The sequence below is a fragment of the Gorilla gorilla genome, chromosome 19 (assembly GCF_029281585.2).
Source record: "Gorilla gorilla gorilla isolate KB3781 chromosome 19, NHGRI_mGorGor1-v2.1_pri, whole genome shotgun sequence".
NCBI classification, from domain to species: Eukaryota; Metazoa; Chordata; class Mammalia; order Primates; family Hominidae; genus Gorilla; species Gorilla gorilla.
Genome location: NC_073243.2, coordinates 7,981,826 through 8,126,004, shown reverse-complemented (window position 1 = coordinate 8,126,004; position 144,179 = coordinate 7,981,826).

Sequence of the window (144,179 nt, the reverse complement as noted above, 5' to 3'; positions counted from 1 at the left end):
GGTGTAGATATTTCCATGTTCATACAGATAGCGGTGCAGATATTTCCATGTTCATACAGATAGCGGTGTAGATATTTCCATATTCATACAGATAGCGGTGTAGATATTTCCATGTTCATACCAATAGCGGTGTAGATATTTCCATGTTCATACAGTTAGCGGTGTAGATATTTCCATGTTCATACAGATGGCGGTGTAGATATTTCCATGTTCATACAGATGGCAGTGTAGATATTTCCATGTTCGTACGGATGGCAGTGTAGATATTTCCATGTTCATACAGGTGGCGGTGTAGATACTTCCCTGTTTATACAGATAGCAGTGTAGTTATTTCCATGTTTATAGAGATAGCAGTGTAGATATTTCCATTGATATACAGATGGCTGTGTAGATATTTGCATGTTCATACAGATAGCGGTGTACATATTTCCATGTTCATACAGATAGCGGTGTAGATATTTACATGTTCATACAGATAGCGGTGTAGATATTTCCATGTTCATACAGATAACGGAGTAGATATTTCCATGTTCATGCAGATAGCGGTGTAGATATTTCCATGTTCATACAGTTAGCGGTGTAGATATTTCCATGTTCATATAGATGGCGGTGTAGATATTTACAAGTTCATACAGCTGGCGGTATAGATATTTCCATGTTCGTACAGATGGCTGTGTAGATATTTCCATGTTCTTAGAGATGGCGGTGTAGATATTTCCATGTTTATGCAGATAGCGGTATAGATATTTCCATGTTTATACAGATGGTGGTGTAGATATTTCTATGTTTATAGAGATGGCGGTCTAGATATTTCCATGTTTACAGAGATAGTGGTGTAGCTATTTCCAAGTTTATAGAGACAGCGTTGTAGGTATTTCCATGTTTATACAGATAGCGGTGAAGATATTTCCATGTTTATACAGATAGCGGTGTAGATATTTCCATGTTTATACAGATAGCAGTGTAAATATTTCCATGTTTATAGAGATAGTGGTGTAGATAATTTCAATTTTATACATAGAGCAGTGTAGATATTTCCAAGTTCATACAGATAGCTGTGTAGTTATTTCCACGGTTATAGAGATGGCGTTGTAGATATTTCCATGTTCATACAGATGGCGGTGTAGATATTTCCATGTTTATGGGGATGGCGGTGTAGATATTTTCATGTTTACACTGATAGCGGTGTGGATATTTCCATGTTTTTGCAGATAGAAGTGTAGATATTTCCATGTTTATACAGATAGCGGTGCGGATATTTCCATGTTTATATAGATAGATGGGCAGATATTTCCATGTTTATACAGATAGCGGTGTAGATATTTCCATCTTAATACAGATGTCGGTGTAGATATGTCCATGTTTGTACAGATGGCGGTGTAGATATTTCCATGTTCATACAGATGGCGGTGTAGATATTTCGAAGTTTATAGAGATAGCGCTGTAGATATTTCCATATTTATAGATAAATCTGTGTAGATATTTCCATGTATATTCAGATAGCTGGGTAGATATTTGCATGTTCATGCAGATAGCGGTGTAGATATTTCCATGTTCATCCAGATGACGGTGCACATATATCCATGTTCATACAGATGGCGGTGAAGATATTTCCATGTTCATACAGATGGTGGTGTAGATATATCCATGTTCATACAAATGGCGATGTAGATATTTCCATGTTGATAGAGATGGCGCTGTAGATATTTCCATGTTCATACAAATGGCGGTGTAGATATTTCCATGTTCATAGAGATGGCGATGTAGATATTTCCATGTTTATACAGATGGCAGTGTAGTTATTTCCATGTTTATAGAGATAGCAGTGTAGATATTTCCATTGATATAAAGATAGCTGTTTAGATATTTGCATGTTCATACAGATAGCGGTCTAGATATTTCCATGTTCATACAGATAGCGGTGTAGATATTTCCATGTTCATACAGATAGCGGTGTAGATATTTCCATATTCATACAGATAGCGGTGTAGATATTTCCATGTTCATACAGATGGCGGTGTAGCTATTTCCATGTTTATAGAGATGGCGGTGTAGATATTTTTATGTTTACACAGATGGCGGTGTAGATATTTCCATGTTTACACAGGTAGCGGTGTAGACATTTCCATGTTTACACAGATAGCGGTGTGGATATTTCCATGTTTATGCAGATAGCGGTGTAGATATTTCCATGTTTATACAGATAGCGGTGCGGATATTTCCATGTTTATACAGATGGGCAGATATTTCCATGTTTATACAGTTAGCGGTGTAGATATTTCCATGTTAATACAGATGTTGGTGTACATATGTCCATGTTCGTACAGATGGCGGTGTAGATATTTCCATGTTCATAGAGATGGCGGTGTAGATATTTCGAAGTTTATAGAGATAGCGCTGTAGTTATTTCCATATTTAGAGAGAAATCTGTGTAGATATTTCCATGTATATGCACATAGCTGTGTAGATATTTCCATGTTCATGCAGATAGCGTTGTAGATATTTCCATGTTCATCCAGATGCCGGTGTAGATATATCCATGTTCATACAGATGGCGGTGAAGATATATCCATGTTCATACAGATGGCGGTGTAGATATTTCCATGTTCATACAGATAGCGGTGTAGATATTTCCTTGTTCAGACAGATAGCGGTGTAGGTATTTCCATGTTCACAGAGTTAGTGGTGTAGATATTTCCATGTTCATACAGATGGCGGTGTAGATATTTACATGTTCATACAGATGGCGGTGTAGATATTTCCATGTTCGTACGGATGGCAGTGTAGATATTTCCATGTTCATTCAGGTGGCGGTGTAGTTATTTCCATGTTTATACAGATAGTAGTGTAGTTATTTCCGTGTTTATAGAGATAGCAGTGTAGATATTTCCATTGATATACAGATAGCTGTGTAGATATTTCCATGTTCATAGAGATGGCGGAGTACATATTCCCATGTTTATTCAGATAGCGGTATAGATATTTCCATGTTTATACGGATGGTGGTGTAGATATTTCCATGTTTATTGAGATGGCGGTCTAGATATTTCCATGTTTATACAGATACAAGTGTAGATATTTCTAAGTTCATAGAGATAGCGTTGTAGATATTTCCATGTTGATACATATAGCGGTGTAGATATTTCCATGTTTGTACAGATGGCGGTTGAGATATTTCCATGTTTATACAGATAGCAGTGTAGATTTTCCATGTTTATACAGATATTGGTGTAGATATTTCCATCTTAATAAAGATGGCGGTGTAGATATTTCCATGTTCATACAGATGGCGGAGCAGATATTTCCATGTTCATACAGATGGCGATGTAGATATTTCCATGTTTATAGAGATATTGGTGTAGTTATTTCCATCATTATGGAGATAGCGGTGTGGATATTTCCATGTATATGCAGATAGCTCTGTAGATGTTTCCATGTTCATACAGATAGCGGTGTTGTTATTTCCATGTTCATACAGATTGCGGTGAAGTTATTTACATGTTCCTACAGATGGCGGTGTATATATTTCCATGTTTATAGAGATGGCGGTGTAGATATTTCCATGTTTATACAGATGGAGGTGTAGATTTTTCCAAGTTTATAGAGATGGCGGTGTAGATATTTCCATGTTTATTCAGATGACAGTGTAGATATGTGCATGTTTATACAGATGGCGGTGTAGATATTTCCCTGTTTATTCAGAAAGCGGTGTAGATATTTCCATGTTTGCACAGATAGCGGTGTAGATAATTCCATGTTTATACAGATAGCGGTGAAGGTATTTCCATGTTTATAGAGATAGCGGTGTAGTTATTTCCATGTTTATACAGATAGCGGTGAAGATATTTCCATGTTTACACAGATAGCCGTGCGGATATTTCCATGTTTATACAGATAGCGGTGTAGATATTTCCATGTTTATGCAGATAACAGTGCAGATACTTCCATGTTCATACAGATAGCGGTGTAGATATTTCCATGTTTATACAGATAGCGGTGTTGATATTTCCATGTTCATACAGATAGCGGTGTAGATATTTCCCTGTTTATACAGATAGCGGTGTAGATATTTCCATGTTCATACAGATAACGGTGTAGATATTTCCATGTTCATACAGATACCGGTGTAGATATTTCCATGTTCATACAGATAGCGGTGCAGATATTTCCATGTTCATACAGATAGCGGTTTAGATATTTCCGTGTGCATACCGATAGCGGTGTAAATAATTCCACCTTCATAGAGATGGCAGTGTAGATATTTCTATGTTCATACAGATGGCGGTGTAGATATTTTCATGTTTATAGAGATAGCGGTGTAGTTATTTCCATGATTATGGAGATAGCGGTGTAGATATTTCCATGTATATGCTGATAGCTTTGTAGATGCTTCCATGTTCATACAGATAGCAGTGTAGGTATTTCCATGTTCATACAGATAGCGGTGTAGATATTTCCTTGTTTATAGAGATGGCGGTATAGATATTTCCATGTTTATACAGATGGAGGTGTAGATATTTCCATGTTTATACAGATAGCGGTGTAGATATTTCCATCGTAATACAGATAGCGGTGTAGATATTTCCATGTTCATACAGATGGCGGTGCAGATATTTCCATGTTCATACAGATGGCGATGTAGATATTTCCATGTTTATAGAGATAGTGGTGTAGTTATTTCCAACTTTATAGAGATAGCAGTGTAGATATTTCCATGTATATGCAGATAGCTGTGTAGATATTTCCTTGTTCATACAGATAGCGGTGTAGATATGTCCATGTTCATCCAGATGGCGGTGTAGATATATCTATGTTGATACAGATGGTGGTGAAGATATTTCCATGTTCATACAGATGGCGGTGTAGGTATTTCCTTGTTCATACAAATGGCGGTGTATTTATTTCCATGTTCATAGAGATGGCGGTGTAGATATTTCCATGTTTATACAGATAGCGGTGTAGATATTTGCATATTTATAGAGATAGCAGTGTAGATATTTCCATTGATATACAGATACCTGTGTAGATATTTCCATGTTCATACAGATAGCGGTGTAGATATTTCCATCTTAATACAGATGGCGGTGTAGATATTTCCATGTTTATACACATGGCGGTGCAGATATTTCCATGTTCATACAGATGGCGATGCAGATATTTCCATGTTTATAGAGATAGCGGTGTAGTTATTTCCATCATTATGGAGATAGCGGTGTAGATATTTCCATGTATATGCAGATAGATCTGTAGATGTTTCCATATTCATACAGATAGCGGTGTAGATATTTCCATGTTCATACAGAGGGCGGTGAAGTTATTTACATGTTCATACAGATGGCGGTGTAGATATTTCCAGGTTTATAAAGATGGCGGTGTAGATATTTCCATGTTTATACAGATGGAGGTGTAGATATTTCCATGTTTATAGAGATGGTGGTGTCGATATTTCCATGTTTATTCAGATGACAGTGTAGATATTTCCATGTTTATAGAGATGGCGGTGTAGATATTTCCATGTTTATTCAGAAAGCAGTGTAGATATTTCCATGTTAACACAGATTACGGTGTAGATATTTCCATGTTTTTACAGATAGCGGTGTAGATATTTACATGTTTATAGAGTTGGCGGTCTAGATATTTCGATGTTTATAGAGATAGTGGTGTAGTTATTTCCAAGTTTATAGAGACTGCGGTGTAGATATTTCCATGTTTATACAGATAGCGGTGTAGATATTTCCATGTTTATAGAGATAGCGGTGTAGTTATTTCCATGTTTATACAGATAGCGGTGAAGATACCTCAATGTTTAGATAGATAGCCGTGTGGATATTTCCATGTTTATACAGATAGCGGTGTAGATATTTCCATGTTTATACAGATAGCAGTGCGGATATTTACATGTTTATACAGATAGCGGTGTAGATATTTCCATGTTTATACAGATAGGGGTGTGGATATTTCCATGTTTATACAGATTGCTGTGTAGATATTTCCCTGTTTATATAGATAGCGGTGTAGATGTTTCCATGTTAATACAGATAGCGGTGTAGATATTTCCATGTTCATACAGATAGCGGTGTAGATATTTCCATGTTCATACGGATGGCGGTGAAGTTATTTACATGTTCATACAGATGGCGGTGTAGATATTTCCATGTTTATACAGATGGCGGTGTAGATATTTCCATGTTTATACAGATGGAGGTGTAGATATTTCCATGTTTATAGACATGGCGGTGTAGATATTTCCATGTTTATTCAGATGATGGTGTAGATATTTCCATGTTTATAGAGATGGCGGTGTAGTTATTTCCATGTTTATACAGAAAGCGGTGTAGATATTTCCATGTTTACACAGATAGTGGTTTAGATATTTCTATGTTTATACAGATAGCGGTGTAGATATTTACATGTTTATAGAGTTGTCGGTCTAGATATTTCGATGTTAATAGAGATAGAGGTGTAGTTATTTCCAAGTTTATAGAGACAGTGGAGTAGATATTTCCATGTTTATACAGACAGCGGTGTAGATATTTCCATGTTTATAGAGATAGCGGTGTAGTTATTTCCATGTTTGTACAGATAGCGGTGAAGATATTTCCATGTTTACACAGATAGACGTGTGGATATTTCCATGTTTATACAGATAGCGGTGTAGATATTTGCATGTTTATGCAGATAGCGGTGCAGATATTTCCATGTTTATACAGATAGTGGTGTGGATATTTCCATGTTTATACAGATAGCGGTGTAGATATTTCCATGTTCATACAGATGGCTGTGCAGATATTTCCATGTTCATACAGATGGCGATGTAGATATTTCCATGTTTATAGAGATAGCGGTGTAGTTATTTCCAAGTTTATAGAGATAGCGGTGTAGATATTTCCATGTTTTTACAGATAGCGGTGTAGATTTTTCCATGTTTATAGAGATAGCGGTTTAGATATTTCCATGTTTGTACAGAAAGCGGTGAAGGTATTTCAATGTTTACACAGATAGACGTGTGGATGTTTCCATGTTTATACAGATAGCGGTGTAGATATTTGCATGTTTATGCAGATAGCGGTGCAGATATTTCCATGTTTATACAGATAGTGCTGTAGATTTTTCCATGTTTAAACAGATAGCGGTGTAGATAATTCCATGTTCATACAGATGGCGGTGCAGATATTTCCATGTTCATACAGATGGCGATGTAGATATTTCCATGTTTATAGAGATAGCGGTGTAATTATTTCCAACTTTATAGAGATAGCGGTGTAGATATTTCCACGAATATGCATATAGCTGTGTAGATATTTCCATGTTCATACAGAGAGCGGTGTAGATATTTCCATGTTCATACAGATAGCGGTGTAGATATTTCGATGTTCATACAGATATCGGTGTAGATATTTCCATGTTCATACAGATAGCGGTGTAGATATTTCCATATTTATAGAGATAGCGATGTAGATAATTCCAATTTTATACAGATAGCAGGGTAGATATTTCCATGTTCATACAGATAGCGGTGTAGATATTTCCACGTTTATAAAGACGACGGTGTAGATATTTCCATGTTAATACAGATGGCGGTGTAGATATTTCCATGTTCCTACAGATGGCGGTGTAGATATTTCCATGTTCATACAGATGGCTGTGTAGATATTTCCAGGTTTATAGAGATAGCGGTGTAGTTATTTCCATGTTTATAGAGAAAGCTGTGTGGATATTTCCATGTATATGCAGATAGCTGTGGAGATATTTCCATGTTCATACAGATGGTGGTGTAGGTATTTCCATGTCCATACAGATAGCGGTGTATTTATTTCCATGTACATAGAGATGGCGGTGAAGATATTTCCATGTTTGTACAGATAGCGGTGTAGTTATGTCCATATTTATAGAGGAAGCAGTGAAGATATTTGCATTGATATACTGATACCTGTGTAGATATTTTCATGTTCATACAGATAGCGGTGTAGATATTTCCATGTTCATACAGATAGCGGTGTAGATATTTCCATGTTCATACAGATAGCGGTGTAGATATTTCCATGTTCATAGATATAGCGGTGTAGATATTTCCATGTTCATAGAGATAGCGGTGTAGATATTTCCATGTGCATACAGTTAGCGGTGTGGATATTTCCATGTTCATACAGATGGCGGGGTAGATATTTCCATGTTTGTAGAGATAGCGTTGTAGATATTTCCATGTTTATAGAGATTGTTGTCTAGATATGTCCATGTTTATACAGATAGTGGTGTAGTTATTTCTAAGTTCATAGAGATAGCGTTGTAGATATTTCCATGTTGATACAGATAGCGGTGTAGATATTTTCATGTTTGTACAGATGGCGGTGTAGATATTTCCATGTTTATACAGATAGCAGTGTAGATTTTCCATGTTTATACAGATATCGGAGTAGATATTTCCATCTTAATACAGATGGCGGTGTAGATATTTCCATGATCATACAGATGGCGGTGCAGATATTTCCATGTTCATACAGATGGCGATGTAGATATTTCCATGTTTATAGAGATATCGGTGTAGTTATTTCCATCATTATGGAGATAGCGGTGTAGATATTTCCATGTACATGCTGATAGCTCTGTAGATGTTTCCATGTTCATACAGATAGCGGTGTAGATATTTCCATGTTTATAGAGATGGCGTTGTAGATATTTCCATGTTTATACAGATGGAGGTGTAGATAATTCCATGTTTATAGACATGGCGGTGTAGATATTTCCATGTTTATTCAGATGACGGTGTAGATATTTCCATGTTTATACAGATGGCGGTGTAGATATTTCCATGTTTATACAGAAATCGGTGTAGATATTTCCATGTTTACACAGATAGTGGTGTAGATATTTCCATGTTTATACAGATAGTGGTGTAGGTATTTAAATGTTTATAGAGTTGGCGGTCTAGATATTTCAATGTTAATAGAGATAGTGGTGTAGTTATTTCCAAGTTTATACAGACAGCGGAGTAGATATTTCCATGTTTATACAGATAGCGGTGTAGATATTTCCATGTTTATAGATATAGCGGTGTAGTTATTTCCATGTTTGTGCAGATAGCGGTGAAGATATTTCCATGTTTACACAGATAGACGTGTGGATATTTCCATGTTTATACAGATAGCGGTGTAGATATTTGCATGTTTATGCAGATAGCGGTGCAGATATTTCCATGTTTATACAGATAGTTGTGTAGATATTTCCATGTTTACACAGATAGCAGTGTTGATATTTCCATGTTCATACAGAGGGCGGAGCAGATATTTCCATGTTCATACAGATGGCGATGTAGATATTTCCATGTTTATAGAGATAGCGGTGTAGTTATTTCCAACTTTATAGAGATAGCGGTGTAGATATTTCCACGAATATACAGATGGCTGTGTAGATATTTCCATGTTCATACAGATAGCGGTGTAGATATCTCCATGTTCATACAGATAGCGGTGTAGATATTTCGATGTTCATACAGATAGCCGTGTAGATATTTCCATGTTCATACTGATAGCGGTGTAGATATTTCCATGTTTATAGAGATAGCGATGTAGATAATTCCAATTTTATACAGATAGCAGGGTAGATATTTCCATGTTCATACAGATAGCGGTTTAGATATTTCCACGTTTATAAAGACGGCGGTGTAGATATTTCCTTGTTAATACAGATGGCTGTGTAGATGTTTCCATGTTCATACAGATGACTGTGTAGATATTTCCAAGTTTATAGATATAGCGGTGTCGTTATTTCCATGTTTATAGAGAAAGCTGTGTGGATATTTCCATGTATATGCAGATAGCTGTGGAGATATTTCCATGTTCATACAGATAGCGGTGTAGATATTTCCATGTTCATACAGATGGCGGTGTAGGTATTTCCATGTTCATACAGATAGCGGTGTATTTATTTCCATGTTCATAGAGATGGCGGTGAAGATATTTCCATGTTTATACAGATAGTGGTGTAGTTATTTCCATATTTATAGAGATAGCAGTGAAGATATTTCCATTGATATAGTAATACCTGTGTAGATATTTCGATGTTCATACAGATAGCGGTGTAGATATTTCCATGTTCATACAGATAGCAGTGTAGATATTTCCATGTGCATCCAGTTAGCGGTGTTGATATTTCCATGTTCATACAGATGGCGGGGTAGATATTTCCATGTTTGTAGAGATAGCGTTGTAGATATTTCCATGTTTATAGAGATGGTGGTCTAGATATGTCCATGTTTATAGAGATAGTGGTGTAGTTATTTCTAAGTTCATAGAAATAGCGTTGTAGATATTTCCATGTTGATACAGATAGTGGTGTAGATATTTCCATGTTTGTACAGATGGCGGAGTAGATATTTCCATGTTTATACAGATAGCAGTGTAGATTTTCCATGTTTATACAGATATCGGTGTAGATATTTCCATCTTAATACAGATGGCGGTGTAGATATTTCCATGTTCATAGAGATGGCGGTGCAGATATTTCCATATTCATACAGATGGCGATGTAGATATTTCCGTGTTTATAGAGATATCGGTGTAGTTATTTCCATCATTATGGAGATAGCGGTGTAGATATTTCCATGTATGTGCAGATAGCTCTGTAGATGTTTCCATGTTCATACAGATAGCGGTGTAGTTATTTCCATGTTCATACAGATGGCAGTGAAGTTATTTACATGTTCATGCAGATGGCGGTGTAGATATTTCCATGTTTATAGAGATGGCGGTGTAGATATTTCCATGTTTATACAGATGGAGGTGTAGATATTTCCATGTTTATAGAGATGGTGGTGTAGATATTTCCATGTTTATTCAGATGACAGTGTAGACATGTCCATGTTTATAGAGATGGCGGTGTAGATATTTCCCTGTTTATTCAGAAAGCGGTGTAGATATTTCCATGTTTACACAGATAGCGGTGTAGATAATTCCATGTTTATACAGATAGCGGTGTAGATATTTACATGTTTATAGAGTTGGCGGTCCAGATATTTCGATGTTTATAGAGATAGTGGTGTAGTTATTTGCAAGTTTATAGAGACTGCGGTGTAGGTATTTCCATGTCTATACATATAGCGGTGTAGGTATTTCCATGTTTATAGAGATAGTGGTGTAGTTATTTCCATGTTTATACAGATAGCGGTGAAGATATTTCCATGTTTACACAGATAGCCGTGTGTATATTTCTATGTTTATACAGATAGTGGTGTAGATATTTCCATGTTTATAGAGATGGTGGTCTAGATATGTCCATGTTTATAGAGATAATGGTGTAGTTATTGCTTAGTTTATAGAGATAGCGGTGTAGATATTTCCATGTTCATTCAGATGGCGGTGTAGATATTTCCATGTTCATACAGATAGCGGTGTAGATATTTCCATGTTCATACACATAGCGGTTTAGATATTTCTATGTTCATACAGATAGCCGTGTAAATAATTCCACCGTTATAGAGATGGCGGTGTAGATAATTCTATGTTCATACAGATGGCGTTGTAGATATTTACATGTTTATACCGATGGCAGTCTAGATACTTTCTGCTTTATACAGATAGTGGTGTAGATGTTTCCAAGTTTATAGAGATAGCGTTGTAGATATTTCCATGTTCATACAGATAGCGGTGTAGATATTTCCATGTTTATACAGATAGCGGTGTAGATATTTCCAAGATCATACAGATAGCGGTGTAGATATTGCCATGATCATACAAATAGCGGGGTAGATATTTCCATGTTCATACAGATAGCGGTGTAGATAATTCCACCTTCATAGAGAAGGCGCTGTAGATATTTCTATGTTCATACAGATGGAGGTGTAGATATTTCCATGTTTATAGAGATGGCGGTGTAGATATTTCCATGTTTATAGAGATAGTGGTGTAGTTATTTCCAAGTTTATAGAGACAGCGGTGTAGATATTTCCATGTTTATACAGATAGCGGTATAGATATTTCCATGTTTATACAGATAGCGGTGTAGTTATTTCCATGTTTATACAGATAGCGATGAAGTTATTTCCATGTTTACACAGATAGCGATTTGGATATTTCCATGTTTATACAGATAGCGGTGTAGATATTTCCATGTTTATAAAGACGGCGGTGTAGATATTTCCATGTTAATACAGATGGCGGTGTAGATATTTCCATGTTCCTAAAGATGGCGGTGTAGATATTTCCATGTTCATACAGATGGCTGTGTAGATATTTCCAAGTTTATAGAGATAGCGGTGTAGTTATTTCCATGTTTGTTGAGAAAGCTGTGTAGATATTTCCAAGTATATGCAGATAGCTGTGGAGATATTTCCATATTCATACAGATAGCGGTGTAGATATTTCCATGTTCTTCCAGATGGCGGTGTAGATATATCTGTGTTCATGCAGATGGCGGTGAAGATATTTCCATGTTCATACAGATGGCGGTGTAGGTATTTCCATGTTCATAAAGATAGCGGTGTATTTATTTCCATGTTCATAGAGATGGCGGTGAAGATATTTCCATGTTTATACAGATAGCGGTGTAGTTATTTCCATATTTATAGAGATAGCAGTGAAGATATTTCCATTGATATACAGATACCTGTGTAGATATTTCCATGTTCATACATAGCGGTGCAGATATTTCCATGTTCATACAGATAGCGGTGTAGATATTTCCATGTTCATGCAGATAGCTGTGTAGATATTTCCATGTTCATAGAGATAGCGGTGTAGATATTTCCATGTTCATACAGGTAGCGGTGTAGATATTTCCATGTTCATACAGATGGAGGTGTTGATATTTCCATCTTTATAGAGATAGTGGTGTAGTTATTTCCAACTTTATAGAGATAGCGGTGTAGATATTTCCACGTATATGCAGATAGCTGTGTAGATATTTCCATGTTCATACAGATAGCGGTGTAGATATTTCCATGTTCATACAGATAGCGGTGTAGCTATTTCCATGTTTATACAGATAGCGGTGTGGATATTTCCATGTTTATACAGATAGCAGTGTAGATATTTCCATGTTTATAGAGATAGTGGTGTAGATAATTCCAATTTTATACAGATAGCATTGTAGATATTTCCAAATTCATACAGATAGCGGTGTAGATATTTCCAGGTTTATAGAGATGGCGGTGTAGATATTTCAATGTTCATACAGATGGCGGTGTAGATATTTCCATGTTTATAGAGATGGCGGTGTAGATATTTTCATGTTTACACAGATGGCGGTGTAGATATTTCCGTGTTTACAAAGATAGCGGTGTGGATATTTCCATTTTCATACAGATAGCGGTGTAGATATTTCCATGTTCATACAGATAACGGTGTAGATATTTCCATGTTCATACAGACAGCGGTGTAGATATTTCCATGTTCATACAGTTAGCGGTGTAGATATTTCCATGTTCATACAGATAACGGTGTAGATATTTCCATGTTCATACACATGGCGGTATAGATATTTCCATGTTCGTACGGATGGTAGTGTAGATACTTCCATGTTCATACAGGTGGCGGTGTTGATATTTCCATGTTTATACAGATAGCAGTGTAGTTATTTCCATGTTTATAGAGATAGCTGTGTAGATATTTCCATTGATATACAGATAGCTGTGTACATATTTGCATGTTCATACAGATACCGGCGTAGATATTTCCATGTTCATACAAATGGCGATGTAGATATTTCCATGTTCATAGAGATGGCGGTGTAGATATTTCCATGTTCATACAAATGGCGGTGTAGATATTTGCGTGTTCATACAGATGGCTGCGTAGATATTTCCATGTTCGTACAGATGGCGGTGTAGATATTTCCATGTTCATAGAGATGGCGGTGTACATATTTCCATGTTTATGCAGATAGCGGTATAGATATTTCCATGTTTATACAGATGGTGGTGTAGATATTTCCATGTTTATTGAGATGGCGGTCTAGATATTTCCATGTTTATAGAGATACAGGTGTAGTTCTTTCCAAGTTTATAGAGACAGTTTTGTAGATATTTTCATGTTTATACAGATAGTGGTGAAGATATTTCCATGTTTATACAGATAACAGTGTAGATATTTCCATGTTTATAGAGATAGTTTTGAAGATAATTTCAATTTTATACAGATAGCAGTGTAGATATTTCCAAGTTCATACAGATAGCGGTGTAGATATTTCCACGTTTATAGAGATGGTGGTGTAGATATTTCCATGTTCATACAGATGGCGGTGTAGATATTTCCATGTTTATAGAGATGGCGGTGTAGATATTTTCATGTTTACACAAATGGCGGTGTAGATATTTCCATGTTTACACAGGTAGCGGTGTAGACATTTCCATGTTTACACAGATAGCGGTGTGGATATTTCCATGTTTTTGCAGATAGCAGTGCAGATATTTCCATGTTTATAAAGATAGCGTTGCGGATATTTCCATGTTTATACGGATAGTTGGGAAGATATTTCCATGTTTATAAAGACGGCGGTGTAGATATTTCCATCTTAATACAGACGGTGGTGTAGATATGTCCATGTTTGTACAGATGGCGGTGTAGATATTTCCATGTTCATACAGATGGCGGTGTAGATATTTCGAAGTTTATAGACATAGCGCTGTAGTTATTTCCATATTTATAGAGAAATCTGTGTAGATATTTCCATGTATATTCAGATACCTGTGTAGATATTTCCATGTTCATGCAGATAGCGGTGTAGATATTTCCATGTTCATCCAGATGCCGGTGCACATATATCCATGTTCATACAGATGGCGGTGAAGATATTTCCATGTTCATACAGATGGCGGTGTATATATTTCCATGTTCATACAGATAGCGGTGTAGATATTTCCATGTTCATACAGATAGCGGTGTAGATATTTCCATGTTCATACAGATAGCGGTGTAGATATTTCCATGTTCATACAGTTAGCGGTGTAGATATTTCCATGTTCATACAGATGGCGGTGTAGATATTTCCACGTTTATAAAGACGACGGTGTAGATATTTCCATGTTAATACAGATGGCGGTGTAGATATTTCCATGTTCCTACAGATGGCTGTGTAGATATTTCCAAGTTTATAGAGATAGCGGTGTAGTTATTTCCATGTTTATAGAGAAAGCTGTGTGGATATTTCCATGTATATGCAGATAGCTGTGGAGATATTTCCATGTTCATACAGATAGCGGTGTAGATATTTCCATCTTCATACAGATGGCGGTGTAGGTATTTCCATGTCCATACAGATGGCGGTGTATTTATTTCCATGTTCATAGAGATGGCGGTGAAGATATTTCCATGTTTGAACAGATAGCGGTGTAGTTATGTCCATATTTATAGAGGAAGCAGTGAAGATATTTGCATTGATATACTGATACCTGTGTAGATATTTCCATGTTCATACAGATAGCGGTGTAGATATTTCCATGTTCATACAGATAGCGGTGTAGATATTTCCATGTTCATACAGATAGCGGTGTAGATATTTCTATGTTCATAGAGATAGCGGTGTAGATATTTCCATGTTCATAGAGATAGCGGTGTAGATATTTCCATGTGCATACAGTTAGCGGTGTGGATATTTCCATGTTCATACAGATGGCGGGGTAGATATTTCCTTGTTTGTAGAGATAGCGTTGTAGATATTTCCATGTTTATAGAGATTGTTGTCTAGATATGTCCATGTTTATAGAGATAGTGGTGTAGTTATTTCTAAGTTCATAGAGATAGCGTTGTAGATATTTCCATGTTGATACAGATAGCGGTGTAGATATTTCCATGTTTGTACAGATGTCGGTGTAGATATTTCCATGTTTATACAGATAGCAGTGTAGATTTTCCATGTTTATACAGATATCGGTGTAGATATTTCCATCTTAATACAGATGGCGGTGTAGATATTTCCATGATCATACAGATGGCGGTGCAGATATTTCCATGTTCATACAGATGGCGATGTAGATATTTCCATGTTTATAGAGATATCGGTGTAGTTATTTCCATCATTATGGAGATAGCGGTGTAGATATTTCCATGTACATGCAGATAGCTCTGTAGATGTTTCCATGTTCATACAGATAGCGGTGTAGATATTTCCATGTTTATGGAGATGGCGTTGTAGATAGTTCCATGTTTATACAGATGGAGGTGTAGATATTTCCATGTTTATAGACATGGCGGTGTAGATATTTCCATGTTTATTCAGATGACGGTGTAGATATTTCCATGTTTATAGACATGGCGGTGTAGATATTTACATGTTCATACACATGGCGGTATAGATATTTCCATGTTCGTACGGATGGCAGTGTAGATATTTCCATGTTCATCCAGGTGGCGGTGTAGATATTTCCTTGTTTATACAGATAGCAGTGTAGTTATTTCAATGTTTATGGAGATAGCTGTGTAGATATTTCCATTGACATACAGATAGCTGTGTAGATATTTGCATGTTCATACAGATAGCGGTGTAGATATTTCCATGTTCGTACAGATAGCGGTGTAGATATTTCGATGTTCATACAGATATCGGTGTAGATATTTCCATGTTCATACAGATAGCGGTGTAGATATTTCCATATTTATAGAGATAGCGATGTAGATAATTCCAATTTTATACAGATAGCAGGGTAGATATTTCCATGTTCATACAGATAGCGGTGTAGATATTTCCACGTTTATAAAGACGACGGTGTAGATATTTCCATGTTAATACAGATGGCGGTGTAGATATTTCCATGTTCCTACAGATGGCGGTGTAGATATTTCCATGTTCATACAGATGGCTGTGTAGATATTTCCAGGTTTATAGAGATAGCGGTGTAGTTATTTCCATGTTTATAGAGAAAGCTGTGTGGATATTTCCATATATATGCAGATAGCTGTGGAGATATTTCCATGTTCATACAGATGGTGGTGTAGGTATTTCCATGTCCATACAGATAGCGGTGTATTTATTTCCATGTACATAGAGATGGCGGTGAAGATATTTCCATGTTTGTACAGATAGCGGTGTAGTTATGTCCATATTTATAGAGGAAGCAGTGAAGATATTTGCATTGATATACTGATACCTGTGTAGATATTTTCATGTTCATACAGATAGCGGTGTAGATATTTCCATGTTCATACAGATAGCGGTGTAGATATTTCCATGTTCATACAGATAGCGGTGTAGATATTTCCATGTTCATAGATATAGCGGTGTAGATATTTCCATGTTCATAGAGATAGCGGTGTAGATATTTCCATGTGCATACAGTTAGCGGTGTGGATATTTCCATGTTCATACAGATGGCGGGGTAGATATTTCCATGTTTGTAGAGATAGCGTTGTAGATATTTCCATGTTTATAGAGATTGTTGTCTAGATATGTCCATGTTTATACAGATAGTGGTGTAGTTATTTCTAAGTTCATAGAGATAGCGTTGTAGATATTTCCATGTTGATACAGATAGCGGTGTAGATATTTTCATGTTTGTACAGATGGCGGTGTAGATATTTCCATGTTTATACAGATAGCAGTGTAGATTTTCCATGTTTATACAGATATCGGAGTAGATATTTCCATCTTAATACAGATGGCGGTGTAGATATTTCCATGATCATACAGATGGCGGTGCAGATATTTCCATGTTCATACAGATGGCGATGTAGATATTTCCATGTTTATAGAGATATCGGTGTAGTTATTTCCATCATTATGGAGATAGCGGTGTAGATATTTCCATGTACATGCAGATAGCTCTGTAGATGTTTCCATGTTCATACAGATAGCGGTGTAGATATTTCCATGTTTATAGAGATGGCGTTGTAGATATTTCCATGTTTATACAGATGGAGGTGTAGATAATTCCATGTTTATAGACATGGCGGTGTAGATATTTCCATGTTTATTCAGATGACGGTGTAGATATTTCCATGTTTATACAGATGGCGGTGTAGATATTTCCATGTTTATACAGAAATCGGTGTAGATATTTCCATGTTTACACAGATAGTGGTGTAGATATTTCCATGTTTATACAGATAGTGGTGTAGATATTTACATGTTTATAGAGTTGGCGGTCTAGATATTTCAATGTTAATAGAGATAGTGGTGTAGTTATTTCCAAGTTTATACAGACAGCGGAGTAGATATTTCCATGTTTATACAGATAGCGGTGTAGATATTTCCATTTTTATAGATATAGCGGTGTAGTTATTTCCATGTTTGTGAAGATAGCGGTGAAGATATTTCCATGTTTACACAGATAGACGTGTGGATATTTCCATGTTTATACAGATAGCGGTGTAGATATTTGCATGTTTATGCAGATAGCGGTGCAGATATTTCCATGTTTATACAGATAGTTGTGTAGATATTTCCATGTTTACACAGATAGCGGTGTTGATATTTCCATGTTCATACAGAGGGCGGAGCAGATATTTCCATGTTCATACAGATGGCGATGTAGATATTTCCATGTTTATAGAGATAGCGGTGTAGTTATTTCCAACTTTATAGAGATAGCGGTGTAGATATTTCCACGAATATACAGATGGCTGTGTAGATATTTCCATGTTCATACAGATAGCGGTGTAGATATCTCCATGTTCATACAGATAGCGGTGTAGATATTTCGATGTTCATACAGATAGCCGTGTAGATATTTCCATGTTCATACTGATAGCGGTGTAGATATTTCCATGTTTATAGAGATAGCGATGTAGATAATTCCAATTTTATACAGATAGCAGGGTAGATATTTCCATGTTCATACAGATAGCGGTTTAGATATTTCCACGTTTATAAAGACGGCGGTGTAGATATTTCCTTGTTAATACAGATGGCTGTGTAGATGTTTCCATGTTCATACAGATGACTGTGTAGATATTTCCAAGTTTATAGATATAGCGGTGTAGTTATTTCCATGTTTATAGAGAAAGCTGTGTGGATATTTCCATGTATATGCAGATAGCTGTGGAGATATTTCCATGTTCATACAGATAGCGGTGTAGATATTTCCATGTTCATACAGATGGCGGTGTAGGTATTTCCATGTTCATACAGATAGCGGTGTATTTATTTCCATGTTCATAGAGATGGCGGTGAAGATATTTCCATGTTTATATAGATAGTGGTGTAGTTATTTCCATATTTATAGAGATAGCAGTGAAGATATTTCCATTGATATAGTAATACCTGTGTAGATATTTCGATGTTCATACAGATAGCGGTGTAGATATTTCCATGTTCATACAGATAGCAGTGTAGATATTTCCATGTGCATCCAGTTAGCGGTGTTGATATTTCCATGTTCATACAGATGGCGGGGTAGATATTTCCATGTTTGTAGAGATAGCGTTGTAGATATTTCCATGTTTATAGAGATGGTGGTCTAGATATGTCCATGTTTATAGAGATAGTGGTGTAGTTATTTCTAAGTTCATAGAAATAGCGTTGTAGATATTTCCATGTTGATACAGATAGTGGTGTAGATATTTCCATGTTTGTACAGATGGCGGAGTAGATATTTCCATGTTTATACAGATAGCAGTGTAGATTTTCCATGTTTATACAGATATCGGTGTAGATATTTCCATCTTAATACAGATGGCGGTGTAGATATTTCCATGTTCATAGAGATGGCGGTGCAGATATTTCCATATTCATACAGATGGCGATGTAGATATTTCCGTGTTTATAGAGATATCGGTGTAGTTATTTCCATCATTATGGAGATAGCGGTGTAGATATTTCCATGTATGTGCAGATAGCTCTGTAGATGTTTCCATGTTCATACAGATAGCGGTGTAGTTATTTCCATGTTCATACAGATGGCAGTGAAGTTATTTACATGTTCATGCAGATGGCGGTGTAGATATTTCCATGTTTATAGAGATGGCGGTGTAGATATTTCCATGTTTATACAGATGGAGGTGTAGATATTTCCATGTTTATAGAGATGGTGGTGTAGATATTTCCATGTTTATTCAGATGACAGTGTAGACATGTCCATGTTTATAGAGATGGCGGTGTAGATATTTCCCTGTTTATTCAGAAAGCGGTGTAGATATTTCCATGTTTACACAGATAGCGGTGTAGATAATTCCATGTTTATACAGATAGCGGTGTAGATATTTACATGTTTATAGAGTTGGCGGTCCAGATATTTCGATGTTTATAGAGATAGTGGTGTAGTTATTTGCAAGTTTATAGAGACTGCGGTGTAGGTATTTCCATGTCTATACATATAGCGGTGTAGGTATTTCCATGTTTATAGAGATAGTGGTGTAGTTATTTCCATGTTTATACAGATAGCGGTGAAGATATTTCCATGTTTACACAGATAGCCGTGTGTATATTTCTATGTTTATACAGATAGTGGTGTAGATATTTCCATGTTTATAGAGATGGTTGTCTAGATATGTCCATGTTTATAGAGATAATGGTGTAGTTATTGCTTAGTTTATAGAGATAGCGGTGTAGATATTTCCATGTTCATTCAGATGGCGGTGTAGATATTTCCATGTTCATACAGATAGCGGTGTAGATATTTCCATGTTCATACACATAGCGGTTTAGATATTTCTATGTTCATACAGATAGCCGTGTAAATAATTCCACCGTTATAGAGATGGCGGTGTAGATAATTCTATGTTCATACAGATGGCGTTGTAGATATTTACATGTTTATACCGATGGCAGTCTAGATACTTTCTGCTTTATACAGATAGTGGTGTAGATGTTTCCAAGTTTATAGAGATAGCGTTGTAGATATTTCCATGTTCATACAGATAGCGGTGTAGATATTTCCATGTTTATACAGATAGCGGTGTAGATATTTCCAAGATCATACAGATAGCGGTGTAGATATTGCCATGATCATACAAATAGCGGGGTAGATATTTCCATGTTCATACAGATAGCGGTGTAGATAATTCCACCTTCATAGAGAGGGCGCTGTAGATATTTCTATGTTCATACAGATGGAGGTGTAGATATTTCCATGTTTATAGAGATGGCGGTGTAGATATTTCCATGTTTACAGAGATAGTGGTGTAGTTATTTCCCAGTTTATAGAGACAGCGGTGTAGATATTTCCATGTTTATACAGATAGCGGTATAGATATTTCCATGTTTATACAGATAGCGGTGTAGTTATTTCCATGTTTATACAGATAGCGATGAAGTTATTTCCATGTTTACACAGATAGCGATTTGGATATTTCCATGTTTATACAGATAGCGGTGTAGATATTTCCATGTTTATAAAGACGGCGGTGTAGATATTTCCATGTTAATACAGATGGCGGTGTAGATATTTCCATGTTCCTAAAGATGGCGGTGTAGATATTTCCATGTTCATACAGATGGCTGTGTAGATATTTCCAAGTTTATAGAGATAGCGGTGTAGTTATTTCCATGTTTGTTGAGAAAGCTGTGTAGATATTTCCAAGTATATGCAGATAGCTGTGGAGATATTTCCATATTCATACAGATAGCGGTGTAGATATTTCCATGTTCTTCCAGATGGCGGTGTAGATATATCTGTGTTCATGCAGATGGCGGTGAAGATATTTCCATGTTCATACAGATGGCGGTGTAGGTATTTCCATGTTCATAAAGATAGCGGTGTATTTATTTCCATGTTCATAGAGATGGCGGTGAAGATATTTCCATGTTTACAGATAGCGGTGTAGTTATTTCCATATTTATAGAGATAGCAGTGAAGATATTTCCATTGATATACAGATACCTGTGTAGATATTTCCATGTTCATACATAGCGGTGTAGATATTTCCATGTTCATACAGATAGCGGTGTAGATATTTCCATGTTCATGCAGATAGCGGTGTAGATATTTCCATGTTCATAGAGATAGCGGTGTAGATATTTCCATGTTCATACAGGTAGCGGTGTAGATATTTCCATGTTCATACAGATGGAGGTGTTGATATTTCCATCTTTATAGAGATAGTGGTGTAGTTATTTCCAACTTTATAGAGATAGTGGTGTAGATATTTCCACGTATATGCAGATAGCTGTGTAGATATTTCCATGTTCATACAGATAGCGGTGTAGATATTTCCATGTTCATACAGATAGCGGTGTAGCTATTTCCATGTTTATACAGATAGCGGTGTGGATATTTCCATGTTTATACAGATAGCAGTGTAGATATTTCCATGTTTATAGAGATAGTGGTGTAGATAATTCCAATTTTATACAGATAGCATTGTAGATATTTCCAAATTCATACAGATAGCGGTGTAGATATTTCCAGGTTTATAGAGATGGCGGTGTAGATATTTCAATGTTCATACAGATGGCGGTGTAGATATTTCCATGTTTATAGAGATGGCGGTGTAGATATTTTCATGTTTACACAGATGGCGGTGTAGATATTTCCGTGTTTACAAAGATAGCGGTGTGGATATTTCCATTTTCATACAGATAGCGGTGTAGATATTTCCATGTTCATACAGATAACGGTGTAGACATTTCCATGTATAAACAGATGGCGGTGTGGATATTTCCATGTTTATGCAGATAGCAGTGTAGATATTTCCATGTTTATACAGAGAGCGGTGCGGATATTTCCATGTTTTTACAGATAGTTGGGCAGATATTTCCTTGTTTATACAGATAGCGGTGTAGATATTTCCATCTTAATACAGATGGCGGTTTAGATATGTCCATGTTTGTACAGATGGCGGTGTAGTTATTTCCATGTTCATACACATGGCGGTGTAAATATTTCGAAGTTTATAGAGATAGCACTGTAGTTATTTCCATATTTATAGAGAAATCTGTGTAGATATTTCCATGTATATTCAGATAGCTGTGTAGATATTTCCATGTTCATGCAGATAGCGGTGTAGATATTTCCATGTTCATCCAGATGCCGGTGCACATATGTCCATGTTCATACAGATGGCGGTAAAGATATTTCCATGTTCATACAGATGGTGGTGTAGATATTTCCAAGTTCAAACAAATGGCGATGTAAATATTTCCATGTTCATAGAGATGGCGGTGTAGATATTTCCATGTTCATACAAATGGCGGTGTAGATATTTACATTTTCATAGAGATGGCGGTGTAGATATTTAAATGTTTATACAGATAGCAGTGTAGTTATTTCCATGTTTATAGAGATAGCATTGTAGATATTTCCATTGATATACAGATAGCTGTTTAGATATTTGCATGTTCATACAGATAGCGGTCTAGATATTTCTATGTTCATACAGATAGCGGTGTAGATATTTCCATGTTCATACAGATAGCGGTGTACATATTTCCATGTTCATACAGTTAGCGGTGTAGATATTTCCATGCTCATACAGATGGCGGTGTAGATATTTACATGTTCATACAGATGGCGGTGTTGATATTTCCATGTTCGTACAGATGGCGGTGTAGATATTTCCATGTTCATAGAGGTGGCGGTGTAGATATTTCCATGTTTATGCAGATAGCGTTGTAGATATTTCCATGTTTATACAGATAACAGTGTAGATATTTCCATGTTTATAGAGATAGTGGTGTAGATAATTTCAATTTTATACAGATAGCAGTATAGATATTTCCAAGTTCGTACAGACAGTAGTGTAGATATTTCCACGTTTATAGAGATGGCGGTGTAGATATTTCCATGTTCATACAGGTGGCGGTGTAGATATTTCCATGTATATAGAGATGGCGGTGTAGATATTTTCATGTATACACAGATGGCGGTGTAGATATTTCCATGTTTACAGAGATAGCGGTGTGGACATTTCCATGTTTACACAGATAGCGGTCTGGATATTTCCATGTTTATGCAGATAGCGGTGTAGATATTTCCATGTTTATACAGATAGCTGTGCTGATATTTCCATGTTTATACAGATAGTTGGGCGGATATTTCCATGTTTATACAGATAGCGGTGTAGATATTTCCATCTTAATACAGATGGCTTTGTTGATATGTCCATGTTTGTACAGATGGCGGTGTAGATATTTCCATGTTCATACAGATGGCGGTGTAGATATTTCCGTGTTCATACAAATGGCGGTGTAGATATTTCCATGTTCATAGAGATGGCGGTGTAGATATTTCCGAGTTCATACAAATGGCGGTGTAGATATTTCCATCTTCATAGAGATGGCACTGTAGATATTTCCATGTTTATACAGATAGCAGTGTAGTTACTTCCATGTTTATAGAGATAGCAGTGTAGATATTTCCATTGATATACAGATAGCTGTGTAGATATTTGCATGTTCATACAGATAGCGGTGTAGATATTTCCATGTTCCTACAGATAGCGGTGTAGATATTTCCATGTTCATACAGATGGCGGTGTAGATATTTCGAACTTTATAGAGATAGCGCTGTAGTTATTTCCATATTTATGGAGAAATCTGTGTAGATATTTCCATGTATATTCAGATAGCTGTGTAGATATTTCCATGTTCATGCAGATAGCGGTGTAGATATTTCCATGTTCATCCAGATGCCGGTGCACATATATCCATGTTCATACAGATGGCGGTGAAGATATTTCCATGTTCATACAGATGGCGGTGTAGATATTTCCATGTTCATACAAATGGCTGGGTAGATATTTCCATGTTCATAGAGATGGCGGTGTAGATATTTCCATGTTCATACAAATGGCGGTGTAGATATTTCCATGTTCATAGAGATGGCGGTGTAGATATTTCCATGTTTATACAGATAGCAGTGTAGTTATTTCCATGTTTATAGAGATAGCAGTGTAGATATTTCCATTGATATACAGATAGCTGTGTAGATATTTGCATTTTCATACAGATAGCGGTCTAGATATTTCCATGTTCATACAGATATCGGTGTAGATACTTCCCTGTTCATACAGATAGCGGTGTAGATATTTCCATGTTCATACAGATAGTGGTGTAGATATTTCGAAGTTTATAGAGATAGCGCTGTAGTTATTTCCATATTTATAGAGAAATCTGTGTAGATATTTCCATGTATATTCAGATAGCTGTGTAGATATTTCCATATTCATGCAGATAGCGGTGTAGATATTTCCATGTTCATCCAGATGCAGGTGTACATATATCCATGTTCATACAGATGGCGGTGAAGATATTTTCATGTTTACACAGATGGCGGTGTAGATATTTCCATGTTTACACAGATAGCGGTGTAGACATTTCCATGTTTACACAGATAGCGGTGTGGATATTTCCATGTTTATGCAGATAGCAGTGTAGATATTTCCATGTTTATAGACACAGCGTTGTAGATATTTCCATGTTTATACAGATAGCTGTGAAGGTATTTCCATGTTTATACAGATAGTGGTGTAGATATTTCCATGTTTATACAGATAGCAGTGTAGATATTTCCATGTTTATAGAGATAGTGGTGTAGATAATTTCAATTTTATACAGAGAGCAGTGTAGATATTTCCAAGTTCATACAGATAGCGTTGTAGATATTTCCATGTTTATAGAGATGGCGGTGTAGATATTTCCATGTTCATACAGATGGCGGTGTAGATATTTCCATGTTTATACGGATGGCGGTGTAGAAATTTTCATGTTTACACAGATGGCAGTGTAGATTTTTCCATGTTTACACAGATAGCGGTGTAGACATTTCCATGTTTACGCAGATAGCGGTGTGGATTTTTCCATGTTTTTGCAGATAGCAGTGTAGATATTTCCATGTTTATACAGATAGCAGTGCGGATATTTCCATGTTTATACAGATAGTTGGGCAGATATTTCCATGTTTATACAGATAGCGGTGTAGATATTTACATCTTAATACAGATGGCGGTGTAGATATGTCCATGTTTGTACAGATGGCAGTGTAGACATTTCCATGTTCATACAGATGGCGGTGTAGATATTTCGAACTTTATAGAGATAGCGCTGTAGTTATTTCCATATTTATGGAGAAATCTGTGTAGATATTTCCATGTATATTCAGATAGCTGTGTAGATATTTCCATGTTCATGCAGATAGCGGTGTAGATATTTCCATGTTCATCCAGATGCCGGTGCACATATATCCGTGTTCATACAGATGGCGGTGAAGATATTTTCATGTTTACACAGATGGCGGTGTAGATATTTCCATGTTTACACAGATAGCGGTGTAGACATTTCCATGTTTACACAGATAGCGGTGTGGATATTTCCATGTTTATGCAGATAGCAGTGTAGATATTTCCATGTTTATAGAGACAGCATTGTAGATATTTCCATGTTTATACAGATAGCCGTGAAGGTATTTCCATGTTTATACAGATAGCGGTGTATATATTTCCATGTTTATACAGATAGCAGTGTAGATATTTCCATGTTTAAAGAGATAGTGGTGTAGATATTTTCAATTTTATACAGAGAGCACTGTAGATATTTCCAAGTTCATACAGATAGCGGTGTAGATATTTCCATGTTTATAGAGATGGCGGTGTAGATATTTCCATGTTCGTACAGATGGCGGTGTAGATATTTCCATGTTCATAGAGATGGCGGTGTAGATATTTCCATGTTTAAGCAGATAGCGGTATAGATATTTCCATGTTTATACAGATGGTGGTGTAGATATTTCCATGTTTATAGAGATGGCGGTCTAGATATTTCCATGTTTACAGAGATAGTGGTTTAGTTATTTCCAAGTTTATAGAGACAGCGTTGTAGATATTTCCATGTTTATACAGATAGCGGTGAAGATATCTCCATGTTTATACAGAAATCGGTGTAGATATTTCCATGTTCATACAGATAGCAGTGTAGATATTTCCAAGTTCATACAGATAGCGGTGTAGATATTTCCACGTTTATAGAGATGGCGGTGTAGATATTTCCATGTTCATACAGATGGCGGTGTAGATATTTCCATGTTTATAGGGATGGCGGTGTAGATATTTTCATGTTTACACAGATGGCAGTGTAGATATTTCCATGTTTACACAGATAGCGGTGTAGACATTTCCGTGTTTACACAGATAGCGGTGTGGATATTTCCATGTTTATGCAGATAGCAGTGTAGATATTTCCATGTTTATACAGATAGCGGTGCGGATATTTCCATGTTTATACAGATAGTTGGGCAGATATTTCCATGTTTATACAGATATCGGTGTAGATATTTCCATCTTTATACAGATGGCAGTGTAGAAATTTCCATGTTTCAACAGACGGCGGTGTAGATATTTCCATGTTCATACAGATGGCGGTGTAGATATTTCGAAGTTTATAGAGATAGCGCTGTAGTTATTTCCATATTTATAGAGAAATCTGTGTAGATATTTCCATGTATATTCAGATAGCTGTGTAGATATTTCCATATTCATGCAGATAGCGGTGTAGATATTTCCATGTTCATCCAGATGCAGGTGTACATATATCCATGTTCATACAGATGGCGGTGAAGATATTTTCATGTTTACACAGATGGCGGTGTAGATATTTCCATGTTTACACAGATAGCGGTGTAGACATTTCCATGTTTACACAGATAGCGGTGTGGATATTACCATGTTTATGCAGATAGCAGTGTAGATATTTCCATGTTTATAGAGACAGCGTTGTAGATATTTCCATGTTTATACAGATAGCCGTGAAGTTATTTCCATGTTTATACAGATAGCGGTGTAGATATTTCCATGTTTATACAGATTGCAGTGTAGATATTTCCATGTTTATAGAGATAGTGGTGTAGATAATTTCAATTTTATACAGAGAGCAGTGTAGATATTTCCAAGTTCATACAGATAGCGGTTTAGATATTTCCATGTTTATAGAGATGGCGGTGTAGATATTTCCATGTTCATACAGATGGCGGTGTAGATATTTCCATGTTTATACGGATGGCGGTGTAGAAATTTTCATGTTTACACAGATGGCGGTGTAGATATTTCCATGTTTACACAGATAGCGGTGTAGACATTTCCATGTTTACGCAGATAGCGGTGTGGATATTTCCATGTTTTTGCAGATAGCAGTGTAGATATTTCCATGTTTATACAGATAGCAGTGCGGATATTTCCATGTTTATACAGATAGTTGGGCAGATATTTCCATGTTTATACAGACAGCGGTGTAGATATTTCCATCTTAATACAGATGGCGGTGTAGATATGTCCATGTTTGTACAGATGGCAGTGTAGATATTTCCATGTTCATACAGATGGCGGTGTAGATATTTCGAACTTTATAGAGATAGCGCTGTAGTTATTTCCATATTTATGGAGAAATCTGTGTAGATATTTCCATGTATATTCAGATAGCTGTGTAGATATTTCCATGTTCATGCAGATAGCGGTGTAGATATTTGCATGTTCATCCAGATGCCGGTGCACATATATCCATGTTCATACAGATGGCGGTGAAGATATTTTCATGTTTACACAGATGGCGGTGTAGATATTTCCATGTTTACACAGATAGCGGTGTAGACATTTCCATGTTTACACAGATAGCGGTGTGGATATTTCCATGTTTATGCAGATAGCAGTGTAGATATTTCCATGTTTATAGAGACAGCATTGTAGATATTTCCATGTTTATACAGATAGCCGTGAAGGTATTTCCATGTTTATACAGATAGCGGTGTAGATATTTCCATGTTTATACAGATAGCAGTGTAGATATTTCCATGTTTATAGAGATAGTGGTGTAGATAATTTCAATTTTATACAGAGAGCACTGTAGATATTTCCAAGTTCATACAGATAGCGGTGTAGATATTTCCATGTTTATAGAGATGGCGGTGTAGATATTTCCATGTTCGTACAGATGGCGGTGTAGATATTTCCATGTTCATAGAGATGGCGGTGTAGATATTTCCATGTTTAAGCAGATAGCGGTATAGATATTTCCATGTTTATACAGATGGTGGTGTAGATATTTCCATGTTTATAGAGATGGCGGTCTAGATATTTCCATGTTTACAGAGATAGTGGTTTAGTTATTTCCAAGTTTATAGAGACAGCGTTGTAGATATTTCCATGTTTATACAGATAGCGGTGAAGATATCTCCATGTTTATACAGAAAGCGGTGTAGATATTTCCATGTTTATACAGATAGCAGTGTAGATATTTCCATGTTTATAGAGATAGTGGTGTAGATAATTTCAATTTTATACAGAGAGCAGTGTAGATATTTCCAAGTTCATACAGATAGCGATGTAGATATTTCCATGTTTATAGAGATGGCGGTGTAGATATTTCCAAGTTCATACAGATGGCGGTGTAGATATTTCCATGTTTATACGGATGGCGGTGTAGAAATTTTCATGTTTACACAGATGGCGGTGTAGATATTTCCATGTTTACACAGATAGCGGTGTAGACATTTCCATGTTTACACAGATAGCGGTGTGGATTTTCCATGTTTTTGCAGATAGTGTAGATATTTCCATGTTTATACAAATAGCGGTGCGGATATTTCCATGTTTATACAGATAGTTGGGCAGATATTTCCATGTTTATACAGATAGCAGTGTAGATATTTCCATGTTTATAGAGATCGCGGTCTAGATATTTCCATGTTTACAGAGATAGTGGTGTAGTTATTTCCCAGTTTATAGAGACAGCGTTGTAGATATTTCCATGTTTATACAGATAGCGGTGAAGATATTTCCATGTTTATACAGATAGCGGTCTAGATATTTCCATGTTTATACAGATAGCAGTGTAGATATTTCCATGTTTATAGAGATAGTGGTGTAGACAATTTCAATTTTATACAGAGAGTAGTGTAGGTATTTCCAAGTTCATACAGATAGCGGTGTAGATATTTCCACGTTTAGAGAGATAGCGATGTAGATATTTCCATGTTCATACAGATAGTGGTGTAGATATTTCCATGTTCATACAGATAACGGTGTAGATATTTCCATGTTCATACAGATGGAGGTATAGGTATTTACATGTTCATACAGATGGCGGTGTAGATATTTCCATGTTCATACGGATGGCAGTGTAGATATTTCCATGTTCATACAGGTGGCGGTGTAGATATTTCCATGTTTATACGGATAGCGGTGAAGATATTTCCATGTTTATACAGATAGCGGTGTAGATAATTCCATGTTTATACAGATAGCAGTGTAGATATTTCCATGTTTATAGAGATAGTGGTGTAGATAATTTCAATTTTATACAGAGAGCAGTGTAGATATTTCCAAGTTCATACAGATAGCGGTGTACATATTTCCACGTTTATAGAGATGGCGGTGTAGATATTTCCATGTTCATACAGATGGCGGTGTAGATATTTCCATGTTTATAGGGATGGCGGTGTAGATATTTTCATGTTTACACAGATGGCAGTGTAGATATTTCCATGTTTACACAGATAGCGGTGTAGACATTTCCGTGTTTACACAGATAGCGGTGTGGATATTTCCATGTTTATGCAGATAGCAGTGTAGATATTTCCATGTTTATACAGATAGCGGTGCGGATATTTCCATGTTTATACAGATAGTTGGGCAGATATTTCCATGTTTATACAGATATCGGTGTAGATATTTCCATCTTAATACAGATGGCAGTGTAGAAATTTCCATGTTTCAACAGATGGCGGTGTAGATATTTCCATGTTCATACAGATGGCGGTGTAGATATTTCGAAGTTTATAGAGATAGCGCTGTAGTTATTTCCATATTTATAGAGAAATCTGTGTAGATATTTCCATGTATATTCAGATAGCTGTGTAGATATTTCCATATTCATGCAGATAGCGGTGTAGATATTTCCATGTTCATCCAGATGCAGGTGTACATATATCCATGTTCATACAGATGGCGGTGAAGATATTTTCATGTTTACACAGATGGCGGTGTAGATATTTCCATGTTTACACAGATAGCGGTGTAGACATTTCCATGTTTACACAGATAGCGGTGTGGATATTTCCATGTTTATGCAGATAGCAGTGTAGATATTTCCATGTTTATAGAGACAGCGTTGTAGATATTTCCATGTTTATACAGATAGCCGTGAAGGTATTTCCATGTTTATACAGATAGCGGTGTAGATATTTCCATGTTTATACAGATAGCAGTGTAGATATTTCCATGTTTATAGAGATAGTGGTGTAGATAATTTCAATTTTATACAGAGAGCAGTGTAGATATTTCCAAGTTCATACAGATAGCGGTGTAGATATTTCCATGTTTATAGAGATGGCGGTGTAGATATTTCCATGTTCATACAGATGGCGGTGTAGATATTTCCATGTTTATACGGATGGCGGTGTAGAAATTTTCATGTTTACACAGATGGCGGTGTAGATATTTCCATGTTTACACAGATAGCGGTGTAGACATTTCCATGTTTACACAGATAGCGGTGTGGATATTTCCATGTTTTTGCAGATAGCAGTGTAGATATTTCCATGTTTATACAGATAGCAGTGCGGATATTTCCATGTTTATACAGATAGTTGGGCAGATATTTCCATGTTTATACAGATAGCGGTGTAGATATTTCCATTTTAATACAGATGGCGGTGTAGATATGTCCATGTTTGTACAGATGGCAGTGTAGATATTTCCATGTTCATACAGATGGCGGTGTAGATATTTCGAACTTTATAGAGATAGCGCTGTAGTTATTTCCATATTTATGGAGAAATCTGTGTAGATATTTCCATGTATATTCAGATAGCTGTGTAGATATTTCCATGTTCATGCAGATAGCGGTGTAGATATTTGCATGTTCATCCAGATGCCGGTGCACATATATCCATGTTCATACAGATGGCGGTGAAGATATTTTCATGTTTACACAGATGGCGGTGTAGATATTTCCATGTTTACACAGATAGCGGTGTAAACATTTCCATGTTTACACAGATAGCGGTGTGGATATTTCCATGTTTATGCAGATAGCAGTGTAGATATTTCCATGTTTATAGAGACAGCATTGTAGATATTTCCATGTTTATACAGATAGCCGTGAAGGTATTTCCATGTTTATACAGATAGCGGTGTAGATGTTTCCATGTTTATACAGATAGCAGTGTAGATATTTCCATGTTTATAGAGATAGTGGTGTAGATAATTTCAATTTTATACAGAGAGCACTGTAGATATTTCCAAGTTCATACAGATAGCGGTGTAGATATTTCCATGTTTATAGAGATGACGGTGTAGATATTTCCATGTTCGTACAGATGGCGGTGTAGATATTTCCATGTTCATAGAGATGGCGGTGTAGATATTTCCATGTTTAAGCAGATAGCGGTATAGATATTTCCATGTTTATACAGATGGTGGTGTAGATATTTCCATGTTTATAGAGATGGCGGTCTAGATATTTCCATGTTTACAGAGATAGTGGTTTAGTTATTTCCAAGTTTATAGAGACAGCGTTGTAGATATTTCCATGTTTATACAGATAGCGGTGAAGATATCTCCATGTTTATACAGAAATCGGTGTAGATATTTCCATGTTTATACAGATAGCAGTGTAGATATTTCCATGTTTATAGAGATAGTGGTGTAGATAATTTCAATTTTATACAGAGAGCAGTGTAGATATTTCCAAGTTCATACAGATAGCGGTGTACATATTTCCACGTTTATAGAGATGGCGGTGTAGATATTTCCATGTTCACACAGATGGCGGTGTAGATATTTCCATGTTTATAGGGATGGCGGTGTAGATATTTTCATGTTTACACAGATGGCAGTGTAGATATTTCCATGTTTACACAGATAGCGGTGTAGACATTTCCGTGTTTACACAGATAGCGGTGTGGATATTTCCATGTTTATGCAGATAGCAGTGTAGATATTTCCATGTTTATACAGATAGCGGTGCGGATATTTCCATGTTTATACAGATAGTTCGGCAGATATTTCCATGTTTATACAGATATCGGTGTAGATATTTCCATCTTAATACAGATGGCAGTGTAGAAATTTCCATGTTTCAACTGACGGCGGTGTAGATATTTCCATGTTCATACAGATGGCGGTGTAGATATTTCGAAGTTTATAGCGATAGCGCTGTAGTTATTTCCATATTTAAAGAGAAATCTGTGTAGATATTTCCATGTATATTCAGATAGCTGTGTAGATATTTCCATATTCATGCAGATAGCGGTGTAGATATTTCCATGTTCATCCAGATGCAGGTGTACATATATCCATGTTCATACAGATGGCGGTGAAGATATTTTCATGTTTACACAGATGGCGGTGTAGATATTTCCATGTTTACACAGATAGCGGTGTAGACATTTCCATGTTTACACAGATAGCGGTGTGGATATTTCCATGTTTATGCAGATAGCAGTGTAGATATTTCCATGTTTATAGAGACAGCGTTGTAGATATTTCCATGTTTATACAGATAGCCGTGAAGGTATTTCCATGTTTATACAGATAGCGGTGTAGATATTTCCATGTTTATACAGATAGCAGTGTAGATATTTCCATGTTTATAGAGATAGTGGTGTAGATAATTTCAATTTTATACAGAGAGCAGTGTAGATATTTCCAAGTTCATACAGATAGCGGTGTAGATATTTCCATGTTTATAGAGATGGCGGTGTAGATATTTCCATGTTCATACAGATGGCGGTGTAGATATTTCCATGTTTATACGGATGGCGGTGTAGAAATTTTCATGTTTACACAGATGGCGGTGTAGATATTTCCATGTTTACACAGATAGCGGTGTAGACATTTCCATGTTTACGCAGATAGCGGTGTGGATATTTCCATGTTTTTGCAGATAGCAGTGTAGATATTTCCATGTTTATACAGATAGCAGTGCGGATATTTCCATGTTTATACAGATAGTTGGGCAGATATTTCCATGTTTATACAGACAGCGGTGTAGATATTTCCATCTTAATACAGATGGCGGTGTAGATATGTCCATGTTTGTACAGATGGCAGTGTAGATATTTCCATGTTCATACAGATGGAGGTGTAGATATTTCGAACTTTATAGAGATAGCGCTGTAGTTATTTCCATATTTATGGAGAAATCTGTGTAGATATTTCCATGTATATTCAGATAGCTGTGTAGATATTTCCATGTTCATGCAGATAGCGGTGTAGATATTTGCATGTTCATCCAGATGCCGGTGCACATATATCCATGTTCATACAGATGGCGGTGAAGATATTTCCATGTTTATAGGGATGGCGGTGTACATATTTCCATGTTTACACAGATAGCGGTGTAGACATTTCCATGTTTACACAGATAGCGGTGTGGATATTTCCATGTTTATGCAGAGAGCAGTGTAGATATTTCCATGTTTATAGAGACAGCATTGTAGATATTTCCATGTTTATACAGATAGCCGTGAAGGTATTTCCATGTTTATACAGATAGCGGTGTAGATATTTCCATGTTTATACAGATAGCAGTGTAGATATTTCCATGTTTATAGAGATAGTGGTGTAGATAATTTCAATTTTATACAGAGAGCACTGTAGATATTTCCAAGTTCATACAGATAGCGGTGTAGATATTTCCATGTTCATACAGATAGCGGTGTAGATATTTCCATGTTCATACAGATAGCGGTGTAGATATTTCCATGTTCATACAGATAACGGTGTAGATATTTCCATGTTCATACAGATAGTGGTGTAGATATTTCCATGTTCATACAGTTAGCGGTGTAGGTATTTCCATGTTCATACAGATGGCGGTGTAGATATTTTCATGTTCATACAGCTGGCGGTATAGATACTTTCATGTTCGTACAGATGGCGGTGTAGATATTTCCATGTTCTTAGAGATGGCGGTGTAGTTATTTCCATGTTTATGCAGATAGCGGTATAGATATTTCCATGTTTATACAGATGGTGGTGTAGATATTTCCATGTTTATAGAGATCGCGGTCTAGACATTTCCATGTTTACAGAGGTAGTGGTGTAGTTATTTCCAAGTTTACAGAGACAGCGTTGTAGATATTTCCATGTTTATACAGATAGCGGTGAAGATATTTCCATGTTTATACAGATAGCGGTGTAGATATTTCCATGTTTATACAGATAGCAGTGTAGATATTTCCATGTTTATAGAGATAGTGGTGTAGATAATTTCAATTTTATACAGAGAGCAGTGTAGGTATTTCCAAGTTCATTCAGATAGCGGTGTAGATATTTCCACGTTTAGAGAGATAGCGGTGTAGATATTTCCATGTTCATACAGATAGCGGTGTAGATATTTCCATGTTGATACAGATAACGGTGTAGGTATTTCCATGTTCATACAGATGGAGGTATAGGTATTTACATGTTCATACAGATGGCGGTGTAGATATTTCCATGTTCGTACGGATGGCAGTGTAGATATTTCCAAGTTCATACAGATGGCGGTGTAGACATTTCCATGTTTATAGGGATGGCGGTGTAGATATTTCCATGTTTCTGCAGATAGCGGTATAGATATTTCCCTGTTTATACAGATAGCAGTGTAGTGATTTCCATTTTTATAGAGATAGCAGTGTAGGTATTTCCATTGATATACAGATAGCTGTGTAGATATTTGCATGTTCATACAGATAGCGCTGTACATATTTCCATGTTCGTACAGATAGCGGTGTAGATATTTCCATGTTCATACAGATAGCGGTGTAGATATTTCCATGTTCATACAGATAACGGTGTAGATATTTCCATGTTCATACAGATAGTGGTGTAGATATTTCCATGTTCATACAGTTAGCGATGTAGATATTTCCATGTTCATACAGATGGCAGTGTAGATATTTACATGTTCATACAGCTGGCGGTATAGATACTTTCATGTTCGTACAGATGGCGGTGTAGATATTTCCATGTTCTTAGAGATGGCGGTGTAGATATTTCCATGTTTATGCAGATAGCGGTATAGATATTTCCATGTTTATACAGATGGTGGTGTAGATAATTTCAATTTTATACAGAGAGCAGTGTAGATATTTCCAAGTTCATACAGATAGCGGTGTAGATATTTCCACGTTTATAGAGATGGCGGTGTAGATATTTCCATGTTCATACAGATGGCGGTGTAGATATTTCCATGTTTATAGGGATGGCGGTGTAGATATTTTCATGTTTACACAGATGTCGGTGTAGATATTTCCATGTTTACACAGATAGCGGTGTAGACATTTCCATGTTTACACAGATAGCGGTGTGGATATTTCCATGTTTATGCAGATAGCAGTGTAGATATTTCCATGTTTATACAGATAGCGGTGCGGATATTTCCATGTTTATACAGATAGTTTGGCAGATATTTCCATGTTCATACAGATAGCGGTGTAGATATTTCCATGTTCATACCAATAGCGGTGTAGATATTTCCATGTTTGTAGAGATCGCGGTCTAGATATTTCCATGTTTACAGAGATAGTGCTGTAGTTATTTCCAAGTTTATAGAGACAGCGTTGTAGATATTTCCATGTTTATACAGATAGCGGTGAAGATATTTCCATGTTTATACAGATAGCGGTCTAGATATTTCCATGTTTATACAGATAGCAGTGTAGATATTTCCATGTTTATAGAGATAGTGGTGTAGATAATTTCAATTTTATACAGAGAGTAGTGTAGGTATTTCCAAGTTCATACAGATAGCGGTGTAGATATTTCCACGTTTAGAGAGATAGCGGTGTAGATATTTCCATGTTCATACAGATAGTGGTGTAGATATTTCCATGTTCATACAGATAACAGTGTAGATATTTCCATGTTCATACAGATGGAGGTATAGGTATTTACATGTTCATACAGATGGCGGTGTAGATATTTCCATGTTCATACGGATGGCAGTGTAGATATTTCCATGTTCATACAGGTGGCGGTGTAGATATTTCCATGTTTATACAGATAGCGGTGAAGATATTTCCATGTTTATACAGATAGCGGTGTAGATAATTCGATGTTTATACAGATAGCAGTGTAGATATTTCCATGTTTATAGAGATAGTGGTGTAGATAATTTCAATTTTATACAGAGAGCAGTGTAGATATTTATAAGTTCATACAGATAGCAGTGTAGATATTTCCACGTTTATAGAGATGGAGGTGTAGATATTTCCATGTACATACAGATGGCGGTGTAGATATTTCCATGTTTATAGGGATGGCGGTGTAGATATTTTCATGTTTACACAGATGGGGTGGAGATATTTCCATGTTTACACAGATAGCGGTGTAGACATTTCCATGTTTACACAGATAGCGGTGTGGATATTTCCATGTTTATGCAGATAGCAGTGTAGATATTTCCATGTTTATACAGATAGCGGTGTGGATATTTCCATGTTTATACAGATAGTTGGGCAGATATTTCCATGTTTATACAGATAGCGGTGTAGATATTTCCATCTTAATACAGATGGCAGTGTAGATATTTCCATGTTTCAACAGATGGCGGTGTAGATATTTCCATGTTCATACAGATGGCGGTGTAGATATTTCGAAGTTTATAGAGATAGCGCTCTAGTTATTTTCATATTTATAGAGAAATATGTGTAGATATTTCCATGTATATTCAGATAGCTGTGTAGATATTTCCATGTTCATGCAGATAGCGGTGTAGATATTTCCATGTTCATCCAGATGCAGGTGTACATATATCCATGTTCATACAGATGGCGGTGAAGATATTTTCATGTTTACACAGATGGCGGTGTAGATATTTCCATGTTTACACAGATAGCGGTGTAGACATTTCCATGTTTACACAGATAGCGGTGTGGATATTTCCATGTTTATGCAGATAGCAGTGTAGATATTTCCATGTTTATAGAGAAAGCGTTGTAGATATTTCCATGTTTATACAGATAGCCGTGAAGGTATTTCCATGTTTATACAGATAGCGGTGTACATATTTCCATGTTTATACAGATAGAAGTGTAGATATTTCCATGTTTATAGAGATAGTGGTGTAGATTATTTCAATTTTATACAGAGAGCAGTGTAGATATTTCCAAGTTCATACAGATAGCATTGTAGATATTTCCATGTTTATAGAGATGGCGGTGTACATATTTCCATGTTCATACAGATGGCGGTGTAGATATTTCCATGTTTATACGGATGGCGGTGTAGAAATTTTCATGTTTACACAGATGGCGGTGTAGATATTTCCATGTTTACACAGATAGCGGTGTAGACATTTCCATGTTTACACAGATAGCGGTGTGGATATTTCCATGTTTTTGCAGATAGCAGTGTAGATATTTCCATGTTTATACAGATAGCGGTGCGGATATTTCCATGTTTATACAGATAATTGGGCAGATATTTCCATGTTTACACAGATAGCGGTGTAGATATTTCCATCTTAATACAGATGGCGGTGTAGATATATCCATGTTCGTACAGATGGCGCTGTTGATATTTCCATGTTCATACAGATGGCGGTGTAGATCTTTCGAAGTTTGTAGAGATAGCGCTGTAGTTATTTCCATATTTATGGAGAAATCTGTGTAAATATTTCCATGTATATTCAGATAACTCTGTAGATAATTCCATGTTCATGCAGATAGCGGTGTAGATATTTCCATGTTCATCCAGATGCCGGTGCACATATGTCCATGTTCATACAGACGGCGGTGAAGATATTTCCATGTTCATACAGATGGCTGTGTAGATGTTTACATGTTCATAGAGATGGCGGTGTAGATATTTCCATGTTCATACAAATGGCGGTGTAGATATTTAAATGTTCATAGAGATAGCGGTGTAGATATTTCCATTGATATACAGATAGCTCTGTAGATATTTGCATTTTCATACAGATAGCGGTCTAGATATTTCCATGTTCATACAGATAGCAGTGTAGATATTTCCATGTTCATACAGATAGCGGTCTAGATATTTCCATGTTCATACAGATAGCGGTGTAGATATTTCCATGTTCATACAGTTGGCGGTGTAGATATTTCCATGTTCATACAGATGGCGGTGTAGATATTTCCATGTTCATACAGATGGCGGTGTAGATATTTCCAAGTTCATACAGATGGCGGTGTAGATATTTCCATGATCATACAGATGGCGGTGTAGTTATTTCCATGTTCATACAGATGGCGGTGTAGATATTTCCATGTTCATACAGTTAGCGGTGTAGATATTTCCATGTTCATACAGATAGCGGTGTAGATATTTACTTGTTCATACAGATGGCGGTGTAGATATTTCCATGTGCGTACGGATGGCAGTGTAGATATTTCCATGTTCATACAGGTGGCGGTGTAGATATTTCCCTGTTTATACAGATAGCAGTGTAGTTATTTCCATTTTTATGGAGATAGCAGTGTAGGTATTTCCATTGATATACAGATAGCTGTGTAGATATTTGCATGTTCATACAGATAGCGGTGTACATATTTCCATGTTCATACAGATAGCGGTGTAGATATTTCCATGTTCATACAGATAGCGGTGTAGATATTTCCAAGTTCATACAGTTATCGGTGTAGATATTTCCATGTTCATACAGATGGCGGTGTAGATATTTCCATGTTCATACAGATGGCGGTGTAGATATTTCCATGTTCATAGAGATGGCGGTGTAGATATTTTCATGTTCATAGTAATGGCGGTGTAGATATTTCCATTTTTATGCAGATAGCGGTATAGATATTTCCATGTTTATGCAGATGGTGGTGTTGATATTTCCATGTTTATAGAGATGGCGGTCTAGATATTTCCATGTTTACAGAGATAGTCGTGTAGTTATTTCCAAGTTTATAGAGACAGCGTTGTAGATATTTCCATGTTTATACAGATAGCGGTGAAGATATTTCCATGTTTATACAGATAGCGGTGTTGATATTTCCATGTTTATACAGATAGCAGTGTAGATATTTCCATGTTTATAGAGATAGTGGAGTAGATAATTTCAATTTTATACAGAGAGCAGTGTAGATATTTCCAAGTTCATACAGATAGCGGTGTAGATATTTCCACGTTTATAGAGATGGCGGTGTAGATATTTCCATGTTCATACAGATGGCGTTGTAGATATTTCCATGTTTATAGGGATGGCGGTGTAGAGATTTTAATGTTTACAGAGATGGCGGTGTAGATATTTCATGTTTACACAGATAGCAGTGTAGACATTTCCATGTTTACACAGATAGCGGTGTGGATATTTCCATGTTTTTGCAGATGGCAGTGTAGATATTTCCATGTTTATACAGATAGCGGTGCGGAAATTTCCATATTTATATAGATAGTTGGGCAGATATTTCCATGTTTATACAGACGGCGGTGTAGATATTTCCATCTTAATACTGATGCGGGTGTAGATATGTCCATGTTTGTACGGATGGCGGTGTAGATATTTCCATGTTCATACAGATGGTGGTGTAGATATTTCGAAGTTTATAGAGATAGCACTGTAGTTATTTCCATATTTATAGAGAAATCTGAGTAGATATTTCCATGTATATTCAGATAGCTGTGTAGACATTTACATGTTCATAGAGATGGCGGTGTAGATGTTTCCATGTTCATACAAATGGCGGTGTAGATATTTCCATGTTCATAGAGATGGCGGTGTAGATATTTCCATGTTCATACAGGTGGCGGTGTAGATATTTCCCTGTTTATACAGATAGCAGTGTAGTTATTTCCATGTTTATAGAGATAGCAGTGGAGATATTTCCATTGATATACAGAGAGCTGTGTAGATATTTGCATGTTCATTCAGATAGCGGTGTAGATATTTCCATGTTCATACAGATAGCGGTGTAGATATTTCCATGTTCATACAGATAGCGGTGTAGATATTTCCATGTTCGTACGGATGGCAGTGTAGATATTTCCATGTAGATACAGGTGGTGGTGTAGATATTTCCCTGTTTATACAGATAGCAGTGTAGTTATTTCCATTTTTATAGAGATAGCAGTGTAGGTATTTCCATTGATATACAGAGAGCTTTGTAGATATTTGCATGTTCATACAGATAGCGGTGTACATATTTCCATGTTCGTACAGATAGCGATGTAGATATTTCCATGTTTGTACAGATAGCGGTGTAGATATTTCCATGTTCATACAGATAACGGTGTAGATATTTCCATGTTCATACACATAGAGGTGTAGATATTTCCATGTTCATACAGTGAGCGGTGTAGATATTTCCATGTTCATACAGATGGCGGTGTAGATATTTACATGTTCATACAGCTGGCGGTATAGATATTTTCATGTTCGTACAGATGGCGGTGTAGCTATTTCCATGTTCTTAGAGATGGCGGTGTAGATATTTCCATGTTTATGCAGATAGCGGTATAGATATTTCGATGTTTATACAGATGGTGGTGTAGATATTTCCATGTTTATAGAGATGGCGGTCTAGATATTTCCATGTTTACAGAGATAGCGGTGTAGTTATTTCCATGTTTTAGAGACAGCGTTGTAGACATTTCCATGTTTATACAGATAGCGGTGAAGATATTTCCATGTTTATACAGATAGCGGTGTAGATATTTCCATGTTTATACAGATAGCAGTGAAGATGTTTCCATGTTTATAGAGATAGTGGTGTAGATAATTTCAATTTTATACAGAGAGCAGTGTAGATATTTCCAAGTTCATACAGATAGCGGTGTAGACATTTCCACGTTTATAGAGATGGCGGTGTAGATATTTCCATGTTCATACAGATGGCGGTGTAGATATTTCCATGTTTATAAGGATGGCGGTGTAGATATTTTCATGCTTACACAGATGGCAGTGTAGATATTTCCATGTTTACACAGATAGCGGTGTAGACATTTCCATGTTGACACAGATGGCGGTGAGGATATTTCCATGTTTATGCAGATAGCACTGTAGATATTTCCATGTTTATACATATAGCTGTGCGCATATTTCCATGTTTATACAGATAGTTGGGCAGATATTTCCATGTTTATACAGATAGCGGTGTAGATATTTCCATCTTAATAAAGATGGCGGTGTAGATATGTCCATGTTCGTACAGATGGCGGTGTAGATATTTCCATGTTCATACAGATGGCGGTGTAGATATTTCCATGTTTAAACAGATGGCGCTGTAGATATTTTCATGTTTACACAGATGGCGGTGTAGATATTTCCGTGTTTAGAAAGATAGCGGTGTGGATATTTCCATGTTTATGCATATAGCGGTGTAGATATTTCCATGATTATACTGATAGCGGTGCGGATATTTCCATGTTTATACAGATAGTTAGACAGATATTTCCATGTTTATACAGATAGCGCTGTAGATATTTCAATCTTAATACAGATGGCGGTGTAGATATGTCCATGTTCGTACAGATGGTGGTGTAGATATTTCCCTGTTCATACAGAGGACGGTGTAGACATTTCGAAGTTTATAGAGATAGCGCTGTAGTTATTTCCATATTTATAGAGAAATCTGTGTAGTTATTTCCATGTATATGCAGATAGCTGTGTAGATATTTCCATGTTCATGCAGATGGCGGTGTAGATATTTCCATGTTCATCCAGATGCCGGTGTAGATATATCCATGCTCATACAGATGGCGGTGAAGATATTTCCATGTTCATACAGATGGCGGTGAATATATTTCCATGTTCATACAAATGGCGGTGTAGATATTTCCATGTTCATAGAGATGGCGGTGTAGATATGTCCATGTTCATACAAATGGCGGTGTAGGTATTTCCATGTTCATAGAGATGGCGGTGTAGATATTTCCATGCTTATACAGATAGCAGTGTAGTTATTTCCATCTTTAAAGAGATAGCATTGTAGATATTTCCATTGATATACAGATAGCTGTGTAGATATTTGCATGATCATACAGATAGCGGTGTAGATATTTCCATGTTCATACAGAAGGCGGTGTAGGTATTTCCATGTTCGTACGGATGGCAGTGTAGTTATTTCCATGTTCATACAAGTGGCGGTGTAGATATTTCCATGTTTATACAGATAGCAGTGTAGTTATTTCCATGTTTATTGAGATAGCAGTGTAGATATTTCCATTGATATACAGATAGCTGTGTAGATATTTGCGTGTTCATACAGATAGCGTTGTAGATATTTGCATCTTCATACAGATAGCGGTGTAGATATTTCCATGTTCATACAGATAACGGTGTAGATATTTCTATGTTCATACAGATAGCGGTGTAGATATTTCAATTTTCATACATTTAGCGGTGTAGATATTTCCATGTTCATACAGATGGCCGTGTAGATATTTACATGTTCATACAGATGGCGGTGAAGATATTTCCATGTTCGTACAGATGGCGGTGTAGATATTTCCATGTTCATAGAGATGGCAGTGTAGATATTTCCCTGTTCATAGAGATGGCGGTGTAGATATATCCATGTTCATACAAATAGCGGTGTAGATATTACCATGTTCATAGAGATGGCGGTGTAGATATTTCCATTTTTATGCAGATAGCAGCGTAGTTATTTCCATGTTTATAGAGATAGCAGTGTAGATATTTCCATTGATATACAGATAGCTGTGTAGATATTTGCATGTTCATACAGATAGCGGTGTGGATATTTCCATGTTCATGCAGATAGCGGTGTAGATATTTCCATGGTCATACAGATAGCGGTGTAGATATTTCCATGTTCATACAGATAGCGGTGTAGATATTTCCATGTTCATACAGATAGCGGTGTAGGTATTTCCATGTTCATACAAATGGCGGTGTAGATATTTCCATGTTCATAGAGATGGCGGTGTAGATATTTCCATATTTATACAGATAGCAGTGTAGTTATTTCCATGTTTATAGAGATAGTGGTGTAGATAATTTCAATTTCATACAGATAACTGTGTAGATATTTGCATGTTCATACAGATAGCGGTGTAGATATTTCCATGTTCATACAGATAGCGATGTAGATATTTCCATGTTCATACAGATAGCGGTGTAGATGTTTCCATGTTCATGCAGATAGCGGTGTAGATATTTCCATGTTCATACAGATAGCGGTGTAGATATTTCCATGTTCATACAGTTAGCCGTGTAGATATTTCCATGTTCATACAGATGGCGGTGTAGATATTTACATGTTCATACAAATGGTGGTATAGATATTTCCAAGTTCGTACAGATGGCGGTGTAGATATTTCCATGTTCATAGAGATGGCGGTGTAGATATTTCCATGTTTATGCAGATAGCGGTATAGATATTTCCATGTTTATGTAGTTGGTGGTGTAGATATTTCCATGTTTAAAGAGATAGTCGTGTAGTTATTTCCAAGTTTATACAGACAGCGTTGTAGATACTTCCATGTTTATACAGATAGCGGTGAAGATATTTCCATGTTTATACAGATAGCAGTGTAGATATTTCCATGTTTATACAGATAGCAGTGTAGATATTTCCATGTTTATAGAGATAGTGGAGTAGATAATTTCAATTTTATACAGAGAGCAGTGTAGATATTTCCAAGTTCATACAGATAGCGGTGAAGATATTTCCACGATTATAGAGATGGCGGTGTAGATATTTCCATTTTCATACAGATGGCGGTGTAGATAGTTCCATGTTTATAGAGATGGCGGTGTAGATATTTTCATGTTTACACAGATGGCGGTGTAGATATTTCCATGTTTACCCAGGTAGCGGTGTAGACATTTCCATGTTTACACAGATAGCGGTGTGGATATTTCCATGTTTATGCAGATAGCGGTGTAGATATTTCCATGTTTATACAGATAGCGGTGCGGATATTTCCATGTTTATACGGATGTGCAGATATTTCCCTGTTTATACAGTTAGCGGTGTATATATTTCCATCTTAATACAGATGGTGGTGTACATATGTCCATGTTCGTACAGATGGCAGTGTAGAAATTTCCATGTTCATACAGATGGCGGTGTAGATATTTCGAAGTTTATAGAGATAGCACTGTAGTTATTTCCATATTTATGGAGAAATCTGTGTAGATATTTCCATGTATATGCAGATTGCTCTGTAGATATTTCCATGTTCATGCAGATAGCGGTGTAGATATTTCCATGTTCATACAGATGCCTGTGTAGATATATCCATGTTCATACAGATGGCGGTGAAGATATATCCATGTTCATACAGATGGCAGTGTAGATATTTCCATGTTCGTACAAATGGCGGTGTAGATATTTCCATGTTCATAGAGATGGCGGTGTAGATATTTCCATGTTTATACAGATAGCAGTGTAGTTATTTCCATGTCTATAGAGATAGTGGTGTAGATAATTTCAATTTCATACAGATAGCTGTGTAGATATTTGCATGTTCATACAGATAGCGGTTTAGATATTTCCATGTTCATACAGATAGCGATGTAGATATTTCCATGTTCATACAGATAGCAGTGTAGATGTTTCCATGTTCATGCAGATAGCGGTGTAGATATTTCTATGTTCATACCAATAGCGGTGTAGATATTTCCATGTCCATACAGTTAGCGGTGTAGAAATTTCCATGTTCATACACATGGCCGTGTAGATATTTACATGTTCATACAGATGGCGGTGTAGATATTTCCATGTTCGTACGGATGGCGGTGTAGATATTTCCATGTTCATACAGATAGTGGTGTAGATATTTCCATGTTCATACAGATAACGGTGTAGATATTTCCATGTTCATACAGATAGAGGTGTAGTTATTTCCATGTTCATACAGTTAGCGGTGAAGATATTTCCATGTTCATACATATGGCAGTGTAGATATTTCCAAGTTCGTACAGACGGCGGTGTAGATATTTCCATGTTCGTACAGATGGCGGTGTAGATATTTCCATGTTTATGCAGATAGCGGTATAGATATTTCCATGTTCATATAGATGGCGTTGTAGATATTTCCATGTTCATACAAATGGCGGTGTAGATATTTCCATGTTTGTACAGATGGCGGTGTAGATATTTCCATGTTCATAGAGATGGCGGTGTAGATATTTCCATGTTTATGCAGATAGTGGTATAGATATTTCCATGTTTATACAGATGGTGGTGTAGATATTTCCATGTTTATAGAGATGGCGGTCTAGATATTTACATGTTTAAAGAGATAGTGGTGTAGATATTTCCAAGTTTATAGAGACAGCATTGTAGATATTTCCATGTTTATACAGATAGCGCTGAAGATATTTCCATGTTTATACAGATAGCGGTGTAGATATTTCCATGTTTATACAGATAGCAGTGTAGATATTTCCATGTTTATAGAGATAGTGGTGTAGATAATTCCAATTTTATACAGATAGCATTGTAGATATTTCCAAATTCATACAGATAGCGGTGTAGATATTTCCACGTTTATAGAGATGGCGGTGTAGATATTTCGATGTTCATACAGATGGCGGTGTAGATATTTCCATGTTTATAGAGATGGCGGTGTAGATATTTTCATGTTTACACAGATGGCGGTGTAGATATTTCCGTGTTTACAAAGATAGCGGTGTGGATATTTCCATTTTCATACAGATAGCGGTGTAGATATTTCCATGTTCATACAGATAACGGTGTAGATATTTCCATGTTCATACAGATAGCGGTGTAGATATTTCCATGTTCATACAGTTAGCGGTGTAGATATTTCCATGTTCATACAGATGGCGGTGTAGGTATTTCCATGTTCATACAAATGGCGGTATAGATATTTCAATGTTCGTACGGATGGCAGTGTAGATATTTCCATGTTCATACAGGTGGCGGTGTAGATATTTCCCTGTTTATACAGATAGCAGTGTAGTTATTTCCATTTTTATGGAGATAGCAGTGTAGGTATTTCCATTGATATACAGATAGCTGTGTAGATATTTGCATGTTCATACAGATAGCGGTGTACATATTTCCATGTTCATACAGATAGCGGTGTAGATATTTCCATGTTCATACAGATAGCGGTGTAGATATTTCCAAGTTCATACAGTTAGCGGTGTAGATATTTCCATGTTCATACAGATGGCGGTGTAGATATTTCCATGTTCATACAGATGGCGGTGTAGATATTTCCATGTTCATAGAGATGGCGGTGTAGATATTTCCATGCTCATAGTAATGGCGGTGTAGATATTTCCATTTTTATGCAGATAGCGGTATAGATATTTCCATGTTTATGCAGATGGTGGTGTTGATATTTCCATGTTTATAGAGATGGCGGTCTAGATATTTCCATGTTTACAGAGATAGTCGTGTAGTTATTTCCAAGTTTATAGAGACAGCGTTGTAGATATTTCCATGTTTATACAGATAGCGGTGAAGATATTTCCATGTTTATACAGATAGCGGTGTTGATATTTCCATGTTTATACAGATAGCAGTGTAGATATTTCCATGTTTATAGAGATAGTGGAGTAGATAATTTCAATTTTATACAGAGAGCAGTGTAGATATTTCCAAGTTCATACAGATAGCGGTGTAGGTATTTCCACGTTTATAGAGATGGCGGTGTAGATATTTCCATGTTCATACAGATGGCGTTGTAGATATTTCCATGTTTATAGGGATGGCGGTGTAGAGATTTTCATGTTTACAGAGATGGCGGTGTAGATATTTCATGTTTACACAGATAGCAGTGTAGACATTTCCATGTTTACACAGATAGCGGTGTGGATATTTCCATGTTTTTGCAGATGGCAGTGTAGATATTTCCATGTTTATACAGATAGCGGTGCGGAAATTTCCATATTTATATAGATAGTTGGGCAGATATTTCCATGTTTATACAGACGGCGGTGTAGATATTTCCATCTTAATACTGATGCGGGTGTAGATATGTCCATGTTTGTACGGACGGCGGTGTAGATATTTCCATGTTCATACAGATGGTGGTGTAGATATTTCGAAGTTTATAGAGATAGCACTGTAGTTATTTCCATATTTATAGAGAAATCTGAGTAGATATTTCCATGTATATTCAGATAGCTGTGTAGACATTTACATGTTCATAGAGATGGCGGTGTAGATGTTTCCATGTTCATACAAATGGCGGTGTAGATATTTCCATGTTCATAGAGATGGCGGTGTAGATATTTCCATGTTCATACAGGTGGCGGTGTAGATATTTCCCTGTTTATACAGATAGCAGTGTAGTTATTTCCATGTTTATAGAGATAGCAGTGGAGATATTTCCATTGATATACAGAGAGCTGTGTAGATATTTGCATGTTCATTCAGATAGCGGTGTAGATATTTCCATGTTCATACAGATAGCGGTGTAGATATTTCCATGTTCATACAGATAGCGGTGTAGATATTTCCATGTTCGTACGGATGGCAGTGTAGATATTTCCATGTAGATACAGGTGGTGGTGTAGATATTTCCCTGTTTATACAGATAGCAGTGTAGTTATTTCCATTTTTATAGAGATAGCAGTGTAGGTATTTCCATTGATATACAGAGAGCTTTGTAGATATTTGCATGTTCATACAGATAGCGGTGTACATATTTCCATGTTCGTACAGATAGCGATGTAGATATTTCCATGTTCGTACAGATAGCGGTGTAGATATTTCCATGTTCATACAGATAACGGTGTAGATATTTCCATGTTCATACACATAGAGGTGTAGATATTTCCATGTTCATACAGTGAGCGGTGTAGATATTTCCATGTTCATACAGATGGCGGTGTAGATATTTACATGTTCATACAGCTGGCGGTATAGATATTTTCATGTTCGTACAGATGGCGGTGTAGCTATTTCCATGTTCTTAGAGATGGCGGTGTAGATATTTCCATGTTTATGCAGATAGCGGTATAGATATTTCGATGTTTATACAGATGGTGGTGTAGATATTTCCATGTTTATAGAGATGGCGGTCTAGATATTTCCATGTTTACAGAGATAGCGGTGTAGTTATTTCCATGTTTTAGAGACAGCGTTGTAGACATTTCCATGTTTATACAGATAGCGGTGAAGATATTTCCATGTTTATACAGATAGCGGTGTAGATATTTCCATGTTTATACAGATAGCAGTGAAGATGTTTCCATGTTTATAGAGATAGTGGTGTAGATAATTTCAATTTTATACAGAGAGCAGTGTAGATATTTCCAAGTTCATACAGATAGCGGTGTAGACATTTCCACGTTTATAGAGATGGCGGTGTAGATATTTCCATGTTCATACAGATGGCGGTGTAGATATTTCCATGTTTATAAGGATGGCGGTGTAGATATTTTCATGCTTACACAGATGGCAGTGTAGATATTTCCATGTTTACACAGATAGCGGTGTAGACATTTCCATGTTGACACAGATGGCGGTGAGGATATTTCCATGTTTATGCAGATAGCACTGTAGATATTTCCATGTTTATACATATAGCCGTGCGCATATTTCCATGTTTATACAGATAGTTGGGCAGATATTTCCATGTTTATACAGATAGCGGTGTAGATATTTCCATCTTAATAAAGATGGCGGTGTAGATATGTCCATGTTCGTACAGATGGCGGTGTAGATATTTCCATGTTCATACAGATGGCGGTGTAGATATTTCCATGTTTAAACAGATGGCGCTGTAGATATTTTCATGTTTACACAGATGGCGGTGTAGATATTTCCGTGTTTAGAAAGATAGCGGTGTGGATATTTCCATGTTTATGCATATAGCGGTGTAGATATTTCCATGATTATACTGATAGCGGTGCGGATATTTCCATGTTTATACAGATAGTTAGACAGATATTTCCATGTTTATACAGATAGCGCTGTAGATATTTCAATCTTAATACAGATGGCGGTGTAGATATGTCCATGTTCGTACAGATGGTGGTGTAGATATTTCCCTGTTCATACAGAGGACGGTGTAGACATTTCGAAGTTTATAGAGATAGCGCTGTAGTTATTTCCATATTTATAGAGAAATCTGTGTAGTTATTTCCATGTATATGCAGATAGCTGTGTAGATATTTCCATGTTCATGCAGATGGCGGTGTAGATATTTCCATGTTCATCCAGATGCCGGTGTAGATATATCCATGCTCATACAGATGGCGGTGAAGATATTTCCATGTTCATACAGATGGCGGTGAATATATTTCCATGTTCATACAAATGGCGGTGTAGATATTTCCATGTTCATAGAGATGGCGGTGTAGATATGTCCATGTTCATACAAATGGCGGTGTAGGTATTTCCATGTTCATAGAGATGGCGGTGTAGATATTTCCATGCTTATACAGATAGCAGTGTAGTTATTTCCATCTTTAAAGAGATAGCATTGTAGATATTTCCATTGATATACAGATAGCTGTGTAGATATTTGCATGATCATACAGATAGCGGTGTAGATATTTCCATGTTCATACAGAAGGCGGTGTAGATATTTCCATGTTCGTACGGATGGCAGTGTAGTTATTTCCATGTTCATACAAGTGGCGGTGTAGATATTTCCATGTTTATACAGATAGCAGTGTAGTTATTTCCATGTTTATTGAGATAGCAGTGTAGATATTTCCATTGATATACAGATAGCTGTGTAGATATTTGCGTGTTCATACAGATAGCGTTGTAGATATTTGCATCTTCATACAGATAGCGGTGTAGATATTTCCATGTTCATACAGATAACGGTGTAGATATTTCTATGTTCATACAGATAGCGGTGTAGATATTTCAATTTTCATACATTTAGCGGTGTAGATATTTCCATGTTCATACAGATGGCCGTGTAGATATTTACATGTTCATACAGATGGCGGTGAAGATATTTCCATGTTCGTACAGATGGCGGTGTAGATATTTCCATGTTCATAGAGATGGCGGTGTAGATATTTCCCTGTTCATAGAGATGGCGGTGTAGATATATCCATGTTCATACAAATAGCGGTGTAGATATTACCATGTTCATAGAGATGGCGGTGTAGATATTTCCATTTTTATGCAGATAGCAGCGTAGTTATTTCCATGTTTATAGAGATAGCAGTGTAGATATTTCCATTGATATACAGATAGCTGTGTAGATATTTGCATGTTCATACAGATAGCGGTGTGGATATTTCCATGTTCATGCAGATAGCGGTGTAGATATTTCCATGGTCATACAGATAGCGGTGTAGATATTTCCATGTTCATACAGATAGCGGTGTAGATATTTCCATGTTCATACAGATAGCGGTGTAGGTATTTCCATGTTCATACAAATGGCGGTGTAGATATTTCCATGTTCATAGAGATGGCGGTGTAGATATTTCCATATTTATACAGATAGTATAGTTATTTCCATGTTTATAGAGATAGTGGTGTAGATAATTTCAATTTCATACAGATAACTGTGTAGATATTTGCATGTTCATACAGATAGCGGTGTAGAAATTTCCATGTTCATACAGATAGCGATGTAGATATTTCCATGTTCATACAGATAGCGGTGTAGATGTTTCCATGTTCATGCAGATAGCGGTGTAGATATTTCCATGTTCATACAGATAGCGGTGTAGATATTTCCATGTTCATACAGTTAGCCGTGTAGATATTTCCATGTTCATACAGATGGCGGTGTAGATATTTACATGTTCATACAAATGGTGGTATAGATATTTCCAAGTTCGTACAGATGGCGGTGTAGATATTTCCATGTTCATAGAGATGGCGGTGTAGATATTTCCATGTTTATGCAGATAGCGGTATAGATATTTCCATGTTTATGTAGTTGGTGGTGTAGATATTTCCATGTTTAAAGAGATAGTCGTGTAGTTATTTCCAAGTTTATACAGACAGCGTTGTAGATACTTCCATGTTTATACAGATAGCGGTGAAGATATTTCCATGTTTATACAGATAGCAGTGTAGATATTTCCATGTTTATACAGATAGCAGTGTAGATATTTCCATGTTTATAGAGATAGTGGAGTAGATAATTTCAATTTTATACAGAGAGCAGTGTAGATATTTCCAAGTTCATACAGATAGCGGTGAAGATATTTCCACGATTATAGAGATGGCGGTGTAGATATTTCCATTTTCATACAGATGGCGGTGTAGATAGTTCCATGTTTATAGAGATGGCGGTGTAGATATTTTCATGTTTACACAGATGGCGGTGTAGATATTTCCATGTTTACCCAGGTAGCGGTGTAGACATTTCCATGTTTACACAGATAGCGGTGTGGATATTTCCATGTTTATGCAGATAGCGGTGTAGATATTTCCATGTTTATACAGATAGTGGTGCGGATATTTCCATGTTTATACGGATGTGCAGATATTTCCCTGTTTATACAGATAGCGGTGTAGATATTTCCATCTTAATACAGATGGTGGTGTACATATGTCCATGTTCGTACAGATGGCAGTGTAGAAATTTCCATGTTCATACAGATGGCGGTGTAGATATTTCGAAGTTTATAGAGATAGCACTGTAGTTATTTCCATATTTATGGAGAAATCTGTGTAGATATTTCCATGTATATGCAGATTGCTCTGTAGATATTTCCATGTTCATGCAGATAGCGGTGTAGATATTTCCATGTTCATACAGATGCCTGTGTAGATATATCCATGTTCATACAGATGGCGGTGAAGATATATCCATGTTCATACAGATGGCAGTGTAGATATTTCCATGTTCGTACAAATGGCGGTGTAGATATTTCCATGTTCATAGAGATGGCGGTGTAGATATTTCCATGTTTATACAGATAGCAGTGTAGTTATTTCCATGTCTATAGAGATAGTGGTGTAGATAATTTCAATTTCATACAGATAGCTGTGTAGATATTTGCATGTTCATACAGATAGCGGTGTAGATATTTCCATGTTCATACAGATAGCGATGTAGATATTTCCATGTTCATACAGATAGCAGTGTAGATGTTTCCATGTTCATGCAGATAGCGGTGTAGATATTTCTATGTTCATACCAATAGCGGTGTAGATATTTCCATGTCCATACAGTTAGCGGTGTAGAAATTTCCATGATCATACACATGGCCGTGTAGATATTTACATGTTCATACAGATGGCGGTGTAGATATTTCCATGTTCGTACGGATGGCGGTGTAGATATTTCCATGTTCATACAGATAGTGGTGTAGATATTTCCATGTTCATACAGATAACGGTGTAGATATTTCCATGTTCATACAGATGGAGGTGTAGTTATTTCCATGTTCATACAGTTAGCGGTGAAGATATTTCCATGTTCATACATATGGCAGTGTAGATATTTCCAAGTTCGTACAGACGGCGGTGTAGATATTTCCATGTTCGTAGAGATGGCGGTGTAGATATTTCCATGTTTATGCAGATAGCGGTATAGATATTTCCATGTTCATATAGATGGCGGTGTAGATATTTCCATGTTCATACAAATGGCGGTGTAGATATTTCCATGTTTGTACAGTTGGCGGTGTAGATATTTCCATGTTCATAGAGATGGCGGTGTAGATATTTCCATGTTTATGCAGATAGTGGTATAGATATTTCCATGTTTATACAGATGGTGGTGTAGATATTTCCATCTTTATAGAGATGGCGGTCTAGATATTTACATGTTTAAAGAGATAGTGGTGTAGATATTTCCAAGTTTATAGAGACAGCATTGTAGATATTTCCATGTTTATACAGATAGCGCTGAAGATATTTCCATGTTTATACAGATAGCGGTGTAGATATTTCCATGTTTATACAGATAGCAGTGTAGATATTTCCATGTTTATAGAGATAGTGGTGTAGATAATTCCAATTTTATACAGATAGCATTGTAGATATTTCCAAATTCATACAGATAGCGGTGTAGATATTTCCACGTTTATAGAGATGGCGGTGTAGATATTTCGATGTTCATACAGATGGCGGTGTAGATATTTCCATGTTTATAGAGATGGCGGTGTAGATATTTTCATGTTTACACAGATGGCGGTGTAGATATTTCCGTGTTTACAAAGATAGCGGTGTGGATATTTCCATTTTCATACAGATAGCGGTGTAGATATTTCCATGTTCATACAGATAACGGTGTAGATATTTCCATGTTCATACAGATAGCGGTGTAGATATTTCCATGTTCATACAGTTAGCGGTGTAGATATTTCCATGTTCATACAGATGGCGGTGTAGATATTTCCATGTTCATACAAATGGCGGTATAGATATTTCAATGTTCGTACGGATGGTAGTGTAGATATTTCCATGTTCATACAGGTGGCGGTGTAGATATTTCCATGTTTATACAGATAGCAGTGTAGTTATTTCCATGTTTATAGAGATAGCTGTGTAGATATTTCCATTGATATACAGATAGCTGTGTAGATATTTGCATGTTCATACAGATAGCGGTGTAGATATTTCCATGTTCATACAAATGGCGATGTAGATATTTCCATGTTCATAGAGATGGCGGTGTAGATATTTCCATGTTCATTCAAATGGCGGTGTAGATATTTCCATGTTCATACAGATAACGGTGTAGATATTTCCATGTTCATACAGATAGCGGTGTAGATATTTCCATGTTCATACAGTTAGCGGTGTAGATATTTCCATGCTCATACAGATGGCGGTGTAGATATTTACGTGTTCATACAGATGGCTGCGTAGATATTTCCATGTTCGTACAGATGGCGGTGTAGATATTTCCATGTTCATAGAGATGGCGGTGTACATATTTCCATGTTTATGCAGATAGCGGTATAGATATTTCCATGTTTATACAGATGTTGGTGTAGATATTTCCATGTTTATTGAGATGGCGGTCTAGATATTTCCATGTTTATAGAGATACAGGTGTAGTTATTTTCAAGTTTATAGAGACAGTTTTGTAGATATATTCATGTTTATACAGATAGCGGTGAAGATATTTCCATGTTTATACAGATAGCGGTGTAGATATTTCCATGTTTATACAGATAACTGTGTAGATATTTCCATGTTTATAGAGAGAGTTTTGAAGATAATTTCCATGTTCATACAGATAGCGGTGTAGACATTTCCACGTTTATAGAGATGGCGGTGTAGATATTTCCATGTTCATACAGATGGCGGTGTAGATATTTCCATGTTTATAGAGATGGCGGTGTAGATATTTTCATGTTTACACAGATGGCGGTGTAGATATTTCCATGTTTACACAGGTAGCGGTGTAGACATTTCCATGTTTACACAGATAGCGGTGTGGATATTTCCATGTTTATGCAGAGAGCGGTGTAGATATTTCCATGTTTATACAGATAGCGGTGCGGATATTTCCATGTTTATACAGATGGGCAGATATATCCATGTTTTACAGAGAGCGGTGTAGATATTTCCATGTTAACACAGATGTTGGTGTACATATGTTCATGTTCGTACAGATGGCGGTGTAGATATTTCCATGTTCATACAGATGGCGGTGTAGATATTTCGAAGTTTATAGAGATAGCGCTGTAGTTATTTCCATATTTATAGAGAAATCTGTGTAGATATTTCCATGTATATGCAGATAGCTGTGTAGATATTTCCATGTTCATGCTGATAGCGTTGTAGATATTTCGATGTTCATCCAGATGCCGGTGTAGATATATCCATGTTCATACAGATGGCGGTGAAGATATATCCATGTTCGTACAGATGGCGGTGTAGATATTTCCATGTTCATACAGATAGCGGTGTAGTTATTTCCATGTTCGTACAGATAGCGGTGTACGTATTTCCATGTTCATACAGTTAGCGGTGCAGATATTTCCATGTTCATACAGATGGCGGTGTAGATATTTACATGTTCATACAGATGGCGGTGTCGATATTTCCATGTTCGTACGGATGGCAGTGTAGATATTTCCATGTTCATACAGGTGGCGGTGTAGATATTTCCATGTTTATACAGATAGTAGTGTAGTTATTTCCGTGTTTATAGAGATAGCAGTGTAGATATTTCCATTGATATACAGATAGCTGTGTAGATATTTGCATGTTCATACAGATAGCGGTGTAGATATTTCATTGTTTGTACAGATAGCGGTGTAGGTACTTCCATGTTCATGCAGATAGCGTTGTAGATATTTCCATGTTCATACAGATAACGGTGTAGATATTTCCATGTTCATACAGATAGCGGTGTAGATATTTCCATGTTCATACAGTTAGCAGTGTAGATATTTCTATGCTCATACAGATGGCGGTGTAGATATTTACGTGTTCATACAGATGGCAGTGTAGATATTTCCATGTTCGTACAGATGGCAGTTTAGATATTTCCATGTTCATACAGATGGCGGTGTAGATATTTCCATGTTTGTACAGATGGCGGTGTAGATATTTCCATGTTCATACAGATAGCGATGTAGATATTTCCATGTTCATACAGATAGCGGTGTAGATGTTTCCATGTTCATGCAGATAGCGGTGTAGATATTTCTATGTTCATACCAATAGCGGTGTAGATATTTCCATATTCATACAGATAGCGGTGTAGATATTTCCATGTTCATACAGTTAGCGTTGTAGATATTTCCATGTTCATACAGATGGCGGTGTAGATATTTCCATGTTCGTACAGATTGCGGTGTAGATATTTCCATGTTTATGCAGATAGCGGTATAGATATTTCCATGTTCATACAGATGGCGGTGTAGACATTTCCATGTTCATACAGATGGCGGTGTAGATATTTCCAAGTTCGTACAGATTGTGGTGTAGATATTTCCATGTTCATAGAGATGGCGGTGTAGATATTTCCATGTTTATGCAGATAGCGGTATAGATATTTTCATGTTTATACAGATGGTGCTGTAGATATTTCCATGTTTATAGAGATGGCGGTCTAGATATTTCCATGTTTAAAGAGATAGTGTTGTAGTTATTTCCAAGTTTATAGAGACAGTGTTGTAGATATTTCCATATTTATACAGATAGCGGTGAAGATATTTCCATGTTTATACAGATAGCGGTGTACATACTTCCATGTTTATACAGATAGCAATGTAGATATTTCCATGTTTATAGAGATAGTGGTGTAGATAATTCCAATTTTATACAGATAGCATTGTAGATATTTCCAAATTCATACAGATTGTGGTGTAGGTATTTGCACGTTTATAGAGATGGCGGTGTAGATATTTCCATGTTCATACAGATGGCAGTGTAGTTATTTCCATGTTTATAGAGATGGCGGTGTAGATATTTTCATGTTTACACAGATGGCGGTGTAGATATTTCCGTGTTTACAAAGATAGCGGTGTGGATATTTCCATGTTCATACAGATAGCGGTGTAGATATTTCCATGTTCATACAGTTAGAGGTGTAGATATTTCCATGTTCATACATCTGGCGGTGTAGATATTTACATGTTCATACACATGGCCGTATAGATATTTCCATGTTCGTACGGATGGCAGTGTAGATATTTCCATGTTCATACAGGTGTCGGTGTAGATATTTTAATGTTTATACAGATAGCAGTGTAGTTATTTCCATGTTTATAGAGATAGCTGTGTAGATATTTCCATTGATATACAGATAGCTGTGTAGATATTTGCATGTTCATACAGATAGCGGTGTAGATATTTCCATGTCTGTACAGATAGCAGTGTAGATATTTCCATGTTCATACAGATAGCGGTGTAGATATTTCCATGTTCATACTGTTAGAAGTGTAGATATTTCCATGTTCATACAGATGGCGGTGTAGATATTTACATGTTCATACAAATGGCGGTATAGATATTTCCAAGTTCGTACAGATGGCTGTGTAGATATTTCCATGTTCATAGAGATGGCGGTGTAGATATTTCCATGTTTATGCAGATAGCGGTATAGATATTTTCATGTTTATGTAGTTGTTGGTGTAGATATTTCCATGTTTATAGAGATGGCGGTCTAGATATTTCCATGTTTACAGAGATAGTCGTGTAGTTATTTCCAAGTTTATAGAGGCGGCGTTGTAGATACTTCCATGTTTATACAGATAGCGGTGAAGATTTTTCCATGTTTATACAGATAGCGGTGTAGATATTTCCATGTTTATACAGATAGCAGTGTAGATATTTCCATGTTCATAGAGATAGTGGAGTAGATCATTTCAATTTTATACAGAGAGCAGTGTAGATATTTCCAAGTTCATACAGATAGCGGTGTAGATATTTCCACATTTATAGAGATGGCGGTGTAGATATTTCCATGTTCATACAGAAGGCGGTGTAGATATTTCCATGTTTATAGAGATGGCGGTGTAGATATTTTCATGTTTACACAGATGGCGGTGTAGATATTTCCATGTTTACACAGGTAGCGGTGTAGACATTTCCATGTTTACACAGATAGCGGTGTGGATATTTCCATGTTTATGCAGATAGCGGTGTAGATATTTCCATGTTTATACAGATAGCGGTGCGGATATTTCTATGTTTATTCAGATGTGCAGATATTTCCATGTTTATACTGATTGCGGTGTAGATATTTCCATCTTATTACAGATGGCGGTGTACATATGTCCATGTTCGTACAGATGGCAGTGTAGATATTTCCATGTTCATACAGATGGCGGTGTAGATATTTCGAAGTTTATAGAGATAGCGCTGTAGTTATTTCCATATTTATAGAGAAATCTGTGTAGATATTTCCATGTATATTCAGATAGCTCTGTAGATATTTCCATGTTCATGCAGATAGCGGTGTAGATATTTCCATGTTCATCCAGATGCCGGTGTAGATATATCCATGTTCATACAGATGGCGGTGAAGATATATCCATGTTCATACAGATGGCAGTGTAGATATTTCCATGTTCGTACAAATGGCGGTGTAGATATTTCCATCTTCATAGAGATGGCGGTGTAGATATTTCCATGTTCATACAAATGGCGGTGTAGATATTTCCATGTTCATAGAGATGGCGGTGGAGATATTTCCATGTTTATACAGATAGCAGTGTAGTTATTTCCATGTTTATAGAGATAGTGTTGTAGATAATTTCAATTTCATACAGAAAACTGTGTAGAAATTTGCATGTTCATACAGATAGCGGTGTAGATATTTCCATGTTCTTACAGATAGCGATGTATATATTTCCATGTTCATACAGATAGCAGTGTAGACGTTTCCATGTTCATGCAGATAGCGGTGTAGATATTTCTATGTTCATACCAATAGCAGTGTAGATATTTCCATGTCCATACAGTTAGCGGTGTAGCTATTTACATGTTCATACAGATGGCCGTGTAGATATTTACATGTTCATACAGATGGCGGTGTAGATATTTCCATGTTTATACAGATAGCGGTGTAGATATTTCCATGTTCATACAGTTAGCGGTTTAGATATTTCCATGTTCATACATATGGCGGTGTAGATATTTCCAAGTTCGTACAGACGGCGGTGTAGATATTTCCATGTTCGTACAGATAGCGGTGTAGATATTTCCATGTTTATGCAGATAGCGGTATAGATATTTCCATGTTCATACAGATGGCGGTGTAGATATTTCCATGTTCATAGAGATGGCGGTGTAGATTTTTCCATGTTTATTCAGATAGCGGTATAGATATTTCCATGTATATACAGATGGTGGTGTAGATATTTCCATGTTTATAGAGATGGCGTTCTAGATATTTACATGTTTAAAGAGATAGTGATGTAGTTATTTCCAAGTTTATAGAGACAGCGTTGTAGATATTTCCATGTTTATACAGATAGCGGTGAAGATATTTCCATGTTTATACAGATAGCGGTGTAGATATTTCCATGTTTATACAGATAGCAGTGTAGATATTTCCATGTTTATAGAGATAGTGGTGTAGATAATTCCTATTTTATACAGATAGCATTGTAGATATTTCCAAATTCATACAGATGGCCGTGTAGATATTTACATGTTCATACAGATGGCGGTGTAGATATTTCCATGTTCGTACGGATGGCAGTGTAGATATTTCCATGTTCATACAGATAGTGGTGTTGATATTTCCATGTTCATACAGATAACGGTGTAGATATTTCCATGTTTATACAGATAGCGGTGTAGATATTTCCATGTTCATACAGTTAGCGGTGTAGATATTTCCATGTTCATACATATGGCGGTGTAGATATTTCCAAGTTCGTACAGACGGCGGTGTAGATATTTCCATGTTCGTACAGATAGCGGTGTAGATATTTCCATGTTTATGCAGATAGCGGTATAGATATTTCCATGTTCATACAGATGGCGGTGTAGATATTTCCATGTTCATAGAGATGGCGGTGTAGGTTTTTCCATGTTTATTCAGATAGCGGTATAGATATTTCCATGTATATACAGATGGTGGTGTAGATAGTTCCATGTTTATAGAGATGGCGCTCTAGATATTTACATGTTTAAAGAGATAGTGGTGTAGTTATTTCCAAGTTTATAGAGACAGCGTTGTAGATATTTCCATGTTTATACAGATAGCGGTGAAGATATTTCCATGTTTATATAGATAGCGGTGTAGATATTTCCATGTTCATACAGATAGCGGTGTAGATATTTCCATGTTCATACAGTTAGCAGTGTAGATATTTCTATGCTCATACAGATGGCGGTGTAGATATTTACGTGTTCATACAGATGGCAGTGTAGATATTTCCATGTTCGTACAGATGGCGGTTTAGATATTTCCATGTTCATACAGATGGCGGTGTAGATATTTCCATGTTTGTACAGATGGCGGTGTAGATATTTCCATGTTCATACAGATAGCGATGTAGATATTTCCATGTTCATACAGATAGCGGTGTAGATGTTTCCATGTTCATACAGATAGCGGTGTTGATATTTCTATGTTCATACCAATAGCGGTGTAGATATTTCCATATTCATACAGATAGCGGTGTAGATATTTCCATGTTCATACAGTTAGCGTTGTAGATATTTCCATGTTCATACAGATGGCGGTGTAGATATTTCCATGTTCGTACAGATTGCGGTGTAGATATTTCCATGTTTATGCAGATAGCGGTATAGATATTTCCATGTTCATACAGACGGCGGTGTAGACATTTCCATGTTCATACAGATGGCGGTGTAGATATTTCCATGTATATACAGATGGTGGTGTAGATATTTCCATGTTTATAGAGATGGCGGTCTAGATATTTACATGTTTAAAGAGATAGTGGTGTAGTTATTTCCAAGTTTATAGAGACAGCGTTGTAGATATTTCCATGTTTATACAGATAGCGGTGAAGATATTTCCATGTTTATACAGATAGCGGTGTAGATATTTCCATGTTTATACAGATAGCAGTGTAGATATTTCCATGTTTATAGAGATAGTGGTGTAGATAATTCCTATTTTATACAGATAGCATTGTAGATATTTCCAAATTCATACAGATAGCGATGTAGATATTTCCACGTTTATAGAGATGGCGGTGTAGATATTTCCATGTTCATACAGATGGCGGTTTAGATATTTCCATGTTTAAAGAGATGGCGGTGTAGATATTTTCATGTTTACACAAATGGCGGTGTAGCTATTTACGTGTTTAAAAAGACAGCGGTGTGGATATTTCCATTTTCATGCAGATAGCGGTGTAGATATTTCCATGTTCATACAGATAAAGGTGTAGATATTTCCATGTTCATATAGATAGCGGTGTAGATATTTCCATGTTCATACAGTTAGCGGTGTAGATATTTCCATGTTCATACAGATGGCGGTGTAGTTATTTACATGTCCATACACATGGCGGTATAGGTATTTCCATGTTCGTACGGATGGAAGTGTAGATATTTCCATGTTCATACAGGTGGCGGTGTAGATATTTCCATGTTTATACAGATAGCCGTGTAGTTATTTCCATGTTTATAGAGATAGCTGTGTAGATATTTCCATTGATATACAGAAAGCTGTGTAGATATTTGCATGTTCATACAGATAGCGGTGTAGATATTTCCATGTTCGTACAGATAGCGGTGTAGATATTTCCATGTTCATACAGATAGCGGTGTAGATATTTCCATGTTCATACAGATAACGGTGTAGATATTTCCATGTTCATACAGATAGCGGTGTAGATATTTACATGTTCATACAAATGGCGGTATAGATATTTCCATGTTCGTACATATGGCGGTGTAGATATTTCCATGTTCATAGAGATGGCGGTGTAGATATTTCCATGTTTATGCAGATAGCGGTATAGATATTTCCATGTTTATGCAGTTGGTGGTGTAGATATTTCCATGTTTATAGAGATGGCGGTCTAGATATTTCCATGTTTACAGAGATAGTGGTGTAGTTATTTCCAAGTTTATAGAGACAGCGTTGTAGATATTTCCATGTTTATACAGATAGCGGTGTAGATATTTCCATGTTTATACAGATAGCAGTGTAGATATTTCCATGTTTATAGAGATAGTGGAGTAGATAATTTCAATTTTATACAGAGAGCAGTGTAGATATTTCCAAGTTCATACAGATAGCGGTGTAGATATTTCCACATTTATAGAGATGGCGGTGTAGATATTTCCATGTTCATACAGATGGCGGTATAGATATTTCCATGTTTATAGGGCTGGCGGTGTAGATATTGTCATGTTTACACAGATGGCGGTGTGGATATTTCCAGGTTTACACAGATAGCGGTGTAGACATTTCCATCTTTACACAGATAGCGGTGTGGATATTTCCATGTTTTTGCAGATAGCAGTGTAGATATTTCCATGTTTATACAGATAGCGGTGCGGATATTTCCATGTTTATACAGATAGTTGGTCATATATTTCCATGTTTATACAGACGGCGGTTAGATATTTCCATCTTTATACAGATGCCGGTGTAGATATGTCCATGTTTGTACAGATGTCGGTGTAGATATTTCCATGTTCATACAGATGGCGGTGTAGATATTTCGAAGTTTATAGAGATAGCGCTGTAGTTATTTCCATATTTATAGAGAAATCTGTGTAGATAATTCCATGTTTATTCAGAGAGCTGTGTAGATATTTCCATGTTCATGCAGATAGCGGTGTAGATATTTCCATGTTCATCCAGATGCCGGTGCACATATATCCATGTTCATACAGATGGCGGTGAAGATATTTCCATGTTCATACAGATGGCGGTGTAGATATTTCCATGTTCATACAAATGGCTGTGTAGATATTTACATGTTCATAGAGATGGCGGTGTAGATATTTCCATGTTCATAAAAATGGCGGTGTAGATATTTCCATGTTCATACAGATGGCGGTGCAGATATTTCCATGTTCATACAGATGGTGGTGTAGATATTTCCATGTTCATATAGGTGGCGGTGTGGATATTTCCATGTTTATACAGATAGCAGTGTAGTTATTTCCATGTTTATAGAGATAGCTGTGTAGATATTTCCATTGATATACAGATAGCTCTGTAGATATTTGCATGTTCATACAGATAGCGGTGTAGATATTTCCATGTTCGTACAGATGGCGGTGTAGATATTTCCAAGTTCATACAGACAGCGGTGTAGATATTTCCATGTTCATACAGATAACTGTGTAGATATTTCCATGTTCATACAGCTAGCGGTGTAGATATTTCTATGTTCATACAGTTAGTAGTGTAGATATTTCCATGTTTATACAGATGGCGGTGTAGATATTTACATGTTCATACAGCTGGCGGTATAGATATTTTCATGTTCGTACAGATGGCGGTGTAGTTATTTCCATGTTCATAGAGATGGCGGTGTAGATATTTCCATGTTTATGCAGATAGCGGTATAGATATTTCCATGTTTATGCAGATGGTGGTTTAGATATTTCCATGTTTATAGAGATGGTGGTCTAGATATTTCCATGTTTACAGAGATAGTCGTGTAGTTATTTCCAAGTTTATAGAGACAGCGTTGTAGATATTTCCATGTTTATACAGATAGCGGTGAAGATATTTCCATGTTTATACAGATAGCGGTGTAGATATTTCCATGTTTATACAGATAGCAGTGTAGATATTTCCATGTTTATAGATATAGTGGAGTAGATAATTTCAATTTTATACAGAGAGCAGTGTAGATATTTCCAAGTTCATACAGATAGCGGTGTAGATATTTCCACGTTTATAGGGATGGCGGTGTAGATATTTCCATGTTCTTACAGATGGCGGTGTAGATATTTCCATGTTTATAGGGATGGCGGTGTAGATATTTTCATGTTTACACAGATGGCGGTGTAGATATTTCCATGTTTACACAGATAGCGGTGTAGACATTTCCATGTTTACACAGATAGCGGTGTGGATATTTCCATGTTTTTGCAGATAGCAGTGTAGATATTTCCATGTTTATACAGATAGCGTTGCGGATATTTCCATGTTTATACGGATAGTTGGGCAGATATTTCCATGATTATAAAGACGGCGGTGTAGATATTTCCATCTTTATACAGATGGCGGTGTAGATATGTCCATGTTTGTACAGATGGCGGTGTAGATATTTCCATGTTCATACAGATGGCGGTGTAGATATTTCGAAGTTTATAGACATAGCGCTGTAGTTATTTCCATATTTATAGAGAAATCTGTGTAGATATTTCCATGTATATTCAGATAGCTGTGTAGGTATTTCCATGTTCATGCAGATAGCGGTGTAGATATTTCCATGTTCATCCAGATGCCGGTGCACATATATCCATGTTCATACAGATGGCGGTGAAGATATTTCCATGTTCATAAAGATGGCGGTGTAGATATTTCCATGTTCATACAAATGGCTGTGTAGATATTTACATGTTCATAGAGATGGCGGTGTAGATATTTCCATGTTCAAACAAATGGCGGTGTAGATATTTCCTTGTTCATAGAGATGGCGGTGTAGATATTTCCATGTTTATACAGATAGCGGTGTTGTTATTTCCATGTTTATAGAGATAGCAGTGTAGAAATTTCCATTGAGATAGAGATGGCGGAGTAGATATTTACATGTTCATACAGATGGCGGTGTAGATATTTCCATGTTCATACATATAGCGGTGTAGATATTTCCATGTTCATACAGATAGCGGTGTAGATATTTCCATGTTCATACAGATAGCGGTGTAGATATTTCCATGTTCATACCAATAGCGGTGTAGATATTTCCATGTTCATACAGTTAGCGGTGTAGATATTTCCATGTTCATACAGATGGCGGTGTAGTTATTTACATGTTCATACACATGGCGGTATAGGTATTTCCATGTTCGTACGGATGGCAGTGTAGATATTTCCATGTTCATACAGGTGGCGGTGTAGATATTTCCATGTTTATACAGATAGCAGTGTAGTTATTTCCATGTTTATAGAGATAGCTGTGTAGATATTTCCATTGATATACAGATAGCTGTGTAGATATTTGCATGTTCATACAGATAGCGGTGTAGATATTTCCATGTTCGTACAGATAGCGGTGTAGATATTTCCATGTTCATACAGATAGCGGTGTAGATATTTCCATGTTCATACAGATAACGGTGTAGATATTTCCATGTTCATACAGATAGCGGTGTAGATATTTACATGTTCATACAAATGGCGGTATAGATATTTCCATGTTCGTACATATGGCGGTGTAGATATTTCCATATTTATGCAGATAGCGGTATAGATATTTCCATGTTTATGCAGTTGGTGGTGTAGATATTTCCATGTTTATAGAGATGGCGGTCTAGATATTTCCATGTTTACAGAGATAGTGGTGTAGTTATTTCCAAGTTTATAGAGACAGCGTTGTAGATATTTCCATGTTTATACAGATAGCGGTGAAGATATTTCCATGTTTATACAGATAGCGGTGTAGATATTTCCATGTTTATACAGATAGCAGTGTAGATATTTCCATGTTTATAGAGATAGTGGAGTAGATAATTTCAATTTTATACAGAGAGCAGTGTAGATATTTCCAAGTTCATACTGATAGCGGTGTAGATATTTCCACGTTTATAGAGATGGCGGTGTAGATATTTCCATGTTCATACAGATGGCGGTATAGATATTTCCATGTTTATAGGTCTGGCGGTGTAGATATTGTCATGTTTACACAGATGGCGGTGTGGATATTTCCAGGTTTACACAGATAGCGGTGTAGACATTTCCATCTTTGCACAGATGGCGGTGTGGATATTTCCATGTTTTTGAAGATAGCAGTGTAGATATTTCCATGTTTATACAGATAGCGGTGCGGATATTTCCATGTTTATACAGATAGTTGGTCATATATTTCCATGTTTATACAGACGGCGGTTAGATATTTCCATCTTTATACAGATGCCAGCGTAGATATGTCCATGTTTGTACAGATGGCGGTGTAGATATTTCCATGTTCATACAGATGGCGGTGTAGATATTTCGAAGTTTATAGAGATAGCGCTGTAGTTATTTCCATATTTATAGAGAAATCTGTGTAGATAATTCCATGTTTATTCAGAGAGCTGTGTAGATATTTCCATGTTCATGCAGATAGCGGTTTAGATATTTCCATGTTCATCCAGATGCCGGTGCACATATATCCATGTTCATACAGATGGCGGTGAAGATATTTCCATGTTCATACAGATGGCGGTGTAGATATTTCCATGTTCATACAAATGGCTGTGTAGATATTTACATGTTCATAGAGATGGCGGTGTAGATATTTCCATGTTCATACAAATGGCGGTGTAGATATTTCCATGTTCATACAGATGGCGGTGCAGATATTTCCATGTTCATACAGATGGTGGTGTAGATATTTCCATGTTCATACAGGTGGTGGTGTGGATATTTCCATGTTTATACAAATAGCAGTGTAGTTATTTCCATGTTTATAGAGATAGCTGTGTAGATATTTCCATTGATATACAGATAGCTCTGTAGATATTTGCATGTTCATACAGATAGCGGTGTAGATATTTCCATGTTCGTACAGATAGCGGTGTAGATATTTCCATGTTCATACAGATAGCGGTGTAGATATTTCCATTGATATACAGATAGCTGTGTAGATATTTGCATGTTCATACAGATAGCGGTGTAGATATTTCCATGTTCGTACAGATAGCGGTGTAGATATTTCCATGTTCATACAGATAGCGGTGTAGATATTTCCATGTTCATACAGATAGCGGTGTAGATATTTCCATGTTCATACAGATAACGGTGTAGATATTTCCATGTTCATACAGATAGCGGTGTAGATATTTACATGTTCATACAAATGGCGGTATAGATATTTCCATGTTCGTACATATGGCGGTGTAGATATTTCCATATTTATGCAGATAGCGGTATAGATATTTCCATGTTTATGCAGTTGGTGGTGTAGATATTTCCATGTTTATAGAGATGGCGGTCTAGATATTTCCATGTTTACAGAGATAGTGGTGTAGTTATTTCCAAGTTTATAGAGACAGCGTTGTAGATATTTCCATGTTTATACAGATAGCGGTGTAGATATTTCCATGTTTATACAGATAGCAGTGTAGATATTTCCATGTTTATAGAGATAGTGGAGTAGATAATTTCAATTTTATACAGAGAGCAGTGTAGATATTTCCAAGTTCATACAGATAGCGGTGTAGATATTTCCACATTTATAGAGATGGCGGTGTAGATATTTCCATGTTCATACAGATGGCGGTATAGATATTTCCATGTTTATAGGGCTGGCGGTGTAGATATTGTCATGTTTACACAGATGGCGGTGTGGATATTTCCAGGTTTACACAGATAGCGGTGTAGACATTTCCATCTTTACACAGATAGCGGTGTGGATATTTCCATGTTTTTGCAGATAGCAGTGTAGATATTTCCATGTTTATACAGATAGCGGTGCGGATATTTCCATGTTTATACAGATAGTTGGTCATATATTTCCATGTTTATACAGACGGCGGTTAGATATTTCCATCTTTATACAGATGCCGGTGTAGATATGTCCATGTTTGTACAGATGGCGGTGTAGATATTTCCATGTTCATACAGATGGCGGTGTAGATATTTCGAAGTTTATAGAGATAGCGCTGTAGTTATTTCCATATTTATAGAGAAATCTGTGTAGATAATTCCATGTTTATTCAGAGAGCTGTGTAGATATTTCCATGTTCATGCAGATAGCGGTGTAGATATTTCCATGTTCATCCAGATGCCAGTGCACATATATCCATGTTCATACAGATGGCGGTGAAGATATTTCCATGTTCATACTGATGGCGGTGTAGATATTTCCATGTTCATACAAATGGCTGTGTAGATATTTACATGTTCATAGAGATGGCGGTGTAGATATTTCCATGTTCATAAAAATGGCGGTGTAGATATTTCCATGTTCATACAGATGGCGGTGCAGATATTTCCATGTTCATACAGATGGTGGTGTAGATATTTCCATGTTCATATAGGTGGCGGTGTGGATATTTCCATGTTTATACAGATAGCAGTGTAGTTATTTCCATGTTTATAGAGATAGCTGTGTAGATATTTCCATTGATATACAGATAGCTCTGTAGATATTTGCATGTTCATACAGATAGCGGTGTAGATATTTCCATGTTCGTACAGATGGCGGTGTAGATATTTCCAAGTTCATACAGACAGCGGTGTAGATATTTCCATGTTCATACAGATAACTGTGTAGATATTTCCATGTTCATACAGCTAGCGGTGTAGATATTTCTATGTTCATACAGTTAGTAGTGTAGATATTTCCATGTTTATACAGATGGCGGTGTAGATATTTACATGTTCATACAGCTGGCGGTATAGATATTTTCATGTTCGTACAGATGGCGGTGTAGTTATTTCCATGTTCATAGAGATGGCGGTGTAGATATTTCCATGTTTATGCAGATAGCGCTATAGATATTTCCATGTTTATGCAGATGGTGGTTTAGATATTTCCATGTTTATAGAGATGGTGGTCTAGATATTTCCATGTTTACAGAGATAGTCGTGTAGTTATTTCCAAGTTTATAGAGACAGCGTTGTAGATATTTCCATGTTTATACAGATAGCGGTGAAGATATTTCCATGTTTATACAGATAGCGGTGTAGATATTTCCATGTTTATACAGATAGCAGTGTAGATATTTCCATGTTTATAGATATAGTGGAGTAGATAATTTCAATTTTATACAGAGAGCAGTGTAGATATTTCCAAGTTCATACAGATAGCGGTGTAGATATTTCCACGTTTATAGGGATGGCGGTGTAGATATTTCCATGTTCATACAGATGGCGGTGTAGTTATTTACATGTTCATACACATGGCGGTATAGGTATTTCCATGTTCGTACGGATGGCAGTGTAGATATTTCCATGTTCATACAGGTGGCGGTGTAGATATTTCCATGTTTATACAGATAGCAGTGTAGTTATTTCCATGTTTATAGAGATAGCTGTGTAGATATTTCCATTGATATACAGATAGCTGTGTAGATATTTGCATGTTCATACAGATAGCGGTGTAGATATTTCCATGTTCGTACAGATAGCGGTGTAGATATTTCCATGTTCATGCAGATAGCGGTGTAGATATTTCCATGTTCATACAGATAACGGTGTAGATATTTCCATGTTCATACAGATAGCGGTGTAGATATTTCCATGTTCATACAGATAACGGTGTAGATATTTCCATGTTCATACAGATAGCGGTGTAGATATTTACATGTTCATACAAATGGCGGTATAGATATTTCCATGTTCGTACATATGGCGGTGTAGATATTTCCATATTTATGCAGATAGCGGTATAGATATTTCCATGTTTATGCAGTTGGTGGTGTAGATATTTCCATGTTTATAGAGATGGCGGTCTAGATATTTCCATGTTTACAGAGATAGTGGTGTAGTTATTTCCAAGTTTATAGAGACAGCGTTGTAGATATTTCCATGTTTATACAGATAGCGGTGAAGATATTTCCATGTTTATACAGATAGCGGTGTAGATATTTCCATGTTTATACAGATAGCAGTGTAGATATTTCCATGTTTATAGAGATAGTGGAGTAGATAATTTCAATTTTATACAGAGAGCAGTGTAGATATTTCCAAGTTCATACAGATAGCGGTGTAGATATTTCCACGTTTATAGAGATGGCGGTGTAGATATTTCCATGTTCATACAGATGGCGGTATAGATATTTCCATGTTTATAGGTCTGGCGGTGTAGATATTGTCATGTTTACACAGATGGCGGTGTGGATATTTCCAGGTTTACACAGATAGCGGTGTAGACATTTCCATCTTTACACAGATGGCGGTGTGGATATTTCCATGTTTTTGCAGATAGCAGTGTAGATATTTCCATGTTTATACAGATAGCGGTGCGGATATTTCCATGTTTATACAGATAGTTGGTCATATATTTCCATGTTTATACAGACGGCGGTTAGATATTTCCATCTTTATACAGATGCCAGTGTAGATATGTCCATGTTTGTACAGATGGCGGTGTAGATATTTCCATGTTCATACAGATGGCGGTGTAGATATTTCGAAGTTTATAGAGATAGCGCTGTAGTTATTTCCATATTTATAGAGAAATCTGTGTAGATAATTCCATGTTTATTCAGAGAGCTGTGTAGATATTTCCATGTTCATGCAGATAGCGGTGTAGATATTTCCATGTTCATCCAGATGCCGGTGCACATATATCCATGTTCATACAGATGGCGGTGAAGATATTTCCATGTTCATACAGATGGCGGTGTAGATATTTCCATGTTCATACAAATGGCTGTGTAGATATTTACATGTTCATAGAGATGGCGGTGTAGATATTTCCATGTTCATACAAATGGCGGTGTAGATATTTCCATGTTCATACAGATGGCGGTGCAGATATTTCCATGTTCATACAGATGGTGGTGTAGATATTTCCATGTTCATACAGGTGGTGGTGTGGATATTTCCATGTTTATACAGATAGCAGTGTAGTTATTTCCATGTTTATAGAGATATCTGTGTATATATTTCCATTGATATACAGATAGCTCTGTAGATATTTGCATGTTCATACAGATAGCGGTGTAGATATTTCCATGTTCGTACAGATAGCGGTGTAGATATTTCCATGTTCATACAGATAGCGGTGTAGATATTTCCATTGATATACAGATAGCTGTGTAGATATTTGCATGTTCATACAGATAGCGGTGTAGATATTTCCATGTTCGTACAGATAGCGGTGTAGATATTTCCATGTTCATACAGATAGCGGTGTAGATATTTCCATGTTCATACAGATAACGGTGTAGATATTTCCATGTTCATACAGATAGCGGTGTAGATATTTACATGTTCATACAAATGGCGGTATAGATATTTCCATGTTCGTACATATGGCGGTGTAGATATTTCCATGTTCATAGAGATGGCGGTGTAGATATTTCCATGTTTATGCAGATAGCGGTATAGATATTTCCATGTTTATGCAGTTGGTGGTGTAGATATTTCCATGTTTATAGAGATGGCGGTCTAGATATTTCCATGTTTACAGAGATAGTGGTGTAGTTATTTCCAAGTTTATAGAGACAGCGTTGTAGATATTTCCATGTTTATACAGATAGCGGTGTAGATATTTCCATGTTTATACAGATAGCAGTGTAGATATTTCCATGTTTATAGAGATAGTGGAGTAATTTCAATTTTATACAGAGAGCAGTGTAGATATTTCCAAGTTCATACAGATAGCGGTGTAGATATTTCCACATTTATAGAGATGGCGGTGTAGATATTTCCATGTTCATACAGATGGCGGTATAGATATTTCCATGTTTATAGGGCTGGCGGTGTAGATATTGTCATGTTTACACAGATGGCGGTGTGGATATTTCCAGGTTTACACAGATAGCGGTGTAGACATTTCCATCTTTACACAGATAGCGGTGTGGATATTTCCATGTTTTTGCAGATAGCAGTGTAGATATTTCCATGTTTATACAGATAGCGGTGCGGATATTTCCATGTTTATACAGATAGTTGGTCATATATTTCCATGTTTATACAGACGGCGGTTAGATATTTCCATCTTTATACAGATGCCGGTGTAGATATGTCCATGTTTGTACAGATGGCGGTGTAGATATTTCCATGTTCATACAGATGGCGGTGTAGATATTTCGAAGTTTATAGAGATAGCGCTGTAGTTATTTCTATATTTATAGAGAAATCTGTGTAGATAATTCCATGTTTATTCAGAGAGCTGTGTAGATATTTCCATGTTCATGCAGATAGCGGTGTAGATATTTCCATGTTCATCCAGATGCCGGTGCACATATATCCATGTTCATACAGATGGCGGTGAAGATATTTCCATGTTCATACAGATGGCGGTGTAGATATTTCCATGTTCATACAAATGGCTGTGTAGATATTTACATGTTCATAGAGATGGCGGTGTAGATATTTCCATGTTCATAAAAATGGCGGTGTAGATATTTCCATGTTCATACAGATGGCGGTGCAGATATTTCCATGTTCATACAGATGGTGGTGTAGATATTTCCATGTTCATATAGGTGGCGGTGTGGATATTTCCATGTTTATACAGATAGCAGTGTAGTTATTTCCATGTTTATAGAGATAGCTGTGTAGATATTTCCATTGATATACAGATAGCTCTGTAGATATTTGCATGTTCATACAGATAGCGGTGTAGATATTTCCATGTTCGTACAGATGGCGGTGTAGATATTTCCAAGTTCATACAGACAGCGGTGTAGATATTTCCATGTTCATACAGATAACTGTGTAGATATTTCCATGTTCATACAGCTAGCGGTGTAGATATTTCTATGTTCATACAGTTAGTAGTGTAGATATTTCCATGTTTATACAGATGGCGGTGTAGATATTTACATGTTCATACAGCTGGCGGTATAGATATTTTCATGTTCGTACAGATGGCGGTGTAGTTATTTCCATGTTCATAGAGATGGTGGTGTAGATATTTCCATGTTTATGCAGATAGCGGTATAGATATTTCCATGTTTATGCAGATGGTGGTTTAGATATTTCCATGTTTATAGAGATGGTGGTCTAGATATTTCCATGTTTACAGAGATAGTCGTGTAGTTATTTCCAAGTTTATAGAGACAGCGTTGTAGATATTTCCATGTTTATACAGATAGCGGTGAAGATATTTCCATGTTTATACAGATAGCGGTGTAGATATTTCCATGTTTATACAGATAGCAGTGTAGATATTTCCATGTTTATAGATATAGTTGGGTAGATAATTTCAATTTTATACAGAGAGCAGTGTAGATATTTCCAAGTTCATACAGATAGCGGTGTAGATATTTCCACGTTTATAGGGATGGCGGTGTAGATATTTCCATGTTCTTACAGATGGCGGTGTAGATATTTCCATGTTTATAGGGATGGCGGTGTAGATATTTTCATGTTTACACAGATGGCGGTGTAGATATTTCCATGTTTACACAGATAGCGGTGTAGACATTTCCATGTTTACACAGATAGCGGTGTGGATATTTCCATGTTTTTGCAGATAGCAGTGTAGATATTTCCATGTTTATACAGATAGCGTTGCGGATATTTCCATGTTTATACGGATAGTTGGGCAGATATTTCCATGATTATAAAGACGGCGGTGTAGATATTTCCATCTTTATACAGATGGCGGTGTAGATATGTCCATGTTTGTACAGATGGCGGTGTAGATATTTCCATGTTCATACAGATGGCGGTGTAGATATTTCGAAGTTTATAGACATAGCGCTGTAGTTATTTCCATATTTATAGAGAAATCTGTGTAGATATTTCCATGTATATTCAGATAGCTGTGTAGGTATTTCCATGTTCATGCAGATAGCGGTGTAGATATTTCCATGTTCATCCAGATGCCGGTGCACATATATCCATGTTCATACAGATGGCGGTGAAGATATTTCCATGTTCATAAAGATGGCGGTGTAGATATTTCCATGTTCATACAAATGGCTGTGTAGATATTTACATGTTCATAGAGATGGCGGTGTAGATATTTCCATGTTCAAACAAATGGCGGTGTAGATATTTCCTTGTTCATAGAGATGGCGGTGTAGATATTTCCATGTTTATACAGATAGCGGTGTTGTTATTTCCATGTTTATAGAGATAGCAGTGTAGAAATTTCCATTGAGATAGAGATGGCGGAGTAGATATTTACATGTTCATACAGATTGCGGTGTAGATATTTCCATGTTCATACATATAGCGGTGTAGATATTTCCATGTTCATACAGATAGCGGTGTAGATATTTCCATGTTCATACAGATAGCGGTGTAGATATTTCCATGTTCATACCAATAGCGGTGTAGATATTTCCATGTTCATACAGTTAGCGGTGTAGATATTTCCATGTTCATACAGATGGCGGTGTAGTTATTTACATGTTCATACAGCTGGCGGTATAGATATTTTCATGTTCGTACAGATGGCGGTGTAGTTATTTCCATGTTCATAGAGATGGCGGTGTAGATATTTCCATGTTTATGCAGATAGCTGTATAGATATTTCCATGTTTATGCAGATGGTGGTTTAGATATTTCCATGTTTATAGAGATGGTGGTCTAGATATTTCCATGTTTACAGAGATAGTCGTGTAGTTATTTCCAAGTTTATAGAGACAGCGTTGTAGATATTTCCATGTTTATACAGATAGCGGTGAAGATATTTCCATGTTTATACAGATAGCGGTGTAGATATTTCCATGTTTATACAGATAGCAGTGTAGATATTTCCATGTTTATAGATATAGTGGAGTAGATAATTTCAATTTTATACAGAGAGCAGTGTAGATATTTCCAAGTTCATACAGATAGCGGTGTAGATATTTCCACGTTTATAGGGATGGCGGTGTAGATATTTCCATGTTCTTACAGATGGCGGTGTAGATATTTCCATGTTTATAGGGATGGCGGTGTAGATATTTTCATGTTTACACAGATGGCGGTGTAGATATTTCCATGTTTACACAGATAGCGGTGTAGACATTTCCATGTTTACACAGATAGCGGTGTGGATATTTCCATGTTTTTGCAGATAGCAGTGTAGATATTTCCATGTTTATACAGATAGCGTTGCGGATATTTCCATGTTTATACGGATAGTTGGGCAGATATTTCCATGATTATAAAGACGGCGGTGTAGATATTTCCATCTTTATACAGATGGCGGTGTAGATATGTCCATGTTTGTACAGATGGCGGTGTAGATATTTCCATGTTCATACAGATGGCGGTGTAGATATTTCGAAGTTTATAGACATAGCGCTGTAGTTATTTCCATATTTATAGAGAAATCTGTGTAGATATTTCCATGTATATTCAGATAGCTGTGTAGGTATTTCCATGTTCATGCAGATAGCGGTGTAGATATTTCCATGTTCATCCAGATGCCGGTGCACATATATCCATGTTCATACAGATGGCGGTGAAGATATTTCCATGTTCATAAAGATGGCGGTGTAGATATTTCCATGTTCATACAAATGGCTGTGTAGATATTTACATGTTCATAGAGATGGCGGTGTAGATATTTCCATGTTCAAACAAATGGCGGTGTAGATATTTCCTTGTTCATAGAGATGGCGGTGTAGATATTTCCATGTTTATACAGATAGCGGTGTTGTTATTTCCATGTTTATAGAGATAGCAGTGTAGAAATTTCCATTGAGATAGAGATGGCGGAGTAGATATTTACATGTTCATACAGATGGCGGTGTAGATATTTCCATGTTCATACATATAGCGGTGTAGATATTTCCATGTTCATACAGATAGCGGTGTAGATATTTCCATGTTCATACAGATAGCGGTGTAGATATTTCCATGTTCATACCAATAGCGGTGTAGATATTTCCATGTTCATACAGTTAGCGGTGTAGATATTTCCATGTTCATACAGATGGCGGTGTAGTTATTTACATGTTCATACACATGGCGGTATAGGTATTTCCATGTTCGTACGGATGGCAGTGTAGATATTTCCATGTTCATACAGGTGGCGGTGTAGATATTTCCATGTTTATACAGATAGCAGTGTAGTTATTTCCATGTTTATAGAGATAGCTGTGTAGATATTTCCATTGATATACAGATAGCTGTGTAGATATTTGCATGTTCATACAGATAGCGGTGTAGATATTTCCATGTTCATACAGATAGCGGTGTAGATATTTCCATGTTCATACAGATAGCGGTGTAGATATTTCCATGTTCATACAGATAACGGTGTAGATATTTCCATGTTCATACAGATAGCGGTGTAGATATTTACATGTTCATACAAATGGCGGTATAGATATTTCCATGTTCGTACATATGGCGGTGTAGATATTTCCATATTTATGCAGATAGCGGTATAGATATTTCCATGTTTATGCAGTTGGTGGTGTAGATATTTCCATGTTTATAGAGATGGCGGTCTAGATATTTCCATGTTTACAGAGATAGTGGTGTAGTTATTTCCAAGTTTATAGAGACAGCGTTGTAGATATTTCCATGTTTATACAGATAGCGGTGAAGATATTTCCATGTTTATACAGATAGCGGTGTAGATATTTCCATGTTTATACAGATAGCAGTGTAGATATTTCCATGTTTATAGAGATAGTGGAGTAGATAATTTCAATTTTATACAGAGAGCAGTGTAGATATTTCCAAGTTCATACAGATAGCGGTGTAGATATTTCCACGTTTATAGAGATGGCGGTGTAGATATTTCCATGTTCATACAGATGGCGGTATAGATATTTCCATGTTTATAGGTCTGGCGGTGTAGATATTGTCATGTTTACACAGATGGCGGTGTGGATATTTCCAGGTTTACACAGATAGCGGTGTAGACATTTCCATCTTTACACAGATGGCGGTGTGGATATTTCCATGTTTTTGCAGATAGCAGTGTAGATATTTCCATGTTTATACAGATAGCGGTGCGGATATTTCCATGTTTATACAGATAGTTGGTCATATATTTCCATGTTTATACAGACGGCGGTTAGATATTTCCATCTTTATACAGATGCCAGTGTAGATATGTCCATGTTTGTACAGATGGCGGTGTAGATATTTCCATGTTCATACAGATGGCGGTGTAGATATTTCGAAGTTTATAGAGATAGCGCTGTAGTTATTTCCATATTTATAGAGAAATCTGTGTAGATAATTCCATGTTTATTCAGAGAGCTGTGTAGATATTTCCATGTTCATGCAGATAGCGGTGTAGATATTTCCATGTTCATCCAGATGCCGGTGCACATATATCCATGTTCATACAGATGGCGGTGAAGATATTTCCATGTTCATACAGATGGCGGTGTAGATATTTCCATGTTCATACAAATGGCTGTGTAGATATTTACATGTTCATAGAGATGGCGGTGTAGATATTTCCATGTTCATACAAATGGCGGTGTAGATATTTCCATGTTCATACAGATGGCGGTGCAGATATTTCCATGTTCATACAGATGGTGGTGTAGATATTTCCATGTTCATACAGGTGGTGGTGTGGATATTTCCATGTTTATACAGATAGCAGTGTAGTTATTTCCATGTTTATAGAGATAGCTGTGTAGATATTTCCATTGATATACAGATAGCTCTGTAGATATTTGCATGTTCATACAGATAGCGGTGTAGATATTTCCATGTTCGTACAGATGGCGGTGTAGATATTTCCATGTTCATACAGACAGCGGTGTAGATATTTCCATGTTCATACAGATAACTGTGTAGATATTTCCATGTTCATACAGCTAGCGGTGTAGATATTTCTATGTTCATACAGTTAGTAGTGTAGATATTTCCATGTTTATACAGATGGCGGTGTAGATATTTACATGTTCATACAGCTGGCGGTATAGATATTTTCATGTTCGTACAGATGGCGGTGTAGTTATTTCCATGTTCATAGAGATGGCGGTGTAGATATTTGCATGTTTATGCAGATTGCGGTATAGATATTTACATGTTTATGCAGATGGTGGTTTAGATATTTCCATGTTTATAGAGATGGTGGTCTAGATATTTCCATGTTTACAGAGATAGTCGTGTAGTTATTTCCAAGTTTATAGAGACAGCGTTGTAGATATTTCCACGTTTATACAGATAGCGGTGAAGATATTTCCATGTTTATACAGATAGCGGTGAAGATATTTCCATGTTTATACAGATAGCAGTGTAGATATTTCCATGTTTATAGATATAGTGGAGTAGATAATTTCAATTTTATACAGAGAGCAGTGTAGATATTTCCAAGTTCATACAGATAGCGGTGTAGATATTTCCACGTTTATAGGGATGGCGGTGTAGATATTTCCATGTTCTTACAGATGGCGGTGTAGATATTTCCATGTTTATAGGGATGGCGGTGTAGATATTTTCATGTTTGCACAGATGGCGGTGTAGATATTTCCATGTTTACACAGATAGCGGTGTAGACATTTCCATGTTTACACAGATAGCGGTGTGGATATTTCCATGTTTTTGCAGATAGCAGTGTAGATATTTCCATGTTTATACAGATAGCGTTGCGGATATTTCCATGTTTATACGGATAGTTGGGCAGATATTTCCATGATTATAAATACGGCGGTGTAGATATTTCCATCTTTATACAGATGGCGGTGTAGATATGTCCATGTTTGTACAGATGGCGGTGTAGATATTTCCATGTTCATACAGATGGCGGTGTAGATATTTCGAAGTTTATAGACATAGCGCTGTAGTTATTTCCATATTTATAGAGAAATCTGTGTAGATATTTCCATGTATATTCAGATAGCTGTGTAGGTATTTCCATGTTCATGCATATAGCGGTGTAGATATTTCCATGTTCATCCAGATGCCGGTGCACATATATCCATGTTCATACAGATGGCGGTGAAGATATTTCCATGTTCATAAAGATGGCGGTGTAGATATTTCCATGTTCATACAAATGGCTGTGTAGATATTTACATGTTCATAGAGATGGCGGTGTAGATATTTCCATGTTCAAACAAATGGCGGTGTAGATATTTCCATGTTCATGGAGATGGCGGTGTAGATATTTCCATGTTTATACTGATAGCGGTGTTGTTATTTCCATGTTTATAGAGATAGCAGTGTAGAAATTTCCATTGAGATAGAGATGGCGGAGTAGATATTTACATGTTCATTCAGATGGCGGTGTAGATATTTCCATGTTCATACATATAGCGGTGTAGATATTTCCATGTTCATACAGTTAGCGGTGTAGATATTTCCATGTTCATACAGATGGCGGTGTAGATATTTCCATGTTCATACAGATGGCGGTGTAGATATTTCCATGTTCGTACGGATGGCAGTGTAGATATTTCCATGTTCATACAGGTGGCGGTGTAGATACTTCCCTGTTTATACAGATAGCAGTGTAGTTATTTCCATGTTTATAGAGATAGCAGTGTAGATATTTCCATTGATATACAGATGGCTGTGTAGATATTTGCATGTTCATACAGATAGCGGTGTACATATTTCCATGTTCATACAGATAGCGGTGTAGATATTTACATGTTCATACAGATAGCGGTGTAGATATTTCCATGTTCATACAGATAACGGAGTAGATATTTCCATGTTCATGCATATAGCGGTGTAGATATTTCCATGTTCATACAATTAGCGGTGTAGATATTTCCATGTTCATATAGATGGCGGTGTAGATATTTACATGTTCATACAGCTGGCGGTATAGATATTTCCATGTTCGTACAGATGGCTGTGTAGATATTTCCATGTTCTTAGAGATGGCGGTGTAGATATTTCCATGTTTATGCAGATAGCGGTATAGATATTTCCATGTTTATACAGATGGTGGTGTAGATATTTCTATGTTTATAGAGATGGCGGTCTAGATATTTCCATGTTTACAGAGATAGTGGTGTAGCTATTTCCAAGTTTATAGAGACAGCGTTGTAGGTATTTCCATGTTTATACAGATAGCGGTGAAGATATTTCCATGTTTATACAGATAGCGGTGTAGATATTTCCATGTTTATACAGATAGCAGTGTAGATATTTCCATGTTTATAGAGATAGTGGTGTAGATAATTTCAATTTTATACATAGAGCAGTGTAGATATTTCCAAGTTCATACAGATAGCGGTGTAGATATTTCCACGTTTATAGACATGGCGTTGTAGATATTTCCATGTTCATACAGATGGCAGTGTAGATATTTCCATGTTTATGGGGATGGCGGTGTAGATATTTTCATGTTTACACAGATAGCGGTGTGGATATTTCCATGTTTTTGCAGATAGAAGTGTAGATTTTTCCATGTTTATACAGATAGCCGTGCGGATATTTCCATGTTTATACAGATAGTTGGGCAGATATTTCCATGTTTATACAGATAGCGGTGTAGATATTTCCATCTTAATACAGATGTCGGTGTAGATATGTCCATGTTTGTACAGATGGCGGTGTAGATATTTCCATGTTCATACAGATGACGGTGTAGATATTTCGAAGTTTATAGAGATAGCGCTGTAGTTATTTCCATATTTATAGAAAAATCTGTGTAGATATTTCCATGTATATTCAGATAGCTGGGTAGATATTTGCATGTTCATGCAGATAGCGGTGTAGATATTTCCATGTTCATCCAGATGCCGGTGCACATATATCCATGTTCATACAGATGGCGGTGAAGATATTTCCATGTTCATACAGATGGTGGTGTAGATATTTCCATGTTCATACAAATGGCGATGTAGATATTTCCATGTTGATAGAGATGGCGCTGTAGATATTTCCATGTTCATACAAATGGCGGTGTAGATATTTCCATGTTCATAGAGATGGCGATGTAGATATTTCCTTGTTTATACAGATGGCAGTGTAGTTATTTCCATGTTTATAGAGATAGCAGTGTAGATATTTCCATTGATATAAAGATAGCTGTTTAGATATTTGCATGTTCATACAGATAGCGGTCTAGATATTTCCATGTTCATACAGATAGCGGTGTAGATATTTCCATGTTCATACAGATAGCGGTGTAGATATTTCCATGTTCATACAGATAGTGGTGTAGATATTTCCATGTTCATACAGATGGCGGTGTAGATATTTCCATGTTTATAGAGATGGCGGTGTAGATATTTTTATGTTTACACAGATGGCGGTGTAGATATTTCCATGTTTACACAGGTAGCGGTGTAGACATTTCCATGTTTACACAGATAGCGGTGTAGATATTTCCATGTTTATACAGATAGCGGTGCGGATATTTCCATGTTTATACAGATGGGCAGATATTTCCATGTTTATACAGTTAGCGGTGTAGATATTTCCATGTTAATACAGATGTTGGTGTACATATGTCCATGTTCGTACAGATGGCGGTGTAGATATTTCCATGTTCATAGAAATGGCGGTGTAGATATTTCGAAATTTATAGAGATAGCACTGTAGTTATTTCCATATTTAGAGAGAAATCTTTGTAGATATTTCCATGTATATGCACATAGCTGTGTAGATATTTCCATGTTCATGCAGATAGCGTTGTAGATATTTCCATGTTCATCCAGATGCCGGTGTAGATATATCCATGTTCATACAGATGGCGGTGAAGATATATCCATGTTCATACAGATGGCGGTGTAGATATTTCCATGTTCATACAGATGGCGGTGTAGATATTTACATGTTCATACAGATGGCGGTGTAGATATTTCCATGTTCGTACGGATGGCAGTGTAGATATTTCCATGTTCATTCAGGTGGCGGTGTATTTATTTCCATGTTTATACAGATAGTAGTGTAGTTATTTCCGTGTTTATAGAGATAGCAGTGTAGATATTTCCATTGATATACAGATAGCTGTGTAGATATTTCCATGTTAATAGAGATGGCGGTGTACATATTTCCATGTTTATGCAGATAGCGGTATAGATATTTCCATGTTTATACAGATGGTGGTGTAGATATTTCCATGTTTATTGAGATGGCGGTCAAGATATTTCCATGTTTATACAGATACAAGTGTAGATATTTCTAAGTTCATAGAGATAGCGTTGTAGATATTTCCATGTTGATACAGATAGCGGTGTAGATATTTCCATGTTTGTACAGATGGCGGTTGAGATATTTCCATGTTTATACAGATAGCAGTGTAGATTTTCCATGTTTATACAGATATTGGTGTAGATATTTCCATCTTAATAAAGATGGCGGTGTAGATATTTCCATGTTCATACAGATGGCGGAGCAGATATTTCCATGTTCATACAGATGGCGATGTAGATATTTCCATGTTTATAGAGATATCGGTGTTGTTATTTCCATCATTATGGAGATAGCGGTGTGGATATTTCCATGTATATGCAGATAGCTCTGTAGATGTTTCCATGTTCATACAGATAGCGGTGTTGTTATTTCCATGTTCATACAGATGTCGGTGGAGTTATTTACATGTTCCTACAGATGGCGGTGTAGATATTTCCATGTTTATAGAGATGGCGGTGTAGATATGTCCATGTTTGTACAGATGGCGGTGTAGATATTTCCATGTTCATACAGATGGCGGTGTAGATATTTCGAAGTTTATAGAGATAGCGCTGTAGTTATTTCCATATTTATAGAGAAATCTGTGTAGATAATTCCATGTTTATTCAGAGAGCTGTGTAGATATTTCCATGTTCATGCAGATAGCGGTGTAGATATTTCCATGTTCATCCAGATGCCGGTGCACATATATCCATGTTCATACAGATGGCGGTGAAGATATTTCCATGTTCATACAGATGGCGGTGTAGATATTTCCATGTTCATACAAATGGCTGTGTAGATATTTACATGTTCATAGAGATGGCGGTGTAGATATTTCCATGTTCATACAAATGGCGGTGTAGATATTTCCATGTTCATACAGATGGCGGTGCAGATATTTCCATGTTCATACAGATGGTGGTGTAGATATTTCCATGTTCATACAGGTGGTGGTGTGGGTATTTCCATGTTTATACAGATAGCAGTGTAGTTATTTCCATGTTTATAGAGATAGCTGTGTAGATATTTCCATTGATATACAGATAGCTCTGTAGATATTTGCATGTTCATACAGATAGCGGTGTAGATATTTCCATGTTCGTACAGATGGCGGTGTAGATATTTCCATGTTCATACAGACAGCGGTGTAGATATTTCCATGTTCATACAGATAACTGTGTAGATATTTCCATGTTCATACAGCTAGCGGTGTAGATATTTCTATGTTCATACAGTTAGTAGTGTAGATATTTCCATGTTTATACAGATGGCGGTGTAGATATTTACATGTTCATACAGCTGGCGGTATAGATATTTTCATGTTCGTACAGATGGCGGTGTAGTTATTTCCATGTTCATAGAGATGGCGGTGTAGATATTTCCATGTTTATGCAGATTGCGGTATAGATATTTACATGTTTATGCAGATGGTGGTTTAGATATTTCCATGTTTATAGAGATGGTGGTCTAGATATTTCCATGTTTACAGAGATAGTCGTGTAGTTATTTCCAAGTTTATAGAGACAGCGTTGTAGATATTTCCACGTTTATACAGATAGCGGTGAAGATATTTCCATGTTTATACAGATAGCGGTGAAGATATTTCCATGTTTATACAGATAGCAGTGTAGATATTTCCATGTTTATAGATATAGTGGAGTAGATAATTTCAATTTTATACAGAGAGCAGTGTAGATATTTCCAAGTTCATACAGATAGCGGTGTAGATATTTCCACGTTTATAGGGATGGCGGTGTAGATATTTCCATGTTCTTACAGATGGCGGTGTAGATATTTCCATGTTTATAGGGATGGCGGTGTAGATATTTTCATGTTTGCACAGATGGCGGTGTAGATATTTCCATGTTTACACAGATAGCGGTGTAGACATTTCCATGTTTACACAGATAGCGGTGTGGATATTTCCATGTTTTTGCAGATAGCAGTGTAGATATTTCCATGTTTATACAGATAGCGTTGCGGATATTTCCATGTTTATACGGATAGTTGGGCAGATATTTCCATGATTATAAATACGGCGGTGTAGATATTTCCATCTTTATACAGATGGCGGTGTAGATATGTCCATGTTTGTACAGATGGCGGTGTAGATATTTCCATGTTCATACAGATGGCGGTGTAGATATTTCGAAGTTTATAGACATAGCGCTGTAGTTATTTCCATATTTATAGAGAAATCTGTGTAGATATTTCCATGTATATTCAGATAGCTGTGTAGGTATTTCCATGTTCATGCATATAGCGGTGTAGATATTTCCATGTTCATCCAGATGCCGGTGCACATATATCCATGTTCATACAGATGGCGGTGAAGATATTTCCATGTTCATAAAGATGGCGGTGTAGATATTTCCATGTTCATACAAATGGCTGTGTAGATATTTACATGTTCATAGAGATGGCGGTGTAGATATTTCCATGTTCAAACAAATGGCGGTGTAGATATTTCCATGTTCATGGAGATGGCGGTGTAGATATTTCCATGTTTATACTGATAGCGGTGTTGTTATTTCCATGTTTATAGAGATAGCAGTGTAGAAATTTCCATTGAGATAGAGATGGCGGAGTAGATATTTACATGTTCATTCAGATGGCGGTGTAGATATTTCCATGTTCATACATATAGCGGTGTAGATATTTCCATGTTCATACAGTTAGCGGTGTAGATATTTCCATGTTCATACAGATGGCGGTGTAGATATTTCCATGTTCATACAGATGGCGGTGTAGATATTTCCATGTTCGTACGGATGGCAGTGTAGATATTTCCATGTTCATACAGGTGGCGGTGTAGATACTTCCCTGTTTATACAGATAGCAGTGTAGTTATTTCCATGTTTATAGAGATAGCAGTGTAGATATTTCCATTGATATACAGATGGCTGTGTAGATATTTGCATGTTCATACAGATAGCGGTGTACATATTTCCATGTTCATACAGATAGCGGTGTAGATATTTACATGTTCATACAGATAGCGGTGTAGATATTTCCATGTTCATACAGATAACGGAGTAGATATTTCCATGTTCATGCATATAGCGGTGTAGATATTTCCATGTTCATACAATTAGCGGTGTAGATATTTCCATGTTCATATAGATGGCGGTGTAGATATTTACATGTTCATACAGCTGGCGGTATAGATATTTCCATGTTCGTACAGATGGCTGTGTAGATATTTCCATGTTCTTAGAGATGGCGGTGTAGATATTTCCATGTTTCTGCAGATAGCGGTATAGATATTTCCATGTTTATACAGATGGTGGTGTAGATATTTCTATGTTTATAGAGATGGCGGTCTAGATATTTCCATGTTTACAGAGATAGTGGTGTAGCTATTTCCAAGTTTATAGAGACAGCGTTGTAGGTATTTCCATGTTTATACAGATAGCGGTGAAGATATTTCCATGTTTATACAGATAGCGGTGTAGATATTTCCATGTTTATACAGATAGCAGTGTAGATATTTCCATGTTTATAGAGATAGTGGTGTAGATAATTTCAATTTTATACATAGAGCAGTGTAGATATTTCCAAGTTCATACAGATAGCGGTGTAGATATTTCCACGTTTATAGACATGGCGTTGTAGATATTTCCATGTTCATACAGATGGCGGTGTAGATATTTCCATGTTTATGGGGATGGCGGTGTAGATATTTTCATGTTTACACAGATAGCGGTGTGGATATTTCCATGTTTTTGCAGATAGAAGTGTAGATTTTTCCATGTTTATACAGATAGCCGTGCGGATATTTCCATGTTTATACAGATAGTTGGGCAGATATTTCCATGTTTATACAGATAGCGGTGTAGATATTTCCATCTTAATACAGATGTCGGTGTAGATATGTCCATGTTTGTACAGATGGCGGTGTAGATATTTCCATGTTCATACAGATGACGGTGTAGATATTTCGAAGTTTATAGAGATAGCGCTGTAGTTATTTCCATATTTATAGAAAAATCTGTGTAGATATTTCCATGTATATTCAGATAGCTGGGTAGATATTTGCATGTTCATGCAGATAGCGGTGTAGATATTTCCATGTTCATCCAGATGCCGGTGCACATATATCCATGTTCATACAGATGGCGGTGAAGATATTTCCATGTTCATACAGATGGTGGTGTAGATATTTCCATGTTCATACAAATGGCGATGTAGATATTTCCATGTTGATAGAGATGGCACTGTAGATATTTCCATGTTCATACAAATGGCGGTGTAGATATTTCCATGTTCATAGAGATGGCGATGTAGATATTTCCTTGTTTATACAGATGGCAGTGTAGTTATTTCCATGTTTATAGAGATAGCAGTGTAGATATTTCCATTGATATAAAGATAGCTGTTTAGATATTTGCATGTTCATACAGATAGCGGTCTAGATATTTCCATGTTCATACAGATAGCGGTGTAGATATTTCCATGTTCATACAGATAGCGGTGTAGATATTTCCATGTTCATACAGATAGTGGTGTAGATATTTCCATGTTCATACAGATGGCGGTGTAGATATTTCCATGTTTATAGAGATGGCGGTGTAGATATTTTTATGTTTACACAGATGGCGGTGTAGATATTTCCATGTTTACACAGGTAGCGGTGTAGACATTTCCATGTTTACACAGATAGCGGTGTAGATATTTCCATGTTTATACAGATAGCGGTGCGGATATTTCCATGTTTATACAGATGGGCAGATATTTCCATGTTTATACAGTTAGCGGTGTAGATATTTCCATGTTAATACAGATGTTGGTGTACATATGTCCATGTTCGTACAGATGGCGGTGTAGATATTTCCATGTTCATAGAAATGGCGGTGTAGATATTTCGAAGTTTATAGAGATAGCACTGTAGTTATTTCCATATTTAGAGAGAAATCTTTGTAGATATTTCCATGTATATGCACATAGCTGTGTAGATATTTCCATGTTCATGCAGATAGTGTTGTAGATATTTCCATGTTCATCCAGATGCCGGTGTAGATATATCCATGTTCATACAGATGGCGGTGAAGATATATCCATGTTCATACAGATGGCGGTGTAGATATTTCCATGTTCATACAGATAGCGGTGTAGATATTTCCATGTTCAGACAGATAGCGGTGTAGCTATTTCCATGTTCACACAGTGGTGTAGATATTTCCATGTTCATACAGATGGCGGTGTAGATATTTACATGTTCATACAGATGGCGGTGTAGATATTTCCATGTTCGTACGGATGGCAGTGTAGATATTTCCATGTTCATTCAGGTGGCGGTGTATTTATTTCCATGTTTATACAGATAGTAGTGTAGTTATTTCCGTGTTTATAGAGATAGCAGTGTACATATTTCCATTGATATACAGATAGCTGTGTAGATATTTCCATGTTAATAGAGATGGCGGTGTACATATTTCCATGTTTATGCAGATAGCGGTATAGATATTTCCATGTTTATACAGATGGTGGTGTAGATATTTCCATGTTTATTGAGATGGCGGTCAAGATATTTCCATGTTTATACAGATACAAGTGTAGATATTTCTAAGTTCATAGAGATAGCGTTGTAGATATTTCCATGTTGATACAGATAGCGGTGTAGATATTTCCATGTTTGTACAGATGGCGGTTGAGATATTTCCATGTTTATACAGATAGCAGTGTAGATTTTCCATGTTTATACAGATATTGGTGTAGATATTTCCATCTTAATAAAGATGGCGGTGTAGATATTTCCATGTTCATACAGATGGCGGAGCAGATATTTCCATGTTCATACAGATGGCGATGTAGATATTTCCATGTTTATAGAGATATCGGTGTTGTTATTTCCATCATTATGGAGATAGCGGTGTGGATATTTCCATGTATATGCAGATAGCTCTGTAGATGTTTCCATGTTCATACAGATAGCGGTGTTGTTATTTCCATGTTCATACAGATGGCGGTGGAGTTATTTACATGTTCCTACAGATGGCGGTGTAGATATTTCCATGTTTATAGAGATGGCGGTGTAGATATTTCCATGTTTATACAGATGGAGGTGTAGATTTTTCCATGTTTATAGAGATGGCGGTGTAGATATTTCCATGTTTATTCAGATGACAGTGTAGATATGTCCATGTTTATACAGATGGCGGTGTAGATATTTCCCTGTTTATTCAGAAAGCGGTGTAGATATTTCCATGTTTGCACAGATAGCGGTGTAGATAATTCCATGTTTATACAGATAGCGGTGTAGGTGTTTCCATGTTTATAGAGATAGCGGTGTAGTTATTTCCATGTTTATACCGATAGCGGTGAAGATATTTCCATGTTTACACAGATAGCCGTGCGGATATTTCCATGTTTATACAGATAGCGGTGTAGATATTTCCATGTTTATGCAGATAGCGGTGCAGATATTTCCATGTTCATACAGATAGCGGTGTAGATATTTCCATGTTTATGCAGATAGCGGTGTTGATAGTTCCATGTTCATACAGATAGCGGTGTAGATATTTCCCTGTTTATACAGATAGCGGTGTAGATATTTCCATGTTCATACAGATAACGGTGTAGATATTTCCATGTTCATACAGATACCGGTGAAGATATTTCCATGTTCATACAGATAGCGGTGCAGATATTTCTATGTTCATACAGATAGCGGTTTAGATATTTCCATGTGCATACCGATAGCGGTGTAAATAATTCCACCTTCATAGAGATGGCAGTGTAGATATTTCTATGTTCATACAGATGGCGGTGTAGATATTTCCATGTTTATAGAGATAGCGGTGTAGTTATTTCCATGATTATGGAGATAGCGGTGTAGATATTTCCATGTATATGCAGATAGCTTTTTAGACGCTTCCATGTTCATACAGATAGCGGTGTAGATATTTCCATGTTCATACAGATAGCGGTGTAGATATTTCCTTGTTTATAGAGATGGCGGTATAGATATTTCCATGTTTATACAGATGGAGGTGTAGATATTTCCATGTTTATACAGATAGCGGTGTAGATATTTCCATCGTAATACAGATAGCGGTGTAGATATTTCCATGTTGATACAGATGGCGGTGCAGATATTTCCATGTTCATACAGATGGCGATGTAGATATTTCCATGTTTATAGAGATAGTGGTGTAGTTATTTCCAACTTTATAGAGATAGCAGTGTAGATATTTCCATGTATATGCAGATAGCTGTGGAGATATTTCCTTGTTCATACAGATAGCGGTGTAGATATGTCCATGTTCATCCAGATGGCGGTGTAGATATATCTATGTTGATACAGATGGTGGTGAAGATATTTCCATGTTCATACAGATGGCGGTGTAGGTATTTCCTTGTTCATACAAATGGCGGTGTATTTATTTCCATGATCATAGAGATGGCGGTGTAGATATTTCCATGTTTATACAGATAGCGGTGTAGTTATTTCCATATTTATAGAGATAGCAGTGTAGATATTTCCATTGATATACAGATACCTGTGTAGATATTTCCATGTTCATACAGATAGCGGTGTAGATATTTCCATCTTAATACAGATGGCGGTGTAGATATTTCCATGTTTATACACATGGAGGTGCAGACATTTCCATGTTCATACAGATGGCGATGCAGATATTTCCATGTTTATAGAGATAGCGGTGTAGTTATTTCCATCATTATGGAGATAGCGGTGTAGATATTTCCATGTATATGCAGATAGATCTGTAGATGTTTCCATATTCATACAGATAGCGGTGTAGATATTTCCATGTTCATACAGAGGGCGGTGAAGTTATTTACATGTTCATACAGATGGCGGTGTAGATATTTCCAGGTTTATAAAGATGGCGGTGTAGATATTTCCATGTTTATACAGATGGAGGTGTAGATATTTCCATGTTTATAGAGATGGTGGTGTAGATATTTCCATGTTTATTCAGATGACAGTGTAGATATTTCCATGTTTATAAAGATGGCGGTTTAGGTATTTCCATGTTTATTCAGAAAGCAGTGTAGATATTTCCATGTTAACACATATTGCGGTGTAGATATTTCCATGTTTTTACAGATAGCGGTGTAGATATTTACATGTTTATAGAGTTGGCGGTCTAGATATTTCGATGTTTATAGAGATAGTGGTGTAGTTATTTCCAAGTTTATAGAGACTGCGGTGTAGATATTTCCATGTTTATACAGATAGCGGTGTAGATATTTCCATGTTTATAGAGATAGCGGTGTAGTTATTTCCATGTTTATACAGATAGCGGTGAAGATACTTCAATGTTTAGACAGATAGCCGTGTGGATATTTCCATGTTTATACAGATAGCGGTGTAGATATTTCCATGTTTATACAGATAGCAGTGCGGATATTTCCATGTTTATACAGATAGCGGTGTAGATATTTCCATGTTTATACAGATAGGGGTGTGGATATTTCCATGTTTATACAGATTGCTGTGTAGATATTTCCCTGTTTATACAGATAGCGGTGTAGATGTTTCCATGTTCATACAGATAGCGGTGTAGATATTTCCATGTTCATACAGATAGCGGTGTAGATATTTCCATGTTCATACGGATGGCGGTGAAGTTATTTACATGTACATACAGATGGCGGTGTAGATATTTCCATGTTTATACAGATGGCGGTGTAGATATTTCCATGTTCATACAGATGGTGGTGTAGATATTTCGAAGTTTATAGAGATAGCACTGTAGTTATTTCCATATTTATAGAGAAATCTGAGTAGATATTTCCATGTATATTCAGATAGCTGTGTAGACATTTACATGTTCATAGAGATGGCGGTGTAGATGTTTCCATGTTCATACAAATGGCGGTGTAGATATTTCCATGTTCATAGAGATGGCGGTGTAGATATTTCCATGTTCATACAGGTGGCGGTGTAGATATTTCCCTGTTTATACAGATAGCAGTGTAGTTATTTCCATGTTTATAGAGATAGCAGTGGAGATATTTCCATTGATATACAGAGAGCTGTGTAGATATTTGCATGTTCATTCAGATAGCGGTGTAGATATTTCCATGTTCATACAGATAGCGGTGTAGATATTTCCATGTTCATACAGATAGCGGTGTAGATATTTCCATGTTCGTACGGATGGCAGTGTAGATATTTCCATGTAGATACAGGTGGTGGTGTAGATATTTCCCTGTTTATACAGATAGCAGTGTAGTTATTTCCATTTTTATAGAGATAGCAGTGTAGGTATTTCCATTGATATACAGATAGCTTTGTAGATATTTGCATGTTCATACATATAGCGGTGTACATATTTCCATGTTCGTACAGATAGCGATGTAGATATTTCCATGTTCGTACAGATAGCGGTGTAGATATTTCCATGTTCATACAGATAACGGTGTAGATATTTCCATGTTCATACAGATGGCCGTGTAGATATTTACATGTTCATACAAATGGCGGTGAAGATATTTCCATGTTCGTACAGATGGCGGTGTAGATATTTCCATGTTCATAGAGATGGCGGTGTAGATATTTCCCTGTTCATAGAGATGGCGGTGTAGATATATCCATGTTCATACAAATAGCGGTGTAGATATTACCATGTTCATAGAGATGGCGGTGTAGATATTTCCATTTTTATACAGATAGCAGCGTAGTTATTTCCATGTTTATAGAGATAGCAGTGTAGATATTTCCATTGATATACAGATAGCTGTGTAGATATTTGCATGTTCATACAGATAGCGGTGTGGATATTTCCATGTTCATGCAGATAGCGGTGTAGATATTTCCATGTTCATGCAGATAGCGGTGTAGATATTTCCATGTTCATACAGATAGCGGTGTAGATATTTCCATGTTCATACAGATAGCGGTGTAGATATTTCCATGTTCATACAAATGGCGGTGTAGATATTTCCATGTTCATAGAGATGGCGGTGTAGATATTTCCATATTTATACAGATAGCAGTGTAGTTATTTCCATGTTTATAGAGATAGTGGTGTAGATAATTTCAATTTCATACAGATAACTGTGTAGATATTTGCATGTTCATACAGATAGCGGTGTAGATATTTCCATGTTCATACAGATAGCGATGTAGATATTTCCATGTTCATACAGATAGCGGTGTAGATGTTTCCATGTTCATGCAGATAGCGCTGTAGATATTTCTATGTTCATACCAATAGCGGTGTAGATATTTCCATGTTCATGCAGATAGCGGTGTAGATATTTCCATGTTAATACAGATAGCGGTGTAGATATTTCCATGTTCATGCCGATAGCGGTGTAGATATTTCCATGTTCATACAGATAACGGTGTAGATATTTCCATGTTCATACAGATAGCGGTGTAGATATTTCCATGTTCATACAGTTAGCCGTGTAGATATTTCCATGTTCATACAGATGGCGGTGTAGATATTTACATGTTCATACAAATGGCGGTATAGATATTTCCAAGTTCGTACAGATGGCGGTGTAGATATTTCCATGTTCATAGAGATGGCGGTGTAGATATTTCCATGTTTATGCAGATAACGGTATAGATATTTCCATGTTTATGTAGTTGGTGGTGTAGATATTTCCATGTTTCCAGAGATAGTCGTGTAGTTATTTCCAAGTTTATACAGACAGCGTTGTAGATACTTCCATGTTTATACAGATAGCGGTGAAGATATTTCCATGTTTATACAGATAGCAGTGTAGATATTTCCATGTTTATACAGATAGCAGTGTAGATATTTCCATGTTTATAGAGATAGTGGAGTAGATAATTTCAATTTTATACAGAGAGCAGTGTAGATATTTCCAAGTTCATGCAGATAGCGGTGAACATATTTCCACGATTATAGAGATGGCGGTGTAGATATTTCCATTTTCATACAGATGGCGGTGTAGATATTTCCATGTTTATAGAGATGGCGGTGTAGATATTTTCATGTTTACACAGATGGCGGTGTAGATATTTCCATGTTTACCCAGGTAGCGGTGTAGACATTTCCATGTTTACACAGATAGCGGTGTGGATATTTCCATGTTTATGCAGATAGCGGTGTAGATATTTCCATGTTTATACAGATAGCGGTGCGGATATTTCCATGTTTATACGGATGTGCAGATATTTCCCTGTTTATACAGATAGCGGTGTAGATATTTCCATCTTAATACAGATGGTGGTGTACATATGTCCATGTTCGTACAGATGGCAGTGTAGAAATTTCCATGTTCATACAGATGGCGGTGTAGATATTTCGAAGTTTATAGAGATAGCGCTGTAGTTATTTCCAAATTTATAGAGAAATCTGTGTAGATATTTCCATGTATATGCAGATAGCTCTGTAGATATTTCCATGTTCATGCAGATAGCGGTGTAGATATTTCCATGTTCATACAGATGCCGGTGTAGATATATCCATGTTCATACAGATGGCGGTGAAGATATATCCATGTTCATACAGATTGCAGTGTAGATATTTCCATGTTTGTACAAATGGCGGTGTAGATATTTCCATGTTCATAGAGATGGCGGTGTAGATATTTCCATGTTTATACAGATAGCAGTGTAGTTATTTCCATGTTTATAGAGATAGTGGTGTAGATAATTTCAATTTCATACAGATAGCTGTGTAGATATTTGCATGTTCATACAGATAGCGGTGTAGATATTTCCATGTTCATACAGATAGCGATGTAGATATTTCCATGTTCATACAGATAGCAGTGTAGATGTTTCCATGTTCATGCAGATAGCAGTGTAGATATTTCTATGTTCATACCAATAGCGGTGTAGATATTTCCATGTCCATACAGTTAGCGGTGTAGAAATTTCCATGTTCATACACATGGCCGTGTAGATATTTCCATGTTCATACAGATGGCGGTGTAGATATTTCCATGTTCGTACGGATGGCGGTGTAGATATTTCCATGTTCATACAGATAGTGGTGTAGATATTTCCATGTTCATACAGATAACGGTGTAGATATTTCCATGTTCATACAGATAGCGGTGTAGTTATTTCCATGTTCATACAGTTAGCGGTGTAGATATTTCCATGTTCATACATATGGCGGTGTAGATATTTCCAAGTTCGTACAGACGGCGGTGTAGATATTTCCATGTTCGTACAGATGGCGGTGTAGATATTTCCATCTTTATGCAGATTGCGGTATAGATATTTCCATGTTCATATAGATGGCGGTGTAGATATTTCCATGTTCATACAAATGGCGGTGTAGATATTTCCATGTTTGTACAGATGGCGGTGTAGATATTTCCATGTTCATAGAGATGGCGGTGTAGATATTTCCATGTTTATGCAGATAGCGGTATAGATATTTCCATGTTTATACAGATGGTGGTGTAGATATTTCCATGTTTATAGAGATGGCAGTCTAGATATTTACATGTTTAAAGAGATAGTGGTGTAGTTATTTCCAAGTTTATAGAGACAGCATTGTAGATATTTCCATGTTTATACAGATAGCGCTGAAGATATTTCCATGTTTATACAGATAGCGGTGTAGATATTTCCATGTTTATACAGATAGCAGTGTAGATATTTCCATCTTTATAGAGATAGTTGTGTAGATAATTCCAATTTTATACAGATAGCATTGTAGATATTTCCAAATTCATACAGATAGCGGTGTAGATATTTCCACGTTTATAGAGATGGCGGTGTAGATATTTCGATGTTCATACAGATGGCGGTGTAGATATTTCCATGTTTATAGAGATGGCGGTGTAGATATTTTCATGTTTACACAGATGGCGGTGTAGATATTTCCGTGTTTACAAAGATAGCGGTGTGGATATTTCCATTTTCATACAGATAGCGGTGTAGATATTTCCATGTTCATACAGATAACGGTGTAGATATTTCCATGTTCATACAGATAGCGGTGTAGATATTTCCATGTTCATACAGTTAGCGGTGTAGATATTTCCATGTTCATACAGATGGCGGTGTAGATATTTCCATGTTCATACACATGGCGGTATAGATATTTCCATGTTCGTACGGATGGTAGTGTAGATATTTCCATGTTCATACAGGTGGCGTTGTAGATATTTCCATGTTTATACAGATAGCAGTGTAGTTATTTCCATGTTTATAGAGATAGCTGTGTAGATATTTCCATTGATATACAGAAAGCTGTGTAGATATTTGCATGTTCATACAGATAGCGGTGTAGATATTTCCATGTTCATACAAATGGCGATGTAGATATTTCCATGTTCATAGAGATGGCGGTGTAGATATTTCCATGTTCATTCAAATGGCGGTGTAGATATTTCCATGTTCATACAGATAACGGTGTAGATATTTCCATGTTCATACAGATAGCGGTGTAGATATTTCCATGTTCATACAGTTAGCGGTGTAGATATTTCCATGCTCATACAGATGGCGGTGTAGATATTTACGTGCTCATACAGATGGCTGCGTAGATATTTCCATGTTCGTACAGATGGCGGTGTAGATATTTCCATGTTCATAGAGATGGCGGTGTACATATTTCCATGTTTATGCAGATAGCGGTATAGATATTTCCATGTTTATACAGATGGTGGTGTAGATATTTCCATGTTTATTGAGATGGCGGTCTAGATATTTCCATGTTTATAGAGATACAGGTGTAGTTATTTTCAAGTTTATAGAGACAGTTTTGTAGATATTTTCATGTTTATACAGATAGCGGTGAAGATATTTCCATGTTTATACAGATAGCGGTGTAGATATTTCCATGTTTATACAGATAACAGTGTAGATATTTCCATGTTTATAGAGATAGTTTTGAAGATAATTTCAATTTTATACAGATAGCAGTGTAGATATTTCCAAGTTCATACAGATAGCGGTGTAGATATTTCCACGTTTATAGAGATGGCGGTGTAGATATTTCCATGTTCATACAGATGGCGGTGTAGATATTTCCATGTTTATAGAGATGGCGGTGTAGATATTTTCATGTTTACACAGATGGCGGTGTAGATATTTCCATGTTTACACAGGTAGCGGTGTAGACATTTCCATGTTTACACAGATAGCGGTGTGGATATTTCCATGTTTATGCAGAGAGCGGTGTAGATATTTCCATGTTTATACAGATAGCGGTGCGGATATTTCCATGTTTATACAGATGGGCAGATATTTCCATGTTTTACAGAGAGCGGTGTAGATATTTCCATGTTAATACAGATGTTGGTGTACATATGTTCATGTTCATACGGATGGCGGTGTAGATATTTCCATGTTCATACAGATGGCGGTGTAGATATTTCGAAGTTTATAGAGATAGCGCTGTAGTTATTTCCATATTTATAGAGAAATCTGTGTAGATATTTCCATGTATATGCAGATAGCTGTGTAGATATTTCCATGTTCATGCTGATAGCGTTGTAGATATTTCCATGTTCATCCAGATGCCGGTGTAGATATATCCATGTTCATACAGATGGCGGTGAAGATATATCCATGTTCGTACAGATGGCGGTGTAGATATTTCCATGTTCATACAGATAGCGGTGTAGATATTTCCATGTTCGTACAGATAGCGGTGTACGTATTTCCATGTTCATACAGTTAGCGGTGCAGATATTTCCATGTTCATACAGATGGCGGTGTAGATATTTACATGTTCATACAGATGGCGGTGTCGATATTTCCATGTTCGTACGGATGGCAGTGAAGATATTTCCATGTTCATACAGGTGGCGGTGTAGATATTTCCATGTTTATACAGATAGTAGTGTAGTTATTTCCGTGTTTATAGAGATAGCAGTGTAGATATTTCCATTGATATACAGATAGCTGTGTAGATATTTGCATGTTCATACAGATAGCGGTGTAGATATTTCATTGTTTGTACAGATAGCGGTGTAGATATTTCCATGTTCATACAGATAGCGATGTAGATATTTCCATGTTCATACAGATAGCGGTGTAGATGTTTCCATGTTCATGCAGATAGCGGTGTAGATATTTCTATGTTCATACCAATAGCGGTGTAGATATTTCCATATTCATACAGATAGCGGTGTAGATATTTCCATGTTCATACAGTTAGCGGTGTAGATATTTCCATGTTCATACACATGGCGGTGTAGATATTTCCATGTTCATACAGATGGCGGTGTAGATATTTCCATGTTCGTACAGATTGCGGTGTAGATATTTCCATGTTTATGCAGATAGCGGTATAGATATTTCCATGTTCATACAGATGGCGGTGTAGTTATTTCCATGTTTATAGAGATGGCGGTGTAGATATTTTCATGTTTACACAGATGGCGGTGTAGATATTTCCGTGTTTACAAAGATAGCGGTGTGGATATTTCCATGTTCATACAGATAGCGGTGTAGATATTTCCATGTTCATACAGATAACGGTGTAGATATTTCCATGTTCATACAGATAGCGGTGTAGATATTTCCATGTTCATACAGTTAGCGGTGTAGATATTTCCATGTTCATAAAGATGGCGGTGTAGATATTTACATGTTCATACACATGGCCGTATAGATATTTCCATGTTCGTACGGATGGCAGTGTAGATATTTCCATCTTCATACAGGTGGCGGTGTAGATATTTTCATGTTTATACAGATAGCAGTGTAGTTATTTCCATGTTTATAGAGATAGCTGTGTAGATATTTCCATTGATATACAGATAGCTGTGTAGATATTTGCATGTTCATACAGATAGCGGTGTAGATATTTCCATGTCTGTACAGATAGCGGTGTAGATATTTCCATGTTCATACAGATAGCGGTGTAGATATTTCCATGTTCATACTGTTAGAAGTGTAGATATTTCCATGTTCATACAGATGGCGTTGTAGATATTTACATGTTCATACAAATGGCGGTATAGATATTTCCAAGTTCGTACAGATGGCGGTGTAGATATTTCCATGTTCATAGAGATGGCGGTGTAGATATTTCCATGTTTATGCAGATAGCGGTATAGATATTTTCATGTTTATGTAGTTGGCGGTGTAGATATTTCCATGTTTATAGAGATGGCGGTCTAGATATTTCCATGTTTACAGAGATAGTCGTGTAGTTATTTCCAAGTTTATAGAGGCGGCGTTGTAGATACTTCCATGTTTATACAGATAGCGGTGAAGATATTTCCATGTTTATACAGATAGCGGTGTAGATATTTCCATGTTTATACAGATAGGAGTGTAGATATTTCCATGTTTATAGAGATAGTGGTGTAGATCATTTCAATTTTATACAGAGAGCAGTGTAGATATTTCCAAGTTCATACAGATAGCGGTGTAGATATTTCCACATTTATAGAGATGGCGGTGTAGATATTTCCATGTTCATACAGAAGGCGGTGTAGATATTTCCATGTTTATAGAGATGGCGGTGTAGATATTTTCATGTTTACACAGATGGCGGTGTAGATATTTCCATGTTTACACAGGTAGCGGTGTAGACATTTCCATGTTTACACAGATAGCGGTGTGGATATTTCCATGTTTATGCAGATAGCGGTGTAGATATTTCCATGTTTATACAGATAGCGGTGCGGATATTTCTATGTTTATTCAGATGTGCAGATATTTCCATGTTTATACTGATTGCGGTGTAGATATTTCCATCTTAATACAGATGGCGGTGTACATATGTCCATGTTCGTACAGATGGCAGTGTAGATATTTCCATGTTCATACAGATGGCGGTATAGATATTTCGAAGTTTATAGAGATAGCGCTGTAGTTATTTCCATATTTATAGAGAAATCTGTGTAGATATTTCCATGTATATGCAGATAGCTCTGTAGATATTTCCATGTTCATGCAGATAGCGGTGTAGATATTTCCATGTTCATCCAGATGCCGGTGTAGATATATCCATGTTCATACAGATGGCGGTGAAGATATATCCATGTTCATACAGATGGCGGTGTAGATATTTCCATGTTCGTACAAATGGCGGTGTAGATATTTCCATGTTCATAGAGATGGCGGTGTAGATATTTCCATGTTCATACAAATGGCGGTGTAGATATTTCCATGTTCATAGAGATGGCGGTGGAGATATTTCCATGTTTATACAGATAGCAGTGTAGTTATTTCCATGTTTATAGAGATAGTGTTGTAGATAATTTCAATTTCATACAGAAAACAGTGTAGATATTTGCATGTTCATACAGATAGCGGTGTAGATATTTCCATGTTCTTACAGATAGCGATGTATATATTTCCATGTTCATACAGATAGCAGTGTAGATGTTTCCATGTTCATGCAGATAGCGGTGTAGATATTTCTATGTTCATACCAATAGCAGTGTAGATATTTCCATGTCCATACAGTTAGCGGTGTAGCTATTTACATGTTCATACAGATGGCCGTGTAGATATTTACATGTTCATACACATGGCGATGTAGATATTTCCATGTTCATACGGATGGCAGTGTAGATATTTCCATGTTCATACAGATAGTGGTGTTGATATTTCCATGTTCATACAGATAACGGTGTAGATATTTCCATGTTTATACAGATAGCGGTGTAGATATTTCCATGTTCATACAGTTAGCGGTGTAGATATTTCCATGTTCATACATATGGCGGTGTAGATATTTCCAAGTTCGTACAGACGGCGGTGTAGATATTTCCATGTTCGTACAGATAGCGGTGTAGATATTTCCATGTTTATGCAGATAGCGGTATAGATATTTCCATGTTCATACAGATGGCGGTGTAGATATTTCCATGTTCATAGAGATGGCGGTGTAGATTTTTCCATGTTTATTCAGATAGCGGTATAGATATTTCCATGTATATACAGATGGTGGTGTAGGTATTTCCATGTTTATAGAGATGGCGGTCTAGATATTTACATGTTTAAAGAGATAGTGATGTAGTTATTTCCAAGTTTATAGAGACAGCGTTGTAGATATTTCCATGTTTATACAGTTAGCGGTGAAGTTATTTCCATGTTTATACAGATAGCGGTGTAGATATTTCCATGTTTATACAGATAGCAGTGTAGATATTTCCATGTTTATAGAGATAGTGGTGTAGATAATTCCTATTTTATACAGATAGCATTGTAGATATTTCCAAATTCATACAGATAGCGGTCTAGATATTTCCACGTTTATAGAGATGGCGGTGTAGATATTTCCATGTTCATACAGATGGCGGTTTAGATATTTCCATGTTTATAGAGATGGCGGTGTAGATATTTTCATGTTTACACAAATGGCGGTGTAGCTATTTACGTGTTTAAAAAGACAGCGGTGTGGATATTTCCGTTTTCATGCAGATAGCGGTGTAGATATTTCCATGTTCATACAGATAAAGGTGTAGATATTTCCATGTTCATATAGATAGCGGTGTAGATATTTCCATGTTCATACAGTTAGCGGTGTAGATATTTCCATGTTCATACAGATGGCGGTGTAGTTATTTACATGTTCATACACATGGCGGTATAGTTATTTCCATGTTCGTACGGATGGCAGTGTAGATATTTCCATGTTCATACAGGTGGCGGTGTAGATATTTCCATGTTTATTCAGATAGCAGTGTAGTTATTTCCATGTTTATAGAGATAGTTGTGTAGATAATTCTATTGATATACAGATAGGTGTGTAGATATTTGCATGTTCATACAGATTGCGGTGTAGATATTTCCATGTCCGTACAGATAGCGGTGTAGATATTTCCATGTTCATACAGATAGCGGTGTAGATATTTCCATGTTCATACTGTTAGCAGTGTAGATATTTCCATGTTCATACAGATGGCGGTGTAGATATTTACATGTTCATACAAATGGCGGTATAGATATTTCCAAGTTCGTACAGATGGCGGTGTAGATATTTCCATGTTCATAGAGATGGCGGTGTAGATATTTCCATGTTTATGCAGATAGCGGTATAGATATTTTCATGTTTATGTAGATGGTGGTGTAGATATTTCCATGTTCATAGAGATGGCGGTGTAGGTTTTTCCATGTTTATTCAGATAGCGGTATAGATATTTCCATGTATATACAGATGGTGGTGTAGATATTTCCATGTTTATAGAGATGGCGGTCTAGATATTTACATGTTTAAAGAGATAGTGGTGTAGTTATTTCCAAGGTTATAGAGACAGCGTTGTAGATATTTCCATGTTTATACAGATAGCGGTGAAGATATTTCCATGTTTATACAGATAGCGGTGTAGATATTTCCATGTTTATACAGATAGCAGTGTAGATATTTCCATGTTTATAGAGATAGTGGTGTAGATAATTCCTATTTTATACAGATAGCATTGTAGATATTTCCAAATTCATACAGATAGCGGTGTAGATATTTCCACGTTTATAGAGATGGCGGTGTAGATATTTCCATGTTCATACAGATGGCGGTTTAGATATTTCCATGTTTATATAGATGGCGGTGTAGATATTTTCATGTTTACACAAATGGCGGTGTAGCTATTTACGTGTTTAAAAAGACAGCGGTGTGGATATTTCCATTTTCATGCAGATAGCGTTGTAGATATTTCCATGTTCATACAGATAAAGGTGTAGATATTTCCATGTTCATATAGATAGCGGTGTAGATATTTCCATGTTCATACAGTTAGCGGTGTAGATATTTCCATGTTCATACAGATGGCGGTGTAGTTATTTACATGTCCATAAACATGGCGGTAAAGGTATTTCCATGTTCGTACGGATGGCAGTGTAGATATTTCCATGTTCATACAGGTGGCGGTGTAGATATTTCCATGTTTATACATATAGCCGTGTAGTTATTTCCATGTTTATAGAGATAGCTGTGTAGATATTTCCATTGATATACAGATAGCTGTGTAGATATTTGCATGTTCATACAGATAGCGGTGTAGATATTTCCATGTTCGTACAGATAGCGGTGTAGATATTTCCATGTTCATACAGATAGCGGTGTAGATATTTCCATGTTCATACAGATAACGGTGTAGATATTTCCATGTTCATACAGATAGCGGTGTAGATATTTACATGTTCATACAAATGGCGGTATAGATATTTCCATGTTCGTACATATGGCGGTGTAGATATTTCCATGTTCATAGAGATGGCGGTGTAGATATTTCCATGTTTATGCAGATAGCGGTATAGATATTTCCATGTTTATGCAGTTGGTGGTGTAGATATTTCCATGTTTATAGAGATGGCGGTCTAGATATTTCCATGTTTACAGAGATAGTGGTGTAGTTATTTCCAAGTTTATAGAGACAGCGTTGTAGATATTTCCATGTTTATACAGATAGCGGTGAATATATTTCCATGTTTATACAGATAACGGTGTAGATATTTCCATGTTTATACAGATAGCAGTGTAGATATTTCCATGTTTATAGAGATAGTGGAGTAGATAATTTCAATTTTATACAGAGAGCAGTGTAGATATTTCCAAGTTCATACAGATAGCGGTGTAGATATTTCCACGTTTATAGAGATGGCGGTGTAGATATTTCCATGTTCATACAGATGGCGGTATAGATATTTCCATGTTTATAGGGCTGGCGGTGTAGATATTGTCATGTTTACACAGATGGCGGTGAGGATATTTCCAGGTTTACACAGATAGCGGTGTAGACATTTCCATCTTTACACAGATAGCGGTGTGGATATTTCCATGTTTTTGCAGATAGCAGTGTAGATATTTCCATGTTTATACAGATAGCGGTGCGGATATTTCCATGTTTATACAGATAGTTGGTCATATATTTCCATGTTTATACAGACGGCGGTTAGATATTTCCATCTTTATACAGATGCCGGTGTAGATATGTCCATGTTTGTACAGATGGCGGTGTAGATATTTCCATGTTCATACAGATGGCGGTGTAGATATTTCGAAGTTTATAGAGATAGCGCTGTAGTTATTTCCATATTTATAGAGAAATCTGTGTAGATAATTCCATGTTTATTCAGAGAGCTGTGTAGATATTTCCATGTTCATGCAGATAGCGGTGTAGATATTTCCATGTTCATCCAGATGCCGGTGCACATATATCCATGTTCATACAGATGGCGGTGAAGATATTTCCATGTTCATACAGATGGCGGTGTAGATATTTCCATGTTCATACAAATGGCTGTGTAGATATTTCCATGTTCATAGAGATGGCGGTGTAGATATTTCCATGTTCATAAAAATGGCGGTGTAGATATTTCCATGTTCATACAGATGGCGGTGCAGATATTTCCATGTTCATACAGATGGCGGTGTAGATATTTCCATGTTCGTACGGATGGCAGTGTAGATATTTCCATGTTCGTACGGATGGCAGTGTAGATATTTCCATGTTCATACAGGTGGCGGTGTAGATACTTCCCTGTTTATACAGATAGCAGTGTAGTTATTTCCATGTTTATAGAGATAGCAGTGTAGATATTTCCATTGATATACAGATGGCTGTGTAGATATTTGCATGTTCATACAGATAGCGGTGTACATATTTCCATGTTCATACAGATAGCGGTGTAGATATTTACATGTTCATACAGATAGCGGTGTAGATATTTCCATGTTCATACAGATAACGGAGTAGATATTTCCATGTTCATGCAGATAGCGGTGTAGATATTTCCATGTTCATATAATTAGCGGTGTAGATATTTCCATGTTCATATAGATGGCGGTGTAGATATTTACATGTTCATACAGCTGGCGGTATAGATATTTCCATGTTCGTACAGATGGCTGTGTAGATATTTCCATGTTCTTAGAGATGGCGGTGTAGATATTTCCATGTTTATGCAGATAGCGGTATAGATATTTCCATGTTTATAGAGATGGTGGTGTAGATATTTCTATGTTTATAGAGATGGCGTTGTAGGTATTTCCATGTTTATACAGATAGCGGTGAAGATATTTCCATGTTTATACAGATAGCTGTGTAGATATTTCCATGTTTATACAGATAGCAGTGTAGATATTTCCATGTTTATAGAGATAGTGGTGTAGATAATTTCAATTTTATACATAGAGCAGTGTAGATATTTCCAAGTTCATACAGATAGCGGTGTAGATATTTCCACGTTTATAGAGATGGCGTTGTAGATATTTCCATGTTCATACAGATGGCGGTGTAGATATTTCCATGTTTATGGGGATGGCGGTGTAGATATTTTCATGTTTACACAGATAGCGGTGTGGATATTTCCATGTTTTTGCAGATAGAAGTGTAGATATTTCCATGTTTATACAGATAGCCGTGCGGATATTTCCATGTTTATACAGATTGTTGGGCAGATATTTCCATGTTTATACAGATAGCGGTGTAGATATTTCCATCTTAATACAGATGTCGGTGTAGATATGTCCATGTTTGTACAGATGGCGGTGTAGATATTTCCATGTTCATACAGATGACGGTGTAGATATTTCGAAGTTTATAGAGATAGCGCTGTAGTTATTTCCATATTTATAGAAAATCTGTGTAGATATTTCCATGTATATTCAGATAGCTGGGTAGATATTTGCATGTTCAAGCAGATAGCGGTGTAGATATTTCCATGTTCATCCAGATGCCGGTGCACATATATCCATGTTCATACAGATGGCGGTGAAGATATTTCCATGTTCATACAGATGGTGGTGTAGATATTTCCATGTTCATACAAATGGCGATGTAGATATTTCCATGTTGATAGAGATGGCGCTGTAGATATTTCCATGTTCATACAAATGGCGGTGTAGATATTTCCATGTTCATAGAGATGGCGATGTAGATATTTCCTTGTTTATACAGATGGCAGTGTAGTTATTTCCATGTTTATAGAGATAGCAGTGTAGATATTTCCATTGATATAAAGATAGCTGTTTAGATATTTGCATGTTCATACAGATAGCAGTCTAGATATTTCCATGTTCATACAGATAGCGCTGTAGATATTTCCATGTTCATACAGATAGCGGTGTAGATATTTCCATGTTCATACAGATAGTGGTGTAGATATTTCCATGTTCATACAGATGGCGGTGTAGATATTTCCATGTTTATAGAGATGGCGGTGTAGATATTTTTATGTTTACACAGATGGCGGTGTAGATATTTCCATGTTTACACAGGTAGCGGTGTAGACATTTCCATGTTTACACAGATAGCGGTGTAGATATTTCCATGTTTATACAGATAGCGGTGCGGATATTTCCATGTTTATACAGATGGGCAGATATTTCCATGTTTATACAGTTAGCGGTGTAGATATTTCCATGTTAATACAGATGTTGGTGTACATATGTCCATCTTCGTACAGATGGCGGTGTAGATATTTCCATGTTCATATAAATGGCGGTGTAGATATTTCGAAGTTTATAGAGATAGCGCTGTAGTTATTTCCATATTTAGAGAGAAATCTGTGTAGATATTTCCATGTATATGCACATAGCTGTGTAGATATTTCCATGTTCATGCAGATAGCTTTGTAGATATTTCCATGTTCATCCAGATGCCAGTGTAGATATATCCATGTTCATACAGATGGCGGTGAAGATATATCCATGTTCATACAGATGGCGGTGTAGATATTTCCATGTTCATACAGATAGCGGTGTAGATATTTCCATGTTCAGACAGATAGCGGTGTAGCTATTTCCATGTTCACACAGTTAGTGGTGTAGATATTTCCATGTTCATACAGACGGCGGTGTAGATATTTACATGTTCATACAGATGGCGGTGTAGATATTTCCATGTTCGTACAGATGGCAGTGTAGATATTTCCATGTTCATTCAGGTGGCGGTGTATTTATTTCCATGTTTATACAGATAGTAGTGTAGTTATTTCCGTGTTTATAGAGATAGCAGTGTAGATATTTCCATTGATATACAGATAGCTGTGTAGATATTTCCATGTTAATAGAGATGGCGGTGTACATATTTCCATGTTTATGCAGATAGCGGTATAGATATTTCCATGTTTATACAGATGGTGGTGTAGATATTTCCATGTTTATTGAGATGGCGGTCAAGATATTTCCATGTTTATACAGATAGAAGTGTAGATATTTCTAAGTTCATAGAGATAGCGTTGTAGATATTTCCATGTTGATACAGATAGCGGTGTAGATATTTCCATGTTTGTACAGATGGCGGTTGAGATATTTCCATGTTTATACAGATAGCAGTGTAGATTTTCCATGTTTATACAGATATTGGTGTAGATATTTCCATCTTAATAAAGATGGCGGTGTAGATATTTCCATGTTCATACAGATGGCGGAGCAGATATTTCCATGTTCATACAGATGGCGATGAAGATATTTCCATGTTTATAGAGATATCGGTGTTGTTATTTCCATCATTATGGAGATAGCGGTGTGGATATTTCCATGTATATGCAGATAGCTCTGTAGATGTTTCCATGTTCATACAGATAGCGGTGTTGTTATTTCCATGTTCATACAGATGGCGGTAAAGTTATTTACATGTTCCTACAGATGGCGGTGTAGATATTTCCATGTTTATAGAGATGGCGGTGTAGATATTTCCATGTTTATACAGATGGAGGTGTAGATTTTTCCATGTTTATAGAGATGGCGGTGTAGATATTTCCATGTTTTTTCAGATGACAGTGTAGATATGTCCATGTTTATACAGATGGCGGTGTAGATATTTCCCTGTTTATTCAGAAAGCGGTGTAGATATTTCCATGTTTATGCAGATAGCGGTGTTGATATTTCCATGTTCATACAGATAGCGGTGTAGATATTTCCCTGTTTATACAGATAGCGGTGTAGATATTTCCATGTTCATACAGATAACGGTGTAGATATTTCCATGTTCATACAGATACCGGTGTAGATATTTCCATGTTCATACAGATAGCGGTGCAGATATTTCCATGTTCATACAGATAGCGGTTTAGATATTTCCATGTGCATACCGATAGCGGTGTAAATTATTCCACCTTCATAGAGATGGCAGTGTAGATATTTCTATGTTCATACAGATGGCGGTGTAGATATTTCCATGTTTATAGAGATAGCGGTGTAGTTATTTCCATGATTATGGAGATAGCGGTGTAGATATTTCCATGTATATGCAGATAGCTTTGTAGACGCTTCCATGTTCATACAGATAGCGGTGTAGATATTTCCTTGTTTATAGAGATGGCGGTATAGATATTTCCATGTTTATACAGATGGAGGTGTAGATATTTCCATGTTTATACAGATAGCGGTGTAGATATTTCCATCGTAATACAGATAGCGGTGTAGATATTTCCATGTTGATACAGATGGCGGTGCAGATATTTCCATGTTCATACAGATGGCCATGTAGATATTTCCATGTTTATAGAGATAGTGGTGTAGTTATTTCCAACTTTATAGAGATAGCAGTGTAGATATTTCCATGTATATGCAGATAGCTGTGGAGATATTTCCTTGTTCATACAGATGGCGATGTAGATATTTCCATGTTTATAGAGATAGTGGTGTAGTTATTTCCAACTTTATAGAGATAGCAGTGTAGATATTTCCATGTATATGCAGATAGCTGTGGAGATATTACCTTGTTCATACAGATAGCGGTGTAGATATGTCCATGTTCATCCTAATGGCGGTGTAGATATATCTATGTTGATACAGATGGTGGTGAAGATATTTCCATGTTCATACAGATGGCGGTGTAGGTATTTCCTTGTTCATACAAATGGCGGTGTATTTATTTCCATGATCATAGAGATGGCGGTGTAGATATTTCCATGTTTATACAGATAGCGGTGTAGTTATTTCCATATTTATAGAGATAGCAGTGTAGATATTTCCATTGATATACAGATACCTGTGTAGATATTTCCATGTTCATACAGATAGCGGTGTAGATATTTCCATCTTAATACAGATGGCGGTGTAGATATTTCCATGTTTATACACATGGCGGTGCAGATGTTTCCATGTTCATACAGATGGCGATGCAGATATTTCCATGTTTATAGAGATAGCGGTGTAGTTATTTCCATCATTATGGAGATAGCGGTGTAGATATTTCCATGTATATGCAGATAGATCTGTAGATGTTTCCATATTCATACAGATAGCGGTGTAGATATTTCCATGTTCATACAGAGGGCGGTGAAGTTATTTACATGTTCATACAGATGGCGGTGTAGATATTTCCAGGTTTATAAAGATGGCGGTGTAGATATTTCCATGTTTATACAGATGGAGGTGTAGATATTTCCATGTTTATAGAGATGGTGGTGTAGATATTTCCATGTTTATTCAGATGACAGTGTAGATATTTCCATGTTTATAGAGATGGCGGTGTAGATATTTCCATGTTTATTCAGAAAGCGGTGTAGATATTTCCATGTTAACACAGATTGCGGTGTAGATATTTCCATGTTTTTACAGATAGCGGTGTAGATATTTACATGTTTATAGAGTTGGCGGTCTAGATATTTCGATGTTTATAGAGATAGTGGTGTAGTTATTTCCAAGTTTATAGAGACTGCGGTGTAGATATTTCCATGTTTATACAGATAGCGGTGTAGATATTTCCATGTTTATAGAGATAGCGGTGTAGTTATTTCCATGTTTATACAGATAGCGGTGAAGATACTTCAATGTTTAGACAGATAGCCGTGTGGATATTTCCATGTTTATACAGATAGCGGTGTAGATATTTCCATGTTTATACAGATAGCAGTGCGGATATTTCCATGTTTATACAGATAGCGGTGTAGATATTTCCATGTTTATACAGATAGGGGTGTGGATATTTCCATGTTTATACAGATTGCTGTGTAGATATTTCCCTGTTTATACAGATAGCGGTGTAGATGTTTCCATGTTCATACAGATAGCGGTGTAGATATTTCCATGTTCATACAGATAGCGGTGTAGATATTTCCATGTTCATACGGATGGCGGTGAAGTTATTTACATGTTCATACAGATGGCGGTGTAGATATTTCCATGTTTATACAGATGGCGGTGTAGATATTTCCATGTTCATACAGATGGTGGTGTAGATATTTCGAAGTTTATAGAGATAGCACTGTAGTTATTTCCATATTTATAGAGAAATCTGAGTAGATATTTCCATGTATATTCAGATAGCTGTGTAGACATTTACATGTTCATAGAGATGGCGGTGTAGATGTTTCCATGTTCATACAAATGGCGGTGTAGATATTTCCATGTTCATAGATATGGCGGTGTAGATATTTCCATGTTCATACAGGTGGCGGTGTAGATATTTCCCTGTTTATACAGATAGCAGTGTAGTTATTTCCATGTTTATAGAGATAGCAGTGGAGATATTTCCATTGATATACAGAGAGCTGTGTAGATATTTGCATGTTCATTCAGATAGCGGTGTAGATATTTCCATGTTCATACAGATGTCGGTGTAGATATTTCCATGTTCATACAGATAGCGGTGTAGATATTTCCATGTTCGTACGGATGGCAGGGTAGATATTTCCATGTAGATACAGGTGGTGGTGTAGATATTTCCCTGTTTATACAGATAGCAGTGTAGTTATTTCCATTTTTATAGAGATAGCAGTGTAGGTATTTCCATTGATATACAGATAGCTTTGTAGATATTTGCATGTTCATACAGATAGCGGTGTACATATTTCCATGTTCGTACAGATATCGATGTAGATATTTCCATGTTCGTACAGATAGCGGTGTAGATATTTCCATGTTCATACAGATAATGGTGTAGATATTTCCATGTTCATACACATAGAGGTGTAGATATTTCCATGTTCATACAGTGAGCGGTGTAGATATTTCCATGTTCATACAGATGGCGGTGTAGATATTTACATGTTCATACAGCTGGCGGTATAGATATTTTCATGTTCGTACAGATGGCGGTGTAGCTATTTCCATGTTCTTAGAGATGGCGGTGTAGATATTTCCATGTTTATGCAGATAGCGGTATAGATATTTCGATGTTTATACAGATGGTGGTGTAGATATTTCCATGTTTATAGAGATGGCGGTCTAGATATTTCCATGTTTACAGAGATAGTGGTGTAGTTATTTCCAAGTTTTAGAGACAGCGTTGTAGATATTTCCATGTTTATACAGATAGCGGTGAAGATATTTCCATGTTTGTACAGATAGCGGTGTAGATATTTCCATGTTTATACAGATAGCAGTGAAGATATTTCCACGTTTATAGAGATAGTGGTGTAGATAATTTCAATTTTATACAGAGAGCAGTGTAGATATTTCCAAGTTCATACAGATAGCGGTGTAGACATTTCCACGTTTATAGAGATGGCGGTGTAGATATTTCCACGTTCATACAGATGGCAGTGTAGATATTTCCATGTTTATAAGGATGGCAGTGTAGATATTTTCATGCTTACACAGATGGCAGTGTAGATATTTCCATGTTTACACAGATAGCGGTGTAGACATTTCCATGTTGACACAGATGGCGGTGAGGATATTTCCATGTTTATGCAGATAGCAGTGTAGATATTTCCATGTTTATACAGATAGCGGTGCGCATATTTCCATGTTTATACAGATAGTTGGGCAGATATTTCCATGTTTATACAGATAGCGGTGTAGATATTTCCATCTTAATAAAGATGGCGGTGTATATATGTCCATGTTCGTACAGATGGCGGTGTAGATATTTCCATGTTCATATAGATGGCGGTGTAGATATTTCCATGTTTAAACAGATGGCGGTGTAGATATTTTCATGTTTACACAGATGGCGGTGTAGATATTTCCGTGTTTAGAAAGATAGCGGTGTGGATATTTCCATGTTTATGCATATAGCGGTGTAGATATTTCCATGTTTATACTGATAGCGGTGCGGATATTTCCATGTTTATACAGATAGTTGGACAGATATTTCCATGTTTATACAGATAGCGCTGTAGATATTTCAATCTTAATACAGATGGCGGTGTAGATATGTCCATGTTCGTACAGATGGCGGTGTAGATATTTCCATGTTCATACAGATGACGGTGTAGACATTTCGAAGTTTATAGAGATAGCGCTGTAGTTATTTCCATATTTATAGAGAAATCTGTGTAGTTATTTCCATGTATATGCAGATAGCTGTGTAGATATTTCCATGTTCATGCAGATGGCGGTGTAGATATTTCCATGTTCATCCAGATGCCGGTGTAGATATATCCATGCTCATACAGATGGCGGTGAAGATATTTCCATGTTCATACAGATGGCGGTGTATATATTTCCATGTTCATACAAATGGCGGTGTAGATATTTCCATGTTTATAAGGATGGCGGTGTAGATATTTTCATGCTTACACAGATGGCAGTGTAGATATTTCCATGTTTACACAGATAGCGGTGTAGACATTTCCATGTTGACACAGATGGCGGTGAGGATATTTCCATGTTTATGCAGATAGCAGTGTAGATATTTCCATGTTTATACAGATAGCGGTGCGCATATTTCCATGTTTATACAGATAGTTGGGCAGATATTTCCATGTTTATACAGATAGCGGTGTAGATATTTCCATCTTAATAAAGATGGCGGTGTAGATATGTCCATGTTCGTACAGATGGCGGTGTAGATATTTCCATGTTCATATAGATGGTGGTGTAGATATTTCCATGTTTATACAGATGGCGGTGTAGATATTTTCATGTTTACACGGATGGCGGTGTAGATATTTCCGTGTTTAGAAAGATAGCGGTGTGGATATTTCCATGTTTATGCATATAGCGGTGTAGATATTTCCATGTTTATACTGATAGCGGTGCGGATATTTCCATGTTTATACAGATAGTTGGACAGATATTTCCATGTTTATACAGATAGCGCTGTAGATATTTCAATCTTAATACAGATGGCGGTGTAGATATGTCCATGTTCGTACAGATGGCGGTGTAGATATTTCCATGTTCATACAGATGACGGTGTAGACATTTCGAAGTTTATAGAGATAGCGCTGTAGTTATTTCCATATTTATAGAGAAATCTGTGTAGTTATTTCCATGTATATGCAGATAGCTGTGTAGATATTTCCATGTTCATGCAGATGGCGGTGTAGATATTTCCATGTTCATCCAGATGCCGGTGTAGATATATCCATGCTCATACAGATGGCGGTGAAGATATTTCCATGTTCATACAGATGGCGGTGTATATATTTCCATGTTCATACAAATGGCGGTGTAGATATTTCCATGTTCATAGAGATGGCGGTGTAGATATGTCCATGTTCATACAAATGGCGGTGTAGGTATTTCCATGTTCATAGAGATGGCGGTGTAGATATTTCCATGCTTATACAGATAGCAGTGTAGTTATTTCCATGTTTATAGAGATAGCAGTGTAGATATTTCCATTGATATACAGATAGCTGTGTAGATATTTGCGTGTTCATACAGATAGCGTTGTAGATATTTGCATCTTCATACAGATAGCGGTGTAGATATTTCCATGTTCATACATATAACGGTGTAGATATTTCTATGTTCATACAGATAGCGGTGTAGATATTTCCATTTTCATACAGTTAGCGGTGTAGATATTTCCATGTTCATACAGATGGCCGTGTAGATATTTACATGTTCATACAGATGGCGGTGAAGATATTTCCATGTTCGTACAGATGGCGGTGTAGATATTTCCATGTTCATAGAGATGGCAGTGTAGATATTTCCCTGTTCATAGAGATGGCGGTGTAGATATATCCATGTTCATACAAATAGCGGTGTAGATATTACCATGTTCATAGAGATGGCGGTGTAGATATTTCCATTTTTATACAGATAGCAGCGTAGTTATTTCCATGTTTATAGAGATAGCAGTGTAGATATTTCCATTGATATACAGATAGCTGTGTAGATATTTGCATGTTCATACAGATAGCGGTGTGGATATTTCCATGTTCATGCAGATAGCGGTGTAGATATTTCCATGTTCATACAGATAGCGGTGTAGATATTTCCATGTTCATACAGATAGCGGTGTAGATATTTCCATGTTCATACAGATAGCGGTGTAGATATTTCCATGTTCATACAAATGGCGGTGTAGATATTTCCATGTTCATAGAGATGGCGGTGTAGATTTTTCCATATTTATACAGATAGCAGTGTAGTTATTTCCATGTTTATAGAGATAGTGGTGTAGATAATTTCAATTTCATACAGATAACTGTGTAGATATTTGCATGTTCATACAGATAGCGGTGTAGATATTTCCATGTTCATACAGATAGCGATGTAGATATTTCCATGTTCATGCAGATAGCGGTGTAGATATTTCTATCTTAATACAGATAGCGGTGTAGATATTTCCATGTTCATGCAGATAGCGGTGTAGATATTTCCATGTTCATACAGATAACGGTGTAGATATTTCCATGTTCATACAGATAGCGGTGTAGATATTTCCATGTTCATACAGTTAGCCGTGTAGATATTTCCATGTTCATACAGATGGCGGTGTAGATATTTACATGTTCATACAAATGGCGGTATAGATATTTCCAAGTTCGTACAGATGGCGGTGTAGATATTTCCATGTTCATAGAGATGGCCGTGTAGATATTTCCATGTTTATGCAGATAGTGGTATAGATATTTCCATGTTTATGTAGTTGGTGGTGTAGATATTTCCATGTTTACAGAGATAGTCGTGTAGTTATTTCCAAGTTTATACAGACAGCGTTGTAGATACTTCCATGTTTATACAGATAGCGGTGAAGATATTTCCATGTTGATACAGATAGCAGTGTAGATATTTCCATGTTTATACAGATAGCAGTGTAGATATTTCCATGTTTATAGAGATAGTGGAGTAGATAATTTCAATTTTATACAGAGAGCAGTGGAGATATTTCCAAGTTCATACAGATAGCGGTGAAGATATTTCCACGATTATAGAGATGGCGGTGTAGATATTTCCATTTTCATACAGATGGCGGTGTAGATATTTCCATGTTTATAGAGATGGCGGTGTAGATATTTTCATGTTTACACAGATGGCGGTGTAGATATTTCCATGTTTACCCAGGTAGCGGTGTAGACATTTCCATGTTTACACAGATAGCGGTGTGGATATTTCCATGTTTATGCAGATAGCGGTGTAGATATTTCCATGTTTATACAGATAGCGGTGCGGATATTTCCATGTTTATACGGATGTGCAGATATTTCCCTGTTTATACAGATAGCGGTGTAGATATTTCCATCTTAATACACATGCTGGTGTACATATGTCCATGTTCGTACAGATGGCAGTGTAGAAATTTCCATGTTCATACAGATGGCGGTGTAGATATTTCGAAGTTTATAGAGATAGCGCTGTAGTTATTTCCATATTTATAGGGAAATCTGTGTAGATATTTCCATGTATATGCAGATAGCTCTGTAGATATTTCCATGTTCATGCAGATAGCCGTGTAGATATTTCCATGTTCATACAGATGCCGGTGTAGATATATCCATGTTCATACAGATGGCGGTGAAGATATATCCATGTTCATACAGATGGCAGTGTAGATATTTCCATGTTCGTACAAATGGCGGTGTAGATATTTCCATGTTCATAGAGATGGCGGTGTAGATATTTCCATGTTTATACAGATAGCAGTGTAGTTATTTCCATGTTTATAGAGATAGTGGTGTAGATAATTTCAATTTCATACAGATAGCTGTGTAGATATTTGCATGTTCATACAGATAGCGGTGTAGATATTTCCATGTTCATACAGATAGCGATGTAGATATTTCCATGTTCATACAGATAGCAGTGTAGATGTTTCCATGTTCATGCAGATAGCAGTGTAGATATTTCTATGTTCATACCAATAGCGGTGTAGATATTTCCATGTCCATACAGTTAGCGGTGTAGAAATTTCCATGTTCATACACATGGCCGTGTAGATATTTCCATGTTCAAACAGATGGCGGTGTAGATATTTCCATGTTCGTACGGATGGCGGTGTAGATATTTCCATGTTCATACAGATAGTGGTGTAGATATTTCCATGTTCATACAGATAACGGTGTAGACATTTCCATGTTCATACAGATAGCGGTGTAGTTATTTCCATGTTCATACAGTTAGCGGTGTAGATATTTCCATGTTCATACATATGGCGGTGTAGATATTTCCAAGTTCGTACAGACGGCGGTGTAGATATTTCCATGTTCGTACAGATGGCGGTGTAGATATTTCCATGTTTATGCAGATAGCGGTATAGATATTTCCATGTTCATATAGATGGCGGTGTAGATGTTTCCATGTTCATACAAATGGCGGTGTGGATATTTCCATGTTTGTACAGATGGCGGTGTAGATATTTCCATGTTCATAGAGATGGCGGTGTAGATATTTCCATGTTTATGCAGGTAGCGGTATAGATATTTCCATGTTTATACAGATGGTGGTGTAGATATTTCCATGTTTATAGAGATGGCAGTCTAGATATTTACATGTTTAAAGAGATAGTGGTGTAGTTATTTCCAAGTTTATAGAGACAGCATTGTAGATATTTCCATGTTTATACAGATAGCGCTGAAGATATTTCCATGTTTATACAGATAGCGGTGTAGATATTTCCATGTTTATACAGATAGCAGTGTAGATATTTCCATGTTTATAGAGATAGTGGTGTAGATAATTCCAATTTTATACAGATAGCATTGTAGATATTTCCAAATTCATACAGATAGCGGTGTAGATATTTCCACGTTTATAGAGATGGCGGTGTAGATATTTCGATGTTCATACAGATGGCTGTGTAGATATTTCCATGTTTATAGAGATGGCGGTGTAGATATTTTCATGTTTACACAGATGGCGGTGTAGATATTTCTGTGTTTACAAAGATAGCGGTGTGGATATTTCCATTTTCATACAGATAGCGGTGTAGATATTTCCATGTTCATACAGATAACGGTGTAGATATTTCCATGTTCATACAGATAGCGGTGTAGATATTTCCATGTTCATACAGTCAGCGGTGTAGATATTTCCATGTTCATACAGATGGCGGTGTAGATATTTCCATGTTCATACACATGGCGGTATAGATATTTCCATGTTCGTACGGATGGTAGTGTAGATATTTCCATGTTCATGCAGGTGGCGGTGTAGATATTTCCATGTTTATACAGATAGCAGTGTAGTTATTTCCATGTTTATAGAGATAGCTGTGAGGATATTTCCATTGATATACAGAAAGCTGTGTAGATATTTGCATGTTCATACAGATAGCGGTGTAGATATTTCCATGTTCATACAAATGGCGATAGAGATATTTCCATGTTCATAGAGATGGCGGTGTAGATATTTCCATGTTCATTCAAATGGCGGTGTAGATATTTCCATGTTCATACAGATAACGGTGTAGATATTTCCATGTTCATACAGATAGCGGTGTAGATATTTCCATGTTCATACAGATAGCGGTGTAGATATTTCCATGTTCATACAGTTAGCGGTGTAGATATTTCCATGCTCATACAGATGGCGGTGTAGATATTTACGTGTTCATAGAGATGGCTGCGTAGATATTTCCATGTTCGTACAGATGGCGGTGTAGATATTTCCATGTTCATAGAGATGGCGGTGTACATATTTTCATGTTTAAACAGATGGCGGTGTAGATATTTTCATGTTTACACAGATGGCGGTGTGGATATTTCCGTGTTTAGAAAGATAGCGGTGTGGATATTTCCATGTTTATGCATATAGCGGTGTAGATATTTCCATGTTTATACTGATAGCGGTGCGGATATTTCATGTTTATACAGATAGTTGGACAGATATTTCCATGTTTATACAGATAGCGCTGTAGATATTTCCATCTTAATACAGATGGCGGTGTAGATATGTCCATGTTCGTACAGATGGCGGTGTAGATATTTCCCTGTTCATACAGATGACGGTGTAGACATTTCGAAGTTTATAGAGATAGCGCTGTAGTTATTTCCATATTTATAGAGAAATCTGTGTAGTTATTTCCATGTATATGCAGATAGCTGTGTAGATATTTCCATGTTCATGCAGATGGCGGTGTAGATATTTCCATGTTCATCCAGATGCCGGAGTAGATATATCCATGCTCATACAGATGGCGGTGAAGATATTTCCATGTTCATACAGATGGCGGTGTATATATTTCCATGTTCATACAAATGGCGGTGTAGATATTTCCATGTTCATAGAGATGGCGGTGTAGTTATGTCCATGTTCATACAAATGGCGGTGTAGGTATTTCCATGTTCATAGAGATGGCGGTGTAGATATTTCCATGCTTATACAGATAGCAGTGTAGTTATTTCCATGTTTATAGAGATAGCATTGTAGATATTTCCATTGATATACAGATACCTGTGTAGATATTTGCATGATCATACAGATAGCGGTGTAGATATTTCCATGTTCATACAGAAGGCGGTGTAGATATTTCCATGTTCGTACGGATGGCAGTGTAGTTATTTCCATGTTCATACAAGTGGCGGTGTAGATATTTCCATGTTTATACAGATAGCAGTGTAGTTATTTCCATGTTTATAGAGATAGCAGTGTAGATATTTCCATTGATATACAGATAGCTGTGTAGATATTTGCGTGTTCATACAGATAGCGTTGTAGATATTTGCATCTTCATACAGATAGCGGTGTAGATATTTCCATGTTCATACAGATAACGGTGTAGATATTTCTATGTTCATACAGATAGCGGTGTAGATATTTCCATTTTCATACAGTTAGCGGTGTAGATATTTCCATGTTCATACAGATGGCCGTGTAGATATTTACATGTTCATACAGATGGCGGTGAAGATATTTCCATGTTCGTACAGATGGCGGTGTAGATATTTCCATGTTCATAGAGATGGCGGTGTAGATATTTCCCTGTTCATAGAGATGGCGGTGTAGATATATCCATGTTCATACAAATAGCGGTGTAGATATTACCATGTTCATAGAGATGGCGGTGTAGATATTTCCGTTTTTATACAGATAGCAGCGTAGTTATTTCCATGTTTATAGAGATAGCAGTGTAGATATTTCCATTGATATACAGATAGCTGTGTAGATATTTGCATGTTCATACAGATAGCGGTGTGGATATTTCCATGTTCATGCAGATAGCGGTGTAGATATTTCCATGTTCATACAGATAGCGGTGTAGATATTTCCATGTTCATACAGATAGCGGTGTAGATATTTCCATGTTCATACAGATAGCGGTGTAGATATTTCCATGTTCATACAAATGGCGGTGTAGATATTTCCATGTTCATAGAGATGGCGGTGTAGATATTTCCATATTTATACAGATAGCAGTGTAGTTATTTCCATGTTTATAGAGATAGTGGTGTAGATAATTTCAATTTCATTCAGATAACTGTGTAGATATTTGCATATTCATACAGATAGCTGTGTAGATATTTCCATGTTCATACACATAGCGATGTAGATATTTCCATGTTCATACAGATAGCGGTGTAGATGTTTCCATGTTCATGCTGATAGCGGTGTAGATATTTCTATGTTCATACCAATAGCGGTGTAGATATTTACATGTTCATGCAGATAGCGGTGTAGATATTTCCATGTTAATACAGATAGCGGTGTAGATATTTCCATGTTCATGCAGATAGCGGTGTAGATATTTCCATGTTCATACAGATAACGGTGTAGATATTTCCATGTTCATACAGATAGCGGTGTAGATATTTCCATGTTCATACAGTTAGCCGTGTAGATATTTCCATGTTCATACAGATGGCGGTGTAGATATTTACATGTTCATACAAATGGCGGTATAGCTATTTCCAAGTTCGTACAGATGGCGGTGTAGATATTTCCATGTTCATAGAGATGGCGGTGTAGATATTTCCATGTTTATGCAGATAGCGGTATAGATATTTCCATGTTTATGTAGTTGGTGGTGTAGATATTTCCATGTTTATACAGATAGCAGTGTAGATATTTCCATGTTTATAGAGATAGTGGTGTAGATAATTCCTATTTTATACAGATAGCATTGTAGATATTTCCAAATTCATACAGATAGCGGTGTAGATATTTCCACGTTTATAGAGATGGCGGTGTAGATATTTCCATGTTCATACAGATGGCGGTTTAGATATTTCCATGTTTATAGAGATGGCGGTGTAGATATTTTCATGTTTACACAAATGGCGGTGTAGCTATTTACGTGTTTAAAAAGACAGCGGTGTGGATATTTCCGTTTTCATGCAGATAGCGTTGTAGATATTTCCATGTTCATACAGATAAAGGTGTAGATATTTCCATGTTCATATAGATAGCGGTGTAGATATTTCCATGTTCATACAGTTAGCGGTGTAGATATTTCCATGTTCATACAGATGGCGGTGTAGTTATTTACATGTTCATACACATGGCGGTATAGGTATTTCCATGTTCGTACGGATGGCAGTGTAGATATTTCCATGTTCATACAGGTGGCGGTGTAGATATTTCCATGTTTATACAGATAGCAGTGTAGTTATTTCCATGTTTATAGAGATAGCTGTGTAGATATTTCCATTGATATACAGATAGCTGTGTAGATATTTGCATGTTCATACAGATAGCGGTGTAGATATTTCCATGTCCGTACAGATAGCGGTGTAGATATTTCCATGTTCATACAAATAGCGGTGTAGATATTTCCATGTTCATACTGTTAGCAGTGTAGATATTTCCATGTTCATACAGATGGCGGTGTAGATATTTACATGTTCATACAAATGGCGGTATAGATATTTCCAAGTTCGAACAGATGGCGGTGTAGATATTTCCATGTTCATAGAGATGGCGGTGTAGATATTTCCATGTTTATGCAGATAGCGGTATAGATATTTTCATGTTTATGTAGTTGGTGGTGTAGATATTTCCATGTTTATAGAGATGGCGGTCTAGATATTTCCATGTTTACAGAGATAGTCGTGTAGTTATTTCCAAGTTTATAGAGGCGGCGTTGTAGATACTTCCATGTTTATACAGATAGCGGTGAAGATATTTCCATGTTTATACAGATAGCGGTGTAGATATTTCCATGTTTATACAGATAGCAGTGTAGATATTTCCATGTTTATAGAGATAGTGGAGTAGATCATTTCAATTTTATACAGAGAGCAGTGTAGATATTTCCAAGTTCATACAGATAGCGGTGTAGATATTTCCACATTTATAGAGATGGCGGTGTAGATATTTCCATGTTCATACAGATGGCAGTGTAGATATTTCCATGTTTATAGAGATGGCGGTGTAGATATTTTCATGTTTACACAGATGGCGGTGTAGATATTTCCATGTTTACACAGGTAGCGGTGTAGACATTTCCATGTTTACACAGATAGCGGTGTGGATATTTCCATGTTTATGCAGATAGCGGTGTAGATATTTCCATGTTTGTACAGATAGCGGTGCGGATATTTCTATGTTTATTCAGATGTGCAGATATTTCCATGTTTATACTGATTGCGGTGTAGATATTTCCATCTTAATACAGATGGCGGTGTACATATGTCCATGTTCGTACAGATGGCAGTGTAGATATTTCCATGTTCATACAGATGGCGGTGTAGATATTTCGAAGTTTATAGAGATAGCGCTGTAGTTATTTCCATATTTATAGAGAAATCTGTGTAGATATTTCCATGTATATGCAGATAGCTCTGTAGATATTTCCATGTTCATGCAGATAGCGGTGTAGATATTTCCATGTTCATCCAGATGCCGGTGTAGATATATCCATGTTCATACGGATGGCGGTGTAGATATTTCCATGTTCGTACAAATGGCGGTGTAGATATTTCCATGTTCATAGAGATGGCGGTGTAGATATTTCCATGTTCATACAAAAGCCGGTGTAGATATTTCCATGTTCATAGAGATCCGGTGGAGATATTTCCATGTTTATACAGATAGCAGTGTAGTTATTTCCATGTTTATAGAGATAGTGTTGTAGATAATTTCAATTTCATACAGAAAACTGTGTAGATATTTGCATGTTCATACAGATAGCGGTGTAGATATTTCCATGTTCTTACAGATAGCGATGTATATATTTCCATGTTCATACAGATAGCAGTGTAGATGTTTCCATGTTCATGCAGATAGCGGTGTAGATATTTCTGTGTTCATACCAATAGCAGTGTAGATATTTCCATGTCCATACAGTTAGCGGTGTAGATATTTACATGTTCATACAGATGGCCGTGTAGATATTTACATGTTCATACAGATGGCGGTGTAGATATTTCCATGTTCGTACAGATGGCGGTGTAGATATTTCCAAGTTCATACAGACAGCGGTGTAGATATTTCCATGTTCATACAGATAACTGTGTAGATATTTCCATGTTCATACAGCTAGCGGTGTAGATATTTCTATGTTCATACAGTTAGTAGTGTAGATATTTCCATGTTTATACAGATGGCGGTGTAGATATTTACATGTTCATACAGCTGGCGGTATAGATATTTTCATGTTCGTACAGATGGCGGTGTAGTTATTTCCATGTTCATAGAGATGGCGGTGTAGATATTTCCATGTTTATGCAGATAGCGGTATAGATATTTCCATGTTTATGCAGATGGTGGTTTAGATATTTCCATGTTTATAGAGATGGTGGTCTAGATATTTCCATGTTTACAGAGATAGTCGTGTAGTTATTTCCAAGTTTATAGAGACAGCGTTGTAGTTATTTCCATGTTTATACAGATAGCGGTGAAGATATTTCCATGTTTATACAGATAGCGGTGTAGATATTTCCATGTTTATACAGATAGCAGTGTAGATATTTCCATGTTTATAGATATAGTGGAGTAGATAATTTCAATTTTATACAGAGAGCAGTGTAGATATTTCCAAGTTCATACAGATAGCGGTGTAGATATTTCCACGTTTATAGGGATGGCGGTGTAGATATTTCCATGTTCTTGCAGATGGCGGTGTAGATATTTCCATGTTTATAGGGATGGCGGTGTAGATATTTTCATGTTTACACAGATGGCGGTGTAGATATTTCCATGTTTATACAGATAGCAGTGTAGATATTTCCATATTTATAGAGATAGCAATGTAGATATTTCCATTGATATACAGATAGCTGTGTAGATATTTCCATGTTCATACACATGGCGGTGTTGATATTTCCATGTTCATACAGTTAGCGGTGTTGATGTTTCCATGTTCATACAGATAGCGGTGTAGATATTTCCATGTTCATACTGATGGCGGTGAAGATATTTACATATTCATACAGATGGTGGTGTACATATTTCCATGTTCATAGAGATGGCGGTGTAGATATTTCCATGTTCATACAAATGGCGGGGTAGATATTTCCATGTCCATAGAGAGGCGGTGTAGATATTTGCATGTTTATACAGATAGCAGTGTGGTTATTTCCATGTTTATAGAGATAGTAGTGCAGATATTTCCATTGATATACAGATAGCTGTGTAGATATTTGCATGTTCATACAGATAGCGGTGTAGATATATCCATGTTCTTACAGAGGGCGGTGTAGATATTTCCATGTTCATACAGATAGCGGTGTAGATATTTCCATGTTCATGCAGATAGCGGTGTAGATATTTCCATGTTCATACAGATAGCGGTGTGGATATTTCCATGTTCATACAGATAGCTTTGTAGATATTTCCATGTTCATACAGATAGCGGTGTGGATATTTCCATGTTTATGCAGATAGCAGTGTAGATATTTCAATGTTTATACAGATAGCGTTGTGGATATTTCCATGTTTATACAGATAGTTGGGCAGATATTTCCATGTTTATACGGATAGCGGTGTAGATATTTCCATCTTAATACAGATGGCGGTGTAGATATGTCCGTATTTGTACAGGAGGCGGTGTAGATATTTCCATATTTATAAAGATGGCGGTGTAGATATTTTCATGTTTACACAGATGGCGGTGCATATATTTCCATGTTTACACAGATAGCGGTGTAGACATTTCCATGTTTAAACTGATAGCTTTGTGGATATTTCCATGGTTATGCAGATAGCGGTGTAGATATTTCCATGTTTATACACATTGGCTGATATTTCCATGTTTATACAGATAGCGGAGTAGATATTTCCATCTTAATACAGATGGCGGTGTAGATATGTCCATGTTCGTACAGATGGCGGTGTAGATATTTCCATGTTCATACAGATGGCGGTGTAGATATTTCGAAGTTTATAGAGATAGCGCTGTAGTTATTTCCATATTTGTAGAGAAATATGAGTAGATATTTCCATGTATATGCAGAGAGCTGTGTAGATATTTCCATGTTCATGCAGATAGCGGAGTAGATATTTCCATGTTCATCCAGATGCCGGTGTAGATATATCCATGTTCCTACAGATGGCGGTGAATATATTTCCATGTTCATACAGATGGCGGTGTAGATATTTCCAGGTTCATACAAATGGCGGTGTAGATATTTCCATGTTCATAGAGATGGCGGTGTAGATATTTCCATGTTTACAGAGATAGTGGTGTAGTTATTTCCAAGTTTATAGAGACAACGTTGTAGATATTTCCATGTTTATACAGATAGCGGTGAAGATATTTCCATGTTTATACAGATCGCGGTGTAGATATTTCCATGTTTATACAGATAGCAGTGTAGATATTTCCACGTTTATAGAGATAGTGGTGTAGATAATTTCAATTTTATACAGAGAGCAGTGTAGATGTTTCCAAGTTCATACAGATAGCGGTGTAGATATTTCCACGTTTATAGAGATGGCGGTGTAGATATTTCCATGTTCATACAGATGGCGGTGTAGATATTTCCATGTTTATGGGGATGGCGGTGTAGATATTTTCATGTTTACACAGATGGCGGTGTAGATATTTCCATGTTTACACAGATAGCGGTGTAGACATTTCCATGTTTATACAGATAGCAGTGTAGATATTTCCATGTTTATAGAGATAGTGGTGTAGATAATTCCTATTTTATACAGATAGCATTGTAGATATTTCCAAATTCATACAGATAGCGGTGTAGATATTTCCACGTTTATAGAGATGGCGGTGTAGATATTTCCATGTTCATACAGATGGCGGTTTAGATATTTCCATGTTTATAGAGATGGCGGTGTAGATATTTTCATGTTTACACAAATGGCGGTGTAGCTATTTACGTGTTTAAAAAGACAGCGGTGTGGATATTTCCATTTTCATGCAGATAGCGGTGTAGATATTTCCATGTTCATACAGATAAAGGTGTAGATATTTCCATGTTCATATAGATAGCGGTGTAGATATTTCCATCTTCATACAGTTAGCGGTGTAGATATTTCCATGTTCATACAGATGGCGGTGTAGTTATTTACATGTCCATACACATGGCGGTATAGGTATTTCCATGTTCGTACGGATGGCAGTGTAGATATTTCCATGTTCATACAGGTGGCGGTGTAGATATTTCCATGTTTATACAGATAGCCGTGTAGTTATTTCCATGTTTATAGAGATAGCTGTGTAGATATTTCCATTGATATACAGATAGCTGTGTAGATATTTGCATGTTCATACAGATAGCGGTGTAGATATTTCCATGTTCGTACAGATAGCGGTGTAGATATTTCCATGTTCATACAGATAGCGGTGTAGATATTTCCATGTTCATACAGTTAGCGGTGTAGATATTTCCATGTTCATACAGATGGCGGTGTAGTTATTTACATGTCCATACACATGGCGGTATAGGTATTTCCATGTTCGTACGAATGGCAGTGTAGATATTTCCATGTTCATACAGGTGGCGGTGTAGATATTTCCATGTTTATACAGATAGCCGTGTAGTTATTTCCATGTTTATAGAGATAGCTGTGTAGATATTTCCATTGATATACAGATAGCTGTGTAGATATTTGCATGTTCATACAGATAGCGGTGTAGATATTTCCATGTTCGTACAGATAGCGGTGTAGATATTTCCATGTTCATACAGATAGCGGTGTAGATATTTCCATGTTCATACAGATAACGGTGTAGATATTTCCATGTTCATACAGATAGCAGTGTAGATATTTACATGTTCATACAAATGGCGGTATAGATATTTCCATGTTCGTACATATGGCGGTGTAGATATTTCCATGTTCATAGAGATGGCGGTGTAGATATTTCCATGTTTATGCAGATAGTGGTATAGATATTTCCATGTTTATGCAGTTGGTGGTGTAGATATTTCCATGTTTATAGAGATGGCGGTCTAGATATTTCCATGTTTACAGAGATAGTGGTGTAGTTATTTCCAAGTTTATAGAGACAGCGTTGTAGATATTTCCATGTTTATACAGATAGCGGTGAAGATATTTCCATGTTTATACAGATAGCGGTGTAGATATTTCCATGTTTATACAGATAGCAGTGTAGATATTTCTATGTTTATAGAGATAGTGGAGTAGATAATTTCAATTTTATACAGAGAGCAGTGTAGGTATTTCCAAGTTCATACAGATAGCGGTGTAGATATTTCCACGTTTATAGAGATGGCGGTGTAGATATTTCCATGTTCATACAGATGGTGGTATAGATATTTCCATGTTTATAGGGCTGGCGGTGTAGATATTGTCATGTTTACACAGATGGCGGTGTGGATATTTCCAGGTTTACACAGATAGCGGTGTAGACATTTCCATCTTTACACAGATAGCGGTGTGGATATTTCCATGTTTTTGCAGATAGCAGTGTAGATATTTCCATGTTTATACAGATAGCGGGGCGGATATTTCCATGTTTATACAGATAGTTGGTCATATATTTCCATGTTTATACAGACGGCGGTTAGATATTTCCATGTTTATACAGATGCCGGTGTAGATATGTCCATGTTTGTACAGATGGCGGTGTAGATATTTCCATGTTCATACAGATGGCGGTGTAGATATTTCGAAGTTTATAGAGATAGCGCTGTAGTTATTTCCATATTTATAGAGAAATCTGTGTAGATAATTCCATGTTTATTCAGAGAGCTGTGTAGATATTTCCATGTTCATGCAGATAGCGGTGTAGATATTTCCATGTTCATCCAGATGCCGGTGCACATATATCCATGTTCATACAGATGGCGGTGAAGATATTTCCATGTTCATACAGATGGCGGTGTAGATGTTTCCATGTTCATACAAATGGCTGTGTAGATATTTACATGTTCATAGAGATGGCGGTGTAGATATTTCCATGTTCATAAAAATGGCGGTGTAGATATTTCCATGTTCATACAGATGGCGGTGCAGATATTTCCATGTTCATACAGATGGTGGTGTAGATATTTCCATGTTCATACAGGTGGCGGTGTGGATATTTCCATGTTTATACAGATAGCAGTGTAGTTATTTCCATGTTTATAGAGATAGCTGTGTAGATATTTCCATTGATATACAGATAGCTCTGTAGATATTTGCATGTTCATACAGATAGCGGTGTAGATATTTCCATGTTCGTACAGATGGCGGTGTAGATATTTCCATGTTCATACAGACAGCGGTGTAGATATTTCCATGTTCATACAGATAACTGTGTAGATATTTCCATGTTCATACAGCTAGCGGTGTAGATATTTCTATGTTCATACAGTTAGTAGTGTAGATATTTCCATGTTTATACAGATGGCGGTGTAGATATTTACATGTTCATACAGCTGGCGGTATAGATATTTTCATGTTCGTACAGATGGCGGTGTAGTTATTTCCATGTTCATAGAGATGGCGGTGTAGATATTTCCATGTTTATGCAGATAGCGGTATAGATATTTCCATGTTTATGCAGATGGTGGTTTAGATATTTCCATGTTTATAGAGATGGTGGTCTAGATATTTCCATGTTTACAGAGATAGTCGTGTAGTTATTTCCAAGTTTATAGAGACAGCGTTGTAGTTATTTCCATGTTTATACAGATAGCGGTGAAGATATTTCCATGTTTATACAGATAGCGGTGTAGATATTTCCATGTTTATACAGATAGCAGTGTAGATATTTCCATGTTTATAGATATAGTGGAGTAGATAATTTCAATTTTATACAGAGAGCAGTGTAGATATTTCCAAGTTCATACAGATAGCGGTGTAGATATTTCCACGTTTATAGGGATGGCGGTGTAGATATTTCCATGTTCTTGCAGATGGCGGTGTAGATATTTCCATGTTTATAGGGATGGCGGTGTAGATATTTTCATGTTTACACAGATGGCGGTGTAGATATTTCCATGTTTATACAGATAGCAGTGTAGATATTTCCATATTTATAGAGATAGCAATGTAGATATTTCCATTGATATACAGATAGCTGTGTAGATATTTCCATGTTCATACACATGGCGGTGTTGATATTTCCATGTTCATACAGTTAGCGGTGTTGATGTTTCCATGTTCATACAGATAGCGGTGTAGATATTTCCATGTTCATACTGATGGCGGTGAAGATATTTACATATTCATACAGATGGTGGTGTACATATTTCCATGTTCATAGAGATGGCGGTGTAGATATTTCCATGTTCATACAAATGGCGGGGTAGATATTTCCATGTCCATAGAGAGGCGGTGTAGATATTTGCATGTTTATACAGATAGCAGTGTGGTTATTTCCATGTTTATAGAGATAGTAGTGCAGATATTTCCATTGATATACAGATAGCTGTGTAGATATTTGCATGTTCATACAGATAGCGGTGTAGATATATCCATGTTCTTACAGAGGGCGGTGTAGATATTTCCATGTTCATACAGATAGCGGTGTAGATATTTCCATGTTCATGCAGATAGCGGTGTAGATATTTCCATGTTCATACAGATAGCGGTGTGGATATTTCCATGTTCATACAGATAGCTTTGTAGATATTTCCATGTTCATACAGATAGCGGTGTGGATATTTCCATGTTTATGCAGATAGCAGTGTAGATATTTCAATGTTTATACAGATAGCGTTGTGGATATTTCCATGTTTATACAGATAGTTGGGCAGATATTTCCATGTTTATACGGATAGCGGTGTAGATATTTCCATCTTAATACAGATGGCGGTGTAGATATGTCCGTATTTGTACAGGAGGCGGTGTAGATATTTCCATATTTATAAAGATGGCGGTGTAGATATTTTCATGTTTACACAGATGGCGGTGCATATATTTCCATGTTTACACAGATAGCGGTGTAGACATTTCCATGTTTAAACTGATAGCTTTGTGGATATTTCCATGGTTATGCAGATAGCGGTGTAGATATTTCCATGTTTATACACATTGGCTGATATTTCCATGTTTATACAGATAGCGGAGTAGATATTTCCATCTTAATACAGATGGCGGTGTAGATATGTCCATGTTCGTACAGATGGCGGTGTAGATATTTCCATGTTCATACAGATGGCGGTGTAGATATTTCGAAGTTTATAGAGATAGCGCTGTAGTTATTTCCATATTTGTAGAGAAATATGAGTAGATATTTCCATGTATATGCAGAGAGCTGTGTAGATATTTCCATGTTCATGCAGATAGCGGAGTAGATATTTCCATGTTCATCCAGATGCCGGTGTAGATATATCCATGTTCCTACAGATGGCGGTGAATATATTTCCATGTTCATACAGATGGCGGTGTAGATATTTCCAGGTTCATACAAATGGCGGTGTAGATATTTCCATGTTCATAGAGATGGCGGTGTAGATATTTCCATGTTTACAGAGATAGTGGTGTAGTTATTTCCAAGTTTATAGAGACAACGTTGTAGATATTTCCATGTTTATACAGATAGCGGTGAAGATATTTCCATGTTTATACAGATCGCGGTGTAGATATTTCCATGTTTATACAGATAGCAGTGTAGATATTTCCACGTTTATAGAGATAGTGGTGTAGATAATTTCAATTTTATACAGAGAGCAGTGTAGATGTTTCCAAGTTCATACAGATAGCGGTGTAGATATTTCCACGTTTATAGAGATGGCGGTGTAGATATTTCCATGTTCATACAGATGGCGGTGTAGATATTTCCATGTTTATGGGGATGGCGGTGTAGATATTTTCATGTTTACACAGATGGCGGTGTAGATATTTCCATGTTTACACAGATAGCGGTGTAGACATTTCCATGTTTATACAGATAGCAGTGTAGATATTTCCATGTTTATAGAGATAGTGGTGTAGATAATTCCTATTTTATACAGATAGCATTGTAGATATTTCCAAATTCATACAGATAGCGGTGTAGATATTTCCACGTTTATAGAGATGGCGGTGTAGATATTTCCATGTTCATACAGATGGCGGTTTAGATATTTCCATGTTTATAGAGATGGCGGTGTAGATATTTTCATGTTTACACAAATGGCGGTGTAGCTATTTACGTGTTTAAAAAGACAGCGGTGTGGATATTTCCATTTTCATGCAGATAGCGGTGTAGATATTTCCATGTTCATACAGATAAAGGTGTAGATATTTCCATGTTCATATAGATAGCGGTGTAGATATTTCCATCTTCATACAGTTAGCGGTGTAGATATTTCCATGTTCATACAGATGGCGGTGTAGTTATTTACATGTCCATACACATGGCGGTATAGGTATTTCCATGTTCGTACGGATGGCAGTGTAGATATTTCCATGTTCATACAGGTGGCGGTGTAGATATTTCCATGTTTATACAGATAGCCGTGTAGTTATTTCCATGTTTATAGAGATAGCTGTGTAGATATTTCCATTGATATACAGATAGCTGTGTAGATATTTGCATGTTCATACAGATAGCGGTGTAGATATTTCCATGTTCGTACAGATAGCGGTGTAGATATTTCCATGTTCATACAGATAGCGGTGTAGATATTTCCATGTTCATACAGATAACGGTGTAGATATTTCCATGTTCATACAGATAGCGGTGTAGATATTTACATGTTCATACAAATGGCGGTATAGATATTTCCATGTTCGTACATATGGCGGTGTAGATATTTCCATGTTCATAGAGATGGCGGTGTAGATATTTCCATGTTTATGCAGATAGCGGTATAGATATTTCCATGTTTATGCAGTTGGTGGTGTAGATATTTCCATGTTTATAGAGATGGCGGTCTAGATATTTCCATGTTTACAGAGATAGTGGTGTAGTTATTTCCAAGTTTATAGAGACAGCGTTGTAGATATTTCCATGTTTATACAGATAGCGGTGAAGATATTTCCATGTTTATACAGATAGCGGTGTAGATATTTCCATGTTTATACAGATAGCAGTGTAGATATTTCCATGTTTATAGAGAGAGTGGAGTAGATAATTTCAATGTTATACAGAGAGCAGTGTAGATATTTCCAAGTTCATACAGATAGCGGTGTAGATATTTCCACGTTTATAGAGATGGCGGTGTAGATATTTCCATGTTCATACAGATGGCGGTATAGATATTTCCATGTTTATAGGGCTGGCGGTGTAGATATTGTCATGTTTACACAGATGGCGGTGTGGATATTTCCAGGTTTACACAGATAGCGGTGTAGACATTTCCATCTTTACACAGATAGCGGTGTGGATATTTCCATGTTTTTGCAGATAGCAGTGTAGATATTTCCATGTTTATACAGATAGCGGTGCGGATATTTCCATGTTTATACAGATAGTTGGTCATATATTTCCATGTTTATACAGACGGCGGTTAGATATTTCCATCTTTATACAGATGCCGGTGTAGATATGTCCATGTTTGTACAGATGGCGGTGTAGATATTTCCATGTTCATACAGATGGCGGTGTAGATATTTCCACGTTTATAGGGATGGCGGTGTAGATATTTCCATGTTCTTACAGATGGCGGTGTAGATATTTCCATGTTTATAGGGATGGCGGTGTAGATATTTTCATGTTTACACAGAAGGCGGTGTAGATATTTCCATGTTTATACAGACAGCAGTGTAGATATTTCCATATTTATAGAGATAGCAATGTAGATATTTCCATTGATATACAGATAGCTGTGTAGATATTTGCATGTTCATACAGATAGCGGTGTAGTTATTTCCATGTTCGAACAGATAGCGGTGTAGATATTTCCATGTTCATACAGATAGCGGTGTAGATATTTCCATGTTCATACAGATGACGGTGTAGATATTTCCATGTTCATACAGATAGCGGTGTAGATATTTCCATGTTCATACAGTTAGCGGTGTAGATATTTCCATGTTCATACAGATGGCGGTGTAGATATTTACATGTTAATACAGATGGCGTTGTAGATATTTCCATGTTCGTACAGATGGCGGTGTAGATGTATCCATGTTCATAGAGATGGCGGTGTAGATATTTCCATGTTTATGCAGATAGCGGTATAGATATTTCCATGTTTATACAGATGGTGGTGTAGATATTTCCATGTTTATGGGGATGGCGGTGTAGATATTGTCATGTTTACACAGATGGCGGTGTAGATATTTCCATGTTTACACAGATAGCGGTGTAGACATTTCCATGTTTACACAGATAGCGGTGTGGATATTTCCATGTTTATGTAGATAGCAGTGTAGATATTTCCATGTTTATACAGATAGCGGTGCGGATATTTCCATGTTTATACAGATAGTTGGGCAGATATTTCCATGTTTATACGGATAGCGGTGTAGATATTTCCATCTTAATACAGATGGCGGTGTAGATATGTCCATATTTGTACAGATGGCGGTGTAGATATTTTCATGTTTACACAGATGGCGGTGCATATATTTCCATATTTACACAGATAGCGGTGTAGACATTTCCATGTTGAAACTGATAGCTTTGTGGATATTTCCATGGTTAAGCAGATAGCGGTGTAGATATTTCCATGTTTATACACATTGGCTGATATTTCCATGTTTATACAGATAGCGGAGTAGATATATCCATCTTAATACAGATGGCGGTGTAGATATGTCCATGTTCGTACAGATGGCGGTGTAGATATTTCCATGTTCATACAGATGGCGGTGTAGATATTTCGAAGTTTATAGAGATAGCGCTGTAGTTATTTCCATATTTATAGAGAAATATGTGTAGATATTTCCATGTATAGGCAGAGAGCTGTGTAGATATTTCCATGTTCATGCAGATAGCGGAGTAGATATTTCAATGTTCATCCAGATGCCGGTGAAGATATATCCATGTTCATACAGATGGCGGTGAATATATTTCCATGTTCATACAGATGGCGGTGTAGATATTTACAGGTTCATACAAATGGCGGTGTAGATATTTCCATGTTCATAGAGATGGCGGTGTAGATATTTCCATGTTCATACAAATGGCGGGGTAGATATTTCCATGTCCATAGAGATGGCGGTGTAGATATTTGCATGTTTATACAGATAGCAGTGTGGTTATTTCCATGTTTATAGAGATAGTAGTGCAGATATTTCCATTGATATACTGATAGCTGTGTAGATATTTGCATGTTCATACAGATAGCGGTGTAGATATATCCATGTTCATACAGAGGGCGGTGTAGATATTTCCATGTTCATACAGATAGCGGTGTAGATATTTCCATGTTCATGCAGATAGCGGTGTAGATATTTCCATGTTCATACAGATAGCGGTGTGGATATTTCCATGTTCATACAGATAGCTTTGTAGATATTTCCATGTTCATACAGATAGCGGTGTGGATATTTCCATGTTTATGCAGATAGCAGTGTAGATATTTCCATGTTTATACAGATAGCGTTGCGGATATTTCCATGTTTATACAGATAGTTGGGCAGATATTTCCATGTTTATACGGATAGCGGTGTAGATATTTCCATCTTAATACAGATGGCGGTGTAGATATGTCCGTATTTGTACAGGAGGCGGTGTAGATATTTCCATATTTATAAAGATGGCGGTGTAGATATTTTCATGTTTACACAGATGGCGGTGCATATATTTCCATGTTTACACAGATAGCGGTGTAGACATTTCCATGTTTAAACTGATAGCTTTGTGGATATTTCCATGGTTATGCAGATAGCGGTGTAGATATTTCCATGTTTATACACATTGGCTGATATTTCCATGTTTATACAGATAGCGGAGTAGATATTTCCATCTTAATACAGATGGCGGTGTAGATATGTCCATGTTCGTACAGATGGCGGTGTAGATATTTCCATGTTCATACAGATGGCGGTGTAGATATTTCGAAGTTTATAGAGATAGCGCTGTAGTTATTTCCATATTTATAGAGAAATATGTGTAGATATTTCCATGTATATGCAGAGAGCTGTGTAGATATTTCCATGTTCATGCAGATAGCGGAGTAGATATTTCCATGTTCATCCAGATGCCGGTGTAGATATATCCATGTTCATACAGATGGCGGTGAATATATTTCTATGTTCATACAGATGGCGGTGTAGATATTTCCAGGTTCATACAAATGGCGGTGTAGATATTTCCATGTTCATAGAGATGGCGGTGTAGATATTTCCATGTTTACAGAGATAGTGGTGTAGTTATTTCCAAGTTTATAGAGACAACGTTGTAGATATTTCCATGTTTATACAGATAGCGGTGAAGATATTTCCATGTTTATACAGATCGCGGTGTAGATATTTCCATGTTTATACAGATAGCAGTGTAGATATTTCCACGTTTATAGAGATAGTGGTGTAGATAATTTCAATTTTATACAGAGAGCAGTGTAGATGTTTCCAAGTTCATACAGATAGCGGTGTAGATATTTCCACGTTTATAGAGATGGCGGTGTAGATATTTCCATGTTCATACAGATGGGGGTGTAGATATTTCCATGTTTATTGGGATGGCGGTGTAGATATTTTCATGTTTACACAGATGGCGGTGTAGATATTTCCATGTTTACACAGATAGCGGTGTAGACATTTCCATGTTTATACAGATAGCAGTGTAGATATTTCCATGTTTATAGAGATAGTGTTGTAGATAATTCCTATTTTATACAGATAGCATTGTAGATATTTCCAAATTCATACAGATAGCGGTGTAGATATTTCCACGTTTATAGAGATGGCGGTGTAGATATTTCCATGTTCATACAGATGGCGGTTTAGATTTTTCCATGTTTATAGAGATGGCGGTGTAGATATTTTCATGTTTACACAAATGGCGGTGTAGCTATTTACGTGTTTAAAAAGACAGCGGTGTGGATATTTCCATTTTCATGCAGATAGCGGTGTAGATATTTCCATGTTCATACAGATAAAGGTGTAGATATTTCCATGTTCATATAGATAGCGGTGTAGATATTTCCATGTTCATACAGTTAGCGGTGTAGATATTTCCATGTTCATACAGATGGCGGTGTAGTTATTTACATGTCCATACACATGGCGGTATAGGTATTTCCATGTTCGTACGGATGGCAGTGTAGATATTTCCATGTTCATACAGGTGGCGGTGTAGATATTTCCATGTTTATACAGATAGCCGTGTAGTTATTTCCATGTTTATAGAGATAGCTGTGTAGATATTTCCATTGATATACAGATAGCTGTGTAGATATTTGCATGTTCATACAGATAGCGGTGTAGATATTTCCATGTTCGTACAGATAGCGGTGTAGATATTTCCATGTTCATACAGATAGCGGTGTAGATATTTCCATGTTCATACAGATAACGGTGTAGATATTTCCATGTTCATACAGATAGCGGTGTAGATATTTACATGTTCATACAAATGGCGGTATAGATATTTCCATGTTCGTACATATGGCGGTGTAGATATTTCCATGTTCATAGAGATGGCGGTGTAGATATTTCCATGTTTATGCAGATAGCGGTATAGATATTTCCATGTTTATGCAGTTGGTGGTGTAGATATTTCCATGTTTATAGAGATGGCGGTCTAGATATTTCCATGTTTACAGAGATAGTGGTGTAGTTATTTCCAAGTTTATAGAGACAGCGTTGTAGATATTTCCATGTTTATACAGATAGCGGTGAAGATATTTCCATGTTTATACAGATAGCGGTGTAGATATTTCCATGTTTATACAGATAGCAGTGTAGATATTTCCATGTTTATAGAGATAGTGGAGTAATTTCAATTTTATACAGAGAGCAGTGTAGATATTTCCAAGTTCATGCAGATAGCGTTGTAGATATTTCCACGTTTATAGAGATGGCGGTGTAGATATTTCCATGTTCATACAGATGGCGGTATAGATATTTCCATGTTTATAGGGCTGGCGGTGTAGATATTGTCATGTTTACACAGATGGCGGTGTGGATATTTCCAGGTTTACACTGATAGCGGTGTAGACATTTCCATCTTTACACAGATAGCGGTGTGGATATTTCCATGTTTTTGCAGATAGCAGTGTAGATATTTCCATGTTTATACAGATAGCGGTGCGGATATTTCCATGTTTATACAGATAGTTGGTCATATATTTCCATGTTTATACAGACGGCGGTTAGATATTTCCATCTTTATACAGATGCCGGTGTAGATATGTCCATGTTTGTACAGATGGCGGTGTAGATATTTCCATGTTCATACAGATGGCGGTGTAGATATTTCGAAGTTTATAGAGATAGCGCTGTAGTTATTTCCATATTTATAGAGAAATCTGTGTAGATAATTCCATGTTTATTCAGAGAGCTGTGTAGATATTTCCATGTTCATGCAGATAGCGGTGTAGATATTTCCATGTTCATCCAGATGCCGGTGCACATATATCCATGTTCATACAGATGGCGGTGAAGATATTTCCATGTTCATACAGATGGCGGTGTAGATATTTCCATGTTCATACAAATGGCTGTGTAGATATTTACATGTTCATAGAGATGGCGGTGTAGATATTTCCATGTTCATAAAAATGGCGGTGTAGATATTTCCATGTTCATACAGATGGCGGTGCAGATATTTCCATGTTCATACAGATGGTGGTGTAGATATTTCCATGTTCATACAGATAGGGGTGTAGATATTTCCCTGTTTATACAGATAGCAGTGTAGTTATTTCCATTTTTATAGAGATAGTGGTGTAGATAATTTCAATTTTATACAGAGAGCAGTGTAGATATTTCCAAGTTCATACAGATAGCGGTGTAGACATTTCCACGTTTATAGAGATGGCGGTGTAGATATTTCCATGTTCATACAGATGGCGGTGTAGATATTTCCATGTTTATAAGGATGGCGGTGTAGATATTTTCATGCTTACACAGATGGCAGTGTAGATATTTCCATGTTTACACAGATAGCGGTGTAGACATTTCCATGTTGACACAGATGGCGGTCAGGATATTTCCATGATTATGCAGATAGCAGTGTAGATATTTCCATGTTTATATAGATAGCGGTGCGCATATTTCCATGTTTATACAGATAGTTGGGCAGATATTTCCATGTTTATACAGATAGCGGTGTAGATATTTCCATCTTAATAAAGATGGCGGTGTAGATATGTCCATGTTCGTACAGATGGCGGTGTAGATATTTCCATGTTCATATAGATGGCGGTGTAGATATTTCCATGTTTAAACAGATGGCGGTGTAGATATTTTCATGTTTACACAGATGGCGGTGTAGATATTTCCGTGTTTAGAAAGATAGCGGTGTGGATATTTCCATGTTTATGCATATAGCGGTGTAGATATTTCCATGTTTATACTGATAGCGGTGCGGATATTTCCATGTTTATACAGATAGTTGGACAGATATTTCCATGTTTATACAGATAGCGCTGTAGATATTTCAATCTTAATACAGATGGCGGTGTAGATATGTCCATGTTCGTACAGATGGCGGTGTAGATATTTCCATGTTCATACAGATGACGGTGTAGACATTTCGAAGTTTATAGAGATAGTGCTGTAGTTATTTCCATATTTATAGAGAAATCTGTGTAGTTATTTCCATGTATATGCAGATAGCTGTGTAGATATTTCCATGTTCATGCAGATGGCGGTGTAGATATTTCCATGTTCATCCAGATGCCGGTGTAGATATATCTATGCTCATACAGATGGCGGTGAAGATATTTCCATGTTCATACAGATGGCGGTGTATATATTTCCATGTTCATACAAATGGCGGTGTAGATATTTCCATGTTCATAGAGATGGCGGTGTAGATATGTCCATGTTCATACAAATGGCGGTGTAGGTATTTCCATGTTCATAGAGATGGCGGTGTAGATATTTCCATGCTTATACAGATAGCAGTGTAGTTATTTCCATGTTTATAGAGATAGCATTGTAGATATTTCCATTGATATACAGATACCTGTGTAGATATTTGCATGATCATACAGATAGCGGTGTAGATATTTCCATGTTCATACAGAAGGCGGTGTAGTTATTTCCATGTTCGTACGGATGGCAGTGTAGTTATTTCCATGTTCATACAAGTGGCGGTGTAGATATTTCCATGTTTATACAGATAGCAGTGTAGTTATTTCCATGTTTATAGAGATAGCAGTGTAGATATTTCCATTGATATACAGATAGCTGTGTAGATATTTGCGTGTTCATACAGATAGCGTTGTAGATATTTGCATCTTCATACAGATAGCGGTGTAGATATTTCCATGTTCATACAGATAACGGTGTAGATATTTCTATGTTCATACAGATAGCGGTGTAGATATTTCCATTTTCATACAGTTAGCGGTGTAGATATTTCCATGTTCATACAGATGGCCGTGTAGACATTTACATGTTCATACAGATGGCGGTGAAGATATTTCCATGTTCGTACAGATGGCGGTGTAGATATTTCTATGTTCATAGAGATGGCGGTGTAGATATTTCCCTGTTCATAGAGATGGCGGTGTAGATATATCCATGTTCATACAAATAGCGGTGTAGATATTTACATGTTCATACAGATGGCGGTATAGATCTTTCCAAGTTCGTACAGATGGCGGTGTAGATATTTCCATGTTCATAGAGATGGCCGTGTGGATATTTCCATGTTTATGCAGATAGCGGTATAGATATTTCCATGTTTATGTAGTTGGTGGTGTAGATATTTCCATGTTTACAGAGATAGTCGTGTAGTTATTTCCAAGTTTATACAGACAGCGTTGTAGATACTTCCATGTTTATACAGATAGCGGTGAAGATATTTCCATGTTTATACAGATAGCAGTGTAGATATTTCCATGTTTATACAGATAGCAGTGTAGATATTTCCATGTTTATAGAGATAGTGGAGTAGATAATTTCAATTTTATACAGAGAGCAGTGTAGATATTTCCAAGTTCATACAGATAGCGGTGAAGATATTTCCACGATTATAGAGATGGCGGTGTAGATATTTCCATTTTCATAAAAATGGCGGTGTAGATATTTCCATGTTTATAGAGATGGCGGTGTAGATATTTCCATGTTTACCCAGGTAGCGGTGTAGACATTTCCATGTTTACACAGATAGCGTTGTGGATATTTCCATGTTTATGCAGATAGCGGTGTAGATATTTCCATGTTTATACAGATAGCGGTGCGGATATTTCCATGTTTATACTGATGTGCAGATATTTCCCTGTTTATACAGATAGCGGTGTAGATATTTCCATCTTAATACAGATGGTGGTGTACATATGTCCATGTTCGTACAGATGGCAGTGTAGAAATTTCCATGTTCATACAGATGGCGGTGTAGATATTTCGAAGTTTATAGAGATAGCGCTGTAGTTATTTCCAAATTTATAGGGAAATCTGTGTAGATATTTCCATGTATATGCAGATAGCTCTGTAGATATTTCCATGTTCATACAGATGCCGGTGTAGATATATCCATGTTCATACAGATGGCGGTGAAGATATATCCATGTTCATACAGATGGCAGTGTAGATATTTCCATGTTCGTACAAATGGCGGTGTAGATATTTCCATGTTCATAGAGATGGCGGTGTAGATATTTCCATGTTTATACAGATAGCAGTGTAGTTATTTCCATGTTTATAGAGATAGTGGTGTAGATAATTTCAATTTCATACAGATAGCTGTGTAGATATTTGCATGTTCATACAGATAGCGGTGTAGATATTTCCATGTTCATACAGATAGCGATGTAGATATTTCCATGTTCATACAGATAGCAGTGTAGATGTTTCCATGTTCATGCAGATAGCAGTGTAGATATTTCTATGTTCATACCAATAGCGGTGTAGATATTTCCATGTCCATACAGTTAGCGGTGTAGAAATTTCCATGTTCATACACATGGCCGTGTAGATATTTCCATGTTCATACAGATGGCGGTGTAGATATTTCCATGTTCATAGAGATGGCGGTGTAGATATTTCCATGTTTATACAGATAGCAGTGTAGTTATTTCCATGTTTATAGAGATAGTGGTGTAGATAATTTCAATTTCATACAGATAGCTGTGTAGATATTTGCATGTTCATACAGATAGCGGTGTAGATATTTCCATGTTCATACAGATAGCGATGTAGATATTTCCATGTTCATACAGATAGCAGTGTAGATGTTTCCATGTTCATGCAGATAGCAGTGTAGATATTTCTATGTTCATACCAATAGCGGTGTAGATATTTCCATGTCCATACAGTTAGCGGTGTAGAAATTTCCATGTTCATACACATGGCCGTGTAGATATTTCCATGTTCATACAGATGGCGGTGTAAATATTTCCATGTTCGTACGGATGGCGGTATAGATATTTCCATGTTCATACAGATAGTGGTGTAGATATTTCCATGTTCATACAGATAACGGTGTAGATATTTCCATGTTCATACAGATAGCGGTGTAGATATTTCCATGTTCATACAGATAGCGGTGTAGATATTTCCATGTTTTACAGATAGCGGTGTAGATATTTCCATGTTCATACAGATAGCGGTGTAGATATTTCCATGTTCATACAGTTAGCGGTGTAGATATTTCCATGTTCATACAGATGGCGGTGTAGATATTTACATGTTCATACACATGGCCGTATAGATATTTCCATGTTCGTACGGATGGCAGTGTAGATATTTCCATGTTCATACAGGTGGCGGTGTAGATATTTTCATGTTTATACAGATAGCAGTGTAGTTATTTCCATGTTTATAGAGATAGCTGTGTAGATATTTCCATTGATATACAGATAGCTGTGTAGATATTTGCATGTTCATACAGATAGCGGTGTAGATATTTCCATGTCTGTACAGATAGTGGTGTAGATATTTCCATGTTCATACAGATAGCGGTGTAGATATTTCCATGTTCATACTGTTAGAAGTGTAGATATTTCCATGTTCATAAAGATGGCGGTGTAGATATTTACATGTTCATACAAATGGCGGTATAGATATTTCCAAGTTCGTACAGATGGCGGTGTAGATATTTCCATGTTCATAGAGATGGCGGTGTAGATATTTCCATGTTTATGCAAATAGCGGTATAGATATTTTCATGTTTATGTAGTTGGTGGTGTAGATATTTCCATGTTTATAGGGATGGCGGTCTAGATATTTCCATGTTAACAGAGATAGTCGTGTAGTTATTTCCAACTTTATGGAGGCGGCGTTGTAGATACTTACATGTTTATACAGATAGAGGTGAAGATATTTCTATGTTTATACAGATAGCGGTGTAGATATTTCCATGTTTATACAGATAGCAGTGTAGATATTTCCATGTTTATAGAGATAGTGGAGTAGATAATTTCAATTTTATACAGAGAGCAGTGTAGATATTTCCAAGTTCATACAGATAGCTGTGTAGATATTTCCACATTTATAGAGATGGCGGTGTAGATATTTCCATGTTCATACAGAAGGCGGTGTAGATATTTCCATGTTTATAGAGATGGCGGTGTAGATATTTTCATGTTTACACAGATGGCGGTGTAGATATTTCCATGTTTACACAGGTAGCGGTGTAGACATTTCCATGTTTACACAGATAGCGGTGTGGATATTTCCATGTTTATGCAGATAGCGGTGTAGATATTTCCATGTTTATACAGATAGCGGTGCGGATATTTCTATGTTTATTCAGATGTGCAGATATTTCCATGTTTATACTGATTGCTTTGTAGATATTTCCATCTTAATACAGATGGCGGTGTACATATGTCCATGTTCGTACAGATGGCAGTGTAGATATTTCCATGTTCATACAGATGGCAGTGTAGATATTTCGAAGTTTATAGAGATAGCGCTGTAGTTATTTCCATATTTATAGAGAAATCTGTGTAGATATTTCCATGTATATTCAGATAGCTCTGTAGATATTTCCATGTTCATGCAGATAGCGGTGTAGATATTTCCATGTTCATCCAGATGCCGGTGTAGATATATCCATGTTCATACCGATGGCGGTGAAGATATATCCATGTTCATACAGATGGCGGTGTAGATATTTCCATGTTCGTACAAATGGTGGTGTAGATATTTCCATGTTCATAGAGATGGCGGTGTAGATATTTCCATGTTCATACAAATTGCGGTGTAGATATTTCCATGTTCATAGAGATTGCGGGGGAGATATTTCCATGTTTATACAGATAGCAGTGTAGTTATTTCCATGTTTATAGAGATAGTGTTGTAGATAATTTCAATTTCATACAGAAAACTGTGTAGATATTTGCATGTTCATACAGATAGCGGTGTAGATATTTCCATGTTCTTACAGATAGCGATGTATATATTTCCATGTTCATACAGATAGCAGTGTAGATGTTTCCATGTTCATGCAGATAGCGGTGTAGATATTTCTATGTTCATACCAATAGCAGTGTAGATATTTCCATGTCCATACAGTTAGCGGTGTAGATATTTACATGTTCATACAGATGGCCGTGTAGATATTTACATGTTCATACAGATGGCGGTGTAGATATTTCCATGTTCGTACGGATGGCAGTGTAGATATTTCCATGTTCATACAGATAGTGGTGTTGATATTTCCATGTTCATACAGATAACGGTGTAGATATTTCCATGTTTATACAGATAGCGGTGTAGATATTTCCATGTTCATACAGTTAGCGGTGTAGATATTTCCATGTTCATACATATGGCGGTGTAGATATTTCCAAGTTCGTACAGACGGCGGTGTAGATATTTCCATGTTCGTACAGATAGCGGTGTAGATATTTCCATGTTTATGCAGATAGCGGTATAGATATTTCCATGTTCATACAGATGGCGGTGTAGATATTTCCATGTTCATAGAGATGGCGGTGTAGGTTTTTCCATGTTTATTCAGATAGCGGTATAGATATTTCCATGTATATACAGATGGTGGTGTAGATATTTCCATGTTTATAGAGATGGCGGTCTAGATATTTACATGTTTAAAGAGATAGTGGTGTAGTTATTTCCAAGTTTATAGAGACAGCGTTGTAGATATTTCCATGTTTATACAGATAGCGGTGAAGATATTTCCATGTTTATACAGATAGCGGTGTAGATATTTCCATGTTTATACGGATAGCAGTGTAGATATTTCAATGTTTATAGAGATAGTGGTGTAGATAATTCCTATTTTATACAGATAGCATTGTAGATATTTCCAAATTCATACAGATAGCGGTGTAGATATTTCCACGTTTATAGAGATGGCGGTGTAGATATTTCCATGTTCATACAGATGGCGGTTTAGATATTTCCATGTTTATAGAGATGGCGGTGTAGATATTTTCATGTTTACACAAATGGCGGTGTAGCTATTTACGTGTTTAAAAAGACAGCGGTGTGGATATTTCCATTTTCATGCAGATAGCGGTGTAGATATTTCCATGTTCATACAGATAAAGGTGTAGATATTTCCATGTTCATATAGATAGCGGAGTAGATATTTCCATGTTCATACAGTTAGCGGTGTAGATATTTCCATGTTCATACATATGGCGGTGTAGATATTTCCATGTTTATAAGGCTGGCGGTGTATATATTGTCATGTTTACACAGATGGCGGTGTGGATATTTCCAGGTTTACACAGATAGCGGTGTAGACATTTCCATCTTTACACAGATAGCGGTGTGGATATTTCCATGTTTTTGCAGATAGCAGTGTAGATATTTCCATGTTTATACAGATAGCGGTGCGGATATTTCCATGTTTATACAGATAGTTGGTCATATATTTCCATGTTTATACAGACGGCGGTTAGATATTTCCATCTTTATACAGATGCCGGTGTAGATATGTCCATGTTTGTACAGATGGCGGTGTAGATATTTCCATGTTCATACAGATGGCGGTGTAGATATTTCCATGTCCGTACAGATAGCGGTGTAGATATTTCCATGTTCATACAGATAGCGGTGTAGATATTTCCATGTTCATACAGATAGCGGTGTAGATATTTCCATGTTCATACAGATAGCGGTGTAGATATTTCCATGTTCATACCAATAGCGGTGTAGATATTTCCATGTTCATACAGTTAGCGGTGTAGATATTTCCACGTTTATAGAGATGGCGGTGTAGATATTTCCATGTTCATACAGATGGCGGTTTAGATATTTCCATGTTTATAGAGATGGCGGTGTAGATATTTTCATGTTTACACAAATGGCGTTGTAGATATTTCCATGTTCATAGAGATGGCGGTGTAGATATTTCCATGTTTATGCAGATAGCGGTATAGATATTTCCATGTTTATGCAGTTGGTGGTGTAGATATTTCCATGTTTATAGAGATGGCGGTCTAGATATTTCCATGTTTACAGAGATAGTGGTGTAGTTATTTCCAAGTTTATAGAGACAGCGTTGTAGATATTTCCATTTTTATACAGATAGCGGTGAAGATATTTCCATGTTTATACAGATAGCGGTGTAGATATTTCCATGTTTATACAGATAGCAGTGTAGATATTTCCATGTTTATAGAGATAGTGGAGTAGATAATTTCAATTTTATACAGAGAGCAGTGTAGATATTTCCAAGTTCATACTGATAGCGGTGTAGATATTTCCACGTTTATAGAGATGGCGGTGTAGATATTTCCATGTTCATACAGATGGCGGTTTAGATATTTCCATGTTTATAGAGATGGCGGTGTAGATATTTTCATGTTTTCACACATGGCGGTGTAGCTATTTACGTGTTTAAAAAGACAGCGGTGTGGATATTTCCATTTTCATGCAGATAGCGGTGTAGATATTTCCATGTTCATACAGATAAAGGTGTAGATATTTCCATGTTCATATAGATAGCGGTGTAGATATTTCCATGTTCATACAGTTAGCGGTGTAGATATTTCCATGTTCATATATATGGCGGTGTAGATATTTCCATGTTTATAAGGCTGGCGGTGTAGATATTGTCATGTTTACACAGATTGCGGTGTGGATATTTCCAGGTTTACAC